The sequence below is a fragment of the Oncorhynchus masou genome, chromosome 33 (genome assembly GCF_036934945.1).
Source record: "Oncorhynchus masou masou isolate Uvic2021 chromosome 33, UVic_Omas_1.1, whole genome shotgun sequence".
Classification (NCBI taxonomy): domain Eukaryota; kingdom Metazoa; phylum Chordata; class Actinopteri; order Salmoniformes; family Salmonidae; genus Oncorhynchus; species Oncorhynchus masou.
In genome coordinates, this window is record NC_088244.1 from 32,646,607 (window position 1) to 32,786,101 (window position 139,495).

At 41.5% G+C, this 139,495-nt stretch overlaps 7 protein-coding genes across 11 annotated transcripts; 5 read left to right on the forward strand and 2 right to left on the reverse strand.

Annotated features, from left to right (window-relative positions):
- Positions 1 to 7,243: 7,243 nt before the first annotated feature.
- Positions 7,244 to 19,418, forward strand: LOC135528313 (Na(+)/dicarboxylate cotransporter 3-like). Its single transcript, XM_064957303.1, has 13 exons — positions 7,244 to 7,570; positions 8,192 to 8,457; positions 8,654 to 8,817; positions 11,069 to 11,129; positions 11,241 to 11,420; positions 11,761 to 11,886; positions 11,960 to 12,052; positions 12,344 to 12,448; positions 12,572 to 12,669; positions 16,649 to 16,761; positions 16,986 to 17,147; positions 17,820 to 17,957; positions 18,073 to 19,418. Exons 1-13 carry the CDS (start codon positions 7,454 to 7,456, stop codon positions 18,256 to 18,258), a joined length of 1,809 nt encoding a protein of 602 aa, XP_064813375.1. The 5' UTR covers positions 7,244 to 7,453; the 3' UTR covers positions 18,259 to 19,418.
- A 1,127-nt stretch (positions 19,419 to 20,545) lies between these two features.
- Positions 20,546 to 23,065, forward strand: LOC135527578 (osteoclast stimulatory transmembrane protein-like). 2 transcript variants are annotated; one of them, XM_064956069.1, is made up of 3 exons: positions 20,546 to 20,623; positions 21,110 to 22,124; positions 22,282 to 23,065. In XM_064956069.1, the coding sequence occupies exons 1-3, from the start codon at positions 20,580 to 20,582 to the stop codon at positions 22,654 to 22,656; spliced, it is 1,434 nt and encodes a 477-aa protein (XP_064812141.1). In that variant the 5' UTR covers positions 20,546 to 20,579; the 3' UTR covers positions 22,657 to 23,065. The 2 variants fall into 2 exon arrangements, with proteins under 2 accessions (XP_064812141.1, XP_064812140.1); XM_064956068.1 differs by having other exon boundaries at positions 22,301 to 22,510.
- Positions 23,066 to 29,914: 6,849 nt separating this feature from the next.
- Positions 29,915 to 31,591, forward strand: LOC135527579 (thyrotropin-releasing hormone receptor-like). The gene is made up of 2 exons (XM_064956071.1): positions 29,915 to 30,709; positions 31,178 to 31,591. The coding sequence occupies exons 1-2, from the start codon at positions 29,915 to 29,917 to the stop codon at positions 31,589 to 31,591; spliced, it is 1,209 nt and encodes a 402-aa protein (XP_064812143.1).
- Positions 31,592 to 45,625: 14,034 nt separating this feature from the next.
- LOC135528316 (transmembrane protein 198-like) lies at positions 45,626 to 49,918 on the forward strand. The gene is made up of 5 exons (XM_064957307.1): positions 45,626 to 45,767; positions 46,843 to 47,317; positions 48,541 to 49,116; positions 49,268 to 49,407; positions 49,579 to 49,918. Exons 2-5 carry the CDS (start codon positions 47,128 to 47,130, stop codon positions 49,720 to 49,722), a joined length of 1,050 nt encoding a protein of 349 aa, XP_064813379.1. The 5' UTR covers positions 45,626 to 45,767; positions 46,843 to 47,127; the 3' UTR covers positions 49,723 to 49,918.
- A 3,517-nt stretch (positions 49,919 to 53,435) lies between these two features.
- Positions 53,436 to 68,268, reverse strand: LOC135528315 (partner of Y14 and mago B). 3 transcript variants are annotated; one of them, XM_064957305.1, is made up of 10 exons: positions 66,796 to 66,925; positions 62,818 to 62,911; positions 60,187 to 60,278; positions 59,926 to 60,056; positions 59,561 to 59,779; positions 56,479 to 56,724; positions 56,066 to 56,170; positions 54,126 to 54,293; positions 53,844 to 53,971; positions 53,436 to 53,721 (listed from the first exon to the last, which is right to left on the reverse strand). In XM_064957305.1, exons 3-10 carry the CDS (start codon positions 60,219 to 60,221, stop codon positions 53,485 to 53,487), a joined length of 1,269 nt encoding a protein of 422 aa, XP_064813377.1. In that variant the 5' UTR covers positions 60,222 to 60,278; positions 62,818 to 62,911; positions 66,796 to 66,925; the 3' UTR covers positions 53,436 to 53,484. The 3 variants fall into 3 exon arrangements, with proteins under 3 accessions (XP_064813377.1, XP_064813376.1, XP_064813378.1); XM_064957304.1 differs by lacking the exons at positions 62,818 to 62,911; positions 66,796 to 66,925 and adding an exon at positions 60,438 to 62,189; XM_064957306.1 differs by lacking the exons at positions 53,436 to 53,721; positions 53,844 to 53,971; positions 54,126 to 54,293; ... (4 more) ...; positions 60,187 to 60,278; positions 66,796 to 66,925 and adding exons at positions 61,080 to 62,676; positions 68,174 to 68,268.
- An 18,387-nt stretch (positions 68,269 to 86,655) lies between these two features.
- Positions 86,656 to 110,724, forward strand: LOC135528317 (spermatogenesis-associated serine-rich protein 2-like). The gene is made up of 13 exons (XM_064957309.1): positions 86,656 to 86,774; positions 98,933 to 99,288; positions 100,350 to 100,429; positions 100,614 to 100,722; positions 100,894 to 100,943; positions 101,372 to 101,603; positions 101,746 to 101,928; positions 102,025 to 102,160; positions 102,781 to 102,839; positions 105,449 to 105,558; positions 105,712 to 105,814; positions 107,641 to 107,774; positions 107,902 to 110,724. Exons 2-13 carry the CDS (start codon positions 99,264 to 99,266, stop codon positions 108,178 to 108,180), a joined length of 1,500 nt encoding a protein of 499 aa, XP_064813381.1. The 5' UTR covers positions 86,656 to 86,774; positions 98,933 to 99,263; the 3' UTR covers positions 108,181 to 110,724.
- Positions 110,725 to 120,376: 9,652 nt separating this feature from the next.
- pan2 (poly(A) specific ribonuclease subunit PAN2) lies at positions 120,377 to 137,192 on the reverse strand. Of its 2 annotated transcripts, none has more exons than XM_064957311.1 (26): positions 136,674 to 137,192; positions 136,052 to 136,347; positions 134,844 to 135,013; positions 134,462 to 134,582; positions 134,238 to 134,315; positions 133,846 to 134,116; positions 133,402 to 133,747; positions 132,913 to 133,009; positions 132,605 to 132,727; positions 132,323 to 132,442; positions 132,029 to 132,157; positions 127,262 to 127,461; positions 126,759 to 126,907; positions 126,531 to 126,637; positions 126,335 to 126,433; positions 125,997 to 126,088; positions 125,659 to 125,800; positions 125,233 to 125,370; positions 124,357 to 124,416; positions 124,160 to 124,250; positions 123,423 to 123,580; positions 123,016 to 123,159; positions 122,641 to 122,820; positions 122,251 to 122,344; positions 121,931 to 122,122; positions 120,377 to 121,778 (listed from the first exon to the last, which is right to left on the reverse strand). In XM_064957311.1, exons 2-25 carry the CDS (start codon positions 136,337 to 136,339, stop codon positions 121,932 to 121,934), a joined length of 3,588 nt encoding a protein of 1,195 aa, XP_064813383.1. In that variant the 5' UTR covers positions 136,340 to 136,347; positions 136,674 to 137,192; the 3' UTR covers positions 120,377 to 121,778; position 121,931. The 2 variants fall into 2 exon arrangements, with proteins under 2 accessions (XP_064813383.1, XP_064813382.1); XM_064957310.1 differs by having other exon boundaries at positions 136,052 to 136,352.
- Positions 137,193 to 139,495: the final 2,303 nt, after the last annotated feature.

The window sequence follows — 139,495 nt, forward strand, 5'->3', positions numbered from 1 at the left end:
GGAAACAGGTACAAAAGTATCTATATCCACAGTAAAACTAGTCCTATATTGACATAACCTGAAAGGCTGCTCAGCAAAGAAGAAGCAACTGCTCCAAAACCAACATAAAAAAGCCAGACTACGGTTTGCAACTGCACATGGGGACAAAGATTGTACTTTTTGGAAAAATGTCCTCTTGTCTGATGAAACAAAAATAGAACTGTTTGGCCATAATGACCATCGTTATGTTTGGAGGAAAAAGGGAGAGGCTTGCAAGCCGAAGAACACCATCCCGACCGTGAAGCACGGGGGTGGCAGCATCATGTCAGCATCATGTTGTGGGGGGTGCATTGCTGCAGAGGAACTGGTGCACTTCACAAAATAGATGGCAGAGTGAGGAAGGAAAATTATGTAGATATATTGAAGCAACATCAGCCAGCAAGTTAAAGCTTGGTCGCAAATGGGTCTTCCAAATGGACAATGACCCCAAGCATACTTACAAAGTTGTGGCAAAATGGCTAAAGGACAACAAAGTCAAGAAAATTTGTGGGCGGAACTGAAAAAGCGTGTGCGAGCAAGGAGGCCTACAAACCTGACTCAGTTACACCAGCTCTGTCAGGAGGAATGGGCCAAAATTCACCCAACTTATTGTGGGAAGCTTTGACCCAAGTTAAACAATTTAAAGGCAATGCTGCCAAATAGCAATTGAGTGTATGTAAACTTCTGACCCACTGGGAATGTGATGAAAGAAATAAAAGCTGAATTAAATAAGTCTCTCTACTATTATTCTGACATTTCACATTCTTAAAATAAAGTGGTGACTGACCTTAAACAGGTAATTTGTACTGGGATTAAATGTCAGGAATTGTGAAAAACAGAGTTTCAATGTATTCGGCTAAGGTGTATGTAAACGTCTGACTTCAACTGTAGGTAACAACACATCCGCCATGCTGGTCCTCAACACAGGGGCCCCTCAGGGGTGCGTGCTCAGTCCCCTCCTGTACTCCCTGTTCACTCTTGACTGTACGGCCAGGCACGCACTATCATAAAGTTTGCTGATCACAACAGTGGTAGGCCTGATCACCGACAAAGATGAGACAGCCGTGTGGTGCCAGGACAACAACCTCTCCCTCAACTTGATCAAGACAAAGGAGACTGTAGTGGAGCTGGGTGAGAGCTTCAAGTTCCTTGGTGACCAACAAACTAACATGGTCCAAGCACACCAAGACAGTCGTGAAGAGGGCACGACAAAACCTATTCCCTCTCAGGAGACTGAAAAGATTTGGCAATGGTCCTCAGATCCTCAAAAGGTTCTACAGCTGCACCATCGAGAGCATACAGACTGGTTGCATCACTGCCTGGTATGGCAAATGCTCAGTCTCTGAACCTCAAGGCACAACAGAGGGTAGTGCGTACGGCGAAGTACATCACTGGGGCCAAGCTTCCTGCCATCCAGAACCTCTATACCAGGCGGTGTCAGAGGAAGGCCCTAAAAATTGTCAAAGATTCCAGCCACCCTAGTCATAGACTGTTCTCTCTGCTACCGCACGGCAAGTAGTACCGGAGCACCAAGTCTAGGTCCAAGAGACTTCTAAACAACTTCTACCCCCAAGCCATAAGGCTCGGAGAACATCTAATCAAATGGCTACACAGACTATTTGCATTGCCCCCCCCCCCCTCTTTTACACTGCAGCTACTCTCTGTTGTTATGATCTGTCACAGATCCCTCTGGAACTGTTGATCATTCCGTGCACCAGTTTCGGAGGTCTACGTCATCGGCCTCTAGGCACTGAACTGTGTCACTACGCACACCTGGTTCCTATTCCTCGCTGATTGTATTTGTATAAATGTGCCCTTTGTTTCTCCATTGGGCTGTCGATTATTGTTCCAATGTCCGTTGTTCCTGTGCTGTGTTGTTTTGGCTTTCGTGCTGTTTGGATGTGCATATATGATTACGGGTCTGGTCCCATGGTGTATCATTGTGCGCTTGTGTTTTTCAGGACTCGTCCCGCGTAGGTAGTACGGGTCTCACCCCGTGTATTTATTTGAGGTACTCCTCGCTCATTTGTTTGGGTTCAATCCTGTATTTTGTATACGTGTTTGTTTGGTCTTCGTCCCTGTGCCTATACATGGCACACTGTAATTTAGGTAAATAAAAAACCCTATTACTCATTCCTGCGCCTGTCTCCCGATCTTTCACAACGTGACAATCATCTATGCATAGTCACTTTAATAACTCTACCTACATGTACACATTACCTCAATTACCTCGACTAACCGGTGCCCCCGCACATTGACTCTGTACCGGTACCCCCCTGTATATAGTCTCGCTATTGTTATTTTACTGCTGCTCTTCAAATATTTTATTTGTTTTTCTTATTTGTATTTTTTTTTTTACTGCATTGTTGGTTAGGGGCTCGTAAGTAAGCATTTCACTGTAAGGTTTGATTTGATGGCAGGTATAAAGCAAAAAATAGGGGGGAACCTGTCCTTTGGGAATTGCCGAAGTCTACCCAGGTTTTCGACATGAGTACTTCATACTCACTATTTCATTTGGAATAACTGAATGGAACAAATTGATCTGTGATAAAATATGATCTAAAGTTAAATATGTAATGACACTGTACCTTTTTTCAATATTAGAGTAGAGTTGCTTAGTTGCACTGTCTGCTAAGGGTAAACAACTATGACTATGTCATGGTCTAATCTGATTCATCAGACACAATCAGCATGGGGACGAGGTTATGGTTGGTCCACTGCCAGTGCCTATGGCTGACTGAGTCTCTAACTATCTCCTCACTTACAGTAACCTGCATCCACCTTGTCATTCTGATTATGTTCTATAGCTGGAAGAATCTGTTCTATAGCTATTACTATTGGGAAAAACATAACCCAAAACACAACCACAACAGACCACAAATGCATCCAACTAGTTTTTAGAGATCACAAGCTTGATGTAGTCATTGTGTGGAAGGAATATGGGACCAAATACTAAACTTTTGACTGCTTTCCTACACCATAAGTATATTTTCAAAAATACTTATGACTTCTTCACATGGGGGTATTAAATAGATAAAGTGCTTTAATTTATAAACAGTAAATTGGGTATGAAAATACCCTTAAAGGTACAATCAGCTGTTACTTCAGTACATCAATTTTTTGACCTACAAATTCATGATACTTGATTCTTGATGAATATAACTCATGAGCTGAGTTCAACTGTCATACCCCATCAGAACCCAAAACATAAGCGTATTTTACTCCAATGTCTGTAAACAAAGAAAATGCAAACAAAACATGGTTAAAACTATAATATTTTCATATCATGGATGTTCAACCCTTGCATCATAACTCTGTCTATGAATTTGAGAGTGATTCAATTTCTCCGGCCCCCATCCCTCAGCTTTTTACGGAACCAGCTTTGGGGAGGCAGGTTTGGTGTTGTTTCTACTGCTGATTACTGCTTTAACTCAAATGTGACATTCTGTAGGCTACTGTAGTCTCATATGAAACATTTGATCTCAAATCCACAATGCTGGATTATTCAGCCAAACAAAACAGTGTAGCTTCACTGTCCAAATACATCTGGAAGGGAGTGTACCCCACAAACTGTTTTTTTCCTTCAGTTTTTATGTATGACACATGTTGACAACTAGATGGCACCTCTGCATCACAGAGAATAGTTCAACAGTGGAAAGCGCTACTTATTCCTGTGATCAAGAGCAATAGAGGGTTGGCTCTGACCTCTATGAGGCCATCAGACTGGTGCCAGCAGAGACCGTTTCTTGCCAGGCCAGGGTAGTTATGAATGGCTTTAGAAAGTCAAAGAGAGAGGGAGCCTTTCCCGTGGGAGAGAAGCGAGCCTGCCATTACCTTATTTTGAGAAGTGCCAAAGCAGAGAGTCAGTTGTCACTAGTTACCACAGCCACAATGTAAAAATGGACTATATCGTAAAAATGTGCTTGAGCAAGGGTTAGGCATAAGGTTAGCAGTGTGGTTAAGGTTAGTGTTAGGTATAAAATCAGATTTTAAGAATATACATTTTAGAAGTAGGCAGGATTAGTCATAATTATGACTTTGTTTTTAAAGCAAGCCAGCTCACCCGTGATACATGTCAGTATTCAAGGTCCATCCATGTGTGAAGATGTCGGGAGATGACATGGAAACTGGCTACTAGGGGCAACAGTAAGCATCTGATTCCAAAGGTTGCAGGTTCGAATCCTGCAATATATATATTTTTTTTAAATTTAGGAATTAGGTGTTAATACCCAACCTTAAGATTTTGGAGTTAATTCCTGAATTTAACCCTAACCTTAAAAGTGCATGCCTAAATGTAAACTTAAACACTTCGAAATTTGAAGTTAGAAACAACTTCGAAATGTTATGTTTGTGAAACATGGAGGAATGTCTAATCCTGACATGCGACTGTGAGAGCTAGTAGCTTAAATTTGTTATGCGGAGTGGAACAGGGAAACCCAAGAGCAGACCCAGACAAGTAGACTGGAATGAAGTAACCAAGGTATTTATTGAAACACGGGGAAGATGGAGTGCAGGCCAGGGGAAGCTCGGGCGGGTTGCAGGAAACCAGGTGTGGAGGCTGAGGCTGGAGCGAGAGGGGTTGGGACAGGGTAAGCAGGTCCGGAGGCTGAGGCTGGAGCGAGAGGGGTTGGGACAGGGTAAGCAGGTCCGGTGGCTGAGGCTGGAGCGAGAGGGGTTGGGACAGGGTAAGCAGGTGCGGAGGCTGAGGCTGGAGCGAGAGGGGTTGGGACAGGGTAGGCAGGTCCGGAGGCTGAGGCTGGAGCGAGAGGGGTTGGGACAGGGTAAGCAGGTGCGGAGGCTGAGGCTGGAGCGAGAGGGGTTGGGACAGGGTAAGCAGGTCCGGAGGGGAATCCAGGACAGAGTAGCAGGATGAGAAGACGTGGGACTGGAGACAGGGACCAGAGTCAGAGTGAGGCAAGGAAAACAGGCACAACAGGATTTAAATCGTCACAAACGGCTAGAACCGTAGACTGACTGAGCAGAGATTACGATCTGGCAGTGTGGAAGTGACAGGACTGAGTATTTGTAGAGGTCTTGATTATGGAACAGATTGCAGCTGGTGGGGATCTTCTCTGACTCCAGCACACCTGTCTCCACCCACACAATCACACACAGAGAGAGAGAGAGAGAGAGAGAGAGAGAGAGAGAGAGAGAGAGAGAGAGAGAGAGAGAGAGAGAGAGAGAGAGAGAGAGAGAGAGAGAGAGAGAGAGGGAGAGAGCACTGGGGGAGTGGCGGCAGATCAAGGAGACACAGGATGAGCAGTAAAGGTCGTGACAGGAGCAGATGTAACAAAAGTAGGCCCACTCCACATCACTCCACATTGTCCCTGCAGAAATATCATTGATGGTTAGGAACGTTTGGAGACCTCTGCTGCAGCCTCTTAAACCTTGTGTGTAGTAGTGGCTGTAATTAGATACATAGCAGATTGTCTGTAATTAGATACATAGCAGTTTCTTTAGAAAACTAAATAAACCCTTGCAGAGCAGAATAATGTCATAAATCGATAGAATGAATGCGTCAATCTAGTTGACATCGGTAAGGTTTTCTTTGTCATCTCTGCTTCATTTGCAGAACAAACGTTTAGGGACCGTTGAGAACATGCAATAGGACTAACAACATAAACAAAAAAACGAGAACGAATTTCTGTGCAAAATGTCCAAATGCCATCAGTTTGCCCGGTTATAATGAAATATAAAGATGTGAAAATGACCCAACATGTTTCTGATAAAATTTCAGTTCGGCTTGGATGCATATTTTATGTGGTTGAAAAACGATCCGCTTTTATGATGCTGATAAAGACAGCACCTCTACAGACAGTATTTTAAATGCCATTCGCATTCTCTCAAGATGCTGAACGAATTCCGTCATTTTCTCCACTCCTGTTGCAAAGACGAAATGTTGCATACGTATAGTAGACCTATATAATTATATTGCAAGAAATGCTTAATTCTGCAGGAGTTGATATTAAGGCTATGTGAGAGGTTATAGATCTACAGTCATGTCCAGATTTCAGTTTCCATTGAACCGACCTGAACAGTAGTCTTAAAAGTTCCCTTGACATACCATGCCTATTTGAAGTCCCCGTCTTGTGACTGTCGAATTTGTATAGTGCCTCACAATCATCACACATAACCTAGCTGGTCAAGGTACTGTCATCCTCTTTTACCTTTCCCATAAATATTTATTCTGCCACTCCCTTCTCTTTCAACTCTCCATTTCGCAGCTTTACTCTTATTGAATTAAACGCCGACATTGTCCTTTTTTGCCTCAGTGGATCTACGTTAACTTTTTCAGCCCGTTCACAAAAGCATTCGGCTATTGGCACGTGGGCTATTTGGCGCGCCAACAGTTAGGCCCTAAAGTCTAGGTTTACGCACTAATGCCATATAGCCTAACATAAAAAACGCTTTGTAGCCTAAATATATCAATTGCACAATAATTATACATTCATAGATTTAAACAAAAAAAAAGTATCATCTTACCTTTATTTAACCTACACGCCACCCACCAACCCATACACCACCCACCCTTCATCCACACAATGTTGCATGACCATAAACCACCCACCGTGCGGGTAAAACCCCGAGGACTGCGGGTTATGAGGAAAACGCGCATCACTAGTGCCTATGTATGTGTGTGTCGGAGGGTTTGGGTAAAAAAAAGTAGAAGACAAATTTCCATCTCTATGGACTAATAAAAGAACATCTTATATATTGCGTTGTTGTGCGCGCAATTGTGGGAGCCGCCAACGAAATAACAAATGAACTGAAGTCACCTCTTTATCCAGCAAATGCAATAGGACACAGGCCTATCTTTCAATTATCTACAAAAAACAACTAGACGAAGTAAACTGTGTTTGATCAAATGTTACTGATTACAATAGTAGTCTCCATGTAGTTGGTCTTCATTTTTCCCCCCAAACTTATGAATTCTGCTTAAAGGTCCTGACATTTATGGCACAGAGGCATGTTGCTCTTATCCTTTAATAACTTCAAGCAAGGTCAGTGGTTCAAGTCCCTACCCCCTTAAATACAGTTTTACATGTCTTACCTGTTTGGTCCGTTTCCTTGTGGGATCCTCCATGGATGGGTTATAGGCTATAAGATCACATGATGATTGACAGTTTTTGATTAACGATGACATGGCATCTGTTTTGCAGGGAGGAACCAGACAACCAGACTGCTGGAATGCTTTGCATTTTGGTTGTTATCAGTAAAACAAAATAAATCATCTGCCTGATGGGACAATCAGAGAACAGGCTCAATTTGCGCACATCCATAATAACTTGAACAACGCGCTAGGAGTTAAACTGTAAGCCAATAGTTAAGCTTCTCCAAGATTGCAAAAACAACAAAGTCAAGGTAATAAAAGAGATAGAGGCGTCAAGTTCTGCACTAAGGCGTAACATAACGAGCTTTGACGCTCATATTCGACATGGAAATGGAAACCATATCAACATTCGCTAAGAAACTTTGGTGTGTCAAGAAACAACTTATTCTTTTCCTCACTCCACTCATTCTTCTCCCGCTACTTTTCGGGCTACCAGAAAAGGTACGTGGTTATTGGAAGATGAACAGATATTCTTACTGGAACCATTTATTCCTCTAATTTACAAGAAGAAGTAGATTCAACTTTTAAGTTATACCTTAACCAAATTGCTAAACCATATCAAGCCTAAAATTGATATTATCCTTAATATCCACACCTGCCTTTAAACCCGAACAAGAACACCCTTTAACCTGATATCTGTTGGTCTTCACTGAAATTATAATCAGGATCCTAAGAAGAGCCCCATTAGATTAAAACCCACAATTCTCTACTTTTGATCTGTTTTAGGGTGATCATGTTATTCCAGTGTATAGGACATGGCCCTGCTCCATCATATGTCTAAAAACACAATCCTTACATCCATAACTTGGCTTAACTCCATCCCCCCTTCTTTAATCATAACCACAGCCCAATCTGAGCCCTTACTAATAACTTCAAAGACTTCTTCATTTACAATTCTCCCCCTAATATTAGAAATCCAGTCACATTAAAAAGGTACATTCCTTGTACATTTAACTTTCCACAGCACGATACAAACATGAATTAAATAGATCACCTTTGTAAATGGTACAGTTGGCTTTTCCTCTTGGGTGTTCACCAACATGTTTCTGTTATGTTTTGCAGGAGGGGAAATGCCTGTACGTGGTGCTGCTGATGGCTGTGTTCTGGTGCACAGAGGCTCTTCCCTTAGCTGTCACTGCCATGCTACCCGTTTGCCTCTTTCCAACCATGGGAATTCTTCCATCCAAAAAAGTCTGCCCCCAGTACTTCCTCGATACCAATTTTCTCTTTCTCAGTGGTCTTGTTATGGCGTCAGCTATTGAGGAATGGGGTCTGCATCGCAGAATAGCTCTGAAAGTTCTTAAGATTGTTGGAGTCAAACCAGCCTGGTGAGAAGACTATATCGCCATATACAACAGTAATAAATTCATCATAATTTATATTTTGGGATTATTTTCCATCATCTAATGTGAATGCCCTGCATATGGCAAAATATAGCCTACATAATCATATTATCAGAAAGATTAAATGTATTGATGTGTCACTCCACTTACTCCGGACCCATGTGTACATCGCTCTATGCAGGTTGATTTTGGGAATGATGATCACCTCTGCCTTCCTGTCCATGTGGCTCAGTAACACCGCAACAACGGCCATGATGCTTCCCATTGCTAACGCCATCCTGGAGAGTCTCTTTGGAGACCTGGACACTCTGAAGGAAAACTGTAAGGTGAAAGACGAGACAGAGGGTGAGTTGCTGTGTAGGGTTTCTCCAACTGTCCCATATACACTACCGGTCAAAGGTTTTTAGAACACCTACTCATTTAATGTTTTTTCTTTATGTTTACTATGTTCTACACTGTCAAATAATAGTGAAGACATCAAAACTATGAAATAACACATATGGAATTATGTAGTAACCAAAAAAGTGTAAAACAAATCAAAATGTATTTTATATTTGAGATTCTTCAAATAGACACTGCCTTGATGACAACTTTAAACACTCTTGGCAGTTTCTCAACCAGCTTCATGAGGTAGTCACCTGGAATGCATTTCAATTAACAGGTGTGCATTGTTAAAAGTTGATTTGTGGAATTTCTTTCCTTCTTAATGCATTTGAGCCAATCAGTTGTGTTGTGACAAGATAGGGGGTATACAGAAGATAGCCCAATTTGGTAAAAGACCAAGTCCATATTATGGCAAGAACAGCTGAAATAAGCAAAGAGAAATGACAGTACATCATTACTTTAAGACATAAAGGTCAGTCAATACGGAAAATTTCAAGAAAGGTTCTTCAAGAGCAATCGCAAAACCCATCAAGCGCTATGATGAAACGGGCTCTCATTAGGATTGCCATAGGAATGGAAGTCCTAAAGTTACCTCTGCTGCAGAGAATAAGTTCATTGGAGTTACCAGCCTCAGAAATTGCATCCCAAATAAATGCTTCACAGAGTTCAAGTAACAGACACATCTCAACATCAACTGTTCAGAGGAGACTGGGTGAGTCAGGCCTTCATGGTCAAATTGATACAAAGAAACCAGTACTAAAGGTCACCATTAAGAAGAAGAGACTCCCTTGGGCCAAGAAACACGAGCAATAGACATTAGACCAATAGAGATTTGTCCTTTGTTCTGAAGTCCAAATTGAAGATTTTTGGTTCCAACCGCTGTGTCTTTGTGAGACACGGTGTCGGTGAACAGATTATCTCTGCATGTGTATTTCCCACCGTAAAGCATGGAGGAGGAGGTGTTATGGTGTGGGGGTTCTTTGATGGTGACACTGTCTGTGATTTATTTAGAATTCAAGGCACACTTAACCAGTATGACTTCTACAGCATTCTGCAGCGATACGCCATCCCATCTGGTTTGGGCTTAGTGGGGCTATCATTTGTTTTTCAACAGGACAATGACCAAACACACCTCCAGGCTGTGTAAGGGCTATTTGACCAAGAAGGAGAGTGATGGAGTCCTGCATCAGATGTCCTGGCCTCCACAATCCCCCGACCTCAAACATATTGAGATGGTTTGGGTTGAGTCGGACCACAGAGTGAAGGAAAAGCAGCCAACAAGTGCTCAGCATATGTGGGAACTCCTTCAAGACTGTTGGAATAGCATTCCAGGTGAAGCTGGTTGAGAGAATGCCAAGAGTTTGCAAAGCTATCATCAAGGCAAAGGGTGGCTACTTTAAAGAATCTCAGATATAAAACATATTTTGATTTGTTTAACACGTTTTTGGTTACTACATAATTCCATATGTGTTACTTCAGAGTTTTGATGTCTTCACTATTATTATACAATGTAGAAAATAGTAAAATAAAGAAAAACCCTTGAATGAGTAGGTGTACAAAAACTTTTGACCAGTAGTGTACATCGAGTGAAAATTTAAAAAAATATTAAGTAGCCAAGCCAGGACAAATTGGGTCTTTTCGACACTGCAATGCAAATTGTTTGTAGTGCTTACAAAAACAAACATACTATACTTCAACTTTCTAAAGCCGAGAGTGATATTTCCACACTAAAACTGTAATAGGTAACTGAAGGTGTGAAATGTTTTACAACTACCTGTTCCATCACATGGAACTTCGGTGCCCAACATTTACATTTACATTTAAGTCAATATTCAAATGATAGTTGATTAAACATATTAGCCGCCTTTCAAGTCATATATTAAATATGACGAAGGCCTAAAGACAACCTACTTAGAAAACTGGAACTCACAGGCTTTGATGAGAAAGAAATGTTTAAATATCTCTGTTATAGCTTGTCTCATTCATTCTAGAGCTATTGATACTGTAGCCTCACAGTGATTGGTTCATGGGAAACGTGTTGATTCTCAGTAGATGTCGTGTGAATTTAAAAAATTGAGCCTTTATTTACACTTAGATGACCGCCTAAATCACGTTCAAATTGGTCTTCAATATGGAAATGTCATGACGTCATGTCACCGCAGAGTAAACAATGGAGAGAATAACACAACCTGTTCACTTCAACATCCATCAGGTCAAGCACGAGTAAAGCTGCATGCACTGCCCTCTGAAAAACAGATCTTGTCTATAGACGGGTAAGAAAGCAAACACAAACAAACTGAACAATTGAAGCTCTCATGTTGTTAAAATAGGATTCATGGTTATCGTGTAGCTATTTACTAATGTTGGTATAATTATATCTTCAGACCTGATCGGATGGAGCGTTCAGATGGGAGTACTGCAGAGGAGATCAGGACAGAGTCCGAGTACCAGATGAAGGTGTGGAAAGGCTTCCTGATATGTATCCCGTATGCTGCCAGTATCGGAGGGACTGCCACCCTGACAGGCACTGCACCAAACCTCATCCTCATTGGACAACTTAAGAGGTACCCAAGTTGAAGACTTGGCTGATCTCACTTTCCCCTACTGCATCTGAACATACCCTCTCAGGCCCATTGGATAGAGCAATAATGATCTGTAAGGTGACAATGTCTCTCTGAGGAGGTCTATAGTAGAGGGTTTTGTACAACGTACAAACTTTTAACCATTATGAAAAAAGACGAGGTACTGGGATGTTTCAGACATTGTAGAACTTCAGACGTCCCTCTTAAAGGCCTGTTAGGATTTAACTGGCAAATAGCTGTGTACATGTTACATTTAGACCATAAAAACTACTTTATTCACGTTTGCTGTACCGTTTTTGACAGTTGCTTCTTTGTGTTCTAGTTACTTCCCAGAGTGCGACTTGATCAATTTTGGCTCTTGGTTTGCATTCGCATTTCCTCTCATGGTGTTCTTCCTCATCTTGGGATGGCTATGGATTTCTTTCCTCTACGGGGGCTTGAATACACGGTATGATGGTGAATACATTCTTCTACCTGTCAGATAATTCCACATTATTGTCATACTATTATTTTGTGTTCAGGTTGTGTGTGAAGAAACAGGACGAAAGAGCACAAGCAGAGGCGAAGGCTGAGGCCGTGATTGATGAAGACTACAGAAAACTAGGCCCCATAAAGTAAGGACATATCTCTAGACTAAATCACAGGCAACATGCTCCAGTCTTAAATCATGCCCTACACCAGAGGTGGCTAATTCTAGTTCAGGAGGGCCACATTGTTCACATTTTAGATTGTTTATTTGAATCAGTGTGTTAATGCTGGGATGGAACAAAGCGCCTGCTGCAGTCCTCCAGGACTAAAGATGACTACCCTTGTTCTAGACCCTACCCCTGTTCTAGACCCTCTGGACTATATGTCGGTGGTAATGTAGAATTCCTGAGACAATCATTTCCTATCTTCCATTTTAGCTTTGCAGAAGGAGCCATCGCATTCTTTTTCATTTTGTTTGCCGTTCTCCTGTTTACAAGAGATCCTAAATTTGTTACTGGATGGTCCACGTTTTTCAACAAAGGGTAAGAGAGACAAGCTGACAATCCACTGCCCATTAACTAGGATATGTCTGTATAATTCACTGGAGGCTTGAGGAAACCAGCCGCATCATGACTTCCTCTTCTTTGATTCTCTTCCTACTGTAGGTATGTGTCAGATGCGACCACTGGAGTGATCATTGTATCAATCCTATTCTTCTTCCCTTCCCAGAAGCCCTCTCTTAGCTGGTGGTTTGATTCTAGAGGTCAGTACCAGAAAGGATATGTCCCAAATAATGAGAAATACATTTTTAGAATATGTCAATTTAAAATACCACTGTCTCAAATCATACAGCCTTTCTGTACTGATATAGAGAAAACTGTATCTTTTCAAATCAAAAGATTAGATGGAGTGAAGCAGCTGTATACATTGTATTCGGAAAGTATTCAGACCCCTTGACTTTTTTCCACATTTTGTTAGGTTACAGCCTTATTCCAAAATTGATTAAATTGTTTTTTCCCCTCATCAACGTACACACAATATGCCATCATAACAAAACAGAAACAGGTTTTTAGCCATTTTTGCAAATGTATATATATTTAAAAAATGAAATATCACATTTACATAAGTATTCAGACCCTTTACTCAGTACTTTGTTGAAGTACCTTTGGCAGTGAAGCCACTCCTACGTTGTCTTGTCTGTGTACTTAGGGTCGTTGTCCAGTTGGATGGTGAACCTGAGATCCTGATTACTCTGGAGCATGTTTTCATCAAGGATCTCTCTGTACTCTTCTCCGTTCATCTTTCCCTTGATCTTGTCTAGTCTCCCAGTCCCTGCCTCTGAAAAACATCCTCACAGCATGATACTGCCACCACCATGCTTCACCGTAGGGATGGTGCCAGGTTTCCTCCAGACGTGACGCTTGGCATTCATGCCAAAGAGTTCAATCTTGGTTTCATTATACCAGAGAATCTTGTTTCTCATGGTCTGAGGTTCCTTTAGGTACCTTTTGGCAAACTCCAACCCAACTGTCATGTGCCTTTTACTGAGGAGTTGGTTCCGTCCGGCCACTCTACTAAAAGGCCTGATTGGTGGAGTGCTGCAGAGATAGCTGTCCTTCTGGAAGGTTTGCCCATCTCTTCAGAGGAACTCTGGAGCTCTGTCAGAGTGACCATCTGGTTTTTGGTGGTCCCAAACTTCTACCATTTAAGAATGATGGAGTCCACTGGGTTCTTGGGGACCTTCAATGCTGCAGAAATGTTTTGGTACTGTCACGATCGTCGTATGGAATGGACCAAGGTGCAGTGTTGTGAGCGTACATTTTCCTTTATTTGCAAATGTCGCCAGCAAAACAATAGTACAACAAAAACGAATGTGAAGCTCCGTAAGGCTATACATGCACAAACAAAGTCACCTACCCACAACTACCAAAAGGAAAAAAGGCTGCCTAAGTATGATTCCCAATCAGAGACAACGATAGACAGCTGTCCCTGATTGAGAACCATACCCGGTCAAAACAAACAACATAGAATGCCCACCCCAAATCACACCCGTGACAGGTACCCTTCTCCAGATCTGTGCCTCGACACAATCCTGTCTCAGAGCTCTTTGGACAATTTGTTAGACCTCGTGGCTTGTTTTTTGCTCTGACATGCACTGTCAACTGTGGGACCATATATAAACAGGTGTGTGCCTTTCCAAATCATGTCCAATCAATTTAATTTACCACAGGTGGACTCCAATCAAGTTGTAGAAACATCTCAAGGATGATCAATGGAAACATGATGCACCAGAGCTCAATTTCAAGTCTTATAGCAAAGGGTTCTGAATACTTATGTAAATAAGGTATTTCTGTTTTAAATTTTTTATAAAAACCTGTTTTCTCTTTGTCGTTATGGGGTATTGTGTGTAGATTGAGGAGTATTTCATTTAATCAATTTTAGAATAAGGCTGTAACGTAACAAAATGTGGAAAAAGGGAAGGGGTCTGAATACTTTCCGAACGCACTGTAGATCTGGGTTTTTAAAGTCACATTAATATTCAGTCATGCCTCATCAGACAGAAATTACAGTAACATTGACTCCTATTAAGGCAGAATAAGTTTTTTGAAATTTCATTAATCCATTTCTGAAGCAGAACTTGTATTGGCTCTGTTGTAAAGTACCGTAAATAACTGGAGGAATGTTAATGACGTAGATTAGTGAGTCTGAGCAGAGTCCCGTCGTGAGGTAAGACTGTCGCCCCTTATTATTAATCCCTCAAAAATGTGTTGCCACACTTTGGTTTGCTCTGTGTACTTTGCTCTGTGTTCACCCACTGGTTTAACATAGCACACAACTTCTTATGCAACAGAAATACCAGTGTTTTCATTTTCTACCCTCGTGTTTTTCCAGCGAGATTAGAATTTGTACACGTTTGGCATTGAGCTCTTTAATGTTCTTTATTATAAACTATTTTGAGTAGGTATGTTAAAAATTAGCCTGTGAAGTAATAGTTCCCTTTCAGTCAGTTCACTCTGTACAACAATAGCACAACTCCCATAGTGATGTTGTACCTCGTTCCCTCCCCTCAGGGAACAGTAGTTATATTCATAACTTTATGTTTTGCTGGGCATTGACAAAGGAAAAATGTCCGGCAGAGCGGTACCCGAGAAAGAAACAAAACCCCAACCAGCCTTATTTTGTCCACTAAGTGGGTCCTCAGATCTTCAAAAGGTTCTACAGCTGCACCATCAAGAGCATCCTGATGGGTTGCATCACTGCCTGGTATGGCAACTGCTCGGCCTCCGCCCGCACGGCACTGCAGATGGTAGTGCGTACGGCCCAGCATATCACTGGTGCCAAGCTTCCTGTCATCCACAACCTCTATCTAGAAAGAAAAAGAAACGCACACCTATTAAGACGAGGTGCTGGCTAGCGGAGTAGAAAACTCGAAAATAAAAGAGAGCCGCACACTCGAGGAGCTCAGATGCAAACATTTAATTACCAACGTTTCGACTGCCAAGCTGTCTTCATCAGGGTATAATCACAAACACTGCGGGATGACTCGTTTATATAGTGTCAAAAGACACAGGTGTCTGTAATCATGGCCAAGAGTGGTCTAATATCATTGGCTAATAATCAAATATTAAAATGTCATGCAAACAACAGCATACAAACAACAAATGGATAGCATACGATCATAGATTAATTTGACTACACAAGTTTACAAACAATTACAAACAATGGCAAAGTCACAATAATCACAAGAATGGCTTCAGATCAAAGTCTACGTTGAGACCGAAGGGCGCAGGGGTCTTTAAATTAAAGATCCAGGCAGCCTCTCGTTTTAACAATAAATTATCAAGGTCACCCCCTCTCCTAGGGAGGGTGACATGTTCGATTCCAATATAACGCAGAGACGAAATCGAGTGGCCTGCCTCCAAGAAGTGGGTCGCAACTGGATAGGTAAAGTTTTTACACCTAATGGTGCTACGACGTTTTGTTTTGAATTTTCTCAATGGCAATATTAATCTGATCATTCTTGTAGCCCCTCTCCTTGAACTTTCTTTGCGTCTCAGCCCTCTATACCAGGCTGTGTCAGAGGAAGGCCCTAAAAATTGTCAAAGACTCCAGCCACCCTAGTCATAGACCGTTCTCTCTGCTACCGCACGGCAAGCGGTACCGGAACGCTAAGTCTAGGTCCAAGAGGCTTCTAAACAGCTTCTACCCCCAAGCCATAAGACTCCTGAACATCTAATCAAATGTCTAGCCAGACTATTTGCATTGTCCCCTCCACCACCCCACCCCCCTCTTTTACGCTGCTGCTACTCTCTATTTTTATCTATGCATAGTCATTTTAATAACTCTACCTACATGTACATATTACCTCAATTACCTCAGCTAACCTGTGCACCCGCACATTGACTCTGTACCGGTACCCCCTGTACCCCCTGTATATAGCCTCGCTACTGTTATTTTACTGCTGCTCTTTAATTATTTGTTACTTTTATTTTTTATTTTTTTATTTAATCTGCATTGTTGGTTAACAGTTTATAAGTCTACACCTGTTGTATTCGGCGCATGTGACAAATCAAATTTGATTCGATAACCGTTACTTTGACCACTAACCCCTAGCTGCAGCTCTTTCTTTATTGCCTCTTTTCAAAGCTCCCTGCAGGTTAGATATTCTGATATTTGGGTGGTTGACCTGGATTTGTCTGTTGGGCAGATGTCAATTTCATACCCTGTCATGTTTTCCACAGCACCAAATACTCCATATGTTCCTCTACTATCATGGAAGAAAGCACAGGAATGTGTCCCATGGAATATCATTCTGTTGCTGGGTGGAGGCTTTGCCATGGCCAAGGGATGTGAGGTAAAACCATATCATTTAGATATAGAATCATTAATCCTTAAGATCTCTATGGGTAAACCCCTTTCATGTTTAAGGGTGCACACCATAGATATGAAATCCCTTTAACTCACATTCTCATTTGTGTACATTCGAATAGCTGTTGTGTGGTGATTTCTATACTTTCTGACCTATTTCTGCTACTACTGAGTCAAGGGCTGTCTTGATGCTCTGTCCCTGTGGTGTAGGAGTCAGGACTGGCGGCGTGGATAGGAGCCTACCTCCAGCCTATCGCTCAGGTCCCTCCTGCTGTGGCAGTCATGTTTATCACCGCTTTCCTGGCCTGCTTCACAGAGTTCGCCAGCAACACCGCCACCATTATCATATTCCTGCCCGTCATCGCTGAACTGGTGAGCTGTCAGCTACTGTATGACATGCCCAGAACACTCAACATTTAGTTAGATGTTTCCATTATTAAGAATGAAGTACCCTGTGGGTATGAAGAGGTCAGTCGGCACTCATTTTGAAGAAAGGCGTATTTTGTGTGTAGTATTTTTGAATACCCTTGTGAACTACAGTACCATAAAGCCTTGAACTCCACTGTATTACTAATCCCCCCCCATGGGAAAACATAATGGGGAAGTTGATGCTCTCTACTCTAATCTCCCACAACAATTTACTTTTTTAGTGTTTGTCATGGGGTCAACAGATCTGTCAGTGTAGCACCGTGGCTGTTCTGTTGGACATTAACCACAGTTATCAGTAACCAGTTGTCTTCGTCTGTCTGTGCCAATGTCTTACAGTATTGTTAAATCTAAGCAATAATATCATCCAACCAGTATCATCCAGTATCACCCTGACAAGGGTTACTTATCTCCAGCAACATTTCTAAGCCAAGTACGTTACTAAGAATTTGGAATATCGTTGCCACTTATTGAATGCGATGTGGATTCACACACTCTTTGTTCATTTGTGTTACTTGTGTTAATCTGCAGAAAACTGTTTCAAAGTATTATTATTCTCCATTAACACAATATTTCTGCAAAATAATATCAATGTCTGTGTTTGTCTCCTCTCTACAGGCTATGTTTGTCAAGGTGAATCCTCTTTACTTCATGATACCTGCGACAACAGGATGTTCATTTGCCTTCATGTTGCCAGTCTCCACCCCTCCCAACTCCATTGCCTTTGCATCTGGCCATCTTCTGGTGAAGGACATGGTAAGATCCTCACGACAATATACTGTGTGACCATATTTCAGACTGTTCTTAAACTTAAATATACTCTATCCTAGTAGATAGATGATTTACATCAGTTTGGTTTCTCTGTTCCCAGGTGAAAACGGGCTTTGTGATGAACATTTTGGGCATTTTATCAGTTTCTCTGGCCATGAATACTTGGGGTCGTGCCATGTTCAGTTTGGAGACTTATCCAGACTGGGCCCGTCCAGTCAACATGTCCAGTACTGTCACAGATATACAGTTCCCCTCTGTCCCACCTTTCAACCTTACTAGTTTGTGATACACTGCATACCGTAGATCTGAAGCTTATCCAATACAAAGTATTACACGGTATTATATAGTAAATACTAGAGCAGCATTTCTGAATATGTACAAAAGTCAACTATAGATTTGGGGAGCATTAGCCGTTACTTTAAGTTATTTAGCCTATGGTGTGATGGCTATACCATGTTGCGAATGTACTGTACACTTCTAGATTCTTCCATTTGCCTACTGTATACTATATGAGTTTAGATTTTTTTGTTCAGGCTCTCCTTGTGCTCTACTTCCTCTGTCGTGTAGATTATACTAAATTCTATCAGCTAATTTTCTTGCTTGTCACATGCCACGAACCCCTGGTCTCCCAGATGTGTCCAATGTTTTGTCCTGGTTTGTTTTAGGTCCCCATGCCAAGTTTCCATTTGAAGTTAATTTGTTTGGGCAGGGCAGGGGGTGACAGAATAGACAGTGGTTGGTCTGTCTGTTGTTACATTCTCTTCCACAGTTATACAACAAGTCAAGTCGGACACCGTTTTTGTCCAGACACTGGTGATGTCTGTGTCATCATTCTGTCGCTATGCTTGCTGAAATGCCTTGCATCTTAGTGACCTCTGGTGTTCAGTGTGCCACTTTGCGATTGTCTGTCTCATTTGTCACTGTAACATTCCCTAGATAGTATTTGTGAGGATAATCCTTATTGATTAGGGTGTTAGCAGTCTGCTTGATGATAATAGACCCAATCCATTTCATCACACTGAACGCTCAACCTCCAAGTCCGCCACCTACTAGTAAATCACACTTGAACTTGATCCTCCATTCATCTTTAGTTTGGATAATCTGTGACTGTCTTGATGCACAACAGGCGTTTGTGAATTATTCATGGAAAGATACTTACCTAGCCCATGGGGTCACTGACTGCACATGTTTTAACACATTCTAAGTTACACACAGAAGGTCATTTTTACTTTTCATCATGTCTTTAAAATACAGAAATCGTGATTTTCTGATCTTATTTCATTTGAAGTAATCATTTGAAATGTGGTACGTGGAAATCTAATTAACCATTTTCTACCGTAGTTTGCATTTTGTGTAGTACGTTTAGGTTTATCAATGCACATTTTGGAGCTTTGTTATTTTCTTAATACTATTGTTGTTACCAAATAAAACTCAACAGCAAATGGGTTCTTTTCTTTTTTCGTCAATCCATGGAATTGTTCTATTTAGCTGATGTCAGTGAGCAGGCACCGACAGACATGCCACACAGTAATATATACTACAGAGCAACTCAAACCATGAGATGATATTCAGACGGGGGCCATGCCACTCTAGTCCTTTTTAGTTTTAATCATTGACCCAGGTGACACAGCATAAAATGTACTGGAATCAAGTCTCATTCAACAGCCTTATGCCTGAAAGCACCAAACAAGATACCCAATAAGCCAAATGAGACGAACAAACAAGCGAACAACACATTTGAAAGAAAGTTGCATTGAAATTGGTTTGGAACACAATTTCTACATGTGTCTGGAACCAAGCGGTGATATTTTGGCCCCTGTTTCTCTAAAGAATGGTAAAGGGCTGTACATTCCTTATAGTGTCTATTTGTCTATGTAAAGTCTCAAGGTCTGGCACATGGTTAACTCAGCAGAACTCTGAAGTAGTTACTCAGTGTAAGAGAGGAAGGGTCATTGGTGGAGCCGCCATTAAATGAGACAAACTACAGCAGAACACAATGACACTTTGTTAAAAAAGTAAGACAGGATGCACATCAAATAGAAGAACTTGTTGGAAAAGGAATACATAACATTTTGGAAAAGGAAGTTCGACAAGTCGTACCACAACATGAAATTGCTCAACCTTGATGCTCAACCATTCAAATATACGTATTAATTGACTGTAATACAAAGGGAAATTTAAAAAAGCCCCAGCTAAAGATTTTATTTTGGAAAACTCGCACAATTGCTCACATGCTCATAGTTTCCCAGATCATAGCAATCCCCCCTCCTATCAGTCAGTAGTAGTATGACCTCCCACGGGGTTATGTTTTCGACCTTAAAATAGGATACCACAATGCTCATATAGAACCTTTTAACTCACCAGTACTTCCCTAAATGATTAGTCACCAAGTATTGCATGTTCCATCATGTGTTGATTTGTTATGCCTGTCAATGTCAGTGAGTGTGTGTCAGCATGTGAGCATGAGCAAGAGCCCTTCTGTTCCCTTTGGGAACAGTCTTACACATCTATGTGCCAATGACTGTGCATGATAAGTTCCTGTATCAAACTTCACAGTTACCCCCATCAGACAACTGTGTAACTTCACATGCACTGTTGCCAAGGAGAATGAAGAGCATTACTGAGTGCATGGGCTTTGGCTTTTCATTGAGGTAGGTGTTCATTTTTCAGTCTTTTGAGTGAAAGAGACGTTAGGTTACTGGACAGCTATTTATGAGATGATTAAAGAAATTAATGTTATGGTAAAATGTATATTATTTTCACAGTGAATTGTGCTATGCCCTTCTTGTGAAATTAAGAAAGCTGGCTTATTAAAGTGTTAATTACACAATAATAAGCTATTCTGCTCTTGTATAATGTTGATATTAAAACAATACATGATGATAGTCAGAATGGTGGATATTGCAGTTTGATCAAATTTACAGCCTAGTTAGAATACAGTGCAGTTCTAAAATGTGTTTCATGTTTAGTCTAATAAGCCATTTACTTTATGTTCGTATTCTTACCTTTTATTATTTCTTATTGTTGTTGCATTGTCGAGGAGCCTGCAAGTAAGCACTTCGTTTGACGGTGTATACCATGTGTATACTGTACATACAACTAATAAAACTTGAATTCACACAATCATTGGTTTTCAGGCAAGAACCTTGGGTTGCCATGAAGACCACTCTACAGTATCTGTGGGATGTTTACTCAAAACCAACCCAGGCTGCCAAGGAGGTCCTGACATTACTTTCTATGTGTTTCATTATCGCCATGGTGACTGGTGGTCTCCTCTACCATTGGATGACAGAGATCCTGAGATATGACAGTGGTACTTCCAGCACTGCTGCCTGCATCTATAGCGTGGCCATCCTTTTCCTCTCGTTCCTCTGTCATCCTCTCCGTTGTGTGCTAACTATGATCCTGCCCACTCTGGGCACCAAACAGGGGCGCAAGCTGATCATTTCCACCTCTGTGATTGTGTTAGTGTTGAGCATCATCCTTAACATAACCGTTAACATGGGAGTGGTGATGCACGTTTTAAAGTGCACCTCTGAGGATTTTGTCTACTCTCTTTTAAACTCATCTGAGCTGTTTCAAGAAGCAAAGAGAGATCTTGTTAGAGAGGCTATCAAAGTGAAACAGGAAGAACTGAATATTGTTAACAGGTTGAGGAAATTTGATCATTTTACACACATTGATGTGTCAAAGGTCAAAAATATGTTTGTTACTGTAAGCAAACAGATTGAGAGTGACTTTTCACGTGCCAATAAACTGCTGGAGGATTATAAACTTCTGTCAAACAGGATTCTGGCGGCCATCTTTCTAATCTATCTGATAGTTGAATCAGCCTACTACCTGAAGTCATATGTCATTTCAGTTAAGTTTGACAATGTTTACATCACCAGACAGTTGCTGCAAAAAGCATCTGATGATGGAATCCAGATAGAGCCAACTAACTTGAAAAATATGGTTAATTCCACAAGTTGTAAAATAACAAAACAGGAATTTACCAATTGTCTTGCTCCCATAGTAGTGGTGACTTTGTATTTTATTGTTATTATCTTCATAATGGTTTTGGATCACATTGTGTACCATCTAGTTACAGTGAGTGAGCCTTGGCTGCTGGATGTTCCAGCTACATCTGTCAGCATAGCTGTGAAATATAAGGTAGGTCCATATTGATACAGTACTTTTCTATATAAGGTCGGGCACATCACGGGACATAATGTGACATTATATAATGTGTAGCCTTGAGATCAATGATGATATAGACATTGAATAACACAGTGGACAAATGGGGACTGGATTCTCTTTTCTCTGACAGATTCACCTGCGCTTTCCAGGTCTATGTATTATCCCAGCTATCTGTATGGATACAGAACTGGCAAACCTCCATAAGCAGTATGACTGGACATTTAGCCCAGAGGCTTTACACTGTTATATTGAGCCCTCTGCACCAGACCTGAGAGTGAGGGTCTTCCTGGGACTACTCTGTCTGGTGAGCTACATCATGGTGTTACTGGAGGTCTACGCCAGGCGCATCCGCAGGAAAGTGTCTGCATCCTTCTTCAAAACGCAGGAGGAAAAAAGAATTAATTTCTTATTGAAGAAGATACAGGCGAAACAGGACACAAGAGAAAACAATATATTTTTCATTGAAGCTGTGAATGAGACCCGCGTTCACACAAACCAAACGTAATTTGAAGCTTGACTTGCTGTCATTATATGTAGATTAGGGAGACCTCTGCTTTTAATACATTCACTGCTCCTCTTGAGCTATTGCCGTTACAATAGATTTATTTTAGAATTGGAGAAAATTTGTTGATTCGATTTGTCCATATTTTCAGATTGAACTGATTCGGCAATACACAAATGAAAAACATGGAATAACATTTTTTAACTTCAAAGTGATAAAATACAATTGATGAATTCAGTGCCAACATCCTGCTCTCCATGAGCCAAAGGGCCTGTTGAGAACAGGACTGGGCATCCTGTTACCTTGTCACAGTCATATGACCTTTCTCCTGGTCGTGGAGCACCCTTTTTACGCCCACGTTGCCTTGTCTCAACAACACTCATGAAACCATGTTTGTAGGCTTAATGAAGAAATAAAGACCATATAACAGACAATCACAAGCGTTATCACTCAATGTTTTATATTGTGAAAGGTTGATGCTTTTAAAGAATTTTATAAAAATGGCTTTGAGTTCCCTTTTAAAGTAAAACTACTTTTAACATGTAAGGAATAAGACCATGTATTACTTTGTTTCTTACTGCAAGGGAGAACTCCACAAACAACAGACGACTAGGTGACACCTAGCCCCACTAGGTGTCACTAACACTAAGTGCATTTGAGAAGTTTTTAAGGTACAAATAGGCTATGAAAATTCTCATAACAAGGAGCGTAAAACAAACTCATTGAAAATCTGTGTCAACAAACTATTTGTCCAGTTCAATTAATTAGACTCAGATGAATGTTCAGAGGGCAAACATTGTGACACATAGTCGTGTCATGTGTGGGCCTTCCAAATGTTATTACAAATGAATTAATATAATCATGCTTTAAAATGTGCATAACAATCACAATTATTATTTGAGTGTTTTGGTATTATACCGTTTATTATTTCTGGTCAATCATGGATTCGATTGTGTGAAACTCATTTTCATATGACACCTAAGACTTAAACTTTATCTGAGAGCAAAAACCGTTTCAGTACCTCTGTGATTAATATTTGTACTTTTTTTGTCATACCACAAAAATGCTTCAGCGTTTTTAGCAGCACACTGCTTTCAACTCCCAGAAGGCATCAGAAGGCACTTTTAGCTAGAGTATTATTAGAACGCCTGTTCATCTATTTTTTATCCAGCCATTTTGTCCGTCTTCTTTTTTCTTCATCTTTACCTCATAATTCAAGACTATGTGTCTAATATTTTATGCTTTGTTGCTGTGAGGCCTGGAATAAAATGTATAATTCATATAATTTCTCTTCACATAAATCTTTGGTTCTGTACCAAAATAAAAGGTTAATACATTGTATATCTTGGATGTAACTTGATCTCTTGATTCAAATCCAAGCGAGCATAGAAATTGAATGTCATTAATGAAGCATCGTGTAAAAGTAAGACCAGCTTTGTCAAATGGGGTGATTATGAGAGACAGAAGGTCAAATAGTCCTGCGGATAGGTTAAATAATTGTTCCATTTTATGATACAAATATCAAACTTGGTACACTAATAGATACCTTAAAGAACATTTGGAAGATTGGAGGCAGTCTGGGAAGCCTGGCCTGGCCTTAATATAATTGGCTGACACTCCAGATTTCCTGTTAGAAGAAAATAGGGTAAAATCATTCCAAACAATATAAAAATGTATTTACCCACTAAATAAACTCCACAGATAATAAAGACAAAAAAGTACTCTTAAGACCTTAATAGGGGTCAAATTGAGGTCATTTTGACCATAGTCCAGTGTCTAAATAAACAAATTGTGGACTTTGTGATAGAGCCACCAAATTTCACGCACAGCTAGGTCATGTCTGAAGAAGTATTTCTGGTTATAGTGCTATATCAGATTTTGTCCATTACCCCTGGCAATCATTTCCAAAATGGCCGCTGACACGTAGGCTAAGAACCAAAGATAGGTAACTGGTTGGATAGATATCACCAGGGTTGGTCAGAGAGAAAACGGATGACAGAGATAGCGCCAAAGTTCACATATTTATTAAGGACTTGTGGTTTGACATGGTAAAGTTGGATTTGTGTATGGTTCTGCAACAAAGGAGAGAGATCATAAGCAGGTTGCATAACATAAAAGGTAAAGGTGATAAGGATGCATTTATTAAACCAATGTATCACTAATAACGAAAATAAGGAAATGACAAGACATCTTAATGTTAAGGCTTAATGTTAAGATTGAGAGAGAGTCAAAAGGTGAAATCAACTTGGTTGATCAAGTTCATCGCAGTAGTATGAAGCTCTATCAAGTCTGAGGGTTTTTGTACAGCCGCCAACCAGCTGCATGGGGCTGTACTGGACACGATTCACATGGCCATATTTACATAAATAATTGGTACATACAGCACAATGATGGCTTAAAATGTTTGAGGAGGTCTGTAAAACAAAAGAATGTCCCAAAGATGCCATATACAGTTGAAGTGGTAAGTTTACATACACTTAGCCAAATACATTTTAACTCAGTTTTTCATAATTCCTGACATTTAATCCCAGTAAAAATAACCTGTTTTAGGTCAGTTAGGATCACCACTTTATTTTAAGAATGTGAAATGTCAGAATAATAGTAGAGATAATTATTTATTTCAGCTTTTATTTATTTCATCACATTCCCAGTGGGTCAGAAGTTTACATACGCAAAATTAGTATTTGGTAGCATTGCCTTTATGTTGTTTAACTTGGGTCAAATGTTTCGGGTAGCCTACCACAAGCTTCCCATAATAAGTTGGGTGACTTTGGCCCATTCCTCCTGACAGAGCTGGTGTAACTGAATCAGGTCCTTGCTCTCACACGATTTTTCAGTTCTGCCCACAAATTTTCTATAGAATTGAGGTCAGGGCTTTATGATGGCCACTCCAATACCTTGACTTTGTTGTCCTTAAGCCATTTTGCCATAACTTTGGAAGTATGCTTTGGGTAATTGTCCATACGGAAGACCCATTTGCGATCAAAGTTTAACTTCCTGACTGATGTCTTGAGATGTTGTTTCAATATATCCACCTAATTTTACTTCCTCATGATGCCATCTATTTTGTGAAGTGCACCAGTCCCTCCTGCAGCAATGCACCCCCACAGCATGATCCTGCCACACCCGTACTTCACGGTTGGGATGGTGTTCTTCAGCTCCACCTTTTCCCTCCAAACATAACAATGGTCATTATGGCCAAACAGTTCTATTTTTGTTTCATCAGACCAGAGGACATTTCTCCAAAAAGTACGATATTTGTCCCCATGTGCAGTTACAAATCGTAGTCTGGCTTTTTTATGGTGGTTTTGGAGCAGTGGCTTCTTCTTTGCTGAGCGGCCTTTCAGGTTATGTCAATATAGGACTCGTTTTTACTGTGGATATAGATACGTTTGTACCTGTTTCCTCCAGCATCTTCACAAGGTCCTTTGCTGTTGTTCTGGGATTGATTTGCACTTTCGCACCAAAATACATTCATCTCTAGGAGACAGAACGAGTCTACTTCCTGAGCGGTATGACGGCTGCGTGGTTCCATGATGTTTATACTTGTGTACTATTGTTTGTACAGATGAACATGGTACCTTCAGCATTTGGAAATTGCTCCCAAGGATGAACCAGACTTGCAGAGGTATCCAATTTTGTTTCTGAGGTCTTGGCTGATTTCTTTTGATTTTCCCATGATGGTAGGTTTATTTGAACAGTGAGAGACAGAATAACAACAAAAACATCCAGAAAAACGCATGTCAAAAATGTTATAAATTGATTTGCATTTTAATGCGGGAAATGAGTATTTGACCCCCTCTCAATCAGAAAATTTCTGTCTCCCAGCTGTCTTTTATACAGGAAAACGTTTGACCTCTGTCATTGCCAACAAAGGGTATATAACAAAGTATTGAGATACACTTTTGTTATTGACCAAATACTTATTTTCCACCATAATTTGCAAATAAATTCATTAAAATTCCTACAATGTGATTTTCTGGATTTTTTTCCCTCATTTTGTCTGTCATAGTTGAAGTGTACCTATGATGAAAATTACAGGCCTCTCTCATCTTTTTAAGTGGGAGAACTTGCACAATTGGTGGCTAACTAAATACTTTTTAGCCACATTGTATTTCCCTCATTAAAATGCAAATCAATTTCTAACATTTTTGACATGCGTTTTTCTGGATTTTTTGTTTGTTGCCAGAGCCGCCACCGCGGACAGATGCCCACCCAGACCCTCGCCTAGGGGTTTAAGTTTTGCGGCAGGAGTCTGCACCTTTGGGGGGGGGGGGGGGGGTACTGTCAAGCCCTGACCGTAGATTGCTTTGTATGTTTCTATTTTTAGTTTGGTCAGGGTGTGATGTGGGTGGGTATTCTATGTTGTATGTCTAGGTGTTGTGCTTCTATGTTTAGGCCTGGTATGGTTCCCAATCAGAGGCAGCTGGTTATCGTTGTCTCTGATTGAGAACCATACTTAGGCAGCCTGTGGGTAGTTGTTTTCTGTCTTTGTGTGTCTGCACCAGACAGAACTGTTTAGTTTGTTCCGCTTTGTTGCTTTTTTGTTCTAGTGTTCAGTTTCTTTATTAAATTTACCATGAACACGTACCATGCTGCACCTTGGTCCTCTTCACCTTCTTCCACCTACAAATATCGTTACACACACACTTTTCACTAAAGCCAAAACAGCACGAGCCATAGGATAAATGTGCTCTGATGGAAACAATACAGATAGGATAGTCTGTAGCTCATTAATATCCCCTGCTCTGAAATCCGCTCAAATAGTATTTACTCACATCACTCAAGAAGATCTAAATGCATATTCTCATGAAACTGAGTGAGATCACATGGTTATGGTTGACATTCAGATGCAGCTTGGACGTTTCACCTGTAAAACAAGATTCATTTATCATTCATGATTAACAGTGATGATGGCCTCTTTTGAAATAAGATAGGAATCATTTATTTTTAAGGGTATTAAAAATACAAACAATGATTAAAGTCAATGCGTATAGGCATAGGGAGATGTTGCATTTGGATTAAGTGTTTTATGCATATAAAATGTTATTATTCATCAGGCTACGGTGCAAACGTTGAATTAGAAATGTCATTTTCATTTTATTTATGCTCCAGCACCTAAGAAAAAAGCACTACACCACTGAATATAACAGGTTAATCCTGCAATGACACTATAGCTAGACATCTTTGTTAAGACTTTTACTTAGTTTGTGTAAAGTCTGAAAGGTCTCATCATACAAGTATTTTGTTAAAATGGGTTACCTGTTTCTCTGCTGGACATACTGTAATATATTCCTGTGGGATTTTACCTGAAGTAATGTGTACAGGGAAGGTTTCCTGTAATTCTTCTTAAAATTGACTCAAAAGAGAATAGCATATAATTGAAATCAGTAAACTTCAGAGAACACCCATATGACGTTTTAGTATTTACATGTAAACTACTGGAACTAGCCATGAAAACATACACACACAAAAGTAATTTGGCATGCGTTTTCACCACATTTATAGTTTAAGTTTAAAGGATACATTACATTTTTAGGCCATTTTATTGTGTTTTCCAGACCCCCTCAAAAATGTTAAGCCATCATTGGGCTGTATGTACCAATTATTTATGGAGATATGACCAAGTTATTCTAATCCAATATGGCCCCACGCTACTGGTTGGTGGCCATATTGGAAATGGCCACCAGGGGAGTAATGGACAAAATCTGTGATGGCACTATAGCCAAACATACCTCTTTAGACACGCCGCAGCTGTGTGAAATTTGGTGGCTTTATCACTATCACATTTATCACAATCACATGGTTGACATTTTTTTGCTTCCCAGACTGCCTCCAATCTTTAGAAATGTCCTTAAGGTATCTAGCATTACTGTACCATGTTTGGTACTTCTATCATAAAGTGAAACGATCTCAGGTATATTTGTTTCTTTTCCGCTGGACTAAAAGGTAAAAAATGATCTGCCTGAGCACTGTATTTGTACATTATATCATTTATCAATACAGGGACGCAATGATATTTACATTTTAGTAATTTAGCAGACTTACAGTTAGTGCATTAGAAGAAAGGTCCTCCTTCCTGGAGGAAGAGCAGCTCCGTCTTGTCGGGGTTGAGCTTAAGGTGTTGGGCCGACATCCAAACGGAGATATCTGCGTGTCACCACGTGGGTGTCAGAAGGGGGAAGTAGAAAAGTAGTTGAGTGTCATCTGCATAGCCATGATGGGAGAGACCATTGAGAGGATATGACGGAGCCGAGTGACTTGGTGTATAGAGAGAAGAGATCTTTGACTGAAGGAAAGCAAATCAGAATTAGCTATAGCATGGACAGCTCTGCCTTAGTAGGGCTGGCGTAGCCTATTCTGATACGGTCCAAGTGGTTTATCCAAATGGTTTGAGAGAACGCCAGATTAGGTTGGCTGAGAGCTGAGGGGCTTCATTAACACGATCCTCAGAATCCAATGCATCCAACAGAATTAAAGCAGTGGTTAATTAAAGCAGTCTTCCCATAGGACCAAACCTAATTAGCCAGCCCAACGCAGTAGTGTTCTGTGATTTGTGTCCACCAAAGTAGCTAACATAAAAATCACTTTTTACTTTGCCTTACATGGTAAAAACAAGTGACATGCATTCCAGCATTTTTGGACCCATTGTGTCAACATAGTGGGTCATTAAATCTATGGCCATTGCTGGTACTAGACAAGGCTGAGTTGTAGTCTATTTTTGCTGCAATTTGCACTATGTTGTTAAATCAAATCAAATCACATTTTGTTAGTCACATGCGCTGAATACAACCTTACAGTGACAGAGAAAGATATATATATATATATATATATATATATATATATATATATATATATATATATATATATATATATATATATATATATATATATATATATATATATTCTCTCTCAGAGAGGGGTACAGCACCACTGAGAGGGCAACTAGTCATTTTACTATCTCTGTGGATATCAGATGGACTTGAGTTATGAAGCTCAGACCTTTCCAAACCATGGTAAGCTCCTTTTTTTGCAATCATTGTAATTGTTTGATAATAGCTATTTCATTTCAAATATCTTTGTCATCTCAGATGATAAATGACATAGTCATTGACTTATATTTGTATCTCATTTTGAAGGGAAAAAATAACATTCTGGGCAATCTTAGAATAATTTCTATCTATATTTTTTCAGGATTTTTGTCAACTGTTCCACCTCAAGGCAAATTAAAGCAGAAGAAAGGTGCCAACAGTAAAACACCATGGAGAATACTACTGACACCTCTCAAGATGTCTTAAATTTCACACAGAGTGAAGTTCTAATCAATATGCCACAGAACTCAATTGAAGTGCAAGTTATAACAATTGTTCTCGCACTTCTAATATGCGGTGTTGGGATAGCGGGGAATATAATGGTGGTGTTGGTTGTGCTGCGCACCAAGCACATGATGACCCCTACTAACTGTTATCTTGTCAGTCTGGCTATTGCGGACCTTGTCGTCCTTCTAGCCGCAGGTTTACCTAATATTTCTGAAGTAGTCGACTCTTGGATATACGGTTACGCTGGGTGCCTTTGCATCACATACCTGCAATATCTGGGTATTAATGTATCATCCTGCTCCATCACAGCCTTCACCATTGAGCGTTACATTGCTATCTGCCACTCCATCAAGGCGCAATTTATTTGCACCGTGTCTCGGGCGAAGAGGATCATTGCCTGTGTGTGGATTTTCACCTCGCTGTACTGCATAATGTGGTTCTTTTTAGTGGACACGAACGAAATCGTCTACGCCGATGGGGTGGTGGTCAGCTGTGGCTACCGTGTCTCAAGAAACCTCTACATGCCAATTTACTTTCTAGACTTTACTTTGTTTTTTGTCATCCCTCTCATTGTTGCTACTGTACTGTACGGTCTTATCGCAAAGATTTTATTTATGAGCCCCTTGCCAACCAATCTCAACGACAGAAGTGAAGGTTCTATACATCAGGGGCGATCCACCAGCAACGTGAAGGTGTCGTGCAAATCGAACAAGGGTGCAGTGACGTCAAGAAAACAGGTAAGCTACATTTTGTGAATTATTGTGGAAAATAGTAATCAAAGGCTTTTAAATTGACAAAATACAAAATGTGTTCAAATAATAATTTAGGCTACAATATACAAAATAATTCCACTTTGAAAGTTCATCAATGTAGTGTGTAGTTTATCTACACAATGCAGGCTAGTGCATAGTTCATCAATGTAGTGTGGAAGATACAGCAGCAGGCATAACATCCTGTTATTATCACCTTATGTTAATTATAGCTTTGTTTACCATCATTAGACTGTTCAACTCTATGCCAGAAAAAAAAGTTTTGCAAAAAAGTCTTTGCAATTTGAAATGTAGTCCTAAAGTCCTTTCATCAGTCAAACAAACAACCAGAAACATTTGAGTCAATTATTATGACACTGTAGTAACATTTACAGTATTATGAAGAACCTGAATATTTTGACACCATTTTTTCTAACCCCCCCCCCCATAATTTAGGTTACAAAGATGCTAGCAGTGGTGGTGATTCTTTTCGCCTTGCTCTGGATGCCATACCGGACACTGGTGGTGGTCAACTCTTTCATGGACCCACCCTACCTCAACACGTGGTTCTTGCTCTTCTGCCGCATGTGCATCTACGTCAACAGCGCCATCAACCCTATCATCTACAACCTCATGTCTCAGAAGTTCCGGGCCGCCTTCAAAAAGCTTTGCAAGTGCAAGGGCCAAGACCCAGAGAAATGTATTAAGTACAGTGTGCCAGTGTATTACAGTGTCGTGAAAGACTCTTCCCGTGAGAGCCATGAGCAGACAGAGCAGGAGGATGTCAGCAGCTTTGGTAACACTTGTGTTAAGAGTGTCAACTTCACAGATGACTGTGGGGACACCGGCACTATGTTCAGCATTGCCTGACAGAAGGACAAAATTGAGAGCAATTATTTGTGTAAAATTAGGTTTTATAAAGGCCATGTGCGTAGGGTCACCATTAATGTGATGTACAGTATTTTTACCATATGTGTCAAAGGTCAGTACTAATGTACTTTTTTCTTGTACATACACTTTGTCATTTACTGTTGAAATGTATTGACCATCTGCTATAGTTTACATTCTTATACCACAGCCCAAACCTACAGTATATCACCTAATGTTTAGGTAGAGAGTTTCTAGTTAAAAACCCATTGTCTGCTTGTTAAAAGACATTCAGTCAACCAAACAATCTAAAATATTGGCTGTAGAACTCATGAGGGTTGGAGACTATCCTGGTATTAATCTTTGCATTTTAATCAGAAACTCATTCAAACTTAGAGCAGCAGGTGGATGGACTAGTTAGTCAATCAATAACAATAATTCATCAATGAAGATCCAGGTAGAAACATAAACAACAGGACTGCAGCCTTTGAGTTGTGGACTCCTGTCATTTACAAGAAGTAAAGGCTTGAATGTCACATGACTAATATCATCCAAACACCTTCATGCAGGTTGTGGGTTTGTTGGTTTGTTTGACATTTTCTTGTTGGCCTCTTGAAACCTCTGAAACTATTGCGCTCATCACACTGTACAGTATCTGTTCTGGTCTATGTACGTTGAAGCATGTAAATCCTGTTGTAAAATGTGACAGTGTGGAAGATGGAATGTTTTATTAATATATTGCATATAGCTTTTTTACATTTTCAAATGCAGCACTTTCTCATACCGGTTATAACAATGTCTATAACAGTCATGGCTTTTTGGGGACTTGATTTTTGTGATTAATTTGAGCAATTCATTGAATTAAAGGTGACCAACCATCATGCTTTTGTTCAATATTTGTAGAAGAGCGAGCAGGCAAGTTATTTGCTATAAAGTTAAGTAATGGAAACTGGGAGGCAACTGGCCTGATTGTTAATACAATCTGAAACTCAAACATTAAAAAACTGTATGGACTGCAGTGGAAATATCCAGGTTTACATTGGCATGTACATCAAATTGTTTTCAAAACATCCCAGTTGATTACTAGTTCCATACACTGCCTGTCAGTTTGAGATCCTGTAGGAAATGAACACAAGTCAAGTTTGACATCCATCAATTTCAGCACTACCCCAGTGAACAGTGCCAACAACACACTGCTCAAATCTTTGGCTGCAATCACTGAAATTTAGGTTATTTCAGGCCTATAAAAATGTATTAGATTGCTGTTGTTTTTCTCTACTGTCTTTTAGTTATTTCCCTCTATAATTTGTGCTTGTTTGATTTCCCACCAAGATGTTAAAACGTCTTTTATAGATTTGCATTCAAATTGGCCCATTTGGAAGAAAAATATATTTAGGCTTAGACAAACACTCTATTCAATACTTTTTTTCAAATTCCAGTTCATTAATTTCCTGTAACATTTTCCTTGAAAGCATACATTTATCAGCTAAACATTCCCTTTCAGTTTGCATGGTGATGACCCCCCCCCCTCCCCCTTCAACAGTGTCAGTTGGTTTGACAGTAATGTTGTGCTTGGTAAATAGTGGTTCTATACTGGGGACCTGCCAGGTCCCAGATTTTTACGCAGCTCTGCTCTGCTTCAGATGCTTGCCAGGTTACAGCGACATTGTCTTCTCACACAGCCTCAGTGATGATCATAGACAGTCATAAACAATGGAGGAGTATCCATACTACAACAAACATCCATTTACATTGCGTTCCGCTGAACCTAATTAGTGTTTATGGTTATGTCCACCCCATCCTGTTCATAAAAATAAAATACAAATCTGCCCTAAGATATTTTTTTCTCAGGATTCTGGTTATGGGGTGAAGAGATTTCTTCCAATCTTTCAGACATTATGAGAGCCATTTCTTTCTCATCAAGCTCTACATTTAAAGCCAGAGAGGGGTAATTCTTACCGTTCATTATCTCTTTTAACCCCCCCTGTGCTATGAGCTTCTTTCTCTGAAACCAAGATAACTGCTTCAAGGTTTTAGCAGCCTTTCTGCACAATCAAATTTAGAATGCTTCACACTGGGGGGGGGGGGGAGTTCAGCTGGATTTTAAGAGGTTTCTAGGGACATAGTTTTTTTTCGAAACATTTGCATCAGATAAGATTAGCCACACAGTTCACATTTATGAATTTTACTCTAAATTGCCTGCAGCGACTAAAATAGAAAGAATGGAATGAAAAGGGAGGCATTCTGACTGCAAGAGGTTTGAGTCTCAAACTTTTAGACTTTACTGTAGACTGTTTTTTCACATACCGCAATATAATGTGGGTAGTGCATCCTTTATCCAAACTGATATGAACATGTTATTTTGATGGATGGTGTCTATTCCCGAGGAATCATATTATTTTAATAGTGATGGCGGGTTAGACACTCATACCCAGCCATGGCCATGCATAACCTGTGCACCACACCATTAAGACGGTATGTGTGTTGTAAGACTACTAATGCAGTTATACAAAGCCGCTCTGACAACAAGGCACTCTTCTGCGCCATCCTTTTCACATGTAGCCTACTAAGCCTCATTATGATAGGGATGGAAGTCATTCATCCACCTCTTGCCCCTCAAGGGTGTCTGCCTCCTCACTATTAGGATTCAAACCAGCACAATCAAAGGCTCAGCAGAGACAGACAATAGCCATTCTGTATGGAGAGGTGAATCATATCTGTTTTGGTTTTCAGGATGTCTATTATGCAGCACTGAAGAGTCCACTCAAATGGTCTCTTTTTATTTTTTCATTTCATGGTTATTAATCCTCTTCCCTGTCTGAATATGAATTATGCATTGCCTGGAATATCATGTACCGAGGTAACACTGAGAAACAAGCCATCATTCAGGCGTCTATGTCTGTTCCTGCTCATGTCCGACAGTTAAACCTTGTGTATTTTATCACCCTGTTTCTAACAGGGCATAGTTTTCAGTGTTGTCTACAGTTTCTTTGAATGAATCCCTGTATGGACCGTATGTACAGTATACTATAGGTTGCATTTTCCTGAGAAGCATACAAGGATGAAAAAGAGCTAGAAGAAGGCTGAGAGGAAGAAAGGTGAGGAGGATGAGGAGAAGCAAACAGTATAGGATAATTGCAAAGTATTAGTTGATTTATTTATTTGAATATAGAGGTTTATATTTCAGACATTTATTGGACATTAACAACAAAGAAGAAAGAAACCCAAAGGCGTGTACTTCATATTTGGGCAATCAGACACACCAGACATAATAAAGCCTGTGAGAGTACCCATTGTAGTCTCAATAATAGAGCACCTATTGTAGTCTCAATAATAGAGCACCCATGTAGTCTCAATAATAGAGCTGTAACGGCGTTCTTCTTTTGTTGAAAGAAAGTCGGACCGAAATGCAGCGTGTAAGTTACTCATGTTTAATGTGAAAACAAACAAACGAACTATACATGAAATAACTTAATAAATACAAAAAACAACAAACGGAACGTGAAACCTATTACAGCCTGACTGGTGAAACTAACACAGAGACAGGAACAATCACCCACGAAATGCAAAGCGAAACCCAGGCTACCTAAATACGGTTCCCAATCAGAGACAACGAGAATCACCTGACTCTGATTGAGAACCGCCTCAGGCAGCCAAACCTATTAAACACACACACCCCTAATCAGCTACAATCCCAAATACTACAAACCCCAATACGAATGCAACAAACAATAAACCCATGTCACACCCTGGCCTGACTAACTAATAAACTAAAACACAAAATACTAAGACCAAGGCGTGACAAGAGCACCCATTGTAGTCTCCATCATTTTTATCAAGGCTACTGCAATGGCCATTTTGATGGCAATCAGAATGAATTTCTTCAGCAAAGAAAATATCAAAGTAATTAAAGAGTCTAAGCACATTGAATTAGTTTTAGTCTCTTTTCAGTATGCTCTGAGGCTTTAATAAACAGAGGTAAGGTGGGGGAGGTGGCAGATCATTTTGTTAGCTTTAATCTATGCTTCTAAGTCCAATTAAAATGGTTTTCAGGGTAGAACAAGATAAAAACATTTGAACACTAGCAGTCTACCGAACCGTTTTATAACATAATGTTTGAGTTCATTGGATGAAAGTTCAGAAGGCATATTCAGGATTGTTTACTGCCAGTTCCAGAACTATAACCAGTCAAGCAGCAGTTTAAAAGCAGCCTTCCGTGGCACAAACGTCATTGGCTCAGAGAGAACTGAAGCGTATATGTGTTTCCTGCAGAAACAAACAGGGACTTGCCTAAGTCGATAGATATTGACTAAGTTGGCCAAATAATTCCTTCCGTTCCGTATTGAATAACAGAAGGGGTTTTCAGACAAGGCTGGCCAACAGACTGGTACAGGTGACCTATTCAGTAAAGTAACAGTGCGTGTGGCTTGGGTGATCTGTCTACACTTTCTCCCTAAGCATGTGGCTCACAGGCTGCCTCTTTCTATCAATCATAGAGCAAATCACACACCAGTCCTGGAGGAAACTTCGTGTCATCCATCTTATTAATATTTCGGCCATGTGTTGGCATTGCCACCCAGATTTACTGAGCAACAGTCACATTCTGTCAGTGCCGGGATGGTAGTTTGACCATATTAATCTGGACCACATGTTTCAGGCTGTGTTCAGCCACATGGTGATGAAAGGATTTCAAAAGCGTAACACAATTCAAGTAGTAAGCTACAGTGAACAGCAGGAAACATACTTTGATTCAATGCCAGTAGGAAGAGCATTTCCCTGTGAACAGGGCTATGATGTCCTTACAGTATTTAAATCTGTATCAATTTCTCTCCCACACATCTACATCTATTTGGAAAAGCCCTGATGTTCACTAACAACAAAACCAAACATATAACCCTACATGAAAAGGTCAGGGTACAGTGTGATGGCCACACATTTAATCTGAAATGTTTGCTATAGGTTTATGACTTTGACTTGAAAGCATCAGACAGCTATTATGGCATTTGCTCTTCTGCAAATGGATGGATATATGAAAAGATTCATGTTTTTATCCCATCTCCTCATGGTGACTGACAGTGTCTGTAATTGTCCTAACTTGGGTTTACGTAGTATGAATGCAAACCCGGGAAAAACATAGTTATCCACCTAACATTCAGAAAGATCAGCTGATTGATTAACAAAGCAATACTTGTGTTATCCCCAGATGATACGTTTTTATATTGTTTTCGCTGCATCTGACAGATGTCTTGTCATTTGTATCTTGATGTCTCATGCTCTCTGGGGCAGCTGAACACATCATCCCCTCAGTCACAAAGAAAGGAAATAAAGCATATTCTAGACTGAGCAGAGAGGACATATGACACTTTATATATTCCAATATGGCTAAGACATCTGCTTAAAACAATTACTGTGCAGAAAAAGGCAATTTCACAAAGACTAGTATGTGTACTGCATAGAAGGCAGTCATAGAGCAATAGAAGTCTTCAGGAAATAGGGGTTTTACAGGGGACTTTCTATCAGGCTCCACTCCCAGGATGATATTGCTGCTCACAGATGCGGTGTGATATATAGTTCAGCAGCACTTCACTGCAATGCAATATTCCTGTCTTTAAGACACTTGAAGTTGAATCCATAATGGATGGGCATTGCTCTTTTATCACAGAACATCGCAAGGGATCTTTTGGCGGGACACCTTGCTGATCCTTGTGGTGAATGACATTTCTATTCCATTTTTCTTTTGGACATTGGCTGAGTTTACACAGGCAGCTCAATTGTTTTTTTCTCCCACTAATTGGTGTTTGCACATCAGATCTTTTTCAATGAGTGTATAAAATAATATTTGATTTAATATTTTGCGGTCATAAGCCATTCAAACTCTCTGTTAAGTATCCAGGAAAGATGAATATATTTGTATTCATGAGATCTCAAAGTGTTTACCCATACACGCAGAGCATTCATTTGCTAGGACTGGAATGTGGATAGAATCACAACATGTAAATCACCAGGCAGATGATCTTTCCCCCAGGTAAAGATGTCTGTAATCGTGTAGCAGCTATGGCTGGTCAGGTTTCTAATCAGGAAGGGCAAAAGAGTGCATGACTGATTTAGCTGTATTTAAAAAGGACTTTGATATATCCACTAACACATTCCTTTGCCTGGAATCTCTTCTGCGCCGGTAATAAATCTAAGTCAAATGTATCCCTTTCTGTGCACATGCAGACAGTAGTCAGTATGGCCCTCTCAAGAAGCCATAACAATAGATTTGACCACATAATGCAGCCTTGTATTTAGGAACATTTGTCATAACAGATTTATAATTACTCTTATATCACTGTGGTTGATCACTAACAAATCATCTTCATTGTTTACTGGGAGTTTTGGCTGAGACAAGACAATGGGACAATGTTCAAACCAGAGATTCAGTCACCTCAGATGTCTTAGAATGATATCAGACTGCATTTTCTTGTTTCCCCCGGGGATTTCAAGTTCTCCCGGGATTTGTCAAAAAGAAGTGCAGATTTCAGGCATACAGTACAACTTCTAAGCTATTTTGTAAGCCTTGGGTGACAAGGCTTCAGAACCTCAGAGTAGTGTTCGATTCTCAGAGATAGAACGTTCAGTCTGGAAATTGCTTCAAATCCACAGAACTGATGGACAAGTTTAGTTTGTGAAAGAGGCATAAAATGCTAGATTATTTTAGGAAATGAATCATAGAAATAGATAGAACATCTACGCCAAAAGTATAATTGCAAGTGCAGACTTTGTAGACTTTGTGAAATTGCAATCCATCAAATTCATTTTAGACGTTGAAAAAGACTTTCAAAGGAAGAGAGAGGATGTCCAGAAATAGACACAGTAAATCTGAGGCCGCAAAGGCTGTACAGATAAGAAATACACCAAAACATGTCCATTTTACTCGTAATTTATGTGGCCATTTTTTCGACACAAACCTTTGTTAGATCAAAAACATCTATTCTCTATAACTAAGCCTTGCCTAGAGACAGAAAGGCCCACATGTCTTAACAACAGCTCAATAATATACCGTATTGTTCTTTTTCATACAAAGTCAAAGGCCGATAAAACAAATGGAGCTTACAGAGAACCCAAGAGTATTGTTATGTTGGGTTGCTGCTGCATGACAAACAATAGACACCTCAAACTTCTCTAAACTGTTCAGCGATATCCTACATTTTTTGGTTGACATGCAGGAATCTTATGGTAGTAGTATGGTGTAGGCCTAGTATAGGGTATGTTATGGAAAACTATTTGATATACATGGGCCTATGAATTGGGCCTATGAATGTAACTTTCTACCACCCACTACAATTCATTCTCATGAAAAACACAATGCTATGATTGAAAAGCACCTATTGTTTATTTTGGCATTATTGAAACTGCAGTTAAACATGTGCGTCTTGTATATTCTCCAAGTGATGCAACAAGTGGAACTCAATGTATTTTCTCGTGGATTTCACAAGGGTAGAATGAACACGTGGTTTCTCCAGTGCTCAATATTGGAATTAATGGGAATGAAATTACAAATGAAATAAATACCCAACAAGTTACAATATTCTCTTTGACATACAATATATTCACAAGAAAACACACGTAAAAAAAATCTTAATAACATAGTGTATCATACGGACACTGTTCACTCCATGAAAATCTTATTTACATACGGTATCATACGGACAATGTTCACTCCATGAAAATCTTATTTACATACGGTATCATACGGACAATGTTCACTCCATGAAAATCTTATTTACATACGGTATCATACGGACAATGTTCACTCCATGAAAATCTTATTTACATACGGTATCATACGGACAATGTTCACTCCATGAAAATCTTATTTACATACGGTATCATACGGACACTGTTCACTCCATAAAAATTATCATCCCAGATCTTCCTCATACCTCTAGGGATTCCACTCTCCACAGGTTCTGTCAACAACAATAAAAGGTGCAGATTCTGTCAACAACAACAAAAGGTGCAGATTCTGTCAACAACAATAAAAGGTGCAGATTCTGTCAACAACAACAAAAGGTGCAGATTCTGTCAACAACAATAAAAGGTGCAGATTCTGTCAACAACAACAAAAGGTGCAGGTTCTGTCAACAACAACAAAAGATGCTGATTCTGTCAAAAACAACAAAAGGTGCAGATTCTGTCAACAACAACAAAAGGTGCAGGTTCTGTCAACAACAACAAAAGGTGCAGGTTCTGTCAACAACAACAAAAGGTGCAGATTCTGCGCCTACAGTGTGTACAACTAATATGCTATATCTATCTCACAAACATTGGCTAGATGAGACATCTGAAACATCGGACTGAATGTATTCTCTGTTGACTATGCCCATGCCACAACCATTTTAAATGAATGGAGTCAAATACCACAGTTCCTGGCTGGAACACTGAAGTGAAAAACACCTTTCATTTATGGAGGGTAAATGGTCAGTCATAATCAATACACTTTCAGAATTCCAATCAGCAGTGCCATAAAGAACCCCACGTAGAAAGCTCTTGAGAAATGATTAACCTTTTGGTTTGAATATGTCTGTGAGCAACAGTGCCTGTAGGTATAAAATATACACTCCCCCCCCCCTACGTATTTATTTGGACAGTGAAGCTAAAACTTTTCATTTGGCTCTATACTCCAGCATTTTGGATTTGAGATCAAATGTTTCATATGAAGCGACAGTTCAGAATGTCACCTTCAGTTTGAAGGTATTTTCATACATATCTTTTTTACCATTTAGAAATGAAAACACTTTATGTATCGAGTGCCCCATTTGAAGGTGTCATAAGTATTTGGACAAATTCACTTATATGTGTTTTAAAGAAGTCCAAAATATAGTATTTGGTACCATATTCCTAGCACGCAATGACTCCATCGAGCTTGGGACTCTACATGCTTGGATGCATTTGCACTTTGTTTTGGTTGTGTTTTGCACAATAGAAATGAATGGTAAATAATGTATTGTGTCATTTTGGAGTAACTTTTATAGTAAATAAGAATATAATATGTTTCTGAACAATTCTTGATGAATGTGGATGCTACCATGATTACAGATAATTATGAATAAATTGTGAATAATGATGAGTAAGAAAGTTAGAGGCATAAATAACATACCCCCCAAACAATGCATGTTTTGGGGGCATTTTTATTTATTTTACTAGGCAAGTCAGTGAAGAACAAATTCTTATTTTCAATGACAGCCTAGGAACAGTGGGTTAACTGCCTGTTCAGGGTTGGAATGATAAATTTGTACCTTGTCAACTCGGGGGTTTGAACTTGCAACCTTCCGGTTACTAGTCCAACACTCTTACCACTTAGCTACCCTGCCAGCATGTTTTTTGTGCATCTGTAACTTTCTCACTCATCATTATTGGGCAATTCCTTCATGATTATCGGTAATCATGGTAACATCCACAATTAATTTAGAAGTGTTCAGAAACATTTTGCTGCATGTGATGTGATCATATTTGACATGGATAGAGGGCAGAAATAGCAAATAGGGACAAATATCAAAATCAGTGGTGTTAAGTAAAAAATACTTTAAAGTATTACTTAAGTAGTTTTTGGGGGTGTCTGTACTTTACTTTACTATTTCTAGTTTTGCAACTTTTACTTCACTACATTCCTAAAGAAAATACATTTTCCCTGACACACAAAAGTACTCATTACATATTGACAGGAAAATGGTCTAATTCACACACAATTCACTCTTCAACATCCCTGGTCATCCCTACTGCCTCTGATCTGGCGGACTCACTAAACACAAATGCTTCCTTTGCAAATTATGTCTGAGTGTTGGAGTGTGCCCCTAGCTATCCGCCCATTAAAAAATACAATCTAAATTGTGCAGTCTGGTTTGCTTAATAATATAAGGAATTTGAAATGGTTTATACTTTACTTTTACTTTTGATGCTTAAGTGTAGTTCTGTCCTTGAGCTGTTCTTGTCTATTGATGTTCTGTATTATGTCATGTTTCATGTTTTGTGTGGACTCCAGGAAGAGCAGCTGCTGCTTTTGCAACAGCTAATGGGGATCCTAATACAATACAACAACTACCTCGTCAGCACATAGATTGTGGCGTCAGCATAATCTCAAAACCATAGCTTTGTCATGACTCTCTCTCTTTGGTGAGGATCAAAGGTGCCAGATCAGCTTTGCAAATGGCTGACAGATAGCTAGACCCCCCCTCACAGGAGAGGAAAGGGGGTGAGTTGGGACAGTTTTATGACTCTTAACACCCGGTCATAAATAGTTTGCAACAGATGACTCTTTCTTTCACTGCAGTATTGGAAAATAAATATCCTTTTGTTACAGAGAAACTATTGCCACCAAAACCCTTTTCTCCAAGAGAATGAACTTTGGAACAATATTCGTAAGATAGGAATGTTAAGAATGGTCCTTGGGGATCCGTGGGGATCATCAAGAATAATCATGTCATACTGTTTATTATTTTGTGATGTCATTAAGAATGGTATAACAAAGTAACTGTAACTCTGAAAGTGTACGCATTCTATCTATCAATGTGGTCTAAAATATATGATTAAATATGAGAATACTTTTGTGAAGATAGCAATGTCATTTTAGCTTTCTAAATTAGATAATTGTTTTTCATATAAATTTGTGCCCAGTCAGTAACCACGCCCAAGTGAGCACAGACGACGTGATGGAACACACCCTTTTTACCCGAGGATAAAAGGACTCGCTAACTAAATTTACATTAAACCAAGTAGACAGACGGTGACATTATGAATGGTTGAAACTACCAGACCAGATAGCATGGAGCACTGGCTACATGGCTGAAATGGTGAGACCAGTACATTGCCGTGTTACTACTGGCGAGTAAAGTGGTTGGGAGCTGAACCCTGAATAATCAACCATTAAGACCATGCAGACAGATGGTGTGAGCAGGACGTTACGAATGGTTAACGATCAGGAAGCGTGGAGCGGTGGCTACAAATTGAAATGGTTAGAAACTCTGAAACACTCAACACGAGTGAAAAAGATAAAGACTAGACCAAAACATTCACAGTCTGGAGCTGTGCATGTAAAAGTGGTCCTAGAATTTGACTAAATACACGAGGGGGGAAGGAAGACTTCCCATCTGAGACAACCGTTGGTGCATCTGAAGTACTTGTTCAAACAAACACTTCACTACCAGAGAAGCTCTACAACTAAGAAGTACATTGTAACCTCTGGTGGACAACCAGAGCCTTACATCGAGCCACTCCCCATAGACGGATCGATTGGTTTCAACAGAGAAATGACAGAGAAAGACATTACGCGTAAATATACACAATCCATTTCTTATCCGAATGAGTGGAGATTCATGTGCATAGTATTACTATTCCTTTGAGCGTAGGTTCTGAATGTATCCAAGTGTTCCCTCTTTGTCTCTCCCTCTCTTTACCTACCCCTAACTCTCCATATGTATAACCAGCCATCATATATTGTCAATCCACTAGGGTTCTTTTATCTCATGTATTTGGTATTTGTATTTTATTAGGATTCCCATTAGCTGTTGCAAAAGCAGCAGCTACTCTTGCTGGGGTCCACACCAAACATGACATTTAACACAAAATGACATAATACAGAACATCAAGACAAGAAGAGCTCAAGGATAGAACTACATAAAAAAATGTAAAGACACACATAGCCTACATATCAATACATACACACAAACTATCTAGGTCAAATAGGGGAGAGGTGTTGTGCCGTGAGGTGTTGCTTTAACTGTTTTTGTTAAACCAGGTTTGCTGTTTATTTGAGCAATATGAGACGGAAGGAAGTTCCATGCAATAAGGGCTCTATATAATACTGTACGATTTCTTGAATTTGTTCTGGATTTGGGGACTTTGAAAAGACCCCTGGTGGCATGTCTGGTGGGATAAGTGTGTGTGCCAGAGCTGTGTGTAAGTTGACTATGTAAACAATTTGGGATTTCCAACACATTAATGTATCTTATAAAAAGAAGAAGTGATGCAGTCTGCCTCTCAACTCTTAGCCAAGAGAGTCTGGCATGCATAGTATTTATATCAGACCTCTGATTACAATCAAGAGCAAAACGTGCCTCTCTGTTCTGGTGTCTATGTGTATTCTGTGTTATTATTATTATGTGTTTGTACATATATTTGGTGTTATTATTTAGTTAGTTGGTAAACAAAATGATTAAATCAATTTGTGTAGTACTGAATATTCATAAAGGCTGGGGTTCAGAATGAGACTGATGGGGTAATGATTATTAATAAGTGACTGTTATTGTTGTATCATTTATTGATGTATCTTCGAGTTTCATTTGGGAGATGGTAACTTGTTAAACAACTTATTCCGTGGTGCCCCAAATTCCTAATGAGTTAATTGTCATATGATTCATTGAATCATAAGTAACAATTAAACATAGTTAGTTGATAAAATAAATAACAGTCATCAGATTAATGATAGTCACGTCACGACAGCTTTCTATATACCCCATAAGCCTCATATAACTCCATGATGGGGTTTCACTACATGTGATTTATGATGAGTAGTGAAATATAGGTGGTGCAACAAGGACAGTCAGTGATTCCCACTTTGCCAGCAGGTTAGAGTTATTCAGTCAGATTAATCTCCACAGTGTCGGTATCAACCCTCTGAGGAGACTTCCCTTGGTTGTCTTTTAAACCCAATATCCTTATGCTGTGCATTCCTTTTGGGGGAAATATATGAGTCTTATACATTTCATGATAGCCTTCACAGTTCTCTTTAAGGAGCATCAAGAGGCCGTCTTTTAAAGATGTGTCTAGAATCATAGCTTTTCTAACTATCAATTGGGAAAGGTTGGCTCTAGTATATGCTTATTCTGTTACAAACCTAGAACGTACATCTCCCTTTGTCAGGTGTTTTATGTAGTATGTTATTTATTCAATCTCGCCAGCTCTGTTTATTCAATCCGGTCACCAAGAATAATGGTTCAGTGAACAATGCATCAAAAATATTGCATAAATTACTCTCTGAAATAAAAACGGCAACATGATTCATCATGCAACATTTTGGGGACATTTTATAAAAATACATATACATATATTTTTTTACTTCTATCCTATCTTGTCTGAGATGTGGGACAATTGTCCCCATTGATTTATTTCAAACACAGCAACACACATACTCAGTACATGACTGATGGACATTTAGTATAGCATCTTTATTTGCCGCTCAATGCTGCATGACAGCTCTATTTTACTGCTGATTTCAACATCATTGCAGCTCAGTGCTCTGGCAGTAGGAGTAAACCCATTGTCATTTTTAATCTGCTCTTTTTCACATGATATTTGGCTTAATAGTGTTTGTGCCCATGCAGTGTTACTGTGACATTTTGACTGTGATCTTTTGCTGGATATATGTGTAAATGGCAAATTGGGTATAGACTGAGGCATGCTTTCTCATCCTTCTCCAATCTCAATCCAGTGGCTACTGCAAACTGTGTGTCTGTAAATATACCTCTGTACATTCTGTGAGTTTCATAACTAATCTGTCAGTCGTATAAATAAAATGTGTATGTGCACAATCTTAAAAAATAAACATCAGTGGTTGATAACGTCATCATGAAGCACCATTTCATTTATCAAGCTGGTGAGGGAATTTTTCTGTTCTGACAAACCATTTATTTAACATTTGCATATACACTGAGATACAAGACTACATGAGTGCATTTCATTATTCTGTAGTATGGGTGCGCTGTTTACTCATAGCATCCAGAATATCACCTCTTTCCCGGAACACTCACTTTTTCCAGAACTTAAACTTCCACATTCCATCCCTGACATGTTCCATCATGCCTGACTCATGATGGAACCTGTCTGGCAATGGATTTAACCAATCTTTCTTCTGTTGTAAATTGTAAATCTGTATGACTGGAGAGACATCATGTGGACAACAACAATATTGCCTCACCTCTGATCTATAGAACAAGCTTGGCACAGATGGTCACTCTCTTCCACTGATGTCTGACGCTGACAGAGGTCCAGTGGCCACATTTGAGAGGGACGCACACACAAGTAGGTTGTCCTCAACGCAGCATAGACAGAACAAACTAATGTAACTCCTCCAAGGGTCAAATGAGTAGCAGTCCTATTTCTTCTCATCGCAGTTTGTAATTCTGGATATGCCGCATGTCAGGTAAGATGACTTATTTTCAGACTCTTAAAATGATTCATGAGAACAGTATTTGTAAACTCATGACCTCAAATACTCTCTGGTCTGCATATGTCCGCTAATGTAAGATCCAAATATGTGATCCTATCTATTAATGATCAAACAAGTGGAATTTGGTTTACCACTCATGTAATGCCTGTTGAATATGACTACTTTGTCGATAACTGATAATGAGGTGCTTATGTGTCCGACTGTATAAATATATATTTTCACAGGAAGTCTCTTTTTGGCAGATGGCTCAGTTTTAATTTATTATCAAAAATGAAGCGTTTATCATCCTGACATGAAGTTATATTATAATAGCAAAGGTCCCTTGATTGGTGCCATAGAAAGTGATAGTGTTTTCTTTGTGACTTACAGACAGGTAGCAGGTAGCAGGACATGAGTCTAGCTAGACTCTGCTAATCGGCCTCTAATTCAATTATCTGGGGATCTGCCTGGAGAGCTTATAAGGTCATTCAACGTAGAGCATACTGTTGCTAGTCAGACTTAAGGCAACACAATTTCTCCTTGGGTGAAGAGTTAAGTATGTGGTCACCAAGGTGGATGTGGTTTGAATGCTGAGGATATAGCTTTTTTCAACTTTTTCCAGATTATTCTAAATTGTGTTACATAGTTTCCCCCACAATTCCTTTTTAAGGTGTTGGAACGATATGTCCTACTGTTGGGTTGTTTGTTTGCTTAGCAGTGTTTTGTGATTGGAGCGCTTATACCATATGTTCAAAACAAAGAGGCTCAATGACTCAGTCGGCATCAATCCACTCCTCGTTTCCTCAGCTGCATCCTGCATTTTAACAAAGGGTCAAGAAAAAGATGCATGACCCAGAGAGGATCTCAGTTTCCTTTTCTGGTTCCTGGGGAGAGGATTGTGTAGTACAGAGATTACCGTCTCTATGCAGATTATTTCAACAACACCTTAGATGTATATGTGGAGACTAGGTACATAGAGTAATATCCAGTTTGATAATTTATAATCTGCCTATTAAAGGGGTAATAATTTTCTCTGGATGTATTTGACTCTCCTCTCCTCTTGTTGCAGGTGCAGTACAGGAAAGGGACTGATTCACACACTTCTCATAGGAACTCCCTGTTTCCTCAGCTCTTACATTCTACCAAAATGAAGCATTCGTCAAATTCTTTAATTAAATAAATGAAGCAAAGTCCTGTCCCAATGGAATACTGACAATATCCTGGCTTGGTGTTGACTGTTGAAATATGCTCCCACGTGAGATTAAGACAGGAAAACAACACAGTTACACAGATGGCTTAAATTGCTAAACAAAAGCACAGTCTTTATCCTAACCTGTTAAACAACTGCTCCAAGATGGCAAACCCCAGCTCACTCTTGTTCACTGATGGGGCAGTGCAGAGGCAGCCTGAAGAGGATCAATATATCCTCTATGGCGTGGCTGAAGAGGATGCGTGTGAGTTGGGGTTCACTGGGAAGTATGACCTCATCCCATCCATCGTCTGCTCAGTATGCTTTCTGTTCGGCCTCATCTACTGCTTTTTTGGTAAGTTCCTGGCCTGTAATAGAGGACAGTTGGAACTTGCACATGTGTACTCTCAAGACATACACATTAAAGATATGATAGGCATATCTGCAATTTAACTACAGCATTAACGCAAAACAATCCAATGCTCCACTGTAGATACATCATTCTTTAATTCCCAGTCCAAATCAAATCCAATTTATTTATAAAGCCCTTCTTACATCAGCTGATATCTCAAAGTGCTGTACAGAAACCCAGCCTAAAATTCCAAACAGCAAGCAATGCAGGTGTAGGAGCATGGTGGCTAGGAAAAACTCCCTAGAAAGGCCAGAACCTTTCAGTTGACATTTAACCCCATCATACTAAGTGAAACTATTTCATCAGCTCACTTTGAGTCTATTGATGATATACCCTACCTATACTGTAACCTTACAGTAAACACAGGAGGGCCAGGTGTCTGGGCTGGGCCAACCCGGGGTATAAAGTGGATAACTTCCAGGGTAGGCTACGAGAAATAGGCAGATGGGCCACCTGGTTCTGCTGCATTCCGCTGCGAGAGAGTTGGAGAACAGCCACCTGGGATAATTGAGGTAGCCTCCTAGCCTGGTCCAAATCCATTAAACCCAACAGATGCACTCGCTGTGAATGTTGTCTGATAATAGACACGTTTAGATTGACTTAAGCAGACTATGCCTCATGTGAAGTTAACTATATCTCTAAAATATTCTGCAAACTGTACCGTTTACCAAAGACAAAATCTAGTCTACAAATGACTTTTTAAGAATAAATCCCAACTCAGGCAAACCTAGTACACTTAAAGGACAATTCCGCCACTTTTTAACCTCATATTCTTCATCTCCAGCACCATACCTGTGTGTACATATGTGAAATGCCTCGTTTCTATGATCTGTGGTTAAAAAGACAAAAAGGTCCTAAAAAAATGCTTCTTTGTGACATTAAACGTTTTAAAAAACTGTGATTTTCAAAACCTGCAACAAGTTTCTAGCCAGAGGGAGGGTATTTTTGTTTTCTAAATGTTTTAGCTTTTGATGATGTCATAGTGCAGCACTTTTTTAATTTTTTTTTGTTTTGAAATCCGTTGTTTTCACATATGTAGACAATGGTATTGTGCTGGAGATAATGAAAATTAGGTTAAGAAGTGGTGGAGTTGCCCTTTAAGTACACTTTGCTTCCTTCTCCATCTTTCTTACTTAACATCCCTCCACTTGTCTCTCTTTCTTTAGGATACCGCTGCTTTAAGATGGTCATGTTTCTGTCCGGCTTCATGTTTGGGTCTGTACTAGTCTGCATGTTGTACCATAAGGAGCCTGTGCTGGACACCCAATTGACTACAGAGACCAAAGCAGGCATCCTCCTGGGAGTGGCTGTGCTCTGTGGCCTGGTGACTATGCTGGTACAGACTGTGGGGTTCATCATTACTGGCCTACATCTGGGGAGTCTGCTCACCCTTGCCAACCTGCTGGTTGTCGGACAGTTTTACAGCCTTACCCCCCTATGGGCGCCTCTCGGTGCCCTCCTGGCCACGAGCACCTTTTGTGCCATTCTCACACTGCAGTGGCAGAAACTATTCACTGTGCTCTCCACGGCTGCAGTCGGTGCCGCTGTGGTGATGGCGTGTGTGGACTTCTTCGTAGAGAAGTCGCTGCTGGCTGGCCATGCGTACGACATCCTGTCTCAGGTTCCTCCTCGTTCCCTCTGCTGGCACAGCTGGGTTATAACAGGTGTATGTCCTCTATTCAGTCTGATGGGGGTGCTGGTGCAATGGATGCTCACTGCCAAAGGAGTGTCCCACACAGAAGGTGAGTGGCAGTTTCATAAAAAATATGGAATGCTTTCTTCCTCTGTCATCACTACTTCATTTGATACTTAGGTTACACTTAACATGAAAACTGACTACAACATAATTCGCTCTTTTTCTGTCCTATGCTAATTTCATTGAACATCCCCAAGTACCTGTCAGTGGCCGACAAAGACAGGTCCAACTGATGCGAATCAGACGAAGAGATGCCCAGAGACGACCCCAGCAGGGCACTTACCGCCATCGCAAGCCTCCAATCCTAAAGCGCTATGCTGGGGACGTCCTGGCCCCAGTGAGTTTCTTCACTCCTAATGGGCATGAATGAGCTTGATTAAAACACTTATTGCAAAATGTTTATGCACTTAGCTAATATACATCATTGTGTGTCACCAGTGTCAATTATTTTCTATCACTTAGACCTAGAGAATCAATGTCATTCTTTCCTTACCACTTTGCCTTCCAGAGTTACATCCAAAGCATTCGTGACCGCCAGATGGGTACAGGCTCCTCTACCAACAGCAACAGCACAGTCAACCACTCCATGATTGACTTTGAGACAGGCTCCATGGTGCCCCTGACTGCCTCCTCCCTAGTTTATAGGGTCTGAGGGATGACCACCAAATACTAGGCATCCCCTCCCAGTTCCACTTAGGTGCCCTATACCTCTCTCCAGCAGACCATTCATAGACTGTATTTTGAGATGACAGAATGATTTTTGAGACAAAAAAAAACTAAATCAATCTGTTGTTTTGTTTATTATTGACAGTCTTAAGGTATCAGACAGTCAATCGTAATATAACACATCGATCCTTCTTCCAATAAATCAAATTGCTTTATTTTAGTCAGTTTGCGAATATACATTTTTGTGAAGACATCCATTGTTAGTTTTATGCAGTGTACAAGGGGGGAATTATACATTTAGCGATTTACATACTTTACACAAGAGATACAGCACGTAAAACATTTTTGTAACTCGTGTTATCAAAATAAATAAAATCCTTAAATGTTACTATATTTCACCTTAGCGGGATAGGTGATACATTGGCTAGGCTATACGGTATGAAACTCCTGCCTATTTCCTGGATCGTGTCACACTGTTTTTGAATGGCCTTAAAGATTATATCATCAAATTTATGAAGACGGTAAATTAAAATAAATGTCAAATTATACTCGTATTCGTGGATGAATTTACTTCTAGAGGTAAATGAAGCCATGAATATAATTGTACATACAGTTGAAGTCTGAAGTTTACATACACTTAGGTTGGAGTCATTAAAACCTGTTATAGCTGCGGTACCTGTACAGGCATCAAAATCAGCAAAATTCCAGAGCGCCAACTAATAATACTCCATACAACTCAAACTTTCATTAAAACACACATGCCGGGTACTCAATTAAAGCTACACTCGTTGTGAATCTAGCCAACATGTCAGATTTGTAAAATGCTTTTCGGCGAAAGCATGAGAAGCTATTATCTGATAGCATGCAGCCCCCAGAAACACACGAAGGGGACGTAAACAAAAAAATGATCGTAGCCGGCGCTACACAAAACGCAGAAATAAAATATAAAACATTCATTACCTTTGACGAGCTTCTTTGTTGGCACTCCTATATGTCCCATAAACATCACAATTGGGTCTATTTTTCGATTAAATCGGTCCATGTATGCCCAAAATGTCCATTTATGAACACAGTCAAATCCAGGAAAAACTCTGTTTCAAAACGCAACGTCACTTTTTTTAAATTACAAAAGTTGCCTATAAACTTTGACAAAACACTTCAAACTACTTTTGTAATCCAACTTTAGGTATTAGTAAACGTTAATAAACGATCAAATTGATCACGGGGCGATCTGTATTCAATAGCAGCAAGTTTGGAAATCGTCGTCCATTTTTCTCCCTTTCATAACTTCCTGCTGTGTACTCGACGACAGGATGTGCCTATTACTCATTTGACCAAGGATTAACTACAATACAATTCACAACACTGGCGACATCGTGTGGAAGCTGTAGGAACTGTAAACCGTTCGCTATCTATTTTACCTTGCCATAGACAACACAGAGACTGGCGGATTGATATTTTTTTCGTTGATTTTGTGATCAGGTTTCCTTGGGATTTTGACTCCGACACACGTTCTGTTATAGTCACAGACATCATTTAACCAGTTTTAGAAACTTCAGAGTGTTTTCTATCCACACATACTAATCATATGCATATACTATATTCCTGGCATGACGTTGAAATTTTGCGCGATTTTTAACAAAAAGCTGCGAAAATTCGCAGCATCCTTAACAGGTTTAAAAAAAAAAGTTTTTCAACCACCCCACAAATTAATTGTTAACAAACTATAGCTTTGAGAAGTTGGTTAGGACATCTACTTTGTGAATGACACAAGTAATTTTTCCAACATTTGTTTACAGACAAGATTATTTAACTTATAATTCAATGATCACAATTCCAGTGGGTCAGAAGTTTACATACAATAAGTTGACTGTGCCTTTAAACAGCTTGGAAAATTCCAGAAAATTATGTCATGGTCTTAGAAGCTTCTGATAGGCTAATTAACATAATTTGTCAATTGGAGGTTTACTTGTGGATTTATTTCAAAGCCTACCTTCAAACTCAGTACCTCTTTGCTTGACATCATGGGAATATCAAAAGAAATCAGCCAAGACCATTCTTGGGAGCAATTTCAGAACGCCTGAAGGTACCACGTTCATCTATACAAACAATAGTACACAAGTATAAACACCATGGGACCACACAGCAGTCATACCGCTCAGGAAGGAGACGTGTTCTGTCTCCTAGAGATGAATGTACTTTGGTGAGAAAAGTGCAAATCAATCCCAGAACAACAGCAAAGGACCTTGTGAAAGATGCTGGAGAAGACAGGTATCTATATCCACAGTAAAACTAGTCCTATATCGACATAACCTGAAAGGCCGCTCAGCAAGGAAGAAGCCACTGCTCCTAAATCGCCATAAAAAAGCCAGACTACGGTTTGCAACTGCACATGGGTACAAAGATTATACTTTTTGGAGAAATGTCCTCTGGTCTGATGAAACAAAAATAGAACTGTTTGGCTATAATGGCCATCGTTATGTTTGGAGGAAAAAGGGAGAGGCTTGCAAGACGAAGAACATCATCCCAACCGTGAAGCACGGGGGTGGCAGCATCAGACTGTGGGGGTGCTTTGCTGAGGGTGGGATTGGTGCACTTCACAAAATAGATGGCATCATGAGGAGGGAAAATGATGTGGATATATAGAAGCAACATCTCAAGACATCAGTCAGGAAGTTAAAGCTTGGTTACAAATGGGTCTTCCAAAAGGACAATGACCCCAAGCATACTTCCAAAGTTGTGGAACAACAAAGAACAACAAAGTAAAGGTATTGGAGTGGCCATCACAAAGCCCTGACCTCATCCTATAGAAAATGTGTGGGCAGAACTGACAAAGGGTGTGCGAGCAAGGAGGTCTACAAACCTGACTTGATTACACCAGCTCTGTCAGGAGGAATGGGCCAAAATTCAAACTTCTGACCCACTGGGAATGTGATGAAAGAAATAATAGCTGAAATAAATAATTCTCTACTATTATTCTGACATTTCACATTCTTAAAATAAAAGTGGTGATCCTAACTGACCTAAGACAGGGAATTTTTACTAGGATTAAATGTCAGGAATTGTGAAAAACTGAGTTTAAATCTATTTGGCTAAGGTGTATGTAAACTTCCGACTTCAACTGTATCTTAAACAACGGCATTTTCATGAATTTGACGATGTAATCTTGAAGGCCATTCAAGTGCGGTGGGACATGATCCAGGAAGTAGGCGGGACTTTCATACCGTATAGTGTTGGAGCGAAAATTTGGTTCTGGAGGCTGACGTCTTACATTAGAAATGGAGAGGAAAGGGCCAGGGTAAACTGCAGCGCATTGTCCGGTCTCAACAGCTTCTTCCCCCATGCTGTGGCCCTCATCAACCGGCCATCGGGCTCATAGGGATTAAGTGACTTTGCATTGGACCGATTACTACACCTTGTCGCCAATGACCTCAAATACTAATCTGCACTATGTACAACACTGTATACATTTGCCACGGCAGCATCCCTCGCTCTGCTTATATAGATATATCCCCTCTGTAAATGATACATCTCCACTGTAATCAGCCTATGCACCAGAGTTTTCTGTTTACTGTTCCGATATTGTATATTCTGTATGATGTCTATGTGGACTAGTGTCTGTATTCTGTTTGTATATTGTCTATCCCTGGCAGCATCTTCTCACTAAGGCAAATGATTATAGGTGTGTGTAAATGTACTTGGTGAATAAATGTGAGTTTGAAATAAAACACCACTGACCTCTAAAGGCCTATTTATCACATTGCATCCATTTTTCACTCGTTCTGAGAGGGTAGCCCTTTTCCACAACTTGGTTGTTGTTGATGCGCCAGTACTGGTTCCCTTTGAAAATGTATATATGGCCGTTTGTCCATGTGAAGGCTGCATCCACGTTGTAGGGTACCCCAGAGAAGAGATGTGATATCGGTTTGGGATACGTCCTGGAGTCCGTTTCCCCAGCTTCATCCCACTGCCAATACTGAGAACCCTTTGGGATAGAATGAAGTGTAACTATTATTTGGTCGTCCCACTCATTCTGAAACGGTCTAGACTCGAGCGTATGTTACATGTTCACACATTAGACAAAACCATTGTTTGTTTGTTCCTTACCTTGAAGAAGATCACTTTGTTGTTCCGGTTGAAGTACAAGGCTGAATCGACATTAGAAGGAATGCTGGCCAAGTGTTTCGGAAAGCCAACGTCAAGTTTGAATCTGGTATACCTCCACACTTTGTCTCCTGAATCAATAATATGACAGTGACACATGAAAACTGGTCCATGATCTGTGTGTGATGTCTTGCCGACTCCTATGGTAGGTTTGGTAAATAATGACAACGAAGTTGGCAAGACAGCACAAACTGATATGGGAGTGATGCAGGGTGAAAGGTTTACCTTTCAGGAAGTAGGACTTGTTGGTCCTCTGAGAGTACACAGCTGCGTTGAGGCTCCCTGGCAGATCCTTCCACAGCACAGAGATCAGGATGGGTGTGTTGTAGCCAGTAGTGTCAGACACTGTCCAAACATACTGACCGCTGAAGACATATGTCTTGCGAAAAGGACCTGGGTGGTCGATAAATATTAGACAAACACTTGTAGATACTGTACAGTGCCTTGCGAAAGTATTCGGTCCCCTTGAACTTTGCGACCTTTTGCCACATTTCAGGCTTCAAACATAAAGATATAAAACTGTATTTTTTGTGAAGAATCAACAACAAGTGGGACACAATCATGAAGTGGAACGACATTTATTGGATATTTCAAACTTTTTTAACAAATCAAAAACTGAAAAATTGGGCGTGCAAAATTATTCAGCCACTTTACTTTCAGTGCAGCAAACTCTCTCCAGAAGTTCAGTGAGGATCTCTGAATGATCCAATGTTGACCTAAATGACTAATGATGATAAATACAATCCACCTGTGTGTAATCAAGTCTCCGTATAAATGCACCTGCACTGTGATAGTCTCAGAGGTCCGTTAAAAGCGCAGAGAGCATCATGAAGAAAAAGGAACACACCAGGCAGGTCCGAGATACTGTTGTGAAGAAGTTTAAAGCCGGATTTGGATACAAAAAGATTTCCCAAGCTTTAAACATCCCAAGGAGCACTGTGCAAGGTATAATATTGAAATGGAAGGAGTATCAGACCACTGCAAATCTACCAAGACCTGGCCGTCCCTCTAAACTTTCAGCTCATACAAGGAGAAGACTGATCAGAGATGCAGCCAAGAGGCCCATGATCACTCTGGATGAACTGCAGAGATCTACAGCTGAGGTGGGAGACTCTGTCCATAGGACAACAATCAGTCGTATATTGCACAAATCTGGCCTTTATGGAAGAGTGGCAAGAAGAAAGCCATTTCTTAAAGATATCCATAAAAAGTGTCGTTTAAAGTTTGCCACAAGCCACCTGGGAGACACACCAAACATGTGGAAGAAGGTGCTCTGGTCAGATGAAACCAAAATTGAACTTTTTGGCAACAATGCAAAACGTTATGTTTGGCGTAAAAGCAACACAGCTCATCACCCTGAACACACCATCTCCACTGTCAAACATGGTGGTGGCAGCATCATGGTTTGGGCCTGCTTTTCTTCAGCAGGGTCAATGAAGATGGTTAAAATTGATGGGAAGATGGATGGAGCCAAATACAGGACCATTCTGGAAAAAAACCTGATGGAGTCTGCAAAAGACTTGAGACTGGGACGGAGATTTGTCTTCCAACAAGACAATGATCCAAAACATAAAGCAAAATCTACAATGGAATGGTTCAAAAATAAACATATCCAGGTGTTAGAATGGCCAAGTCAAAGTCCAGACCTGAATCCAATCGAGAATCTGTGGAAAGAACTGAAAACTGCTGTTCACAAATGCTCTCCATCCAACCTCACTGAGCTCGAGCTGTTTTGCAAGGAGGAATGGGAAAAAAATTTAGTCTCTCGATGTGCAAAACTGATAGAGACATACCCCAAGCGACTTACAGCTGTAATCGCAGCAAAAGGTGGCGCTACAAAGTATTAACTTAAGGGGGCTGAATAATTTTGCACGCCCAATTTTTCAGTTTTTGATTTGTTAAAAGTTTGAAATATCCAATAAATGTCGTTCCACTTCATGATTGTGTCCCACTTGTTGTTGACTCTTCACAAAAAAATACAGTTTTATATCTTTATGTTTGAAGCCTGAAATGTGGCAAAAGGTCGCAAAGTTCAAGGGGACCGAATACTTTCGCAAGGCACTGTATATCTGAATGAAAGCGCTTTGATAATTTGCAGTTTCATATAGAGTTTACATCATTTTTTTGTAGGGCAAAAATTGGGACTAAATCTTTACAATACCTACCTAACATAATTGCATCTATGACACTCTTGCAAAGATGTGGTGAACCTGCCTCTTGGGATGAATCGTTTGGCTTTCTGGATAGTGTTGGACGATTGCCTGGCTTCCCTAAAGGAGAACAGAAAAGACAAATGTTTCAAACACAACATTTTTGTCATTTAGCAGACACTATTATCTAGAGCAACTTACATTAGTGAGTGCAAGCATTTTTGTACTGGTCCCCAATGGGAATCAAACCCCCAATCCTGGCATTGCAAGCACTAATCTCTATGGGACATACCTTTTTGAATCTGTCCTTGAATCTTATCCTCTGCATACAATATCCACAGGAAATCAAAGTCTGACTATGGAATAATTCTATGACACGTACTCTGTCTGTCTTAACTCAATAAAATAAATGATGATCCATCCCCCACCATACAGAGCTTGGATTCCATGAATGTCATCAGGATGTAGTTTGAAGTTGGCACGGTAACCAGAGTAGACAGGTCCCATCAGAGCCTTGTGGTTCTGAGAGTGACCCAGGCCAAGGGCGTGACCAATCTCATGGGCTGCTACAATCCGCAGGTTATGGCCAGAGGTCGTCCCCTCTGTCCACTGCTCATCTTCGTCAAAATGCACAATGCCCGATTCAGGGTTATCTGCGTGGGCAAGCACTCCCCCTAATGACAGAGGATGTTTTCAGAAAGGTAATAATATAAACTCAGCAACAACAAACAAAAAACGTCCTTTTTCAGGACCCTGTCTTTCAAAGATAATTCATAAAAATCCAAATAACTTCACAAATCTTCATTGTAAAGTGTTTAAACACTGTTTCCCATGCTTGTTCAATTAACCATAAACAATTCATGAAAATGCACCTGTTGAACGGTCGTTAAGACACTAACAGCATACAGACGGTAGGCAATTAAGGTCACAGTTATGACAACTTAGGACACTAAAGAGGCCTGTCTACAGACTCTGAAAAACACCAATAGAAAGATGCCTAGGGTCCCTGCTCATCTGCATGAACGTGCCTTAGGTATGCTGCAAGGAGGCATGAGCACTGCAGATGTGGCCAGGGCAATAAATTGCAATGAGACGCCTAAGACAGCGCTACAGGGAGACAGGACGGACAGCTGATCGTCCTCGCAGTGGCAGACCATTTGTACAGTGCCTTGCGAAAGTATTCGGCCCCCTTGAACTTTGCGACCTTTTGCCACATTTCAGGCTTCAAACATAAAGATATAAAACTGTATTTTTTTGTGAAGAGTCAACAACAAGTGGGACACAATCATGAAGTGGAACGACATTTATTGGATATTTCAAACTTTTAACAAATCAAAAACTGAAAAATTGGGCGTGCAAAATTATTCAGCCCCCTTAAGTTAATACTTTGTAGCGCCACCTTTTGCTGCGATTACAGCTGTAAGTCGCTTGGAGTATGTCTCTATCAGTTTTGCACATCGAGAGACTACATTTTTTTCCCATTCCTCCTTGCAAAACAGCTCGAGCTCAGTGAGGTTGGATGGAGAGCATTTGTGAACAGCAGTTTTCAGTTCTTTCCACAGAAGAGTGGGGTAACATCTCACAGCAAGAACTGGAAAATCTGGTGCAGTCTGTGAGGAGAAGATGCACTGCAGGACTTTATGCAGCTGGTGGCCACACCAGATACTGACTGTTACTTTTGATTTTGACCCCCCCTTTGTTCATTCCATTTCTGTTCGTCACATGTCTGTGGAATCTGTTCAGTTCACATCTTAGTTGTTGAATCTTGTTATGTTCATACAAATATTTACACATGTTAAGTTTGCTGAAAATAAACGCAGTTGACAGTGAGAGGATGTTACTTTTTTTGCTGAGTTTATCACATTCAGAGGCATATACAGAACCAGTTAAAGGTTTGGACACACCTACTCATTCATGGGTTTTTCTTTATTTTTACTATTTTCTATATTGTAGAATAACAGTGAAGACATCAAAACTATGAAATAACACATATGGAATCGTGTAGTAAACAAAATAGTGTTAAACAAATCTAAATACATTTTATGAGATTCTTCAAAGGAGCCACACTTTGCCTTGATGACAGCTTTGAACACTCTTGCCATTCTCTCAACCAGTTTCACCTGGAATGCCTTTCTAACAGTCTTGAAGGAGTTCCCACATATGCTGAGCTCTTGTTGGCTGCTTTTCCTTCACTCTGCAGTCCAACTCATCCCAAACCATCTCAATTGGTTTGAGGTCGGGTGATTTTGGAGGCCAGGTTATCTGAGGCAGCAGTCCATCACTCTCCTTCTTGGTCAAATAGCCCTTACACAGCCTGGAGGTGTGTTGGGTCATTGTCCTGTTGAAAAACAAATGATAGTCCCACTCGGCGCAAACCATATGGGATGGCATATCGCCGCAGAATGCTGTGGTAGCCATGCTGGTTAAGTGTGCCTTGAATTCTAAATAAATCACAGACAGTGTCACCAGCAATGCACCCCCACACCATCACACCTTTTCCTCCATGCTTCACGGTCAGAACCACGCATATGGAGATCATACGTTCACCTACTCTGTGTCTCACAAAGACACAGCAGTTGGAACCAAAGGACAGATTTCCACTGGTCTATTGTCAATTGCTCGTGTTTCTTGGGCTAAGCAAGTCTCTTCTTATTATTGGTGTCCTTTAGTACTGGTTTCTTTGCAGCAATTCGACCATGAAAGCCTGATTGACGCAGTCTCCTCTGAACAGTCGATGTTGAGATGTGTCTGTTACTTGAACTCTGTGAAGCATTTATTTGGGCTGCAATTTCTGAGGCAGGTAACTCTAATGAACGTATCCTCTGCAGCAGAGGTAACTCTGGGTCTTCCTTTCCTGTGGCGGTCCTCATGAGAGCCAGTTTCATCATAGCGCTTAATGGTTTTTGCAACTGCACTTGAAGAAACTTTCAAAGTTCTTGACATTTTCCTGATTGACTGAACTTCATGTCTTAAAGTAATGATGGACTGTTGTTTCCCTTTGCTTATTTGAGCTGTTCTTTCCATAATAATGTATTTTCCCAAATATGGCCATCTTCTGTATACCCCCCTACCTTGTCACAACACAACTGATTGGCTCACACGCATTAAGGAGGAAAGAAATTCCACAAATTAACTTTTAACAAGACACACCTGTTAATTTAAATGCATTCCAGGTGACTACCTCATGAAGCTGGTTGAGAGAATGCCAAGCGCGTGCAAAGCTGTCATCAAGGAAAAGGGTGGCTAATCTGAAGAATCTCAAATATAAAATAAATATTTTTTTAAACAATTTGGTTACTACATGATTCTATGTGTTATTTCATAGTTTTGATGTCTTCACTATTATTCTACTATGTAGAAAATAGTAAAAATAAAGAAAAACTCTTCAATGAGTTGGTGTGTCCAAACCCTTGACTAGTACTGTAGATAATCCACATCAGACTGAGATCTGAAAAGCCTTCTTTCACACATTCAAACTGCAGTGTGACTATGCTGTACTCTGACTCTCACCTGGTCCATCGAAGGGCACCGGACAAAATCTATCCTTCTTATGAAACGAGATCTTGATGTCTGCTCTTCCTGGAAACAGCACCTCCTGGAAACTCAGGGTTGACACCTCTCTCCAGTACCTAAACGCAGCCTTGAGGGCAGCACGTGTTTTTGCCAGGCCCAAGTCTGGGGTGTAGTTATAGATGCGGTAGGTCAGAATTTTCTTTCGCCAAGTAGAACCTATGGAAATAGTCATTTGTAAAATATACTAGTTGAAAATAGTTGTATAGCCTTAACATTTAAATTAAGGCTTTGTTTTTATCAAGTTTTTTCATCAAGTCAAGATAATATAACAATGAAGTCGGAGAATAAATAAAATTACCCACCCATGACTCGATATTTGAGGGTTTTGTCATTGAAGGAGTCCTCAACACCACACCGAGGTCGTTTCATCATTTCTAATGTGGCCTCATTGAACGTTCCTGAGATGGCCAAGTTAGTAGCCTTCTGGAAGGTTCTAAAGTTATAATGGGTAAGATAAATGTTAATGAGACACATATGTAGTCATACAATAAGTATAGGGTAGGAGTAAGCTAGCTGAGGGGCAGCCTAAAGCAGAAAACAAAAGTGTGATGTTTGGTAGTTACCTCAGTGCCTCTGTGATTTCTTCAGTCAGATACATTTGGCTCTTACTACGGTCCAGTGGAATGTGTAGGTAGCCATAGTTCCTTAAATAGACCTAAGATGTGGCAGACATATCATTAACAGTATTAGTACGTACATGTATGGTATGAAAACAAATACAGAAAGGAGTTGGCGAAAGCACAAACCAGGCTGTTTAGTAAATGACTAATTGCAGCAGTTCTTATTGGTCATTTACTATACAGTATATTCTTACCATGGCTTCCATGATTTCCTCCCTGTTTAAAGCAATGGAGGACACAGTTGTCAGCAAGACAAGAAACAGCATGTACTCCATTTGAAAATCCGTTCTAAGAGATTGTTTTCAGGTACTATATCTTGGTTTCCCTTATTTCTTCAGTAAGCTCGTGGGATGAAAATAGTAAAGAACTTCTTTACTATTTCAGGTCTCTATCCAATAAAATAAAATGAAATTTTGAGGTAAAGTTAATCCATTTAGATGATTATTCTAAACCTAGTCCATCAAATCCATTCTGTTGGTCCCGGTTTTATAATGTTCCCTGGAACTCTGTACTTTATAGATTCATATACCGTTTTATACCATCGTCTGCCCACTGGGACCCGTTTCCAACCACACAATAAACCATTAGAGGAATGCAGTCTGGGATTACTTTATAGCGAATAAATACTCCACTGACAGCAACTCTTGAAGTACACAGCCCACTTACACTCCCAACTATCCCAAAAAAGATCCCCTTTCAACTGTTTAAATTGTCTCTAAATACACACTCTTGCTGAAGAGCAACACAAAATCATTAAGTCAATATAACTAACAACTTTTAAAGGTCTATTTTTGGTCCATTTTAAGGACAACTGAGACAAGGTTACAATACAGATGGTGTCTTCAATACATTTAATATTGCAAAGTTAATGAACAATGTAACATTGTAGTGATTCACTACCAGGGAAAGACCATGTGTGATAGAGTTACAAAATGTATCTTTTAAGTTGCTCGATCAAGATTCTTGTTTCTGAATGACTACGTTTCTCTCCATAAATACCATGTAGTCTATGAGACAAAAACCTCTTCCTCCTGTAATGTAAATCATGATATTTTTTATTTTATTTTTTAACTGTCCTATGAGAGAAAAACAACTAACCACATTTCCATTCCGAGACAACCATTAATTAGTATGTTTATATATAAAGAACCATTAACACATCAATGTTACATTTTGACTTCTCCATGTCACCACAACAATCCTCCCTATGCCCTGTAATCATGAGGAGATAGCATTTGTCGTTTCCACTGAACCCGGTTTTGCCTGATTTCACCTGTAGAGGGAGCTATTTATTTAAAACTATCCTTTCATATGAGTGATGTTAATGTTGTAAACCATGAATCGCTTCATTATGTACACAAATTCAAACTGTACTTCAAATCATCCAATCATTGGGAAAATGTGTATCATTTCAGTGCACAGACGGGTCAATAAAATGGCATTCTTTTGAATAGGGGCTTTCTGTATCTTTAATGCAATAAATAATATTCTATGCAATTCTCTTGACAGATAAAGGTTAAAAAAAATGCACAGTAAAAATACTGAGCACAAAAATAAATGCTATTACAACTATGAATGGCCAATAAGTTAATAGCCAATACAAGCATACGGGATCAGTTCAATTATTTTAAAAGTACATTTGAAATGAAGAGAAAAACATGGCTGTCTCATTGTCGTTTGTTCATTGGTTTTGGAGAAAGTGTGGGAAAAGCATGATCAGTTCTTGTCAACAACATAACTTGAGGTGTTAGGTTTATGTACACTTGGTATTCCAAAGCCAAAGTTAATGTTGATTGGCTGTCTGATAACACCAAATCTCAGAAAAATGTTTAAGGGAAGCTCAACAATGCAGCTGTAAATATCCATTTCTTGTAGAACTTGGTGTTTGTATTTTCCAACAGTCTAACTTCCACAACTCGTCTGCTGCCCTTTTGACAACCTTTTTAATCTCCTGAATCCTCTTCAAGCTGCAGCAACCCATCCTGTATGGCCTTGGCCCTCCCAAGCTTATCCAGCTGCTCTTTTGTAGCTTGCTTGATCTCCCCAGAGTCCAGTTTCTGCTGCAGTTCCTCAACCTGCCTCAACTTCTTTTTCAGGTTCTTGATCTTCTTGGCCTTTTCTGCTGCTGCTCCTGAATGGTCATTAGTAGCTTCAGCTGGATTAGATGTAGGCATCTCACTGTCACCGCCCTCTGCAATCGCCACATTCTCAACAGAATTGATAAGTGCTTCCACATTGCTATCCGGGCCTTGCAGCTTGCGCTTTTCCTTGCGTTTCATGTTCCGCTTGGCTGTCTTGGAAAGCCCAGCTGTCTCACTCTCTGCAATGCCGGGAATCCCCTGCTGCTGCCTTGCCTGGGCCTCATCTCCGGGGCTCATACCTGGTGGCAGATCGGGCTTGCCCTTGAAGAACTTCACAAATTTATTCTCGTAGCTGAAAACAAAGACAGATTCGCAGAAAGGAAAATAGGAAACAGGAAACAACCATTTTACAGCAGAGGCTTCTATCAAAATAAATAAAAAATTAGTATAAAGGTTGACTTGACAGAGGTCACTGTCCGGTAGAATTACTTACACAGGGACTTCTTCCTGAGGGGTATAACCATCCTTCACTTTCCGAGGCTTTCTCCAGGTTCCATCAGGTCGCTGTGTAGCAGCAATGTATTTCCCTATAACAGGAGGCGCAGACATGAGCAAATATTACAAATTCACGGAAAACCAAGCATTTACATTTGAACCAATGAATGTATTTTGCTCAGCTGGTCAACTCAGACTTGATAAAACATGGATGTGTGTGTGTTACAACAATATACAAATAAAAATTAAATAAATTCTAACTTTATTTGCCACATGCGCCAAATACAACAAGTGCCAACTTTACCGTGAAATGCTTACTTATAAGCCCTTAAACAACAGTGCAGTTCTAGAAGAAAATATTTATCAAGTAGACTAAAATAAAAAGTAATAATAAAAAGTAACACAATAAGAATATGAGGCTGTATACAGGGTGCACCAGTACCGAGTCAGTGTGCAGGGGAACAGGCTAGTTGAGGTAATCTATACATGTAGGAGGGGGCGTAGTAACTATGCATAGATAACAAACAAACAGCGAGTAGCAGCAGTGTACAAGATGGGGGGGATCAATGTAAATTATCCGATGGCAATTTTTATGAATTGATCAGCAGTCTAATGGCTTGGGGGTAGAAGCTGTTGAGAAGCCGTTTGGTCCAAGACTTGGTGCTCCAGCACCACTCAACTACAGTGCATTAGCTAGCCACATTTGCATCTGCACTAGCAAGAACAGGACCGAGAACAATCTAACATAATTTAATGTTTTCGAGTCGCTAGCTAGCCAAATTGACACTGGAAATTACTGGCTAGCTAGCTAACATTACGGTAGAGACTATAGGTAACTTACAAAGATTTAGCTAGCTGGCTAATGCATTTCAAATGTGCCACTTGCTGCTGCTACTACTATAGCCCATTCATAGACGGTAATGCTAAAGATATACTGTCTAGGGATGTACAAGTTTCCCTTTCAAGACGATTCAATACATGACCAAGATACCTGCTCTCCGATACATTTCAGTTTGATTAGAAGAACGAATTGATATGATGCACTAAGAGTTGTTGCATAAAGTTGTTGTTTAATGAGTCTGACGCAAAGGATATACTGCTTAGTCGAGACCCAGCCCAAATCCCTGTCATCCACGTGAATAAAAGACAAGAGAAAAGGGAGAGGAGGGCGGGTGCCTTGTAAGAATTCGCTGGCAAATAGGTAAACCACCACTACCCTCCTTATTATTGGCTAAAGTGCAATAATTGGAAACCAAACTGGACAATCTAAGATTAAGGCTATCCTACCAACTGGACACTAAAAATTGTAATATCTTATGTTTCACTGAGAAGTGGCTGGGTGGGTTACCCACGCATTGGCAGGACAGAGCATCTACGTCTGGAAAGACGAGGCGCGGGGGTGTGTGTCTATTTGTCAATAACTGCTGGAGCGTGATGTCTAATATTAAAGAAGTCTCGAGGTATTGCTCGCCTGACATAGAAAACCTCATGATAAGCTGTAGACCACACTATCTACCAGGACAGTTCTCATCTATATTATTCGTAGCAGTCTATTCACCACCACAAACTGATGCTGGCACTAAGACCGTACTCAACGAGCTGTATAAAGCCATAAGCAAACAAGAAAATGCTCATCCAGAAGCGGCACTCCTAGTGGCCGGGGACTTGAACGCTGACATACAAATCCATTTTACCCAATTTCTACCAGCATCTTACATGTGCAACCAGAGGTGAATTTTTGATAAATAATTAAAACACTTTCTTTAAAAAAAAAAAGTTTTTATAGCTCTACACCACCTTTACTCCACACACAGAGACGCATACAAAGCTCCCCTATGCCCTCCATTTGGCAATCTGACCATAATTCTATCCTCCTGATTCCTGCTTACAAGCAAAAACTAAAGCAGGAAGTACCAGTAACTCCCTCAATACGGAAGTGGTCAGATGATAAGGACGCTACGCTTACAGGACAGTTTTGCTAGCACAGACTGGAATATGTTCTGGGATTAATCCAATGGCATAGAGGAGAATAGCCCATCAGTCACTGGCTTCATCAATTATCAATACACCAGACGAGCTAAACGCCTTTTATGCTCGCTTCGAGGCAAGCAACACTGAAGCAAGCACGCACCAGCTGTTCCAGACGACTGTGTGATCACGCTCTCTGTAGCCAATGTGAGCAAGACCTTTAAACAGGTCAACATTCACAAAGCCGCAGGGCCAGACGGAGTACCAGGACGTGTACTCAAAGCATGCACAGACCAACTGGCAAGTGTCTTCACTGACATTTTCAACCTCTCCCTGAGAATCTGTAATACCTACATGGTTTCAAACAGACCACCATAGTCCCTGTGCCCAAGAAAACAAAAGTAACTTGCCTAAACGATTACTGCCCCGTAGCACTCATGTCGGTAGCCATGAAGTGCTTTGAAAGTCTGGTCATGGCTCACAACACCATCATTCCGGAAACCCGATACCCACTCCAATTCGCATACCGCCCCAACAGATCCACAGATGACGCAATCTCAATCGCACTGCCCTTTCCCACCTGGACAAAAGGGACACCTATGTGAGAATGCTGTTCATTGACTACAGCTAAGCGTTCAACAACATAATGCCCACAAAGCTCATCACAAAGTTAAGGACCCTGGAACTAAACACCTCCCTCTACAACTGGATCCTGCACTTCCTGATGGGCCGCCCCCAAGTGGTAAGGATAGGCAACAACAAATCTGCCACGCTGATCCTCAACACTGGGGCCTCTCAGGGTGCGTGCTTAGTCCCCTCCTGTACTCCTTGCCCCATGTGATTGAGGTAGTTTGAGGTTTCCAGGGGTAGAGTAGCGCAGAAGTTGTCATATGCTGAGGCATGGAAGAAAGTAGAGGAAGATGGGTCAAGGGGGAGGTATCCTGAGAGGAGTGGTGTGAGTAGTAGATCTGTACCAGTACAGAAGAATAGGCCAACAAGTGATCTATGTTGTTTCAGTAAGATTGGATTTTTAGCGTTTATAGCAATGGTTATCAACTGTACTGCAGGGATGGAATGTAAGTCACAGAAAATGTAGGTTGTGGTGGCAGCTGCAGAGAGGTATTTGGGTGTGTGAGACTTGACATCAGAAGAGTTACAGGGTGTGTTAAGTGGTGATGTCCCATCCTTTCAAGTTGTTGGCATGAGGTAAGAGTAAATGGATTGAAATAGTGGAGTAGTGTGGTGTTATTTTTATTTATTTTGTTGTGAGTGTGGTAATAGATGGTAGGGTATGCTTATTTATGTATTTTTTCAAGCAAAGTCAAAGGGAGTTGTACTCCAGTCTAGTAGGTTGCGATAACGCAACATATTGGATGCCAACCGCTGTTAAACCTCATCAACGAAGAAGAATTATCAGGTCGAACGGAAAACCAGCAGGCTCCGGACCTCGTAGGGTAAGAGTTGAGTACACGTTGTTTAGACCATTTGAAGTTGACACTCTTCTCCTGCTTCAACCATGCAGTGTTAGTAGTAAAAGTGACCGCTGTCTTCATTACGAAATTATCAACTTCACCCTGCATATCAAAAAATGTGACACACAGATGTGCCAGATCAGGAATAGTCCTACTTCTCGTTGGTCAGCGCGCAAAGCTACGCACAGCATGCAGTTTGACTAGGCCAGGGGTTTTCAAACTTCTTCTCTGGGAACCCTAGCCATTCCATGTATTTGAACTATTCCACAGCTAGCATACCTAATTAAACTTCTCAACTAATAATCAATCCCTTGACAAAAAAATACAAGTAAAAATAAATAAAGTCAAAACAAAACATAACAAAAAGTAAGTTTGAATGACAACTGAGGGGTAGTGTTTTTACAGTTAATGAAGGTTTGTCTGAGGCTGATGCAGTGCAGGTGTTTGTACACATGCAATATACACACACTCTCATTCAAATGCACACACATACATGTAAATAGTGCCATACATGCAGTCAAACATATTCAGTTGACCTTGCTGTTATGATTTTTGTTGTCCTTGATGTCTTTTGTTTTTTGCATTGTTGTTTTCCGTTTTCTTTTGTCTTTCCCTTTTGTTCATTTTGTTGGTTGTTGGTACATGGGGGGGCCAGCTCTTGGGGAACTGTCTGGGGGGGGGGTCTTGGAGGGCTGGTGGGAGATCTGTCAACGTGCCCTTAAGCAGGGTGTTGACCCTGGTTGCTTCTGTGTGTTGCTCTGGATGGGAGGCTATTAGATGACTAATGTGATGTAGTTGTTGAGCGGCTTCACTGCAAGTATTTGTATGTTTAATATTAAAGATTTTTTTTTTTACAAAAAAAAAAATATATATTTTTTTAAATCCCTCGGCTATGAATTGTGAAACGTCTAGAGGTCCTCGAGGAGAGGTTTGAAAACCACTGGACTACACTCCTTAACAGTAAATTATTGTGCTGATTAATCAGGCTGTAGTACGCAATTAATTTGGTACTTTGCGGAACGTCTGAAACGTGCAGAATCGTGTAAATGTTACTTACAAGAGAACGTTGAATAAAATTACATTTGAACTTACTCTACTGGTTGTTTGTGCGGTTTGTCTTTCAGCTGCTCAAAATTTGAGAAAATATCCATAGGAAAGTATTATTTGCCAGACTTTTTAGAGAGCCAGTGGGTAACGTTATATGGTTCGGTTCGGCACCAAGGTAAAGTTAGTTTTATATTGAAAATTCGGGTCTTCGTTGATAGCTATTGCACCGAGCATGCCATGATGACAATGAAAATGGCATATTTTGAATAAGGGGAAGATGGAAAACAATCCACACTTAATTCGATTTTTTTTAAAGATTGAAATCCGAAAAATTAAATGTAACGTTACACACACAAAATATGTGATTGTTCGCTATCCTCCCCGATTCAGAATTGTATTCAACATTCTGACTTGTAAGGAACATTTACACGATTTTGCACAAATGTTTCAGGCTGTATATGCCAATTGTGTATTTAAGCCTGATTAATCAGACTAGGGCTAATACTACTAGTTAGGTACTTTTGCGCCCTAGTTTGGCTAGGCTAGCCAACAGAATATAGTGTCCCATATAGCTGACGTAAGATAGTTACGACATAGCTATTAACTAGACATTATCTAGTAGTAACGTTGGCTACGCTAGCTACCTGGTAACTAGCTAACTACGTTAACTAGGGTGTTTGTTAGCTAGCTAACTGGTTAGCCAGAAGCAGCACGCTTGGACAATTTGTTCGCGCCATAACGCGAGCGTTGCTGGGTTACTGTTCTGGGGAAGCGACGTAAAGACAAACGGGTTAGTAATTCTAAATTGTATTTATTCTCACACTCCAACAATAATTTAATTCGACTTCTGACTTAAATCAGCCTTACCAGATTCATCTTCAACATAGGGGGTTGCCATTTGAGCCATTTTGCTCAATTATCTATTTCCGTTGGCTGGTAGAAATGACAGGAAGTGATGTCTTCCGAGCTGCCCCAAAAATATACCCGAATTTTGTCCAATCGACGTAAAGTCAACATGGCGTGTGTGTGTGTGTGTGTGTGTGTGTGTGTGTGTGTGTGTGTGTGTGTGCGCGCAAGTAGAAAAAGCATGTGAATTCACCGTACTTAGAGAAACGCCAATGCCATCCCCCTCTCTTTTATGTTGATGAAACGGTCTATCACTCTGTTATACAATATATGCTTTTATTTGTTGTTGTCCTATGCTACCTGGCTAAAATGCTTGCTGTCTAGCCAAACTTTCTGTCATGGGCAACGCCAGCCAGCTCGTTAACATAAGTCTTCTACATATTGATGGCAATACGGAGAATTCACAACGCTGCCGGCCCAGACGACATCCCAAGCTGTGTTGTCAGAGCATTGCACACTGCCCTATCCCATATGGACAAGAGGAATACATATGTAAGAATTAATGAACTACAGCACAGCCTTCAACACCATAGTGCCATCCAAGCTCATCACTAAGCTCTGGGCCCTGGGTCTGAACCCCACCCTGTGCAACTGGGTCCTGGACTTCCTGACGGGCCCAAGTGGTGAAAGTGGGCAACAACCCCTGATACCTAACACTCAACACCTGATACTCAACACAGGGCCCCACAATGGTGCATGCTCAGCCCCCTCCTGTACTCCCTGTTCACCCATGACTGTGTGGCCATGCACGTCTCCAACTCAATCATCAAGTTTGCAGACGACACAACAGTGCCTGATTACCAACAATGACAAGACAGCCTACAGGGAGGAGGTGAGGGCCCTGGCGGAGTGGTGCCAGGTAAATAACCTCTCCCTCATCGTCAAGAAAATTAAAGAGCTGATCGTGGACTTCAGGAGGCAGCAGAGAGAACACATCCCAATCCACATCAACGGGCCGCAGCGGAAAGGATGAAAAGCTTCAAGCTCATTGGCATGCACATCACTGACCATCTGAAATGGTCCATCCACTCAGACAATGTGGTGAAGAAGGCGCAACAGTGACTTTTCAACCTCAGGAGGCTGAAGAAATTTGTCTTGGCCCCTAAGACCCTCACAAACTTCTACAGATGCACCATTGAGAGCATCCTGTCGGGATGTATCACCGCATGCTATGGCAATTGCACCATCCACAACTGCAGGGCTCTCCAGAGGGTGGTACAGTCAGCCCAACGCTTTACCAGGAGCCTGCCTTCCAGGTCATCTACAGCACACAGTGTCACAGGAAGGCCAAGAAGAGTATCAAGGACCTCAGAGTCATGGTCTGTTCAACCTGCTACCATCTAGAAGGCGCACCAAAGCTGGGACAGAGAGACTGAAAAACAGCTTCTATCTCCAGACCATCAGACTGTTAAATAGTCACCACTATCCCGCCTCTGCCCAGTACCCTGTCATGAACTTAGTTACTGTTACTAACCGGCTACCACCCGGTACTCTACCCTGCACCTTAGAGACTGCTGACCTATGTACATATTCATTGAACACTGGTCACTTTAATAGTGTTTACATATTGTTTTACCCTCTTCATATGTATATACTATATTCTAATAAAGGCTCATCCTGTTTAACTACTGCTGTACACACCGTTTCTATTCATATACTGTCCATTATGTCTATACACACCATCATATACATATACGTATATTAATATTCTGAACTCTGACATTGCTCATTCTGATATTTCTTAATTACTTTCTTAAAATTTTGGGGATTAGTGTGTGAATCTCACCGGAGAAATCATCAGAGCAAATGAAACACCGCCCCCCTGTCTCAGTATGTGTAGCCCATGTATCTGATGCTGTCTGGACAAAATTAATATGGCATGTTGTCGCCGTAGCATTTGATTGATTGATGGCCTCCCTTGTTTTTTATAAAATAATTAGTCAATCAGCTTTGAGTTGAGAGAAACTGTGGGTAGTCCTGGCACAGCAAAACTATCCCGCAAGGGAGGCCAGGGATGCGTACAGTATGTTCTTACGTTCTGGAACCTTCAATTGCATGGAAACGGTACTGGGGGGTTGGGTTATGGGTTGGGGTGTCACACCCTGACCATAGTTTGCTTTGTATGTTTCTATGTTTTGGTTGGTCAGGGTGTGATCTGAGTGGGCATTCTATGTTGGATGTCTTGTTTGTCTATTTCTATGTCTGGCCTGATATGGTTCTCAATCAGAGGCAGGTGTTAGTCATTGTCTCTGATTGGGAACCATATTTAGGTAGCCTGGGTTTCACTGTGTGTTTGTGGGTGATTGTTCCTGTCTCTGTACCAGATAGGACTGTTTAGGTTTTCGCACATTTATTGTTTTGTTAGTTATTTCATGTCTAGTTCCTTTTATTAAAGAACATGAATAACCACCACGCTGCATTTTGGTCTGCTTCTCCTTCACCAGAGGAAAACCCTTACAGAATCACCCACCACAACAGGACCAAGCGGCGTGGTAACGGGCAGCAGCAGGAGCAGCGTAAAAAGGACTTCTGGACTTGGGAAGAAATCCTCGACGGGAGAGGACCCTGGGCTAAACCAGGGGAGTGTAGCCGCCCCAAGGTGCAGCTCAAAGAGGAATGGACATGGGAACAGAATCTGGACTACACAACTTGGAAGGAGATAGACAGGTGGGCGGTCGACCCAGGGAGAGTGCCGATGCCCGCCTGGGATTCGATGGAGCAGTGTGCGGAAGGTTACGGGAGAATGAGGTTGGCGAAGCAAGCACGGCGGCGCGGAAGGAAGCCCCAAAAATTTCTTGGGGGGTGGCTCACAGGGAGTATGGCGACGCTAGGTAGGAGACCTACGCCAACTTCCTGTGGTTACCGGGGGGCTAGAGAGACCGGGCAGGCACAGTGTTATGCTGTGGTGTGCACGGTGTCCCCAGTGCGGGTGCATAGCCCAGTGCGGGTGCATAGCCCAGTGCGGTATATTCCAGCTCCGCGTATCGGCCGGGCTAGATTGAGCGTCGAGCCAAATGCCATGAAGCCGGCTCTACGCATCTGGTCCCCAGTGCGTCTCCTTGGGCCGGCTTACATGGCACCAGCCTTGCGCACTGTGTCCCCGGTTCGCCTGCATAGCCCAGTCCGGACTATTCCACCTTGCCGCACTGGCAGAGCGACCGGGAGTATTCAACCAGGTAAGGTTGGGCAGGCTCGGTGCTCAAGAGCTCGAGTGCGCCTGCACGGTCTACCCAGTACCACCTCCACGCATCAGCCCTCCGGTGGCAGCTCCCCGCACCAGGCTTCCTGTGCGTGTCCTCGGCCCAGTACCACCAGTGCCAGCACCACACATCAGGCCTACAGTGCGCCTCGCCTCTCCAGCGCTGCCAGAGCCTTCCTCCTCTCCTGTGCTGCCGGAGTCTCCGCCTGTTTAGCGCTGCCAGAGCCTTCCTCCTCTACAGGGCTGCTGGAGTCTCCTGCCTGTTCAGCGCAGCCAGAGCTGCCAGTCTGCATGGAGCAGCCAGATCTGCCAGTCTGCATGGAGCAGCCAGATCTGCCAGTCTGCATGGAGCAGCCAGAGCTGCCAGTGTGCATGGAGCAGCCAGAGCTGCCAGTCTGCATGGAGCAGCCAGAGCTGCCAGTCTGCATGGAGCAGCCAGAGCTGTCAGTCTGCATGGAGCAGCCAGAGCTGCCAGTCTGCAAGGAGCTGCCAGTCTGCAAGAAGCTGCCAGTCTGCAAGGAGCTGCCAGTCTGCAAGGAGCTGCCAGAGCTGCCAGTCTGCATGGAGCAGCCAGAGCCGCCAGTCAGCATGGAGCAGCCAGAGCCGCCAGTCAGCATGGAGCAGCCAGAGCCGCCAGTCAGCATGGAGCAGCCAGAGCCGCCAGTCAGCATGGAGCAGCCAGAGCCGCCAGTCAGCATGGAGCAGCCAGAGCCGCCAGTCAGCATGGAGCAGCCAGAGCCGCCAGTCAGCATGGAGCAGCCAGAGCCGCCAGTCCGCATGGAGCAGCCAGAGCCGCCAGTCAGCATGGAGCAGCCAGAGCCGCCAGTCAGCATGGAGCAGCCAGAGCCGTCAGTCTGCCAGGATCCGCCAGTCAGCCAGACTCTTCCAGATCCGCCAGTCTGACTGACTCTTCCAGATCCGCCAGTCAGCCAGACTCTTCCAGATCCGCCAGTCAGCCAGGATCTTCCAGATCCGCCAGTGAGCCAGGATCCGCCAGTCAGCCAGACTCTTCCAGATCCGCTAGTCAGCCAGGATCTGCCAGAACCGCCAGTTAGCCAGACTCTTCCAGATCCGACAGTCAGCCAGGATCTGCCAGAACCGCCAGCCAGCCAGGATCTGCCAGAGCCTTCCTCCTCGCCTGTGCTGCCGGAGTCTCCCGCCTGTCCGGCGCTGCTGCCGGAGTCTGAAGAGCCCCTCTGTCCCGAGCTGCCCCTCTGTCCCGAGCTGCCCCTCAGTCCAGTGTCACTAAGTAGGGTCGCCGTGGCTAGGAGGCCACGGAAGCGGACAAGGTGGGAGACTAAGACTACGGTGAAGTGGGGGCCACGTCCACCCAGACCCTCCCCGATAGGTTCAGGTTTTGCGGCCGGAGTCCGCACCTTGGGGGGGGGGGGGACTGTCACACCCTGACCATAGTTTGCTTTGTATGTTTCTATGTTTAGGTTGGACAGGGTGTGATCTGAGTGGGCATTCTATGTTGGATATCTTGTTTGTCTATTTCTATGTCTGGCCTGATATGGTTCTCAATCAGAGGCAGGTGTTAGTCATTGTCTTTGATTGGGAACCATATTTAGGTAGCCTGGGTTTCAGCCTGTTGTGTTTGTGGGTGATTGTTCCTGTCTCTGTGTCTGCACCAGATAGGACTGTTTAGGTTTTCACACATTTATTGTTTTGTTAGTTATTTCATGTCTAGTTCCTTTTATTAAAGAACATGAATAACCACCACACTGCATTTTGGTCCGCTTCTCCTTCACCAGAGGAAAACCCTTACATGGGGAGTGCTGTCAGCAAAGGCACTGCCCTATAAATATGTCACTGATTGCTTCAAGCCACACCACACCACACCCACCAAATGGGAGCAAATGTACCTAAAAGTCTGTTCAAGAACATTTTGAGGAAATGTGTCGTTCAGTACAAACCGTTCTGCAACTCAACACACCTCAGGTTGGATCCGGGAGCTGGATGACCCGGTTTGGGGGCAATGGGGGCCAGCAAGGAGGTCGCAGGGAGGGCTGAGATTTGATGCGGTGAGAATATCCTGAAGGGGACAAGGGACATCTTTCTGAATGTGGCAGTGGCAGCTTGGACACAGAGAGGGTTGAGATGGAATTTCTCTACAGGAGTGCAACAGATGATGGGGTTCAGATGATGGAGGGAGAGTGTGTAGTCTGTGGGTGTGTTGCCCGTGCCCGTGGTGAGCAGAGTTTGCACATTTGAGAACATTCCGTTGGTCCTAAAAGGATAACTCACCCAAGGGCATTGGGCGATGCATAATGAGTGTGCCCTTTTATTGTTGTTTATTTTTTTTAAATGTACAGTATCAGTCAAAAGTTTGGACACATCTACTCATTCAAGGGTTTTTCTTTATTTTTACAATTTTCTACATTTTAGAATAATAGTGAAGGCATCAAAACTATGAAATAACACATGTTTAATCATGTAGTAACCAAAAAAAAGTGTTAAACAAATCTGAATATATCTTAGATTCTTCAAAGTAGCCACCCTTTGCCTTGACAGCTTTCCACACTCTTGGCATTCTCTCAACCAGCTTCACCTGGAATGCTTTTCCAACAGTCTTGAAGGAGTTTCCACATATGCTGAGTGTTTCCTTCACTCTGCAGTCCAACCCAAACCATCTCAATTCCAATCAAATCAAACTTTATTTGTCACATGCACAACAAGTATAGACTTTACCATGAAATGCTTATTTACAAGCCCTTAACCAACAGTGCAGTTCAAGAAATTTCAAGAAAATATTTACCAAGTAGACTAAAATAAAAAAATAACACAATAGGAATAACATTAACGAGACTATATACAGGGTCAGTGTGCGGGGATACAGGTTAGTTGAGGTAATTTGTACATGTAGTTGGGGGTGAAGTGACTATGTATAGATAATAAACAGTGAGTAGCAGCAGTGTACAAAAGGGGGGGGTCAATGTAAATTGTCCAGTGGAAATTTTATTAATTGTTCAGCAGTCTTATGGCTTGGGGGTAGACGCTGTTGAGGAGCCTTTTGGTACTAGACTTGGAGCTCCAGTACTGCTTGCCGTGCGGTAGCAGAGAAAACAGTCTATAACTTGGGTGACTGGAGTCTCTGACAATTTTGTGGGCTTTCCTATGACACCCCCTATTATAAAGGTCCTGGATGGCAGGAAGCTTGGCCCCAGTGATGTACTGGGCCGTTTGCACTACCCTCTGTAGTGCCTTACAGTCAGATGCCGAGCAGTTGCCATACCAGGCGGTGATTCAACCGGTCAGGATGCTCTCAATGGTGCAGCTGTAGACCCTTTTGAGGATCTGGGGTCCCATGCCAAATCTTTTCAGTCTCCTGGGGGGGAAAAGGTTTTGTCAGGCCCTCTTTACGACTGTCTTGGTATGTTTGGACCATGATAGTACGTTGGTGATGTGGACACCAAGGAACTTGAAACTCTCGACCTGCTCCACTACAGCCCCGTCGATGTTAACAGGGGCTTGTTCGGCCCGCTTTTTTCTGCATTCCACGATCAGCTCCTTTGTCTTGCTCACATTGAGGGAGAGGTTGTTGTCCTGGCACCACACTGCAAGTTCTCTGACCTTCTCCCTATAGGCCGTCTCCTCGTTGTCGCTGATCAGGCCTACCACTGTTGTGTCGTCAGCAAACTTAATGATGGTGTTGGAGTCATGTTTGGCCACTCAGTTGTGGGTGAACAGGGAATATAGGAGGGGACTAAGTATACACCCCTGAGGGGCCACAGTGTTAAGGATCAGCATGGCAGACGTGTTGTTGCCTACTCTTATCACCTGGGGGTGGCCCGTCAGGAAGTCCAGGATCCAGTTGCAGGGGGAGGTGTTTAGTCCCAGAGTCCTTAGCTTAGTAATGAGCTTTGTGGGCACTATGGTGTTGAACGCTGAGCTGTAGTCTATGAACAGCATTCTCACAAAAGGTGTCCCTTTTGTCCAGGTAAGAAAGGGCAGTGTGGAGTGCGATTGAAATTGCGTCATCTGTGGCTCTGGTAGGTCTAGGGTGTCCGGGAGGATGCTGTTGATGTGAGCCATGACCAGCCTTTCAAAGCACTTCATGGCTACCGACGTGAGTGCCACGGGGCAGTAATCATTTAGGCAGGTTACCTTTGCTTCCTTGGGCACAGGGAGTATGGTGGTCTGCTTGAAACATGTAGGTATCACAGACTCGGTCAGGGAGAGGTTGAAAATGTCAGTGAAGACACTTGACAGTTGGTCCGCCAATGCTTTGAGTACATGTCCTGGTAATCTGTCTGTCCCTGCGGCTTTGTGAATGTTGATCTGTTTAAAGGTTTTGTTCACATCGGCTACCGAGAGCGTGATCACACAGTCATCCAGAGCAACTGGTGTTCTCATGCATGCTTTAGTGTTGCTTGCCTCGAAGCATGCATAAAAGGCATTTAGCTCGTGTTGTAAGCTCGTGTCACTGGGCAGCTTGCGTCTGTGTTTCCCTTTGTAGTCTGTAAAAGTTTTCAAGCCCTGCCACATCCTGTCACGTTCGTCATAACGATGAGACCAAGTTGCAGCGTGAGATGAATACATTCTTCTTTCTTAAAACAAAGAACACTAAACAAACTAACAAAACGAACATGAAGCTATAAACACGAGTGCTGACATGCGACTACACATAGACAATTACCCACAAAACCAAAATGGCAACCTAAATAGGATCCCCAATCAGAGACAACGATAAACAGCTGCCTCTGATTGGGAACCAATTCAGGCCACCATAGACCTACATTTACCTAGACAAACCAAAACCCCATAGATATACAAAAATCCCTAGACAAGACAAAAACAAACATACCACCCTCGTAACACCCTGACCAAAATAATAAAGAAAACAAAGATAACTAAAGTTATCTAAAGTCAGGGCATGACACAGCCGACAAGCATCAGAGCCGGTGTAGTAGGATTCAATCTTAATCCTGTATTGACGCTTTGCTTGTTTGATAGTTCGTCTGAGGGCATAACAGGATTTCTTATATTTCTTTTTGATACTGTCGCAGAAGCTAACTAAAAAGCAGCATTCCCCAAGTGAGGATGGCTTTCACTTCAGCAGTAATAAATTCATGAACTTCTTTGAGGAAAAGATCATGATTATTAGAAAGCAAATTACGGACTCCTCTTTAAATCTGTGTATTCCTTCAAAGCTCAGTTGTCCTGAGTCTGCACAACTCTGCCAGGACCTAGGATCATGAGAGACACTCAAGTGTTTTAGTACTATATCTCTTGACACAATGATGAAAATAACCATGGCCTCTAAAACTTCAAGCTGCATACTGGACCCTATTCCAACTAAACTACTGAAAGAGCTGCTTCCTGTGCTTGGCCCTCCTATGTTGAACATAATAAACGGCTCTCTATCCACCGGATGTGTACCAAACTCACTAAAAGTGGCAGTAATAAAGCCTCTCTTGAAAAAGCCAAACCTTGACCCAGAAAATATAAAAAACTATTGGCCTATATCGAATCTTCCATTCCTCTCAAATTTCTTTGAGAAGGCTGCAGCGCAGCAACTCACTGCCTTCCTGAATCAAATCAAATTACATTTATTTATATAGCCCTTCGTACATAATCTGATATCTCAAAGTGCTGTACAGAAGCCCAGCCTAAAACCCCAAACAGCAAGCAATGCAGGCGTAGAAGCACGGTGGCTAGGAAAAACTCCCGAGAAAGGCCAAAACCTAGGAAGAAACCTAGAGAGGAACCAGGCTATGTGGGGTGGCCTGTCCTCTTCTGGCTGTGCCGGGTGGAGATTATAACAGAACATGGCCAAGATGTTCAAATGTTCATAAATGACCATAAAAGACAAACAATGTATACGAAATGCTTCAGTCTGGTTTTAGACCGCATCATAGCACTGACACTGTAGTTGGTAAATTACCTTTTCATGGCATCAGACGAGGCTTTGCATCTGTCCTCGTGCTCCTAGACCTTGTGCTGCTTTTGATACCATTGATCACCATATTCTTTTGGAGATATTGGAAACCCAAATTGGTCTACACGGACAAGTTCTGGCCTGGTTTAGATCTTGTCTGTCGGAAAGATATCAGTTTGTCTCTGTGAATGCTTTGTCCTCTGACAAATCAACTGTAAATGTCGGTGTTCCTCAAGGTTCCGTTTTAGGACCATTATTGTTTTCACTATATATTTGACCTCTTGGGGATGTCATTCGAAAACAAAATGTTAACTTTCACTGCTATGCGGATGACACACAGCTGTACATTTCAATGAAACATGGTGAAGTCCCAAAATTGCCCTTGCTAGAAGACGGTGTTTCAGACATAAGGATGGCTGCAAAACTTTCTACTTTTAAACTTGGACAAAACAGAGATGCTTGTTCTAGGTCCCAAGAAACAACGATCTTCTGTTGAATCTGACAATTAATCTTAATGGTTGTACACTCGTCTCAAATAAAACTGTGAAGGACCTCGGCGTTACTCTGGACCCTGATCTCTCTTCTGACGAACATATCAAGACTGTTTCAAGGACAGCTTTTTTCCATCTACGTAGCATTGCAAAAATCAGAAACTTTCTGTCCAAAAATGATGCAGAAAATTTAATCCATGCTTTTGTTACTTCTAGGTTAGACTACTGCAATGCTCTACTTTCTGGCTACCCGGATAAAGCACTAAATATACTTCAGTTAGTGCTAAATACGGCTGCTAGAATCCTGACTAGAACCAAAGAATGTGATCATATTTCTCCAGCACTAGCCTCCCACACTGGCTTCCTGTCAAGGCAAGGGCTGATTTCAAGGTTTTACTGCTAACCTACAAAGCATTACATGGGCTTGCTCCAACCTCTCTCTCTGATTTGGTCCTATCGTACATACCTACACGTATGCTACAGTCACAAGACACAGGCCTCCTAATTGTCCCTAGAATTTCAAACAGGTGGAGGCAGGGCTTTCTCCTATAGAGCTTAATTTTTATGGAATGGTCTGCCTACCCATGTGAGAGACGCAAACTCGGTCTCAACCTTTAAATCTTTACTGAAGACTCGTCTCTCCAGTGGGTCATATGATTGAGTGTAGTCTGGCCCAGGAGTGTGAAGGTGAACGGAAAGGCTCTGGAGCAACGAACCACCCTTGCTGTCTCTGCCTGGCTGGTTCCCCTCTTTCCACTGGGATTCTCTGCCTCTAACCCTATTACAGGGGCTGAGTCACTGTCTTACTGGTGCTCTTTCATGCTGTCCCTAGGAGAGGTGCGTCACTTGAGTGGGTTGAGTCACTGATGTGATCTTCCTGTCTGGGTTGGCGCCCCCCCTTGGGTTGTGCCGTGGTGGAGATATTTGTGGGCTATACTCATCCTTGTCTCAGGATGGTAAGCCTTGTCTCAGGATGGTAAGTTGGTGGTTGAAGATATCCCTCTAGTGGTGTGGGGGCTGTGCTTTGGCAAAGTGGGTGGGGTTATATCCTTCCTGTTTAGCCCTGTCCGGGGGTATCATTGGATGGGGCCACAGTGTCTCCTGACCCCTCCTGTCTCAGCCTCCAGTATTTATGCTGCAGTAGTTTATGTGTCGTGGGGCTAGGGTCAGTTTGTTATATCTGGAGTGCTTCTCCTGTCTTATCTGGTGTCCTGTGTAAATTTAAGTATGCTCTCTCTAATTCTCTCTTTCTCTCTTTCTTTCTCTCTCTCGGGGGACCTGAGCCCTAGGACCATGCCTCAGGACTACTTGGCATGATGACTCCTTGCTGTCCCCAGTCCACCTGGCCGTGCTGCTGCTCCAGTTTCAACTGTTCTGCCTGTGATTATTATTATTTGATCATGACCATTTATGAACATTTGAACATCTTGGCCATGTTCTGTTATAATCTCCACCCGGCACAGCCAGAAGAGGACAGGCCACCCCACATAGCCTGGACTATATATATATATATATAAAGGACTATATATATATAAAGGACTATATATATATATATATATATATATATATATATATATATATATATATATATATATATATATATATATATACAGTGCCTTGCGAAAGTATTCGGCCCCCTTGAACTTTGCGACCTTTTGCCACATTTCAGGCTTCAAACATAAAGATATAAAACTGTATTTTTTTGTGAAGATTCAACAACAAGTGGGACACAATCATGAAGTGGAACGACATTTATTGGATATTTCAAACTTTTCAACAAATCAAGAACTGAAAAATTGGGCGTGATATGATATGCTTTCGGATTAGTCTCCCGCTTCTTGAAAGTGGCAGCTCTAGCCTTTAGCGCAATGCCGATGTTGCCTGTAATCCACGGCTTCTGGTTGGGATATGTACGTAGAGTCACTGTGGGGACGACGTTGTCAGTGCACTTATTGATGAAGCCAATGACTGAGGCGCTGTACTCCTCAATGCCATTGGATGAATCCCTGAACATATTCCAGTCTGTGCTAGCAAAACTGTGCTGTAGTGTAGCATCCACATCATCTGACCACTTCCGTATTGAGCGAGTCACTGGTACTTCATGCTTTAGTTTTTGCTTGTAAGCACGAATCAGGAGGACATAATTATGGTCAGATTTGCCAAATGGAGGGTGGGGGTAGAACTTTGTATGCATCTCTGTGTGTGGAGTAAAGGTGGTCTAGGATTTATTTATCTGGTTGCACGTGTGACATGCTGGTAAAAATGTGGTAAAACTGATTTAAGTTTGCCTGCATTAAAGTCCCCGCCACTAGGAGCACCGCTTCTGGGTGAGCATTTTCTTCTTTGTTTATGGCCTTATAGAGTTGGTTGAGATCAGTCTTAGAGCCAGCTTCATTCTGTGGTGGTAAATAGATGGCTACAAATAATATAGATGAGAACTCTCTTGGTAGATAGTGTGGTCTACAGCTTATCATAAGGTACTCTACCTCAGGCGAGCAACACCTCGAACCCTCTTTAATATTAGACATTGCACACCAGCTGTTACTGACAAATAGACACACACCCTCACCCCTGGTCCTACCAGAGGTAGCATCTCTGTTCTGCCGATGCATGGAAAATACCGCTAGCTCTATATTGTCCATATCGTCGTTCAGCCATGTCTCGGTGAAACACAAGATAGTACCATTTTTAATGTCCCGTTGGTAGGATAATCTTAATGGTAGGTCATTAATTTTATTTTCCAATGATTACATGTTAGCAAGAAGAACGGATGGCAGTGGGAGTTTACTCGGATTTTCAGAAGGCTGCCCGATCTACGGCCCCTTTTCATGCGTCTTTTCAACACCAAAAGGTGGGGGTCTGGGCCTTTTCCAGTGAAAGCAGGATGTCCTTCTAGTTGGACTCATTAAAGGAAAAAGTTTCTTCCAGTCCGCCGTGAGTAATCTTTCTGAGGTCCAGAAGTTATTTTTGGTCATAAGAGATGGTAGCAGCAACATTATGTACACAATAAGTAAAAAAAATAAGTTACACAAAATGCTAAAAAAACTAACAAAATAGCACAATTGGTTGGGAGAATGTACAGTTTACATACACCTTAGCCAAATACATTTAAACTCAGTTTTTCACATTTCCTGACATTTAATCCTAGTAAAAATTCCAGGTAAAAATTCAAATCACCACTTTATTTCAAAAATTTGAAATGTCAGAATAATAGTAGAGAGAATGATTTATTTCAGCTTTTATTTCTTTCATCACATTCCCAGTGGGTCAGAAGTTTATATACACTCAATTAGTATTTGGTAGCATTGCCTTTAAAATTTTTTGGGATAATCTTCCACAAGCTCCCCACAATAAGTTGGGTGAATTTTGGCCCATTCCTCCTGACAGAGCTGGTGTAACTGAGTCAGGTTTGTAGGTCTCCTTGCTCGCACACACTTTTTCAGTTCTGCCTACACATTTTTTATAGGATGAGGTCAGGGCTTTGTGATGGCCACTGCAATACCTTGACTTTGTTGTACTTAAGCCATTTTGCCACAACTTTGGAAGTATGCTTGGGGTCATTGTCCATTTGCGACAAAGCTTTAACTTCCTGACTGATGTTTTGCGACGTTGCTTGTATATATCCACATAATTTTCCTTCGTCATGATTTAATCTATTTTGTGAAGTGCACCAGTCCCTCCTGTAGCAAAGCACCCCACAACATGATGCTCCCACCTGTCACGCCCTGGTCTTAGTATTTTGTGTTTTCTTCATTTATTTGGTCAGGCCAGGGTGTGGCATGGGTTTTTGTATGTGGTATGTTTTGTATTGTTTTTTCACATGTATTGGGATGGTAGCTTAGTGGGGTGTTCTAGGTGAATCTATGGCTGTCTGAAGTGGTTCTCAATCAGAGGCAGGTGTTTATCGTTGTCTCTGATTGGGAACCATATTTAGGCAGCCATATTCTTTGAGTGTTTGTTGGGTGATTGTCCTTATGTCCTTTTGTTCCTGTTCTGTGTTAGTTTACACCAGTATAGGCTGTTTCGGTTTTCGTTACGTTTGTTGTTTTTTGATTTGTGTTTACATTTGTTTATTAAACATGGATCGCAATCTACACGCCGCATTTTGGTCCGACTCTCCATCACCTATAGAAAGCCGTAACAGAATCACCCAACACAACAGGACCAAGCGGCGTGACAACAGGCAGCAGCAGCAGGAGATACGAAATAAGGATTTCTGGACTTGGGAGGAAATCCTAGACGGAGAAGGACCCTGGGCACAGCCTGGAGAGTATCGCCGCCCCAAGGAAGAACTGGAGGCGGAGAAAGCAGCCGGGCTAGAGTGAGCGTCGAGCCAAATGCCATGAAGCCGGCTCTACGCATCTGGTCCCCAGTGCGTCTCCTTGGGCCGGCTTACATGACACCAGCCTGGCGCACGGTGTCCCCGGTTCGCCTGCATAGCCCAGTGCGGGCTATTCCACCTCGCCGTACTGGCAGAGCGAGGGCCGGGAGTATTCAACCAGGTAAGGTTGGGCAGGCTCGGTGCTCAAGAGCTCCAGTGTGCCTGCACGGTCCGGTCTACCCAGTTCCACCTCCACGCACCAGCCCTCCGGTGGCAGCTCCCCGCACCAGGCTTCCTGTGCGTGTCCTAGGCCCAGTACCACCAGTGCCAGCACCACGCATCAGGCCTACAGTGCGCCTCGCCTCTCCAGCGCTGCCAGAGCCTTCCTCCTCTCCTGCGCTGCCGGAGTCTCCCGCCTGTTTAGCGCTGCCTGAGCCTTCCTTCTCTACAGCGCTGCTGGAGTCTCCTGCCTGTTCAACGCAGCCAGAGCTGCCAGCCTGCATGGAGCAGCCAGAGCTGCCAGCCTGCATGGAGCAGCCAGAGCTGCCAGCCTGCATGGAGCAGCCAGAGCTGCCAGCCTGCATGGAGCAGCCAGAGCTGCCAGCCTGCATGGAGCAGCCAGAGCTGACAGCCTGCATGGAGCAGCCAGAGCTGCCAGCCTGCATGGAGCAGCTAGAGCTGCCAGTCTGCATGGAGCTGCCAGTCTGCATGGAGCTGCCAGTCTGCATGGAGCTGCCAGTCTGCATGGAGCTGCCAGTCTGCATGGAGCTGCCAGTCTGCATGGAGCTGCCAGTCTGCAAGGAGCTGCCAGTCTGCAAGGAGCTGCCAGTCTGCAAGAAGCCACCAGAGCCGCCAGTCAGCATGGAGCAGCCAGAGCCGCCAGTCAGCATGGAGCAGCCAGAGCCGCCAGTCAGCATGGAGCAGCCAGAGCCGCCAGTCAGCATGGAGCAGCCAGAGCCGCCAGTCAGCATGGAGCAGCCAGAGCCGCCAGTCAGCATGGAGCAGCCAGAGCCGTCAGTCAGACTCTTCCAGATCCGCCAGTCAGCCAGACCCGCCAGTCAGCCAGACTCTTCCAGACCCGCCAGTCAGCCAGACTCTTCCAGATCCGCCAGTCAGCCAGACTCTGCCAGGACCGCCAGCCAGCCAGGATCTGCCAGAGTTAACTACCTGCCTGAGCTGCCCCTCAGTCCCGAGCTGCCCCTCAGTCCCGAGCTGCCCCTCAGTCCCAGGCTGCCCCTCAGTCCCGAGCTGCCCCTCAGTCCAGTGAGGTCCTGGGGGAGGACTACTAGGCCAAGGTCGGCGGCGAGGGTCGCCTATCTAAGGACGAGAGGAAAATGGACTAAGACTTTGTCAGGTTCTGTCACGTCCTGGTCTTAGTATTTTGTGTTTTCTTCATTTATTTGGTCAGGCCAGGGTGTGGCATGGGTTTTTGTATGTGGTATGTTTTGTATTGTTTTTTCACATGTATTGGGATGGTAGCTTAGTGGGGTGTTCTAGGTGAATCTATGGCTGTCTGAAGTGGTTCTCAATCAGAGGCAGATGTTTATCGTTGTCTCTGATTGGGAACCATATTTAGGCAGCCATATTCTTTGAGTGTTTGTTGGGTGATTGTCCTTATGTTCCTGTTCTGTGTTAGTTTACACCAGTATAGGCTGTTTCGGTTTTCGTTACGTTTGTTGTTTTTTGTATTTTGATTCGTGTTTACATTTGTTTATTAAACATGGATCGCAATCTACACGCCGCATTTTGGTCCGACTCTCCATCACCTATAGAAAGCCGTAACACCACCCCTGTGCTTCGCGGTTGGGATGGTGTTTTTCAGCTTGCAAGCCTCACCCCTTTTTCCTCCAAACATAACGAAGGTCATTATGGCCAAAAGGTTATATTTTTGTTTCATCAGACCAGAGGACATTTGTCCAAATAGTACAATCTTTGTCCCCATGTGCAGTTGCAAACCGTAGTCTGGCTTTTTTATGGCGGTTTTGGAGCATTGGCTTCTTCCTTGCTGAGCAGCCTTTCAGGTTATGTCAATATAGGACACGTTTTTACTGTGCATATGGATACTTTTGTACCTGTTTCCTCCAGCATCTTCACAAGGTCCTTTGCTGTTGTTCTGGGATTGATTTACACTTTTTGCACCAAAGTATGTTCTTCTCTAGGAGACAGAGCACATCTCCTTCCTGAGCGATATGACGCTGCATGGTCCCATGGTGTTTATACTTGCGTACTATTGTTTGTACAGATGAACGTGGTACCTCCAGGCATTTGGAAATTGCTCCCAAGAATGAACCAGACTTGTGGAGGTTACAATTTTTTTTAACTTTTTGGTTGATTTTAGATTTTCGCATGATGTCTAGCAAAGAGGCACTGAGTTTGAAGGTAGTCCTTCAAATACATCCACACGTACACCTCCAATTGACTCAATTGATGTCAATTAGCCTATCAGAAGCTTCTAAAGCCTGACATAATTTTCTGGAATTTTGTAAGCTGTTTAAAGGCACAGTCAACTTAGTGTATGTAAACTTCTGATTTTGATACAGTGAATTATAAGTGAAATAATCTGTCTGTAAACAATTGTTGGAAAAATTACTTGTGTCATGCACAAAGTAGATGTCCTAACTGACTTGCCAAAACTATAGTTTGTAACAAGAAATGTGTGGAGTGGTTGAAAAACTAGTTTTAATGACTCCAACCTAAGTGCATGTAAACTTCCGACTTCAACTGTAAAACGTCCGCCATGTTCTTCGGAGCCATCTGTGTTAAGTTTGGGTGATTGTGGAGGCCAGGTCATCTGATGCAGCACTCCATCACTCTCCTTCTTGGTCAAATTGCCTTTACACAGCCTGGTGGTGTGTTAGGTCATTGTTTTGTTTAAAAACAACTGATAGTCCCACTAAGTGCAAGCCAGATGGGATAGCGTATCGCTGCAGAATTCTGTGGTAGCCATGCTGGTTAAGTGTGCCTTGAATTCTAAATAAATCACTGACAGTGTCCCCAGCAAAGCACCATCACACCACCACCTCCATGCTTCACAGTGGGAACTACACATGCAGGGATCATCCGTTCACCTACTCTCATAAAGACAGCGGTTGGAACCAAAAATCTAAAATTTGAACTCATCAGACCAAAGTACAGATTTCCACCGGTCTAATGTCCATTGCTTGTGTTTCTTGGCCCAAGCAAGTCTCTTCTTCTTGTTGGTATCCTTTAGTAGTGGTTTCTTTGCAGCATTTCGACCATGAAGGCCTGATTGAAGCAGTCTCCTCTGAACAGTTGATGTTGAGATGTGTCTGTAACATGAACTCTGTGAAGCATTTATTTGGGCTACAATTTCTGAGGCTGGTATCTCTAATGAACTTATCCTCTGCAGCAGAGGTAACTCTGGGTCTTCCTTTCCCGTGGTGGTCCTCATGAGAGCCAGTTTCATCATAGCGCTTGATGGTTTTTGTGATTTAAATTTTGTGGATTGACTGACCTTCATGTCCTAAAGCAATGATGGACTGTTGTTTCTCTTTGCTTATTTGAGCTATTCTTGCCATAAGATGGATTTTTTTTTTACCAAATAGGGCAATCTTCTGTATACCACCCCTACCTAAGGGCTCCTTAGTGGTGCAGCGGTCTAAGGCACCGCATCTCAGTGTTTGAGGTGTCACTCCAGACACCCTCTGGTTTGAATCCAGGCTGTATCACAACCGGACGTGATTGGGAGTCCCATAGGGTGGCACATAATTGTCCGGGTTTGTCGGTGTAGGCCGTCATTATAAATAAGAATTTGTTCTTAACTGACTTGCCTAGTTAAATTTAAATCAAATTTAAAAATGCATTAGGAAGGAAAGAAATTCCACAAATTAACTTTTAACAAGGCACACATTTTAATTGAAATGCATTCCAGGTGACTACCTCATGAAGCTGGTTGGGAGAATTCCAAGATTGTGCAAAGCTGTCAAGGCAAAGGGTCGCTTCTTTGAAGAATCTACAATAGAAATATATTTTGATTTGTTTAACACTTTTTTGGTTACTACATGATTCCATGTGTTATTTCATATTTTTGATGTCATCACTAGTATTCTACAATGTAGAAAATAGTACAAATAAATAAGAACCCTTTAAAGAGTAGGTGTGTCCAAACTTTTGAATGGTACTGTGGCCCAGTATTTGGGTATGTTCCAGATAATCTGCATAGAGTCTATCAGATCTTTACAATGCCTGGAGAATATCAGGCACCACATCAATGTCAAGATCCTGTAACACTGTGTATGTATTTTAGGTAATTAGAAACCCACCGTGCAAATAGACATGACATGCCACTGCAGCCAGGATTGAGCCCACATAACTAGCTCTCCCTCTGCCGTCATCTTTTTTACAATCCTATAATTTGCACAGCGCTCCATGATCCCTGTTCAGAATATCAATGGCTCATAAAAGTTATAATACAGTCAAGACTACCCCTTGAAATGATCAAGAGTATGTGTTAATAATTCCAATTTACATAAATTCACGCCTCTATGAACTCATTCGCGTTGTCCAAAGGTTATTTTGGCATGCGTGGCGTGCATGACCGATTTCAGTCTGTTCGGAAGTGACGACGTGGATAGATTTGTGACTAAGCCTGAGGGCAAAAATATTGGAGACCATAGACGACTGGTAACGTTGCGGAGAAAGACACCCAGGTAAGCGCTGAATCACTCAAAAATACAAGTTTGATATAGCTAGCTAACTACATGGCTAGAAATCTTAGTAAGTTAGTAAACAGACCCAGTTAGCTAGTTTGCTGTGTGCCACAAACTGGAGAGACAAGAGCGTTAGCTAGCTAACGTTAGCTAGCATTGTCAATTGAACTAGCGGCTAATTAGCTGAGGTTATTAATTTAACTAGCGTAGTTGACGATTAATACTGTGATAAACTACACTGCAGTCTCAGGGGGCTGTGAAAAATATTAACGTTAGTTGGGTAACGTTAATAACACCAATAGCTTGCTAGTTACCTTCCTTGCGAACAGTTCATTGTGGATTTGGCACGTTATTTTAACAAAGCGAGAAGAGTTAACGTTAACTAGCTAGGTTAGCTTGCTAACGCGTTGGGTGGTCTCTAGCACTAGTTTGCTACATTCCATAGATTATGATGGTACCCGGCCAGTTAACGTTAGTTAGTTAAATAAATAAATGCACTAAGGCCAATGTATATAGCTAGCAACAAGCTAAGTATAAAATGGGGCAAGTTTGGCTAGCCAGGACTGGCGTTGCTAAGATACAGTCACCAACACATTGCATAAAATTTCTAGTTTGGGACTTCGCTACCTAGCTAATTGGCCAGAAATGTGTTTCTTAATTAATAACTAGAGGCAGGTAGCGAGCTAACGTTAGCTACTGGTGGTATTTTTCAGAAACTCGCACAGACGAACGCATTAGGTTGCGAAGTATTTTAAAGGGCTGGTTTACCCAAATAATGTTGCCTTATCTTTACTGAGTGGTAACGTTATATTGCCCACAAGAGACCGACTACTAATATATCCGATTTGTTCACTAGCGAAGTTAGTTGCCATGCCGTGGACGCACACAGGTGAATGTAGCAATTGTTTGAGAAGGGATTAAAAAGAAAAGCCAATGGTTTATTGTCATTACACACAAAATCGCTCTGGCTATATGTCAGTAAACGTCGGCAAAAAAGTGTAATTAAATTGTTGCCTGCAGCACAATTAGTCACCAACTATCTGGATAACATGAAAACTGCCTGTTCTGGGGTGAGTAAAATGGTCTGAGTGAGGTGTTCTCTCATTTGTGTCTGGACGTAGCTAGCAGTGTGCGCTCTGAACGCTCCAACGGCTGAAACGCTTTGATTTAACAGACAATCTGACATGGCACTGCTCTGAATTTACGAACGCCCAGAGCGCACTATGAGCACACTCGGCACTCCAGATTAAGTTTATGAACACACCCTAAATTAATTGGTCTCGTACACAAATGTGCAATTGTTATCGCAGGTACAGCGAAATTCTTGTTTCTAGCTCCAACAATGCAGTTATACAAAATACCTAGCAATACAAAACAATACACACATAATCCCAAAAGTTAAATTCAAATCAACAGCGAACGTGTGTGTGCACGACGTTCAAACGTTTGGGGTCACTTAGACGTTTCCTTGTTTTTGAAATAAAAGCAAATTTTCTGTCTATTAAAATAACATAATTGATCAGAAATACAGTCTAGACATTGTTAATGTTTTAAATGACTATTGTAGCTGGAAACTGCTGATTTGTTTATGGAATATCTACATAGACTTAGAGGCCCATTATCAGCAACCATCACACCTGTGTTCCAATGTCATGTTGTGTTGCCTAATCCAAGTTTATCATTTTAAAATGCTAATTGATCATTAGAAAGCCATTTTGCCATTATGTTAGCACAGCTGAAAACTGTTCTGATTAAAGAAGCAATAAAACTGGACTTTAGACGAGTTGAGTATCTGGAGCATCAGCATTTGTGGGTTTGATTACAGGTTCAAAATGGCCAGAAACAAATGCATTTCTTCTGAAACTTGCCAGTCTATTCTTTTTCTGACAAATGAAGGCTATTCCATGTGAGAAATTGCCAAGAAACTGAAGATCTCGTACAACGCTGTGTCGAACAGCGCAAACTTTCTCTAACCAGAATAGAAAGAGGAGTGGGAGGCCCTGGTGCACAACAGAGCAAGAGGACAAGTACATTAGTGTCTAGTTTGAGAAACAGAGGCCGCACTAATCCCCAACTGGCAGCTTAATTAAATAGTACCCGCAAAACACCAGTCTCAACGAGAGGTCGACTGATTATGATTTTTTTTTTAATAAATATATATATATATATTTATTTATTATGACAATTACAACAATACTGAATGAACACTTATTTTAACTTAATATAATACATAAATAAATCAATTTAGTCTCAAATAAATAATGAAACATGTTCAATTTGGTTTACATAATGCAAAAAAACGGAGAAGAAAGTAAAAGTGAAATATGTGCCATGTAAAAAAAGCTAACGCTTAAGTTCCTTCCTCAGAACATGAGAACATATGAAAGCTGGTGGTTCCTTGTAACATGAGTCTTCAGTATTCCCAGTTGAAGTTTTAGGTTGTAGTTAGTATAAGACTATTTCTCTCTATACCATTTGTATTTCATTAACCTTTTGGATGTTCTTATAGGCACGAACAACCTATTGGATGTTCTTATAGGCACTAAAGTATTGCCAGCTTAATCTCGGGAGTTGATATGCTTGAAGTCATAAACAGCACTGTGCTTTAAGCATTGCTAAGAGCTGCTCGCAAAACGCAGTAAAGTGCTGTTTGAATGAATGCTTACGAGCCTGCTGCTGCCTACCACCTCTGACTGCTCTATCAAATGATAGACTTAATTATAATATGATAAATACAGAAATACGAGCCTTGGGTCATTAATATGGAAACTATCATTTCGAAATCAAAAAGGTTACTCTTTCAGTGAAATACGGAACCGTTCCGAATTTTATCGAATGGGAGGCATCCATATGTCTAAATATTGCTGTTACATTGCACAACCTTCCATGTTATTTCATAATTATGTAAAATTCTGGCAAATTAATTACTGTCTTCGTTAGGAAGAAATGGTCTTCACACAGTTCGCCACGAGCCAGGTGGCCCAAACTGCTGCATATACCCTGTCTCTGCTTGCACAGAACGCAAGAGAAGTTATACAATTTCCCTAGTTAATATTTCCTGCTAACATGCATTTCTTTTAACTAAATATGCAGGGTTAAAAAAATATACCGGTGTATTGATTTTAACAAAGGCATTGATGTTTATGGTTAGGTGCATTGGTTCAACGACTGTGCTTTTTTCACGAATGCACTTGTTAAATCTGCACCCATTTGGCGAAGTAGGCTGTCATTCGATGATAAATTAACAAGCACCACATTGATTATTTGCAACGCAGGACAAGCTAGTTAAACTAGTAAAATCATCATCCATGTGTAGTTAACTAGTGATTATGTCAAGATTGATTTTTTTTTTTTAATAAGATAAGTTTAATGCTAGCTAGCAACTTAACTTGGCTCCTTGCTGCACTTGCGTAACAGGTGGGTCAGCCTGCCACGCAGTCTCCTCGTGGAGTGCAATGTAATTGGCGTCCATGCAGATTACCGATTGTTATGAAAACTTGAAATCGGTCCTAATTAATCGGCCATGCCAATCGCATAGCCTGTTGGAAGGCAACGGGTGCAGCAAATAGGCTACCAAATAGATGATTTAGTTGCGAATATCAGTGAAAGAGAGGCCCAGCCAGGCAAATAGCAATATTTCAAAATCCAATCGTGGGAATTGCTATTGCTTCAAAGAAGACAACGAAAAGACTAAACTAAAAGACATCATATTTCTCAACTTAAATGTGCTTACATTATACCATATTGTTAGCACTAGTGGAGTATTGGCCATATCCCCGGTGAGCGTGCGTATTCAGTTTTTAAGCATTGGGTCAGTGCCACCTTGAAAAAAATAAGATACTGTTCATCTCTCCAGTCAAGTGTAAAAGAATTGCATGATAAAAAAAGGCCTAATTTTTCCTGTGCAAGGAAAGAAAAAGGAATATCTGCTCTAGCCTAGGCCTACCACACCACATGCTGCATTTAAGTTTTTTTCCAGTGATTGAGTTATATTATTAGCTTAAATTATGACTATCCAATGTACCAATCACATTAGGAATAGTCAAATATCTTACATAACTCTGCAAATGTGATGACGCATGGAATGCCCCACCCGATGACTCGTACATATGGCATGCCAATCACCAACACCTGAAATTCCAAGATCGTCAGTCAAATGATAAACTACTTAATATAGAATTTAACATTTCTTCTAACTGTGAAATAAATAAGATCATACTAGTGCCAATATTGTATTGTCATCATTTCATATAATTGCCGACAGAGAATTTTCTCCCCAATGTCCACTGAGCGGAGCACCCATGCCATTCAAATATATGCAGACTTGTTAGAACTTCAGCTTTAAGCACAGGGATTTTTTCTTTCTGTGACCAAGAAAAAGGAGGTATTGTTTCATTTTGACATTTTTTTCATGAATTGTGGCGTGTGAAACCAGACATTTAAAGTCAGCTCCGATAAGAGAGTGAAAGGGGAGAGCAGACAGATGTCAGTCGGAACCTACCTAAAACCTACCTAAATTCACTCTGGATGCTGCCTTTTTGTTGTTAAAGCCTAATGAACCTAGAACTACATTGCCAATGACCAAACGAGTCGATTTAATGTAGCCTATGGATCTGCGCAAATTCAATTGTTGTATTCGGCGCATGTGACAAAATTTGATATATGATCAAATCAAATTGTCACATGCGCCGAATACAACAGGTGTAGACTTCACAGTGAAATGCTTACTTACAAGCCCTTAACCAACAATGCGGTTTTAAGAAAATACATAAAAAAAATGTAAGAGATAAGACGAACAAATAGTTAGAGCAACAATAAATAACAGCTTGCGGTAGAAGCTGTTTAGAAGCCTCTTAGACCTAGGCTTGGCTCTCCGGTACTGCTTGCTGTGCGGTAGAAGAGAGAACCGTCTATGACTAGGGTGGCTGGAGTCTTTGACATTTTTTAGGGCCTTCCTCTGACACCGTCTGGTATAGAGGTCCTGGATGGCAGGAAGATTGGCCCCGGTGATGTACTGGGCCGTACGCACTACCTTCTGTAGTGCCTTGTGGTCGGAGGCCAAGCATTTGCCATACCAGGCAGTGATGCAACACGTCAGGATGCTCTCGTTGGTGCAGCTGTAAAACCTTTTGAGAATCTGAGGACCTATGACAAATCTTTTCAGTCTCCTGAGGCGGAATAGGCTTTGTTTTTCAGTCTTCACGACTGTCTTGGTGTGCTTGGACCATGTTAGTTTGTTGGTGATGTGGACACCAAGGAACTTGAAGCTCTCAACCTGCTCCACTATAGCCCCGTCGATGAGATTGGGGGGTCGTGCTAGGTCCTCCTTTTCCTGTCGTCCACAATCACCTCCTTTGTCTTGATCAAGTTGAGGGAGAGTTTGTTGTCCTTGGACCACACGGTCAGGTTTCTGACCTCCTCCCTATAGGCTGTCTCATTGTTGTCGGTGAACAGGCTATTGTGTCATCAGCAAACTTAATGATGGTGTTTGAGTTGTGCCTAACCGTACAGTCATGAGTGAGCAGGGAGTACAGGAGGGGACTAAGCACGCACCCCTGAGGGGAGCCCGTGTTGAGGAGCAGTATGGCGAATGTGTTGTTACCTACCCTTACCACCTGTTGGCGCCTGTCAGGAAGTCCAGGATCCAGTTGCAGAGGGAGGTGTTTAGTCCCAGAGTCCTTAGCTTAGTGATGAGCTTTGAGGGCACTATGGGGTTGAACGCTGAGCTGTAGTCAATGAATAACATTCTCACATAGGTGTTCCTTTTGTCCAGGTGTGAAAGGGCAGTGTGGAGTGCAATATAGATTGCGTCATCTGTGGATCTGTTGGGGTGGTATGCAAATTGGAGTGGGTCTAGGGTTTCTGGGATAATGGTGTGGATGTGAGCCATAACCAGCCTTTCGAGGCATTTCATGGCTGCAGACTTGAGTGCTACGGGTCAATGTGCCGTGTTCACATACGATAAGAGTTATCGAAAGTTTCTCCACATACGAGCCTCCGTATTGGAATTACAAGTGGGTAACTGATAATGTTGCAGTTGCAATGCTTGTGATGTAGAATTGCAGGCGATTATGCTCCAATTTCAAGACTATTTGAAGGCATAGTTGAAAAGAAGTTAAATAACACTGAATATATATATATCACACACACACACAGGATTAATTAGAAAATAAAAGCTGTACATTTTTCAATGTGTGACAAATGAAAGGTGTGGCTTGTGTGAAGAGGGTTAAATGCGTGTGTCTCATGCCTAATGCGTGAGTTGGCAGCACTGCAAAGTAGTTTGGTTGGTTGGATCAGTGTGTCATGTCCTTTGATTACACAAACTACAAAGTGGTCCAGATTCTAAGCAAAATTATTTTCCAATGTATTTATCCATTATGGAACACACAGCCTGGTGAGTCTTTCAGGTGGTATAATCTGTCTCTGAAGTCCTAACAACTTTGATCAACACAGCTACACTTTTTATCTGAGGTTTTCTGAATCTAGGCCCTGCAGGATGCATTGTCTGTAAGATAATGACTGATTGAACTATCAGTACTGTTCACCTCACAAGACAGTGGGTTACCAACATCTTGAGTTATGATGACCCATGTCAATTCGCTTCACGCTTCAAACGGACCTCTTATTTCAGGTTCCTCCAATTTGCTAATCTCAAATTCAGTTTTTAGAATGTAGGTCAATTTATATATTTTATATTGCATGATCCTATTCAGTGGTTTGCCTAAGTCAACACATTATGTGTAACCTACTTGGGGAATCAAGCACCATCCCTCTTGATAAACACAATGCATCAATGTCTTGACTGACTTGAAACATTGTTGTGCACATGCTGGCGTCACTTGTTGACAGTGCATATGTTTGATGTGTTCAAAGGTGTGGTGGCATGCCATGCAGTAAGTGTGACGTAAAGGGATAATGAAAAGGGTGTGGGTTTGCACAGTAAGTTTCCCTTTCCATGATTGCTGGGTCAGAAAGAGAAACCTAAGTGGGAAACAGCTGGCCTATAAATGACTACAGTTTACTGAGGGTGGTGTTCAAGGTTCTCAAGGATCAAATACAATTTTATGTCTCATGCTTCGTATACAGGTATAGACTAACAGTGAAATGCTTACTTACAGGCCCTTCCCAACAATCCAAAAGAAAAGAGAAACAGTAAAAGTTATTTTTTTTCTTTTTTTTAACCTTTTATTTAACTAGGCAAGTCAGTTAAGAACAAATTCTTATTTTCAATGATGGCCTAGGAACACTGCCTTGTTCAGGGGCAGAACAACAGATTTTTGCCTTGTCAGCTCGGGGATTCGATCTTGCAACTAAAGGTCGACCGATTCATCGGAATGGCCGATTTAATTAGGGCCGATTTCAAGTTTTAATAACAATTGGAAATCTGTATTTTTTGACACCGATTGTGCCGATTTATTTGTATTTATTTTTTTACACCTTTATTTAAAGGTGTAACAGCAGTGCGCTCTTTATTTAACTAGGCTAGTCAGTTAAGAACACATTTATTATTTTCAATGGTGCCCTAGGAATGGTGGGTTAACTGCCTTGTTCAGAGGCAGAACGACAGATTTTCACCGTGTCAGCTCGGGGGACCCAATCTTGCAACCTTACAGTTTACTAGTCCTTGTGCACTCCACAACGAGACTGCCTGTTACGCGAATGCAGTAAGCCAAGGTAAGTTGCTAGCTTGCATTAAACTTATCTTATAAAAAACAATAAATTAAACATAATCACTAGTTAACTACACATGGTTGATATTATCTAGCGTGTCCTGCGTTGCATATCTGACTGAACATAAAAGTATCTAAGTATCTGACTGAGTGGTGGTAGGCAGAAGCAGGAGCGTAAACATTCATTCAAACAGCACTTTAGTGTGTTTTGCCAGCAGCGCTTCATTGTGCGTCAAGCATTGCGCTCTTTATGAATTCAAGCCTATCAACTCCCGAGATGAGGCTGGTGTAACCGAAGTGTAATGGCTAGCTAGTTAGCGTGCGCTAATAGCGTTTCAAACTTCACTTGCTCTTGCCTTGGAGTGGTTGTTTCCCTTGCTCTGCATGGGTAACGCTGCTTCGAGGGTGGCTGTTGTGTTCCTGGTTCGAGCCCAGGGAGGAGCGAGGAGAGGGACGGAAGCTATACTGTTACACTGGCAATGCTAAAGTGCCTATAAGAACATCCAATAGTCAAAGGTTAATGAAATACAAATGGTATAGAGGGATATAGTCCTATAATTCCTATAATGACTACAACCTAAAACTTCTTACCTGGGAATATTGAAGACTCATATTAAAAGGAACCACCAGCTTTCATATGTTCTGAGCAAGGAACTCAAACGTTAGCTTTTTTTACATGGCACATATTTCACTTTTACTTTCTTCTCCAACACTTTTTTTTTTGCATTATTTAAACCAAATTGAACATGTTTCATTATTTATTTGAGGCTAAATTTATTTATTGATGTATTATATTAAGTTAAAATAAGTGTTCATTCAGTTTTGTTGTAATTGGCATTATTACAAATCTATTTTAAAAAATCGACCGATTTTAATCGGTATCTGCTTTTTTGGTCCTCCAATAATCGGTATCGGCGTTAAAAATCATAATCGGTCGACCTCTACTTGCAACCTGCCGGTTGCTAGTCCAACACTCTAACCACTAGGCTCCCTGTGTGTAGATTAAAGGAACACTGCCTTGTTCAGGGGCAGAACGTATTCAAGCACCATCCCTCTTGATAAACACAATGTCTTGACTGACTTGAAACATTGTTGTGCACACGCTGGCGTCAGTATTCAAACCTTTTCACTTTCTCCACATTTTGTTACGTTACAGCCGTATTCTAAAATTATGAAATTGTTTTTTAAATTTCATCTACACACACTACCCCATAATGACAAAGCAAAAACAGGTTTTTAGAAACAAATTGGCTATTACATTTACATAAGTATTCAGATCTTTACTCAGTACTTTGAAGCACCCTTGGCAGTGATTACAGCCTCAAGCCTTCTTGGATATGACGCTACAAGCTTGGCACACCTGTATTTGGGGAGTTTCTGCCATTCCTCTCTGCAGATCCTCACAAGCTCTGTCAGGTTGGATGGGGAGTGTCGCTGCACAGCTATTTTCAGGTTTCTTCAGAAATGTTAGATCGGGTTCAAGTCCGGGCTCTGGCAGGGCTGCTCAAGGACATTGAGGCTTGTCCCGAAGCCACTCCTGGTTTGTCATGGCTGTCTAGGTCAGGTTTAATTCACCCAAAAAATTAGGTCTCAACTAAATCATGATTCAATGGTTTCTTCTCCATGCATTTTAACCAAACCGAAAATATGCTGCTGCCAATTACAATATTGAATGCAGATTGTATAGGATGTTGTGCCAGACAGTAATTTATTGATTTCTTTTTTATAGTGTTTAATGACTTCTGCACAAAGGATGTGTATGTATGTATGTACTTTACTATTTAAAAAAAAATCTGGACAATGTACATTCATAGTAGTATTAATTTCTAAGTTTTCCCTAGAATCGCCTATTTATAGGCTTGACGTCAGGGCATTTCCATCTATACAGATCCATGAGCACTAACGTGACATTTATAGGAGCATATCAGATGAAAGCCAGTCTATTTGAGAAATTAAGGCATATACCCTACCAGTCAAGAGTTTTAGAACACCTATTCATTCCACGGTTTTTCTTTATTTGTACTATTTTCTACATTGGAGAATAATAGTGATGACATCAAAACTGAAATAACACATGGAATCATGTAGTAACCAAAAAAGTCTCAAACCATCAAGCGATATGATGAAACTGGCTCTCACGATGACAGCCACAGAGTTACCTCTGCTGCAGAAGATGAGTTTATTAGTTACCAGCCTCAGAAATTGCAGGCCAAATAAATGCTTCAGAGTTCAAGTAACAGATACAGCTCAACATCAATTGTTCAGAGGAGACTGTGTGAATCAGGCCTTCATGGTCAAATTGCTGCAAAGAAACCAGTACTAAAGGACACCAATAAGAAGAGACTTGTTTGAGCCAAGAAACACAAGCAATGGACATTAGACCAGTGAAAATGTGTCCTTTTTTGTCTGAAGTCCAAATTTCAGATTTTTGGTTCCAACTGTCATGTGGGTGAACGGAAGACCCTCCACATGTGTATTTCCCACCGTAAAGCATGGTGTTATGGTGTAGGGGTGCTTCGCTGGTGACACTGTCAGTGATTTATTTTGATTTCAAGGCCCACTTAACCAGCATGGCTACCACAGCATTCTGCAGCGATACGCCATCCCATGTTGTTTGGGCTTAGTGGGAATATCATTTGTTTTTCAACAGGACCATTACCCAACACACCTCCAGGCGGTGTAAGGGCAATTTGACCAAGAAAGAAAGTAGAGTGCTGCATCAGATGATCTGGCCTCCACAATCTCCTATCTCAACCAAATTGAGATGGTTTGGGATGAGTCAGACTGCGGAGTGAAGAAAAAGCAGACAAAATGTGCGCAACATATGTGGGAACTCCTTCAAGACTGCTGGAAAAGCATTCCAGGTGAAGCTGGTTGAGAGAATGCCAGGAGTGTGCAAAGATTGCCTGGTCTGTAATTATGTTACCAAACCCACATTTTAAAAATATTTTTACATTTCCCTCGAGGGAGGTAGACCTACCAATTAGTTAGTGTTTTTACTGATAAATTTTGTTTATGAATTATTAAGCAATTCAAACTCAATGGGAAATCATAGTAGTCATAAACAGTTGGGTCACCTGCTTCTGCCCTCCCTTTCCACTGGTATACTGTTCATGTATTTATTTTTGGTCAAAGTAATACTATGAACAGTTTTTGGAGAACCTCTCGCTCTGCCGCTCGGGCTCCAGTTAATGCCACCTCTGCCGGCTCTTACTTACACCTACTGTCACATACCGCATACCCTCTTTCCATTTACTGAAACGAGCATCCTCATCCACTGAGCACCGACCAACCCCAGATGTCCATGAACGTTGAAAAGTAGTTTACATTTGGTCAGTCTGCCCTGGCCAGACCAAATCTAAACCAATCAGACATTTCACAACTTTGGAAAATCCTGTACAGTAGGGCACACTATAGTACAGCATAATGTAGTGATTGGGGGTGGTCAATACAGTTACATATCGGGATATTCTTTTTGATATATAATTTTGCCAATATGGCTATTTTTGTTTTGCACTAATTTTCAATACCTGCAGGTGCTCCACAAAAACTCCAGTATTTTTCCTTATTTGAGTTGGAGCCCAATATTGTTTTTATCACTTCTTATTTCCATGACTGATCAAAACTTTTCTCATGGCTTCTGTTGTCCCTCTCAATACATCTCGAATCTCAATACATATTGTATCGGCACCAAAGTATTGTGAAGTCAATGGCAATTCCCAGCCCCAGTATTGTACTATACTGAACATATCTACTGAACTCTACTGTACAGTACTCTGATGTCCAAACTTGTGAAGCATAGACATCTATGATTGGTACATATTTGTTCTGTTCTTGGTCTTGTTTGGTGGTGGAGCTCATTACAATAATAGCCAGTGTGTAGAATACCCAAATATACTAAAGAGAGCTACTGCATATTTCTGCCTTTGTACCTGTTCAGGATGCTTCACCTTGAAGAGGGTGACATGCAGTTCCATAATAAGCCTATACATTTCTGTATAGTGCAAATCAGGAACCCATGATGTAAATTCACTTCACCTACTGTAGTTCAACAAGTAAAATATATATATTTTTAAACTCAAGGGGTCCTGTCATATGTATGTTTTTGGTTGCATAAATGAGGGAGATTTGACCATAATTCTGTATCCAAATTTAGCATCTGCACACTTCTTCCATTAAACATAGTAGTCCTTGTGCATAGAGTTTTATCATTAAATTTCTGGCATACTTTTTTTTTGGGGGGGGGGGGGCATTTTTAAGTATAAAATCTGACTCAAAGTGTAATTCCGGCACCAATGTTATAGCTCTTCTGCCTGAATATGCTAAATGTTATGATTTCCCTTTTTGTGCATTTGATGGGTCAATATTCATTACGAACTACTAGTTTGTTCCATTGGATCGTCTCATGAAACTCTGTTTTTAATCCTGTGTGCTTATTACATACACCCTAGACAGTAACCTTATTTCCCTGTCTCCTTTTTTCAGAGTTGGATCAACTTTGTGGAGAACGGAGAAGAAAAGTTGAATCCAAGCCTAAGTGGTGGAGGCCTGATCTGACCCTGCCTACTCCAACCCCTCCTACCGCCAGATTTGTGAGCCTTTGTTGGCTTCCTGTCTGAGAGGGAAAAATCAAGGAGGAACATTTCTACAAATGAAGAGCTGAAGTCTTCACTTAGGAAACAAGTTCAAACTGAATATCTGGAAAAGTGCATTATTTTATTGATTTGTTTTTGACTTGAGCTATAAACTTGGACGCTATACACTGGGATCAGTTGGGACCTACTTACTGTACCTTTTAGACTAGTGGTGTTTCAACATGGCGAAGAAAAACAGCCAGAAGGGTATGTGTGCTACCATTCGTCTTTTAAAAGCAGATGAACTAGTATTGATAATGCAATAACTAGTGTGTGAATGCTTTTAAATGTGTAGAGTTGATTCTCAAAACATAGCTGGTGGAATGAGCAGCACTTGACATGCAACTTCATCAAGTGTCTACCAGACCTCTTATTGAGTTAGAATGGATCCTTTCAGACACAATAGCTGGGGATAGCTGAGAGAGATTGACAGCAATATGAACTCATGTCCGTGCAGTCCAATTTGGATGGGATACCTTTAGAAGGGTCCCAGCTTTTCTCCGGAATAAAATTAAGCTATTTCTGAAATGAAGCTCTCCATTAGGACTGTCTTTGACTTGCAGAGCACAACATTTTCTGTTGAGTTTGCCATTGTTAAACTGTCCTCTGGCCTTCTTTGGTCATGCCACATGTATTTGGGTCACAGCAACCCAGCTGTTTCTCATCTCATTGAGCTTACTTTGTTTGGGGCTGTAATTCTTATCCATCTGATGCATAAACCCCCTGCTTTGCTGACTCATTCTGTTTCTACAACTCTACATCAGTTATAACCGGTTCAAATTCAATGCAGATCTCGGGTCCTTTACGGCCAGTCCAGATGCCAATATTTCTTGAGTTTAATCTCATGGCTCCAGGGCCAGTTCTTTTTGGTCCTAGCATATATAAATCCATTAAAAGTGTTGTAAAATCTTTAGGCCTCAAGCAACTTGAAACAGTTGTTAAATGTGTACATATTTTACTTGAGAGGTCATCAAGCATCTTGTCACATTTGCCCATAAAGGAAATATCTGGGTCCTAATAGGTTTTTAATGTAAATCACCTCTTATGTCTGTTCCACATGATTTATGATAATCCCTGTGTTCTCTGCCATGGTTTACTTTCAACACAAATAGGCCTAACTTTGAATGTCCAGGAATGACTAGGTATGGGGAGAGTTTTGTTTTGCAAATGATGTGCCTATGCACTTACAATTGTTTTGCAAATAGACCTTGGTCCAGCAGAAAACAATTGGAAATTACAAATCAACCCTTTCTCCCTTTTTTGCACAGATACCTCTGGTATGGTGTTTGACACAAACTTGAAAATGGTTATGTCCCAGGGAGGGACTTTTGAGAGAATGAAGGAGAAGGTAAAAACTGCTAATTATTGCTCTCTAGGCATAACATTCCAATTGCATTGATTTGAATACATTAAGTGCTATTCCTCTTTAGCTAGTAGGTTTTATTGGGTGAGAATGCCCATGGCCTTAGGATATGTATCACTATGCTAAACCTTAATTTGTCAGATCGTTCTCTTATTTGTTCTCTTCACAGATCAGTGCTGTCAGGGCCGTTGTTCCCAACAAAAGCAACAATGAGATAGTTCTGGTCTTGCAGCACTTTGAGAACTGCGTCGATAAGGCCGTCCAGGCTTTCCTAGAAGGTATGGAAATGCCATAGTGATAATTCTTGTTGTGATATAGAACACACACTAATGAATGGAAAGTGAATGGAAAATAACTTTTTGATTTCTAATTTAAGAATACACTGGTTCAAACTGCGTACATTAAGTACAACTTTGTCACCCTCTTATTACCTGATGTTTTCCTCTCAGGTAGTGCTGTGGAAATCTTGAAGGAGTGGAATGTAACTGGTAAAAAGAAGGTAAACTTGTTTGTTTCCTATACTGCAGGGTATTGCATTATATATGCAAGGGCAACATGAGTATGAATGAAATTTAGTGTCATGACGTTTTTAAGTACGGCCTATCCCTCACGGGATTGAGACGGCACTTTATAAAACAAGTTCCAAAGATATTCTTCCAGTGACAGCTCATCCAGATTTTGATAGAAAAATGTTAACTTTAAAAGCAATTAACTTTAAACTCTAAATGCTAGTCAAAGGAAATGTTTGTTTTATTATTTTTTTCACCTATTTTTGATGTCAGAAGCTCTAGCTGAAAATATGGCATCTGTCATGAGGACCTACAACCTGCTCAACCATTGCTATATATGAATTATGGATGAACTTCAAAAGCTGTTTAAGTTTATATTCTAGTGGTTAAAATCCAACTTTGATTATTCAACATCCAGCCCAAGAAGAAAAAGAAGCCCAAGCCCCAGCCAGAGCCTCTGGTAGAGGAGCCTGCTCCAGCCGAGACCATGCAGCCCTCTGAGACTGAGAGTAAGGAAGCTGTGAATGGGTTCCATGCCAATGGCTCCGTGTTGGACGGAGACTCACTAGACTCTCTGAGTGAGCAGTTGGATTCTGCTTCCTTGGACGCAGCCGAGTTGGATTCTGAACCTGCCACGTCGGACATTACAGGTATTGTAATGGAGTGTTTTCAGTCGCTTTATTTTATCCATCAGACGGCCTTTGAATTGTTGCGACAATATAAGACTTTTGATAATCCTCCATGTAGTTGAAACCAACCCCTACAGATCAGAAAACATCTTTCTCTTAACAGGTGCGGAAGCCGACTCTCTTTGTAGTGGCCCAAGCCCCACCCCTCACCATGCTCAAGGAGGAAGGAATCACCAGCCTCCCCGTGGCAACAAGTTCCGTTCCAGAACTAACTCCCAGCCATCCACTTCCTCTGTGCTCACCACTGACGAGAACCAACAGGGATCCTCTGGGGCCAAGAAGATTGGTTAGTGACAAATTTCTTTAAAACAAAAATGGTAATTATTTTGTTTTTCTAAGACAATAGGTGATGTCTAGTCTAACCCTGTTCTTTGACTCTCAGCGCCCAACATTGACCGCTCTGTGAAGGACCTGCAGAGATGCACAGTGTCGCTCACTCGCTACAGAGTGGTGGTCAAGGATGAGATGGACTCCTCTATCAAGACCATGAAGCAAACATTTGCTGAGCTCCAGAGCTGGTAGGTACATCTACCATCATTACCTCCACTACATTAGTTTGTAAAGTTGTAGTTTATATTTGGAATATGAACTTATGGTGGGATATAACAGCACAAATTCCCTTGTGTTAAGCAATTTAGGAGCCTTGATTTTTAAGGTCCAATGCAGCCTTAACACAATAGCAAATAATTTTTGGGTGACAACTAAGTACTTTACTGTGATTTGTTTTCAATTAAAATGGTGAAAGAGAAACAAATAGCTTCTTAGCCAAGAGCAATTTCATAAGCAATAATTTTGCTAGGACTGTGTGGGAGGGAGGAGAGTACTTTAAACTAGCTGTTAATGGAAGAGATGTTTGAAATTATTTTTTATTGGCCTATCCACTAATTTATCACCTGATGTCACCAGGCAGGCTGAAGCTCCAAGTGCATTGCTCTCAACTCTGCTCTACAACTACCACCACCAATATCTATTTCAGTGTAGCATGTAGTCTATTGCTGTAGTCTAACCAGTGTTATTGTAGTATAGAAATGGTGAGTGTAGCTAAAATCAAAGTACAGAGACTATCTAAGGAATCACGATCCCTTTATCTTAGTGAAGAATGTCATTTCATATCTTTTCCCCTCCTCCGCTCTCTCAGCCTGATGGACAGAGAGGTTACTCTGTTGACAGAGATGGACAAAGTCAAAGCAGAAGCCAGTGAGTACAACACCTTTTTAATTAGCATTTGGACTTCAATGTATATTATACTTTACTTCTATTCTTACTATGTTTACATTTTTTCCCTGAAATCCTTTGTCCCAGAGTCGTCCTGCTCTCAATTGGTCGAAATGTTTAAACTTATTTTTCCATATATACACACACACCCTATGTGTTTGAATACATATGCACTGAGCTTGTCTGATGCTTTAAGCACACTGTTTGATTAAATAATTAAGACCCACAAATGACTCCGTCACTGTTAAAAATGTAATGACAGCGAGTGCCTGTGTGAGTGGTGGGCATTGTCTCGCTCTCCTCCCTACTGCAGCGAAAAGGCACCACAGCAAGTGTTTATTGTGCTGTTCGTGCTGAAGCTGCCACATCATTACAGCCATTTAGTTAATTTTTTTCTGACTGGAAAGTTCTGTTACGGAAATTCCTAAGTTGTTTACGAAAAACATTCCCTATTCTCCCATAGCTCTCTTTATGTGCATCATGTAAACATCACATGCGTATGACCAATAGCCTATCATAATCACATCGCTAAATTGGTTATAACTAACTTCGACAATGTCGACAACAAAATAAAAGCGGAGAAATTGAAATTCGAAAAGGGAGAATGTTTACTGGTTGCTCAGGAGGGAAAGGGGAAGTCAGATCTATGGAAGTCATTTGACTTAGTTGTGGAAACTTCTGAGGATCAAGAGGGAGATAAAGAAAAAGGAGGGTGTAGGACCGAGCATTGTGTGCCAAACAGTTGCTTTTAAATTACAATATTAAAGATTTTTCCTGACCCTTTGGAACAGTGTAAACAACACTAAATAAGTGTAACAGTGTGTTCTAACAAACAAAAGATGTATGTAAAACCTTTATTACAGTAGACTAAATGGTTGCATACCTTGAATTGCGGTGTAGGCTAATTATTAAAAGCTCCCTTGTGTTATTTCATTTTAGAACTAAAATGCTTGATTGCATTTCAAAGCATAAATGTCTCGTGCTTTTTCATGGCACGAATGAAGGATTGATTGATGCAGTAGCCTATAAATTGAAACGTAGGCCTAAGTAAGTTAAGGTATTAAGACTGAACAGGATGCGCTCTTGGGTCCAGAACTCGATGGTTGTTATATACAAGGATACACATTAAATGCGAAAAGACTGGTATCACTTACAACAAACATTTGTGTAAAACCTTTTACAGTCAAATCTGTGAAATTGCTTTATCTGACGTTTTGCTGTTACAGGAGGCATGGCGCTCACGGAATCAGTAGGCTATTAAACACTCAAACAGGCAACAGAAGCAGGATCTGTCTTATTTCTGTAGATGTATATGGATCATTTATAAAGCCAGGTACATTTTAACAGTTAGGCTATTGATTATAGACCTAATTAAATTGAGGTTTCTCCTCTCAATTTTCTTAGACAATTAGGCTAAAGCATTGGCTGTTTACTCATCTCTGCTGCTGCCTCTGCACATTGTTCTCAATCCCAATATGTTGGTTAACTTTGCTATTATGCACATATCAACATAGGGAAATGCACCAATTCTACGGCGCACTGAAGACTGTTTCAGAACCGCGGTCAGCGACCGTATCCAAAGCGGGAGAAAGAACGTTTGTTCTAAAATTTGATTTGTTAATGTTGCACTTTTTTTTTAAATGTACTTTAAACATATACAATTTCAGTAACACGTCTTGGTGATGGACTGTGCCATCCCTGTGGCCTCCGCAATGGATTAGTCCACTGAAATATGCTCTAATCAAACAGGTGTCTTGTGAACCATAAACTAAGTTGTGACTGCTTGACTAAAGAAATCTGTCCACCAGCAACCTATCGACCAAACAAAATACTAAATGGGATCAGCTCTTCAGTTAAGGTATTCCAAATACACTGTCTTAAATGTATTTCCTCAGGGTTATTTTAGACGTTAGACATACCAGAATCTTCTATGTAGTGAAACATGACAGAGCAAGACTGCATATTTCCACAAGTGGGCCATTCTGCCCTCATTCTTTCCTTCTTCCCAATGCACAGTGTTGTGTGTTCTGAGCCTGGAAAAAGTGAATAGTGTCAGGTGTCATGGCAGACTAAATGCTGTCTTTGTGTCGAGGTGTGTGGGGAATTGAGGGAAGAAGAGGGAACACTAGAGCAGTTCTTTGACATTACAAAAACCCAACATTCCTTGAAATGTACCAGTTTCAGCCCTAATCTCCGCTCGTTTAGATGTGTTACTGTTAATGGATGGGACTTGCTTTCTTCCCTCCCCCCTCATGAAAAAAGTATTTTCTGTGTATCAGTTGCTAAGGAGATTCAAATGACAAAGTGCTCTTCCTCTGGTCATGTTTTGCATGTGTTTATTTCCTCCCCTCTGTCCTGATAATGGTCAGCACCAGGAAAAGCCTGTGGAGTTATTTATGGATGCAGGGTTGTATCTGATCTATTTTGTAGAAACTAGTCAACTAATAGGCCTACCCTTTACCTTATAATATTGAGGACATGCCTTGTCCCAAGTTTCAGTATGGTATTGCCTGTGTGTGGATTTCTCTCTGTACAACTGAAAGCCTCTGAATATGGGGTGACGTGGTCAACTAATAATGTATCTGTTTCAGTGGCCATTTTGGATGGCCGTCAAAAGAGAGCAGAGGAGCTCCGCAGGCTGACTGACCAATCGGCATCCATGTCTGAGGACCAGCTGAGTGAGCTGCGTGCTGACATAAAGGTAAGTTGACTACCATAATAACACGCACTATATAGTCAAGACAATTGTGCAACCGGCTCAGGAACGGTGTTGTATGGGAATTGAGCCATGATCTGACCTAAGACAAGTCCGTAACCCCTGGTCAGCGATGATATGTTTTCTATTTTTTTGCAGCACTTTGTGAGTGAGCGTAAATTTGATGAAGACCTGGGAAAAGCTGTGAAGTTCACTTTTGAGCTAGAACCACTGAAGACAAGCATCACAGGATTTGGATCAGGTACAGTCCTTTGTTCTTCTCTAGTTGTCTTTTCTCTCTCAAACTCATTGTGGTAGTACAGTATTGCATTGCTATTTGGAGGGCAGTATATCCATATCCTTGATAGTAACACCCACAGAATTAAATAGAACACATACAGTATTTGTATAATAAACTCAGCAGAAAATTAAACGTCCTCACTGTCCACTGCATTTATTTTCAGCAAACTTAACATGTGTAAAAATTTGTATGAACAAAACAAGATTCAACAACTGAGACATAAACCGAACAAGTTCCACAGACATGTGACTAAAAGAAATGGAATAATGTGTCCCTGAACAAAAGGGGGGTCAAAATCAAAAGTAACAGTTTCTGGTGTGGCCACCAGCTGCATTAAGTACTGCATTGCATCTCCTCATGGACTGCACCAGATTTGCCAGTTCTTGTTGTGAGATGTTACCCCACTCTTCCACCAAGGCACCTGCAAGTTCCCGGACATTTCTGCGGGGAATGGCCCAAGCCCTCACCCTTCCGATCCAACAGGTCCCAGACGTGCTCAATGGGATTGCAATCCGGGCTCTTCGCTGGCCATGACAGAACACTGACATTCCTGTCTTGCAGGAAATCACGCACAGAATAAGCAATATGGCTGGTGGCGTTGTCATGTCGGGATGAGCCTGCAGGAAGGGTACCATATGAGGGAGGAGGATGTCCTCCCTGTAACGCATAGCCTTGAGATTGCCTGCAATGACAACAAGCTTAGTCCGATGATGCTGTGACACACCGCCCTAGACCATGACGGACCCTCCACCAAATCGATCCCGCTTCAGAATACAGGCCTTGGCACATTCGACGATAAATGCGAATCCGAACATTACCTCTGGTGAGACAAATCCGCGACTCGTTAGTGAAGAGCAGTTTTTGCCAGTCCTGTCTGTTCCAGCAACCGGTGGGTTTGTGCCCGTAGGTGATATTGCCGGTGAGGACCTGCCTTACAACAGGCACTCATTCCAGCCTCTCTCAGCCTATTGCTGGAGAGGGATTGGACACTGATGGAGGGATTGTGCCTCTCGGGCAGTTGTTCTTGCCATCCTGTACCTGTACGGTGTGACGCTCGGATGTACAACATCCAAAAACAGGTGTTACACGTTGTCTGCCCCTGCGAGGACGATCAGCTGTCCGTCCTGTCTCCCTGTAGCGCTGTCTTAGGTGTCTCACAGTATGGACATTGCAATGTATTGCCCTGACCACATCTGCAGTCCTCATGCCTCCTTGCAGCATGCCTAAGGCACGTTCACACAGATGAGCAGGCACCATGGGCATCTTTCTTTTGGTGTTTTTCAGAGTCTGTAGAAAGGCCCCTTTAGTGTCCTATGTTTTCATAACTGTGACCTTTATTGCCTACCGTCTGTAAGCTGTTCGTGTCTTAACGACCGTTCCACAGGTGCATGTTCATTAATTGTTTATGGTTCATTGAACAAGCATGGGAAACAGTGTTTAAACCCTTTACAATGAAGGTCTGTGAAGTTATTTGGATTTTTACAAATTATCTTATTCTGTTTTACCTTTATTTAACTAGGGAAGTCGGTTAAGAACAAATTCTTATTTTCAATAAAGGCCTAGGAACAGTGGGTGAACTGCCTGTTCAGGGGCAGAACGACAGATTTGTACCTTGTCAGCTCGGGGGTTTGAACTTGCAACCTTCCTGTTACTAGTCCAACGCTCTAAACACTAGGCTACCCTGCTGCCCCATCTTTGAAAGACAGGGTCCTGAAAAAGGGATGTTTCTTTTTCTGAGTTTGTATCTCTATGGTAACGCCTGCCCTTGTGTCACCCTCCCCTTTCAGTGTACCACCCTCAGACGGGTTACTCCAGCCGCTCCCGCTGTAGCTCCACCACCTCCTCCATCACAGGCCCAGGGTCCGTAGAAACCCCACCTCCCTCCAGCTACGAAGGACGCCCTACCCAGCCAAACAAAACGGTTAGCTCACAAAGCAACCATAAACATGCAACTAAGTTCTCATTAATGTTGTCTCCTTAGGAGTAACAATTATCAACATATGATTGTTTTATTTGATTTAACTTTGATTTTAAACTTGAACTTTCAGACTTTCCTAGGCAACAGGCGTTACACAGCGGGTCCAGGGTACCACTCCGGTGGGCAGCGGTATAATGGCGGCTCCTATCGTGACAGGAACCCCAATCGTGGAGGCTACCGTTCCCAGGGCTACCAGGGCCAAGGCGATGGCCCCAGCCATCCTACTGCCACACAATCCTCCAACTCCACAAGAGCCCCTTCCAACTCCGCTCCATCCTCTTCTTACCGTCAAGACCACCCTTCTCATAACGGTCTGCCCCAAAGGCCTCCGCGGACACACTGCCCCTGACACCGGAAGTACCTGGCCCATTTGTCAAAACCCCTACTAACCCTGGCATTCCACCCTCAATACCCTGCCCCTTCCACCCCACTAACTCCTCTCAATGAAGAATAGAATACAAGTTTACATATTTTTGTCAATTGAGCTGTAGTGCCACCCATAGGCAACCATTCATCCTCCTAACTTGAAAATTAGCTACCCATGTTCTGCCACTTTCTCCATACTTTAGAATTAGCTATTAAGACCTATTTTCTCATGCCTGTTGATATAGCAGCTACCCAGGTCCCCTTATGTGAGTCTGTGATTTAATATTTGCTATTTGAGGCCAGTGTTATCTGGTGATGCGTTTATATGCATTTTGTAGCATTTTTATTTGATCTGTTTTTTTTCCCGAGCATCAAATTAATTTTATTTTGCTTTAGGTTGCAAGTTTTTTGCTGTCTATCAAACCATTTCAGTTCCTTATTTTAGACGATACATGACACCCTTACAATGGTTTCACAAGTATGTATGGGAGATTGTCATCAATGGCATAGAATCAACACTACATAATTGTATCTTATTATTTTAGAGCTTCCCATATATGCTGGTTGCTCCTGTAAATAATATGTACTCATTGAAATGTATGATGAATATGTTGTTAATCAGAACTAGCAGGTGAACCAGAGCGGTAATCACATCGGTTGTTGCCTGATAGCAGTTTATTCCCTCCCTCACATGTAAATTCAGAATTTTTTTAGTGGATAGTTTTTCTGTCCTCCCTATTGTTATTGTATAATCCAAGGAGAGGGCTTTTATTTTTATTTTTTACATACATCCTTTATTATGTGGGACTCCACTTCTCAAATCTCAGGTATGAGAAAGGAACCTACACTCCCCTTCACGTATGGTCTGAATTAGGACTTCCTTTTGTTAGTACATCTATTCTGCTGTTATTTGGTCTTCTCATTCTTTCCTTATGTTTAGTGTGTGTCAGACAGGACCATAAACCGCATACACTTGACATGCTCGTATCACATTGCAACTTCCTTTGCCTTTCTAGAAATGCAAAGATTCTCGCATCACGAACACTGTTAAGCGCACACTCTTCTGATCTTTTACATTACTGAAAAGTGAGCTGTAGGAACATTGTCCTTTTTTGATACGTTCACTTTCCTCTTAATTATATCCTAGAGAAGAAAAAAAATGGATGAAATTTGTCTATGCTGTTTCAATCTTATTTTGAACATGTTTTATGGCTGCTCAGTTGGGACAAATTGAAATGGTAATGCCAGGATTTAATATTCTTTTTAATGTCTACAATAACTGAACAAAAATTTGGAGAAATACCTCATTGTTGCCGCTTGTACACTGCTTGGTAGCATAATGTTGCTTTTGGGACTTTGCTTTACAGAGGTCTGAATGCTCTTTTGAAATGAGGCTTGGTATGGCTTACCATTTAGCGAATGCAGAGTCGTCTCATGTCAAGCTGCAAGGCATGTGTATGAGATCATACAAACTAGCTGTTTCCTCTGTGTACCAAAGGGTCATACTGATGAGTAGAATAATTGAGAGAAACTTAGACTAACTGCCCCCCCCCCCCTTCCCAGGTACTTAAGTCTTCTTATAGGAGTGTAGTTTGGTCATGAGAAAAATAACTTAATTTGGGGTTTTGTTATATTGCACATCAATGTAAAGATTGTGGTTCTGGTTCGTTCAGTGGTTTACAAAGTATTCTGTGGAAGTGCAGAGTATACAGTAGGGCAGATCACTTGGCATGTATCAGTAACTGTGCTTGAGCAGGTAAGGCTTGGTAGCCAACACCAAGATCTTCCAGCCTTCAGCAAATCTTTCCTCATTTCAGATCTGCACTGTAAATATAGTCTCAGTAATCATAATGCACAGTAGTGGAGATGCATGCATTACAGTACAAAGCATTCTATCTCCGCAACACTGCTCGTTGTTAACTTTTGGTGCTGTGCATGTTGAGGTTTTGATTTTAATAGCTGAACTGATTCTGCATAGGGAATGAATGATGCCGGTCTCAATCGCTCTTTTTACCAAATGTATGTAAAGTCACATTCACAGCATTCCAAACTTTCTGGATAGGTTATCGCCAAAGAGATCATGTTGTCTTGTTCGAGTTGCTGCCTTTTTTTTCTTACTCTGCTTATAAAAAAATATATTGTTTTACAATGGGATAATCTATTCTAGGTTGAGTAACATTGTTTCTTTTACATTTTTTTCTTTCCTGAATCTTTACTGTATATATGTAGCTATAATTTAGTTGTGCTCACATGGTGCATTTTGTATGTTATATACATATTGAGCATATGGTTTACCTATGACAACTGTAAACTTAAGTGCCTTCTCTTGTCTCCCTCAAATTTATTCACTACCCCCCTTCCCTACCACTACCACTCAGTATGGACCAAAGACATCTGCCCTCCACATCCATTCCAATACAAGCGCCTCTTGTATACACGGCCCTCCCCATCCATTCCAATAGAAGCACCCCAACCAATACACAGAAAGGCACACTTTTCCTTTACTATTAAACGATTGTTTGCAATACATTAGTGTCCTTTGTCTTAATCTGCATGGTCCATTTCAATGTGACTGTATTTTACAGATCCGTAGGTCAAGTTAACTGTAAGCAAAAATATTGTGATACACTTGCCTATCACCTCTCATTTAATAAATAACTGCTCTCCCCACAATTTATATGGACAATGAAGCTTAAAGTTGTACATTTGGCTCTACACTCCAGAATCTTGGATTTGGTTTGTAAGAATTGTAATTTAATTTGCCATACTGGAGGAAGTAAGGTTGTTTAAAATGTGGCGGGGGGGGGGGGGGGGGGTGCGTGCGTGATGTTCTCCAATGCTGGAAAGGGGGCCCCGATTGGAAACCCCTGCATTAGTATACCATCTTCAGCATTGTAGGTGTCTTAAGGCGTCCTCAGGTTCGGTTTGCTCCAAGCAGAACTCTGCTAGGCGACGTGAACGTCTGTGCTCACAACCTTCCTAAAGACCATCGCTTCAAAAATGAGAAAAAAGCGGCAGTATTACTGTTTGTCCCTCTTGAGCCACAACGCTTCCTCACAATGGGCCGAGTTAATCTAATTTGACGTTCTTGTCGGTCTTAGCCGTGCAATTGTACATCTAGCTAGGCTGTTTGGTGCAGTACTTCTCAAGTGAAAACATTTGCATGAAAACTAATAGTGCACTGCAGGAGATGTATTATTTTTAACGTGCTCAATAGAATAAATGATCTCTTCAACTATAAAAAGGTCATCACACTGTTCCCTCTCAGCCTCCCCAATTGACTTCACATCCCCCAGAGAGTCAAAAACAGAGTTGAGGAAACCTCACAATACATAGAACTATATACATTCCAGTAGAAGTTGCAACTAAAGTTAGAAATTAATTTGGGATCCTCTGTGATGAGACCATTAATATTTAATTGTTGAATTGTATTTTTAGTGGTATTTTTCTAACCTGAAAAAATCTGAATTTTGTTCACCCTCCTCGAGTCACTTCTTCCTAGATCTGACAAAGGCTCCCTCTGCTTTCAGATACACATACATACTGTATCATCCAACTTCTTTTTCAGCTCAAACAGAACAGACTTGTTCTCCTCTGAGAGACTTTGAACAGGCTTTTGAACAAGAGGTGATCTTTGTAATTACACCTTCAGCTCTCCTTGTCTTGACAAAAAAAATTCCCATATTTTCCAACCTCATATTTAAAAAGCTCCCAGTTACTGTATGAGTTGTCACATAGCTTTGTTCCAAAAGTGTGTCATTAAATTGTTTATCTCCATCTTGACCAACTCGTGTTTTAATATAGAGCTATTCAGCTTCCAGTAGGATGCTCTGCCAAGGCCATCAGAGATAAAAAGTTTAATGTCAATATAAATAGCTCTATGATCAGTAAGGGGAGTGGCAAGGATGTTAACAGAAATACCCTGTTAATCAAAACATTTAGACACCAGTCTGGAGCTTGCCTTATTACTCCATGTGAAAGACTTGTCATTAGGAAACTTTACTCTCCAAATATCTCTATCAAACCTTTCCATAAACTGCCTCAAACTTGTATTCATAGAAGTGGACTGTACAAGTTAGCTGGCCCTGCTGACATACGTGTTGACGTATCACCACGCAGGCTACGTTTTCTACTGCATCGCTTGCAAAGCTGCTTTTGTGACTTTTGGCTAATTCATATTCAAGATAACTTACTGATTAATTACAAACATATTTGATTAATTTGGTTGTCATATCCAAATTAATCCTAGAGGGTCACCATTAAGGGTTGGATATAGAGAACCTCTTGAATTCATTATATTAGCAGTTATCATTAACTGTATACCATTAATACTATCAACAATATAATCACAGTAAATTGTACTATATTCTCATTCTGAACAGTCGTCAGCTCTGGAACTGCAAGAACCCAATCGTACACAAATGAACTCAATGCCACACATAATTCATTCAATGATTTATTTACAAGACTAAATAAATCAGAAAATTAGGTAATTAAAGACACAATATAAGACAGGGTAGAATGGGGTACAACACAGTCATTAAGGTGAGAAGCTCCACAGGTCAATATAAAATAGGCTTCCGTACTCAACTCAAACAAATACAACAGAACATTCACAGGATTTTTGAGAATGACCATCTCGTTAATTGAAAGCGAAAATGTGAGAGGACCAAGTCGACATAGGCTTTCACAACCGTGAAACCCTAGAGCTCCCCAACCAGGAATAGACATGAACTTAGGCTACCGATTGGCATCTGATGTGGACAGTGCCGGGACAGTATTGGCCATGGGTTTGTAAATTAAACCTGCCATCTTACAACACTCAATGACTTCAACCACTTTACACACAAAAAAGCGCCACTTTACTCTGAAATGTATAATACAATGGGGTAATTTACTTGTATGTCGATGAAGCCGCCATGGAGATGAAAAGGGCATGTTGTCCAAGACTCTATCTCTCTCTCTCTCTCTCTCTCTCTCAGTTCTCAGTCCAGGAAAGTAAAGTCTATGAGAGCTCTTCCGTGCAGTGAATTATTCTTCTGCTCCCACCCGGGATGGATTGCAGACTCACTCAGTCTCAAATGCAAACAGTGAGTTCCTGAAGGACCACCTCCGGTATGATTGCTTCGGTCTGAGTAGGATAGGTCTTGATCGGTGTTTTGTTGCTAGAAGGTTTTTGTCGATAGGAGTTTGGTTTCCGAGGAGAATTTAGGTCATTCGTTCCTCATGGCCTGGCCGCACCGCGAAGAAAGGTGATCCCACATCTGTTAGCCATTCCTGTAGTTTATACGGATACTCACAGAGGGCGGGCCCCGATAGGTCCGGACAAGGAATCACTTGACAGCCCCATTGATTCAGAGAACCACGCACATTAAACCTGAGATTTCCTCATAAGTGTTCACAGAATGTTTCTACTGTACAGAAAACAATTGAACAGTTCCTAGGATTAAATACATAGCCTGTAGGATCTAAACATGCTTTGCGTATAAAACAGACACTATATTACAGAAAATACTCATTATGCCCCTTTTTATGACAGGAAAATCAGGAGAAAATTGGCACATTATACTTCAAGTTACACCAACATTGTTCAGAAAATGTGTTTAATTGTCACTGGGCTGTATTGGCGCCGTTTTCCTTTGTTACAAAGAGTAAACGTTCCTGACTCTCTTCCCTGCAGATCATAAGACGGTCTGCTGATTTGCAAAAGGTGTCTGTTTTCTGTCTCCTGACCCCACTCAGAGATCATCCATGGAGGAGGAGAGTGTGGGGGTGTTTTTCTGGTGGTACTGTCTGTGATTTATTTACAATTCAAGGCACGATTCGCCATCCCATTTGTTTTTCAACAGGACAATGACCCAACACACCTCCGGGCTGTGTAAGGGTTATTTGACCAAGAAGGAGAGTGATGGAGTGCTGCATCAGATGACCTGAAAATATATTTTGATGACCTGAAAATATATTTTGATTTGTTTAACACTTTTTTTGGTTACTACATGATTCCATATGTGCTATTTCATAGTTTTGATGTATTCACTATTACTCTACAATGTAGAAAATAGTCATATATACACCGTCTCTGTAATAATATAGGAGATACAGTGCCTTGCGAAAGCATTCGGCCCCCTTGAACTTTGAGACCTTTTGTCACATTTCAGGCTTCAAACATAAAGATATAAAACTGTATTTTTTTTGTGAAGAATCAACAACAAGTGGGACACAATCATGAAGTGGAACGACATTTATTGGATATTTCAAACTTTTTTAACAAATCAAAAACTGAAAAATTGGGCATGCAAAATTATTCAGCCCCCTTAAGTTAATACTTTGTAGCGCCACCTTTTGCTGCGATTACAGCTATAAGTCGCTTGGGGTATGTCTCTATCAGTTTTGCACATCGAGAGACTGAATTTTTTTTCCCATTCCTCCTTGCAAAACAGCTCGAGCTCAGTGAGGTTGGATGGAGAGCATTTGTGAACAGCAGTTTTCAGTTCTTTCCACAGATTCTCGATTGGATTCAGGTCTGGACTTTGACTTGGCCATTCTAACACCTGGATATGTTTATTTTTGAACCATTCAATTGTAGATTTTGATTTATGTTTTGGATCATTGTCTTGTTGGAAGACAAATCTCCATCCCAGTCTCAGGTCTTTTGCAGACTCCATCAGGTTTTCTTCCAGAATGGTCCTGTATTTGGCTCCATCCATCTTCCCATCAATTTTAACCATCTTCCCTGTCCCTGCTGAAGAAAAGCAGGCCCAAACCATGATGCTGCCACCACCATGTTTGACAGTGGGGATGTTGTGGTCAGGGTGATGAGCTGTGATGCTTTTACGCCAAACATAACGTTTTGCATTGTTGCCAAAAAGTTCAATTTTGGTTTCATCTGACCAGAGCACCTTCTTCCACATGTTTGGTGTGTCTCCCAGGTGGCTTGTGGCAAACTTTAAACAACACTTTTTAAGAAATGTCTTTCTTCTTGCCACTCTTCCATAAAGGCCAGATTTGTGCAATATACGACTGATTGTTGTCCTATGGACAGAGCCTCCCACCTCAGCTGTAGATCTCTGCAGTTCATCCAGTGATCATGGGCCTCTTGGCTGCATCTCTGATCAGTCTTCTCCTTGTATGAGCTGAAAGTTTAGAGGGACGGCCAGGTCTTGGTAGATTTGCAGTGGTCTGATACTCCTTCCATTTCAATATTATCGCTTGCACAGTGCTCCTTGGGATGTTTAAAGCTTGGGAAATCTTTTTGTATCCAAATCCGGCTTTAAACTTCTTCACAACAGTATCTCGGACCTGCCTGGTGTGTTCCTTGTTCTTCATGATGCTCTCTGCGCTTTTAACGGACCTCTGAGACTATCACAGTGCAGGTGCATTTATACGGAGACTTGATTACACACAGGTGGATTGTATTTATCAACATTAGTCATTTAGGTCAACATTGGATCATTCAGAGATCCTCACTGAACTTCTGGAGAGAGTTTGCTGCACTGAAAGTAAAGGGGCTGAATAATTTTGCACGCCCAATTTTTCAGTTTTTGATTTGTTAAAAAAGTTTGAAATATCCAATAAATGTCGTTCCACTTCATGATTGTGTCCCACTTGTTGTTGATTCTTCACAAAAAATACAGTTTTATATCTTTATGTTTGAAGCCTGAAATGTGGCAAAAGGTCTCAAAGTTCAAGGGGGCCGAATACTTTCGCAAGGCACTGTATATACACCCCATTTTTTTCACCAATTTAGTGGTATCTTGTCTCATCGCTAGCATTCCCGTACGGACTCGGGAGAGGCGAAGGTCGAGAGCCGTGCGCCCCCCGAAACACAAACAAGCTGCACTGCTTCTTGATACAATGCCCACTTAACCCGGAAGCCCACTTAACACCGTACACACCTGGCAACCGTGTAGGCGTGCACTGCGCCTGGCCCGTCACAGGAGTCGCTAGTGCGCGATTCGACAAGGACATCCCTGCCGGCCAAACCCTCCCCTAACCCGGACGACGCTGGGCCAATTGTGCGCGCCCCATGGGTCTCCTGGACGTGGCCGGCTGCGACAGAGCCTGGACCCGAACCCAGAATCTCTAATGGAACAGCTAGCACTGCGCCACTCGGGAGGCCGTGAATCTGTTTTTTGTGTAATTAATTAGGTAGAAATATTGTCCTGTAGCTAATTGACCTTGGAATCTGTGCTTTATTACCACAAATATCATAACATCATGATTTTCAAGCGTGTTTGGTGCCTGCGTTTGTGCATATTATCTGCAAATGCTGGCTTCCTGGCTGATGTTTTGGTCACTTTTGAATGCTGGCGGTGCTTTCACTGTAGTGGTAGCATGAGACGGAGTCTACAACCCACACAAGTGGCTCAGGTAGTGCAGCTCATCCAGGATGGAACATCAATGCGAGCTGTGGCAAGAAGGTTTGCTGTGTCTGTCAGCGTAGTGTCCAGAGCATGGAGGTGCTACCAGGAGACAGGCCAGTACATCAGGAGACGTGGAGGAGGCCGTAGGAGGGCAACAACCCAGCAGCAGGACCGCTACCTCCGCCTGCAAGGAGGAGCAGGAGGAGCACTGCTAGAGCCCTGCAAAATGACCTCCAGCAGGCCACAAATGTGCATGTGCCTGCTCAAACGGTCAGAAACAGACTCCATGAGGGTGGTATGAGGGCCCGACATCCACAGGTGGGGGAGTGTGTCAGCAGTTCCTGCAAGAGGAAGGCATTGACGCTATGGACTGGCCCGCCCGTTCCCCAGACCTGAATCCAATTGAGCACATCTGGGACATCATGTCTCACTCCATCCACCAACGCCACGTTGCACGACAGACTGTCCAGGAGTTGGAGGATGCTTTAGTCCAGGTCTGGGAGGAGATCCTTCAGGAGACCATCCGCCACCTCATCAGGAGCATGCCCAGGCGTTGTAGGGAGGTCATACAGGCACGTGGAGGCCACACACACTACCGAGCCTCATTTTGACTTGTTTTAAGGACATTACATCAAAGTTGGATCAACCTGTAGTATGGTTTTCCACTTTAATTTTGAGTGTGACTCTAAATCCTGACCTCCATGGGTTGATAAATTTGATTTCCATTGATAATTTTTGTGTGATTTTGTTGTCAGCACATTCAACCGTGTAAAGAAAAAAGTATTTAATAAGAATATTTAATTCATTCAGATCTAGGATGTGTTATTTTAGTGTTCCCTTTATTATTTTGAGCAGTAATATATATATATATATATATATATATATATATATATATATATATATATATATATATATATATACATATATAGTACCAGTCAAAGGTTTGGGTATATAGTGTATATTATTAACACCATATTCCATGGGTTTACTGACCACAATCCATTGAATTAATATTAAGTGTTAATTATTAGGCGTCAGGAGAGCACAGCGCATCAATCAATCAATCAAATTGACTTATAAAGCCCTTCTTACATCAGCTGATGTCACAAAGTGCTGTACAGAAACCCAGCCTAAAATCCCAAACAGCAAGCAATGCAGGTGTAGAAGCATGGTGGCTAGGAAAAACTCTAGAAACCTAGGGAGGAACCAGGCTATGAGGGGTGGCCAATCCTCTTCTGGCTGTGCCGGGTGGAGATTATAACAGAACATGGCCAAGATGTTCAAATATGACCAGCAGGGTCAAATAATAATAATCACAGTGGTTGTAGAGGGTGCAACAGGTCAACACCTCAGGAGTAAATGTCAGTTGGCTTTTCATAGCCGATCATACAGAGCACGTCCGGTGAACAGGTCAGGGTTCCATAGCCGCAGGCAGAACAGTTGAAACTGGAGCAGCAGCACAGCCAGGTGGACTGGGGACAGCAAGGAGTCATTAGGCCAGGTAGTCTTGAGTCCTGGTCCTAGGGCTCAGGTCCTCCGAGAGAGAAAGAAAGAGATAGAAAGATTAGAGAGAGCATACTAAATTCACAGAAGACACCGGATAAGACAGGAGAATTGAGATTTCCTCATAGTGCGGATATTAATGGTGACATGTGCAACACCATTCCCGCTCCCACTACAGTAGAATATATGGTATAAATAATCCGCAAAGTAAAGTAAAACAGTTCTTAAATATATAGCCTACATCTTTATCACATAAAATGTGAATTTGGAGTAAAATATAAATCCGAATAGACAGTTCAGTGTACTAAACTCAGCAAAAAAAGAAATGTCAACAGAGTGACATGTGCAACACCATTCCCGCCCCCATATTTCATTTAGATAGTTAAAGTAATAAATTAATAAAGAATTTCTAAATTTCTAAAAACCGATTGATTTTAACACAATTGTTGTGTTTGGGATGACAACATTTGATGAAATAACAAAAAAAAAGTATAAACTTCAACCATTTATTTCCCTTCATAATTTATACGCCTTCATTCCACATATCATCACCCCCCCCCCCCCCCCCCCAAACAATTAGACATTGTTCTTGGGGGCGCTAGTTACACCCTGGTACGCTACGTGCCCAACTAATTGATATTAAATAATTAGAGATAAACCAATTGTTTTTGTACCCACCATGCGTCATTTTGCGTAATGGCCATGTGAGGTGAAATGTGTATGTTTTGGGAGTGAGCACTGTTTGTTTGGCCTGATCGAAACGTTGTCAATAAAGCAGTGAATTGGGAACTTTAACAGTGAGCGGGGCGATCTTGTTATTTTCTTACACCCATTCAAAAGATGAATGGACCTCCTACGTACACACATAGAAGGTGGAAATCAAAGTTCCCTCCAACTGATTCGTTCTTGCCCCAGCCCTGCTATAGCGTTTACATTGATTACAGGTACAATGTCTATTGGCATTAAAAACAGGATATTATTGGATATGCTAAAGTAGAGAAAAACGGCGCGGTATGATCTATTCTAGGTCTACTGAGTATGATGACTGGCTAAAGATCTCTGTTGATCGACTACCTTCTTATCTTCTTTACAATAATTACCGTATTACTTGTCTGACCTCAGAAAACCACTCCATCGAACACGTCACAACAGAGGATGACGTAAAAACTCGTTTTGGCGCTCCAGGCTGATGAAACGTCGGGTACCACGTTTGAAACCTAAATCAAATCAATAACATTCACAAATACACTCATCCAGTGTCACCTCCTGGTAATGGCAACTCTGTGCAGTGCAGTGTTCACCAATAAAACCATGTTTTACTTACTCCAGAAAGCTCAGCACACATTTAGCTAACACAAAACGGATTGGACATTGCAAAATGTGGCAAAGAAAGAGTTTGTTGCATTTTTAATGGTTTATTGTGGTCAGACAGGCTGGAAGTAGCCCGGGTTGACTTTTCCAGATGATTACATCTGTCAGTGTCACCTGGAATTACAGAAGAAAACCTTCCAAGTATGGTCAGCAGAGGGTGCTATAACCCTGAGCCGTGGAGGCCTTGGCAACATCTTAATGTCACATTCATTTCACACTACAGTAGAATATATGGTATAAATAATCCGCAAAGTAAAACAGTTCTTAAATATATAGCCTACATCTTTATCACATAAAATGTGAATTTGGAGTAAAATATAAATACGAAGACAGTTCAGTGTACTAAACTCAGCAAAAAAAGAAACGTCAACTGCGTTCATTTTCAGCAAACTTAACGTGTAAATATTTGTATGAACATAACAAGATTCAACAACTGAGACATAAACTGAACAAGTTCCACAGACATGTGACTAACAGAAATGGAATAGTGTGTCCCTGAACAAAGGGGGGGGTCAAAATCAAAAGTAACAGTCAGTATCTGGTGTGGCCACCAGCTGCATTAGGTACTGCAGTGCATCTCCTCCTCATGGACTACACTCTTCCACCAAGGCACCTGCAAGTTCCCGGACATTTCTTTGGGGGAATGGCCCTAGTCCTCACCCTCTGATCCAACAGGTCCCAGACGTGCTCAATGGGATTGAGATCCGGGCTCTTCGCTGGCCATGGCAGAACACTGACCTTCCTGTCTTGCAGGAAATTACGCACAGAACGAGCAGTATGGCAGGTGGCATTGTCATGCTGAAGCGTCATATCAGGATGAGCCTGCAGGAAGGGTACCACATGAGGGAGGAGGATATCTCCCTGTAATGCCAACAATGACAAGCTCAGTCCGATGATGCCGTGACACACCCTCCCAGACCATGATGGACCCTCTACCTCCAAATCGTTCCTGCTCCAGAGTACAGGCCTCGCTCATTCCTTCGATGATAAACACGACTCCGACCATCACCCCGTGTGAGACAAAACCGCAACTCATCAGTGAAGAGCACTTTTTGCCAGTCCTGTCTGGTCCAGCGACGGTCGGTTTGTGGCCATAGGCGATGTTGTTGCCGGTGATGTCTGGTGAGGCCTGCCTTACAACAGGCCTACAAGCCCTCAGTCCAGCCTCTCTCAGCCTATTGTGGACAGTCTGAGCACTGATGGAGGGATTGTGCGTTCCTGGTGTAACTCGGGGTTGTTGTTGCCATCCTCTACCTGTCCCACAGGTGTGATGTTCGGATGTACCAATCCTGTACAGGTGTTGTTACACGTGGTCTGCCACTGCGAGGACGATCAGCTGTACGCCCTGTAGTGCTGTCTTAGGCGTCTCACAGTACGGACATTGCAATTCATTGCCCTGGCCACATCTGCAGTCGTCATGCCTCCTTGCTTCATGCATAAGGCACATTCACACAGATGAGCAGGGACCCTGGGCATCTTTCTTTTGGTATCAGTAGAAAGGCATCTTTAGTGTCCTAAGTTTTCATAACTGTGACCATTAATTGCCTACCGTCTGTAAGCTGTAAAGACTGTTCCACATGTGCATGTTCATTAATTGTTTATGGTTCATTGAACAAGCATGGGATACAGTGTTTAAACCCTTTACAATGAAGATCTGTGAAGTTATTTGGAAGACAGGGTCCTGAAAAAGGGACATTTCTTTTTTTTGCTGAGTTTATATTCTGTTTTAATTACAGGCCTCTAGAAACATCACTACAAAAACTTCAGCACATTTTCAAAATACTATTCTTTGCCCATGTAAGCAGCATAATGTACAGCACAGTGACAGTCAAACATTCTTTACAAATCTGATGAAAAATAGAAAAGGAAAAATGAAATCAGAAATAGTTTTGGTTTATGCTTTGAAGATCAAAACTGTTCATTCCTTATTCAAATGCTGTACAGGCAAGCAAGATTATGTGGAAAGTTGGGACACTGACACAACCTCTGTCAGGATTCTGCTCTTGTCGATGACTTGTCCAGTTTCATGTATGGGGGTCTTATTGAACTGATTGATACTAGGGCTGCGACGTCATGGAATTTTTGATGACGGTTATTGGTCAGCCAAATTACCGCGGTCATCATTATGACCTTTCAAATAGCAAAAAATAAAAAAATACAGTTACGATGGTTATTTTATTTTCATGACGGTCTTCATCCATAACTGTTGGTTAAACTGTTGTATGGTAATTGTGCCAGCCCTAGTTGTAACAATACAAAAGAAAAGGCTGATTGAAATAGAGAGTGAATCAGTTTGTCTTCAGGCACTCTTCACAGTCCCATCATTGAGGGAAGACAGCTGTACCTGTGGGAGGGGACCACATTCAATCAGTGTGGATTGATTGATACTGTAAACGGCTAATAATAGTAAGTAAAGTTTAGTTAACCTCAATATTACTAAACCCCACCAACATTACATTCTCTAATGCAATGCCAGTTTCATACTTTTTGGGCTACCTTAACCATCTCCTGTGTCACAGTCCGGGACTTTCCAGTCCATCTTGCGGCCTTTCTCGTAGAGTCCCTTCAGAACTTTGCGGACTTCGTTGTTTCCTCCTCCACGACTCAGTTCCAGGTACTTATTGTAGAGAGAAAGCGCGGTGCGTGCATCCTCGATACTGTCATGGGTCTCACCCTGGATGTTAAGGTCTGGAGAAGCAAGTAGCAGTTTTACCATTTCACACAATGTTGTGTTACACGGAGAAATTTGGAAAATGGCAGACTAAGAAGTAATTTTTATATGAACAAAACAGTGGTTGAGGAGTATAAACTCTTACCCAGGAAGTACCAGGCGAGAAAGCGCAGAGAGATCATCCTCTTACGAGGCATGTGGAACAGGTAGACTGTGTCAACAACCTGATCCTTCAGCACCTGAGCCAGGAAACATAAAAACACAAATGAGCTCCCAAACTCCCTCCACTGAAATGACCCCGTCTACTGTTTCTAGCTAACCAATAGGGCAGGATTACTGGACACAGATTAAGATTGGTTCTGGACTAAAAAGCCATTTTAAAGGACATTTTCCATTGAGCATTCTTTTTAGTCCGAGGCTTAATCTGTGTCTGGGAAACCGGCCCATAATCTTTACTAAAACTGCAGCCAGGGGTATAGAAACAGGTCAATTTGGTTCAATTTCACAATCCGATATATTAAGAATACAAATTTACCAGCAAATTTATAACCCGGAAGTCCTTTTGTAAACCATGGCCGACAAAGCGTACTCCGGTGTCAATGAGGAAGCGCAGCTTCAGGTAAGTTGACTTCAGAGTGGTCAAGTGCTTGGAGGAAATCTTAGCATCTAGGTCCCCTGGTTTGATGCCTGAGTACTGGGTCAGATAGTCCACCACCTGCACCAGCAAAAGAGTGACGTAGATTCAACTTTAAGAACTAAGAGGAGTTGAATTTAGGTATCTTTGTTTAAGAAGCTGTATTGTTTGTGGTTATATAACCTCCGATTTTACTGCAAAGCAATAATTATCTGAACATCCATCCATCCTGTTGAAGTACTCATATTATTGCCAGGTCGAGAGGGGCTGCATTACCTGCTCCTGAGTAGAGATGTAGTCATCGATGAATGGTACTCCATCGTTGGGACCCTGACCGCGCACACAGGTGATCCGTGCCACAGACATCTGACTGGGCTTAATGGTAGACTTGGTGCCATCGCTGCGTAGCTCTGCCTCCTCCTACATACCCAAAGACATGGATTTGATCCATAGGGGGGAATTTAAACAGTGGATCTCCAAGCAGAGATGTTGATTATTAGCATCATTTTTATGCTGCTAGGGTGAAGCTGCCCCTCCTATACACCTATTTAATGATTACGGTTAGGATCTGGGTAGGAAAAACGTATCCAAACTGTCCCTTAGAGGAACCTTCTAGATACATAGTTGATCTAGCAATCTGACATATACACCAAATCTAGCAATCACACTTCTGCCAGACTGACCTGGTTGAGGGTGACAAACTCAGCGTCCAGCCCCACGAGGTCTCCGGCCTGGGGCATCTCACTGACCATGAGGGGGATGAACGTGGCGTGGCTCTTCCTCTGCTTCCTCGCCAGTGATGCCTCTGTCAGCAGCACACTGGCCTCGATGGGGTTTTTAACTGGGAAAGACAGACAGAAATCAAGTGTTGGAGTGGGGGTGTTATCAAACAGGTAATAACTGCAGTCATACACAGTACCACAAACACCACCCATCTTCACAGAGGAGGTCAAGGTTATGTTGCGTACTGGTTTGGACTGACACCAAGACAAATATCCTGTTTGTGTTATGTATACTGAACAAAATTATAAACGCAACTTGCAACAATTTCAAAGATTTTTACTGAGTTACAGTTCATATAAGGAAATCAGTCAATTGAAATACATTCATTAGGCCCTAATCTATGGATTTCACATGACTGGGAATAAAGATATGCATCTGTTGGTCACAGATACATTGAAAAAAGTGGGCCTCACAATGGGTCTCAATCACGATCTCGTCACGGTATTTCTGTGCATTCAAATTGGCATCGATAAAATGCAATTGTGCTTATGCCTGCCCATACCATAACCCCACAGCCACCATGGGGCACTCTGTTCAAAATGTTGACATCGGCCAACCGCTCGCCCACACAACACCATACATGTAGTCTGCGGCTGTGAGGCCGGTTGGACATACTGCCATTGAGTGGATTGCTTACTGCGTAGGTCGTATTTGGAGTGGTAGTTTCTCTTGGCGTAATACAAGATGGCAGGCACCTTCCAGTTCACATCAAACTGTGCTGCTTCCGCCTGAAACACACAAACAAAAACACAAACACTTATTTTAGACTCCTGTTATATTTGAGGAATTAGTAAGATATTTGATATGTTGATTCAGTGAGTAATCAAAGATGACCTTGTCAATTGGCTCAATCAGGAAATCATTGAATAGATACCACTGCTGGTGTGTTACCCCCTTAAACCGCAACATGAACAAAAATAAATTAGTCAAATATGGTTTTCACATTATTATTATTAGCATATATACAATGAGTGTACAAAACATTAAGAATACCTTCCTAATATTGAGATAACCCCCCCTTTGCCCTCAGAACAGACTCAATTCGTCAGGGCATGGAATCTACAAGGAGTCGAAAGCGTTTCACAGGGATGCTGGCCCATGTTGACCCCAATGCTTCCCACAGTTGTGTCAATGTTGGCTGGTTGATGTCCTTTAAGTGGTGGATCATTCTTGATACACACTGGAAACTGTTGAGCATGGAAAATCCAGCAGCATTGCAGTTCTTGACACAAACCGGTGCGCCTGGCATCCTACTACCATACCCCTTTCAAAAGAAACTTAAATATTTTGTCTTGCCCATTCACCCTCTACATCTTTCTTTTTTATTTAACCTTTATTTAACTAGGCAAGTCAGTTAATAACAAATTCTTATTTACAATGACGGCCTACCCCCCGGCCAAACCTGGACAATGCTGGGCCAATTAAGCGCCGCCCTATGGGACTCCCAATCCCGGCCGGATGTGACGACACACACACACAATCAGTCTCAAAGCTTAAAAATCCTTCTTTGATGTCTCCGCCTCTTCATCTACACTGATTGAAGTGGATTTAACAAGTGACATCAATAAGGGATTATAGCATTCACCTGGTCAATCTGTCATGGAAAGAGCAGGTCTTCTCAATGTTTTGTACACCAAGTGTAGCTTTCCATTCTCCTGATGTCTGTTGATGTTCTTACTTTGGCTCTAACAGATCTATCCATCCACTCACCTCTTTTCTGACGTGATAGGTCTCTCCCACTTTGATGTGTGCTACCAGATTTCCCCCAGTTCGAGCGTCCAGTACATGAGGCACAGTAACCACCAAGTCATAGAGAGACGCTCCTTCAGCCTCCTCTGTGGAGCTCAGCTAAACAATTGGTTAAAGAAAAAGCATTTTCATACATACAGTATTAACACAGTTCATTCTATTAAACTGAAACCAGTAGGGAAAAACAAAAACAAGCTAGAAGGAGCCAAATGGAAAAACCATCTTAGAAAATAATTTGGTGAGTGAACCTATGAATGTAGTTGTTGGCTGTCCTGTGTCTCTCACCTAGGGTTGCACAATTCCATGAACTTTCAATCAATTCCCTGGATGTCTTGAAAAACAGGGAATTTATAAAAATGGCCCAGAATTTTGAAACCCTTCTCTCACCTCTTCTTCCTCTGGCCAACTGCTTATCTCCAGGCCCTGGCTTTTGCTGATGGACATCTTCAGAGTGAGAGGGATCCAGATGTGACGCAGGTCCTCCACTCTGGTGTCAAAGGTCAGGCCCTCCGTATTGACCAGCCCCTCCCTAAACAACATGGAGGTTATCAAAAGTGCATTGAGGAAAATGTGAATTTCAGTTTACTCCCTGAATTGCCTCGATGCCGGGTAACATTTCAAAAACAAAATGTCAGATGATCATTGTTTTAACAAGCTTTCCCATCAATATTTCCATGAGAGTATGAACTCTCAGCCAAATATGTGGAAAGGTTCATCCTTCGTACTCTAAGCACCACTCTGTTGGTTGTGGTGGTGGAGGTTCTTTGGGCTTATGGGGTTCCATTTCCTCTTTCTTCTTGGCCTTGATGAAAGCGTACTGTGGAGAGAGAGGAACAGCTTGATTCACTGTAATAACTTTGTGGGCAAAATATTACCGACACTGGAAACACAAACAACACCATCGGGATAATAGAAGTACTACATCTTTAATGTGCTCCTGTAGCTCCTGTAAATATATGACCATCATGTCATTGTAAATATCAATCGCAGTCTGTATTCAGCATTTGCCATTGTAGGAGGAAAAACTCAAGCGGTCGATCATGGTTTGGATTTAAGAGCTCACCTCTGCCTGAGCCTTCCAGAACTCAGCTTCTTTGACACTGTTCACCTCACAGTTAATGACCAGTACATCAGGAAGGCAGCGGATGTTCCGTGTCTGCACCTAGAGATAGATGGATACAGGAAAAACACATGAAAGAATCGACTTAAAACAACAAACAAACCCATTTTAAAACTAAAAGAGTTCAAGTGTCACTTACTGTGGGCTGGTACTTTTCACAGTTCTCACACCATGCCTGTGTACTCTGCTCCAGACATATACTCTTCTTCAGGATCTCAGCAAAGTCGTACTCCTTTATCGTCTTATCTAACAGAATAGGGTTTACAGTAAAACATCAATATATGATCAAGAAATCCATTGTACTACCCAGATAACAGTGACACTAGTCAACTACTTGTAGAGTAAAGATAATTAGGGGAAAACTTACCAAGTGAGTTCTGCTCAGGGTAGTGCATGGTGAAGAGCAAGGTGAGAGAGGAGCGTACTGTCTCCTTTCCACAGCGACACAGGCTGCTGTTCTCAACCTCACACCCAAACTGCCTTCCGATTACAGACTCGCCTGAGGAGCCCAGAGCACTGTCCCAACAAAGCATAAAACAATTATCAAGCCAAAGTCATCACTAAACACAAATAGAATATGCTCTAGTATACACTAAATAAATGTTAAAAGCTGACTTACTTCCTAAGATTGAGAGTTTAAGAAATGCACATAATTTTAACTCGTATCTTTTTTTTTTTTGGGGGGGGGGGGGGGGCTGTTAATAATTTAAAACAAAAGGAAAAAGGTGTCACCTGCTGCCAGCATGACTAGCGGCAGCAATGCTCTCCAGCATGCTTACAGAAGGCTGTGAGAGCACATTGAATGAAAGTAGACAAGTAGGGGGGGGGGGGGGCTGTTAAAAATGTAAAACAAAAGGAAGAAGGTGTCACCTGCTGCTGGCTCCTCGGTAGGCCTGTGGCCCCTCCTGCTCCTGGGTCTCCTGGTGGAGCTGGGTTAGAATGAATCGGTTCCAACTCTGGATGAGACGACCCAGCCTGGCCTTCCCCGTCTGCTCATCAGAGTCAGCCAGGATAAGGCCCAGGGCAGACGCCTCTGGGATTGTTCGGAAAGCTCGGAGGAAATTACTGGCCTTTGAGAGGGGTTAGAGGGGACAGTAGTTGCAATGAGTGAATGGCCATGGGAGTAGGCAGCAGGATGGTTCAATTATGGTCCGTCAGTTCAGTGCATACATAAACACATTACAGTGCTCTATTACAACTGCATCAAAAACTTTATTACAACTCTATTACATCTACATAAGACCATTACTACAGGGGTCTATGATTTTGTATTGACAGATGGACCATATGACAGAGTGTGAGATGTGTCATGGCTGTCGGTGGCATAGAGCTAAAATGAATAGAATGGCTTGGAACCTCTGAACCTCTGACCATCTTTTGATCCATCAATGATTTGGTTATTTATTAGCTATAATAACACCAACCGTTATAAATGAAATGTTAATCAGATGTCTTATTCTTACTCAGGTCACTTGTCTAAACCCAAAATAGGTTTACTCCAATAGCTGCATTGTTTTTAAAATGGCATGTAGACAAATTGATTTACACATTACATTGACATATTAGTCTTTTAGCAGACGCTCTTATCCAGAGCGACTTACAGGAGCAATTACAGGAGCAAACGAATGGAGGCTGTTCTGAGGGCAAAAGTGTGTGTGTGTGTGTGTGTGTGTGTGTGTGGGGGGGGGGGGGGGTGGGTTCTTAATTGTCGATATACTCAGTGTATTCAACTCCACATAGCCTTGCGGTCCACCGTTTTTGTATTTTGTACCAGTTTCCGTCCCTGTACAAAGGCATAGTCTTCAAGCTAAAGAGGACACCCAAAGCTCTTTAGAGTGAGGGAAACTCACCACTCCATTTGTATTTATTTGTAAAGCTCCACCCACCCGCTTCTTCAGAGGACAAAATTAACTTTTTAATTTTATTTTTAAATATATATTATTTTTTACAGATATTTTGTTACATACATATTACTCATACACTTTACATCAGTGGCGGTCGGTGAAGTTTAAGATGAGGGAGGACGTTTTTTTAATGAGCATGGCCTTGTTTCTATTACAGCATATTGGATGACTGTCATTCATATTCTATTCACCCAGTTTAATGTAATCGATAGGTCTAGGCTACTACATGATACTTGAGTTTTCCCTATACCCATCATGAGGTTGCTACAACTTAGCCAATGAATGAAAGTTTACGAAGGTGTACACAGGTCGAGAGAAAAATGAGAGTAAATCAAGGTGACAGACAGTAACACATTCAACACCTCTTTGCTCACTCTTGCCTGCATCTAGCTGATCTCGGGCGCAGTCATTAGTCCAACAGTTGCAAACGAGAGTTTCTATTGGAGAAATTCAGGTATGTTTATCCCCGTTTTGTTCCATTTGCTTCCGTTTAAGAAACGTTTTTCAACAGAATTGGCGTAATGAATACATCCCTGATCACACTAGGGCTGACCCCATTTAGTTGACTGGTCGATTTTTTGGTTGATCAATAATTTTTTAGTCGAGCACACCAGTACCCACCCATTTAGCGTTAATTCACATAATTTCTAATCTACAATGTTTGTTTTGTTACCATATTTTCTGTTAATGCATTTAATATATTATTAGTATTTTACAGTTCTCATTGTCGAAGTGGACACGTTATTTACAATGTACAACCTAGGATACACTTGTGAGAAACATGTTTTGGTTAATTTCCTTCCATTTACGAGTTGTGTTTTGATCACTCTTGTCAATGTTGAATAAGGACGGGCACTGATTATGCATAGAAATAGGCCTAGGATACCTGGCCAGCATGCAAATGTTGGCTTATAAAATGTGCCCATTTGGGGATCTGATGGTATTTCTGATCATCTTGAAAATAAAAGAGAGCTGTACACTCTAGGAGCTCAGATGCAAAAATTTAATTACCAACGTTTCGACAGCCAAGCTGTCTTCATACCAACGTTTCGACAGCTTGGCTGTCGCAATGTTGGTAATTACATTTTTGCATCGGAGCTCCTAGAGTGTGCAGAGTGTGCTCCTAGAGTGTGCACACTCTTGGCATTCTCTCAACCAGCTTCACCCGGAATGCTATTCCAACAGTCTTGAAGGAATTCCCACATATGCTGAGCACTTGATGGCTACTTTTCCTTCGCTCTGCTGTCCAACTCATCCCAAACCATCTCAATTAGGTTGAGGTCGGGTGATTGTGGAGACCAGGTCATATGATGCAGCACTCCATCACTCTCCTTCTTGGTCAAGTAGCCATTACACAGCCTGGAAGCGTAATGGGTCATTGTCCTGTTGAAAAATAAATTATAGTCCCACTAAGCGCAAACCAGATGGGATGGCGTATCGCTGCAGAATGCTGTGGTAGCCATGCTGGTTAAATGTGCCTTGAATTATAAATAAATCACTGACAGTGTCACAAGAAAAGCACCCACACACCATCACACCTACTCCTCCATGCTTCATGGTCAGAATACACATGTGAAGATTATCTGTTCACCTACACTGCGTCTCACAAAGACACGGCGGTTGGAACCAAAAATCTCAAATTTCAAATCAGACCCATGGACAGATTTCCACCGGTCTAATGTCCATTGCTCGTGTTTCTTGGCCCAATCAAGTCTCTAATTCTTATTGGGGTCCTTTAGTAGTGCTTCTTTTGCAGCAATTTGACCATGAAGGCCTGATTCTCACCGTCTCCTCTAAACAGTTGATGTCTGTTACTCGGTGAAGCATTTATTTGGGCTGCAATTTCTGAGGCTGGTAACTCTAATGAACTTATCCTCTGCAGCAGAGGTAACTGATGGTCTTCTTTTCCTGTGGCGGTCCTCATGAGAGCCAGTTTCATCATAGCACTTAATGGTTTTTGCGACTGCACTTGAAGAAACTTTCAAAATTCTTGACATTTTCTGGATTGACTGATGTCTTAAAGTAATGATGGACTGTCGTTTCTCTTGGCTTATTTGAACTGTTCTTGCCATAATACGGACCTGGTCTTTTACCAAATCTTCTGTATACCACCTCGACCATGTAACAACACAACTGATTGTCTCAAAAGCATTAAGGACAGAAATTCCACAAGTTAACGTTTAACAAGGCACACCTGTTAATTGAAATGCATTCCAGGTGACTACCTCATGAAGCTGGTTGAGGGAATGCCAAGAGTGTGCAAAGCTGTCATCAAGGCAAAGGATTTCTACTTTGAAGAATATAAAATATATTTAGATTTGTTTAACCCTTTTTTGGTTACTCCATGATTCCATGTGTGTTATTTCATAATTTTGATTACTTCACTATTATTCTACAATGTCGAAAATAGTAAAAATAAAGAAAAACCCTTGAATGAGTAGGTGTCCAAACTTTTGACTGGTACTATACAACAGCATCGCACAGCCATTGAAGAGGAGCGGGACAACATTCCACAGACCACACTCAACAGCCTGATCAACACTATGCGAAGGAGATGTGTTGCGCTGCATGAGGAAAATGGTGGTCATACCAGATACTGACTGGTTTGCTGATCCACGCCCCTACCTTTTTTTTTAAGGTATGTGATTTCCTTATATGAACTGTAACTCAGTATAATCTTTGAAATTGTTGCAAGTTGCATTTATAATTTTGTTCAGTAAACATAACACATATAGTATATTTGTCTTGGTGTCAGTCCAAACCAGTACGCCACATAACCTTGACCTCCTCTGTGAAGATGGGTTGTGTTTGTGGTACTGCGTATGACTGCACTTATTACCTGTTTGATAACACCCCCACTCCAACACTTGATTTCTGTCTGTCTTTCCCAGTTAAAAACCCCATCGAGGCCAGTGTGCTGCTGACAGAGGAAGCAGAGGAAGAGCCAGGCCGGAGACCTTGTGGGGCTGGACGCTGAGTTTGTCACCCTCAACCAGGTCAGTCTGGCAGAAGTCTGATTGCTAGATTTGGTGTATATGTCGGAGTGCTAGATCAACTATGTATCTAGAAGGTTCCTCTAAGGGACAGTTTTGGATACGTTTTTCCTACCCAGATCCTTAACTGTAACTCAGTAAAATCTTTGAAATTGTTGTATGTTGCGTTTATATTTTTGTTCAGTGTTTGTGTGTACTTCACACTGTTGAGGTAAAAAATCTGAGTATAATGCTGTATGGATGTGAACCCCAATACATGTTCATGTCATCATCACCAGTCAACTGCATTACAGTTAAAAACTACTTTCACTAACACCACTGATTTCTGTATGCTAGCTATGCTACCAGTTTATACGAATGGGAGTAGCACTTCTAAAACTGAAAAGGGACAACTTCTAAATGCTGCAAAAATAGCTAAATGTGTGCACATCAGACTTTAGTAATGCACATCAATCATGGCGGATTTGATGAATAACCACTTCGTTAGATTCGATTTGTTGAATATGCCCCAATCCGGCATCCTTCTATCACCCACAGTCTGCGTTCCATTCATTTATTTTCCGCGTCCATGTCAGTTGAGTTGACTTAACAAATCACAGCACAGATTGAAGGGAATACTTTGTGCTTTTACTTCCTGGCACGGGTACACTCAAAATGGCTGTCAGTCCAACCATTATGCCATCATTGACGTGAATGGAGAAGGCCTTTCTATTCATTCTATTGCTATGATCAGTGGCTACCTGACAGGGGTCTCCTCGTGACAGGTCCAGCATGTGGAAGAGGAAGCCCAGCTCACACGCCAGACAGAACTCCTTCTGACACAGGTGGTTCTGGACCAGGCAGCGGATTGGCTCCAGGAAATACAACACCTAACCAATCAGACACACAAGGAAAACACACACTGAAATAATCTTACAACATTTTCATTTGTAAATGGGAACAAATAATCATGAGCTTGATAAATTAAACAAATATAAATCAACCTTGTTATACTTAGAGTACATAAATAAACGCCACTCATTTCCGATTCTCACCTGGATCATGCAGTTGCAGTAAGCATTGGGAATGTGAGGTTCAAGACCAGCAAACAGGGTCCTGTTGTAATGTTTGAAGTCAAAGTCCTCCAGGCCAAGTTTGGAGTATTTGATGGTGACCTGATGGGCACAAAACAATCCAAGATGTCAGGTCTTATCGTTAACACAACAAGCTAACCACATCACCCACAATGAACTGTGCTCATAACACATAATCATACTATTAAACCACACATTTCACAATTACAGGTAGATAAAAATGTAATTAGTAAAGAGACACACCTTCCTATATTTCTTGGGCACCATGTACAGGTGTGGTTCTTCATCTCGACCAATAAGAGACTCAGGAACACCCTGATTGTAGTTATCATAGTCCAGCTCAACCTCCTTGATCTTGTAAGGAACCTGAAACACAGCAAACAGGTCATTGGGTCACCAAGAGAGGATTTCTATACAAGCCAAGCATAGTTCAGTATCCAACTCTTCCTGGATAACACTGCCTGGACAAAAAAAATGGATGAAAACCCATTGCTTCTGATGTAAAATAAATAAATAATTAAATACACTGAATTTGTGGATAATTGATGTACCTGGTTCCGGGGACGTGTGCGAGGATTGGGGGCGTAACCAATGAACCCTACAGAGTTCATAGTGCGCAGGATCTCTGGGTCCACTGGGGGTGCTCGCCTGGAGGATAAAAAGGTGAGAAATATTTTTATACTTACTTTAACTTAGTCATTAACATTTTAGTCCTTTAGCAGACGCTCTTTCCCAGAGTGACTTACAGTTCGTGCATTCATCTTAAGACAGCTAGGTGGGACAACCACATACCACAATCTTAAGAAAATGTTACCTCAAAGAAGTTATCAGCAATCTGAGGTAGCAAGAAAATACACTTTTGTGGGGAGGTGAGAAGACAATTGATCCTTCTGGCACAAGAGAATACATCTACGGGAACATTTGTGAAGAGATTGGCATTAACCCAGCTCAAGGTGCAGTGAATTCACCCCATTGCCTACTTCAGCAGATCAAAGTCCCAAAAGGACACAACACTTGTCTTAAAACAATGTGTTACCTACCTAGGGCTGGGAGTGGCCTGTGTGGTGACCCAGTCTGACAGCAGCGGCTCTGAGCTGTTCAAAGGCATGGGGATGAGGGACAAGGGCAACAGGTCATGGCTCCAGTCTAGCTGAGGCAAGGAGTCTACCAGACAGGGCAGCGCAAACTCTGTCTCCCGTGAGTAGCTGTTGTAGGAGACTTCTGGGGCGTCTGACCAGAGGTGCACACCTCCCCCTGAGTCCCCAAAGGCCAAAGCCTGCTTGCTGGAGGACACATCAAAGCTCATGAGCAACTGGCCCACGGTGTTGACATGGAAGACGTCAGCCAGGTTAGCTAGTCCAGTGGGCTCACAGAACTGACACTCTCCTGGGGATGGAGGGAAAAGAGGGTCAATTATTTTCTGCAGTCTGATAAATACAGCAAGCAGGCTGACATAACAAACACATTCCCCATTTGATCAATACCTGTCTGTGAGATAATGGCCAGGCGTGACGTGTATGTAGGGATGAAGCGCAAGAAGAGGGGGTCCACGTGCACCTGGAGTGGTGTCACAGTGCGCATCATGCGCAGGTCAAACACCATGAGGAAGCGGTCACACGCCAGTCTGTTCAGCCCTCGACTGGAGAACCCACACGCAGCCAGGAGGTTGCCATGGACATCGAAATCTGACAGGCTACCGGAGAAGGCATCAAACTCATGTTCTAGCTTGAAGGTGCGCAGGTCACAAAGGGACACCTGGTTTTGTGGAAGGCAAGATGATGAGCTATATGAATGGTTAAGTATGTAAAAAGCCATAGTAGCATCTTCCAAACACTGAGAAACATGGGTGGCCTTGGGCCTCTCTTGTTGTCTTTACCTTCCCAGATGTGTTCCCACAAAATAAGAAACGATTGGACTGCCGCATGATAGCTACCCCTGGAGCCTCGACTGTGAACTAGGCATTGGAAGGAAAGATCACAATATTTACAATTATTCATCTATTCAATTACTTCTTTTAAGGGGCCTATAGGCGACAAAATACAGGCAAAATGATTTATTGCAACTATAGTTATATTTTCACATGCTGATGTTATGCAATACCTTTTGGGTCTGCTGCACAGTATTAAGGTCAAATTCAAGCACATAATTCTGTAGTCCACCCATGAGCATTGCATTGTTTTCTGTCATAAGCAGACTATGCATGTCAGCTCCCTCCTCCATTCTGAAATGTACAAGTTCATTAATTAAGACAATTATACAATAATGTACAGTATTCAAGGTGGACACCCAAACTGAAGCTGTAACTTTGCTTCAACTGAATGTTGATTCTACAGATACCTTTTTGCAAGCATCATTTCAGCACCCACCTTTGAACCTAAGCAAACATGGCTGCATGGCTCGCATAATAACATGAATGGGTTAGCAGTGAGAACTAAATCAGTAAGAAAACTACAATGTGCAAAAGCATTTGCATGCCACTCACGGGTAGTCGAACATTACAAGGCCTCCACGAGTTTGGCACTTGAGATTACTCTTAGAGAGAAACAGAACCCCTGTCTCCATGCTCTGAATCTGACGAATGTCATCAGTCGAGTGCGCCTGGAAAGATGAGTAGCGGCCCATGGTCGAACCAAAGAAGGACATTGCATGTCCCTATGGAAAAGAGAGTGGGGAAACAAGTTAATATCAATGGGGAAAAAAAGGTGCCGAATAGCCCATATTGCAAAATAACACAAAAAGTGCCAACTGAAACGAAAGTGAACAAAACATTTGTGGACACACATGTTCCAAGTACTAGTAATACCCTATTGGGTTGTTACACCTCAAAAAGGTGGAACAGATAAAATAGGTATTCCTGCAACATTATATTGTTGAAATATTATTTGATCTATGATAAATTACGCTAATTGATTGCATTCAAACTGGCCATTTTAAATTATAGGATTCATATAATATTCAGTAAATATAGTAACCAACATCCGATTTGGACCAATGAGTTAGACATGAGGAATCCAAAAAAATGGTCAAAGGCCACCCCACATCCTCTGGAAATCCCACCCCAACAAAGAGTATATAGTGTTCGGTCTCTATGTCTGACAAGTAGTACGGAGCTGCAGCTCTGAGTATTTTTCTTCATCCTGTGTAATGTACTCTAAATATATTTGGTCATGTTTTTTTTCTCCCCTGTTCAGAGAAATATGTCATTGAAGTTCTTATGTTTATGTCCCATCCTACATACTGATATTACCAGGTTCAGACCACTAGACAATGCTTTTCCTGATATTAGGTGATTTGTTTTAAGGATCCCCCCAATGTTAAAGGGATCGTTCACCCGAATTACAAAATTATTGATTTTCTTACCCTGTAAGCGGTCTATAGACAAGGTCTAACAGCAATCCATGCTTTGGTTTTGTTGTCATCCGTTTCAAATGCTAACTGTTTTGCATTTGTGGCACAAATCCAATTAATGGTACCTAATATCAGCATTTTCATACATCATGTGCAAATCATCCTCAAGTATAAAAAAAATGTACTGCGTAACACAATGATGTTACTTATAGATTACTTGGATATGAAGCATGAAAATGCTAATATAGGTACCATCTAAGATAATCTAAGATAGTGGGTGTCAAGGCTTGCTGAAATTACATGGAATGACCCTATTTTCGCAAATAATAATTTGTCTCTTACCCTGTGGTTTCCCATCCAGAGTAGCTCCTCTTGCAGGTCAAAGTGAGTTGCTGTGACAGGAACGCCCACCTCTGCATGCACACTGTGGAGCTCAGAGAACATCCCCTCCATCATGTGCACAGACTCAGGTATGGCCACGGGAAGACCATCTGGATCAAGCTCCACACCTTGCAACAAACCCGGATTGAGTCGTGGATCCATCGAGGGCTCCCTACTCGGCTCTAGATTCCCATGGAGGGCGGGTGCGTATTCACCCATTCCTGGGTCCAGACCATCAAAGTTCATCATGAGGACATCTGTCCTGGAAATAAAATGGGTGCATGTTGTTCAAATAGGCTCGCAAATTGGATTACAGACTGACTGTAGTATCCAGTTAGCTACAGATTATGAATTATATTTAGGTAGCATTCTCATTAGGCCATCATTGTAAATATAGAATTTGTTCTTAACTGACTAGAGGAGTTAAATAAAGGTTCAATAAAAATAAATAAATGAACACTAGTGACCTCTTGGCGTAACAGAGGTGTATTCATTCAGCAGATTCTGTTGCAAATCGTTTTTTAAACGGAAGCAAACACAATGAAATGTGGAAGGATTTACCGCTGAGGTATATGGGACTTACCTGAATTTGTCCAATAGAAACGTATTTTAGTTGCACGTTTTGCAACTGTTTGGACTAATGATTACACCCCAGCTAATCTAGCCCTGTCAGCATGCTAAGCATAATAGGTAACCATCAGGGCTATAGTTGTTGGTTTGCTGTATTCGTAAACTAAGTAAGAATTACAATATTGCTATACTGGATTGCAATAGTACAGTGTTCATTATTTTTTAAGAAATTAAAAGAGGACAAACTAGTTAGCTGTATCGGCCCAACATGTGCGGATTTCATGCAACTGTTTGCTAGCTAGCTAACGTTAGCGACGTTAGTAAGCACCAGCTACAGTTTGGATAACACAACTCCTAATACGAATCCCATGTTTAAAATCAATGGAAACAAAGACATTAATAATTTACTAAATGTATAGCTGTACACTGTGCCCCCAAAAAATAGCTTCTCAGTCTCTAATTTTGTTATGTAGATTTCTTTGCGCCCATGATTGCTTCATTCATAATAACAATAAAACCAACGAGCATCCAAGTACTTCCGGAGCAAGTAGTGTCGCGACGTTCACGAAACGACAAAGTTCAGAACCAACCCTCAATGTTCTTATTCTTCATCCAATATGTTGCATTACTGCCACCTACTAAACTGGAGTACAACTCCCTTATACTTTGCTTGAAGAATAAATAAACAAATACGCTACCATCTAACACTACACTATCAACAAAAATTCAAAAAACTAATAAAATATAAATATCACCCTTCTCCACTATTTAAATATATTTAGTCCTACCTCATGCCAACAACCTGAAAGGATGGGACATCACCACTTAACACACCCTGTAACTCTTCTGATGTCAAGTCTCGCACACCGAAATACTTCTCTGCAGCTGTCACCACAACCTCTATTTTCTGCAACTTATACATTCCATCCCTGCAGTACAGTTGATAACCATTGCTATAAATGCAAAAAAATTCAATCTTACTAAAACATATATCACTTGTTGGCCTATTCTTCTGTACTGGTACAGATCTCCTACTCACACCACTCCTCTCAGGATACTTATATATCCTAACATCACTATGTCAGGCAAAGACTCAACATCTGCGTCGCACCAAATGACGAGCATCACAAACACCGGGAATCTTCCCCTTCAGTTGGTCAACTTTAACATTTACTGCTACCCCAGTAATCACTCCTTTCAATGGCACACTTTTCTTGAGAGTGAAACAATTCAGATTTCTTGCTCCCATTCGTATAATGCAGAGCTCCTTCTACCCTCACCAATTCCATAGTATCCAACTCTGTTTTCACCCACCCTGAAACCACAAATCGATCAGCCAAAAGGCAAGGGGACACTTTTTCCAAAAACTTCACTCCTACTGTCACAGACTCATCTTTATCCCGACCGTTGGTGCAAGCCTCAGGCTCCGAGAACCTCATCACACCTCCCACCTCCGATACTTTGACCTCATTCCTTTCCATTTCTCCTCCTGCCTTCAGCTCACTCTGCTTACACTTTCTACCATTATTCTTTAACAAACCATCTCCCTTTTTCTGCCATTTGTAACTGACTCAAGCTCACCATCTTCCTCCCTCTCTCTCTTAGACCTCCTCTGCCTCTCTTTTCCCTCCATTCCTCCTCCGTATACCAAGTATACATCTCCTTATGATAATACTGTGCTTCTCCTGACATATATCTTGTTTTTGCTTTCTCAAGGGACACCATTTAACCGGCTGTCAAAATGTCCATTCAATCAGTACGAACCCCTTGGGATGTTGCACTCAGCAGTGCATCCCACTTATAACGCAGCTGCTTCGTCTTGATGTTATTCCAAACCCTCAATGTTAAAAACGTTGCAGTCGATTGTAGATAAAGTGTGGTAGTCTAATGTTAATTTTACAGTGAAAAGTAAATCCTTGAACTCTCACCTCTTTGCCTGTGCAGTAGGCCTACACAATTTCATGTTTTTTCATTTTTTCTTTGTCAAGAATATGCTTAGGCCCAATCTAGATCTGATGAAATGTATGTTTTGAACCTGGGTGGGAATCAGAACATAGACTATTCTAATACAGGCCTGATGGCAAGTGGTTGTGTTTTGGGAGTTGCCTGTTCTCAACTGAATACATTTTTGTGTTGATCATGCATATTCACGCATTGGCTCCACCAGACCAGTGAATTTGAATACATTTCTGTTCTACATTTCCTTCCCTTTATCTTTCCTTGTGAAATAAAAACATGTTCTCTAATTTAAACAAAGAACAATAGGTGTGTTCTCATACTTATACATAACAATGACTTTATTCATTGCGGTATTTGCCTGTGTACTTTTCAGTGTAGGCCTAACCTCCATTTTAGTGGTCAACAAAATATTCTTCTCATGAAGAGAATTTGTCAGGGGCTCAAGAAGCAAGCGGAAAGTTTACACTACTCACAGCCCCACACATTAGAAGCCAGTAATGTACATTTCACAGTGGTTCTTTATGTAACAAATGTTGGCTAATTTCACTTGAAGCAAGCGGAAAGTTTACACTACTCACAGACCCACATATTAGAAACCAGTAATGTACATTTCACAGTGGTTCTTTATGTAACAAATGTTGGCTAATTTCACTTGAAAGCTGTAGTTCTACAGATGCTAAACTGCAAAATACATTACAAAAGAGGAAATCCATCTGTAAATAATGATGACAGAGCCAGTCAACAAGAGTCATTGAGGAAATGTCATCAATGAAATGTCTTCAATTGAAATTCTTCTTGTATAATTTTGAGTCAAAAAGTTTGAAAGAGTTTGAATCAATATGCAGAGTTGTTGGCTTAATGTATTTTTATCAAATA

Bases quoted from the DNA above. Each gene is read 5' to 3' on its own strand.
- LOC135528313 (XM_064957303.1), top strand. From the start codon at position 7,454: ATGGAAATGGAAACCATATCAACATTCGCTAAGAAACTTTGGTGTGTC. The intron at 11,130-11,240 runs GTAAGAAAGCAA...TTATATCTTCAG, and splicing joins CAGATCTTGTCTATAGACGG to ACCTGATCGGATGGAGCGTT. The intron at 11,421-11,760 runs GTACCCAAGTTG...TTTGTGTTCTAG, and splicing joins CTCATTGGACAACTTAAGAG to TTACTTCCCAGAGTGCGACT.
- LOC135527578 (XM_064956069.1), top strand. From the start codon at position 20,580: ATGAAGAGCATTACTGAGTGCATGGGCTTTGGCTTTTCATTGAG. The intron at 20,624-21,109 runs GTAGGTGTTCAT...ATTGGTTTTCAG, and splicing joins GGCTTTGGCTTTTCATTGAG to GCAAGAACCTTGGGTTGCCA. The intron at 22,125-22,281 runs GTAGGTCCATAT...TTTCTCTGACAG, and splicing joins GCATAGCTGTGAAATATAAG to ATTCACCTGCGCTTTCCAGG.
- LOC135527579 (XM_064956071.1), top strand. From the start codon at position 29,915: ATGGAGAATACTACTGACACCTCTCAAGATGTCTTAAATTTCACACAG. The intron at 30,710-31,177 runs GTAAGCTACATT...CCCATAATTTAG, and splicing joins CAGTGACGTCAAGAAAACAG to GTTACAAAGATGCTAGCAGT.
- LOC135528316 (XM_064957307.1), top strand. From the start codon at position 47,128: ATGGCAAACCCCAGCTCACTCTTGTTCACTGATGGGGCAGTGCAGAGG. The intron at 47,318-48,540 runs GTAAGTTCCTGG...CTCTTTCTTTAG, and splicing joins CCTCATCTACTGCTTTTTTG to GATACCGCTGCTTTAAGATG. The intron at 49,408-49,578 runs GTGAGTTTCTTC...TTTGCCTTCCAG, and splicing joins CTGGGGACGTCCTGGCCCCA to AGTTACATCCAAAGCATTCG.
- LOC135528315 (XM_064957304.1), bottom strand. From the start codon at position 60,518: ATGGAGTACATGCTGTTTCTTGTCTTGCTGACAACTGTGTCCTCCATT. The intron at 56,725-59,560 runs GTGAGAGTCAGA...CTCTGTCATTAG, and splicing joins GGTGCCCTTCGATGGACCAG to GGGGAGTGCTTGCCCACGCA. The intron at 54,294-56,065 runs GTAGGTATTGTA...TCGACCACCCAG, and splicing joins CATAGATGCAATTATGTTAG to GTCCTTTTCGCAAGACATAT.
- LOC135528317 (XM_064957309.1), top strand. From the start codon at position 99,264: ATGGCGAAGAAAAACAGCCAGAAGG. The intron at 100,723-100,893 runs GTATGGAAATGC...TTTTCCTCTCAG, and splicing joins CGTCCAGGCTTTCCTAGAAG to GTAGTGCTGTGGAAATCTTG. The intron at 107,775-107,901 runs GTTAGCTCACAA...TTGAACTTTCAG, and splicing joins CTACCCAGCCAAACAAAACG to ACTTTCCTAGGCAACAGGCG.
- pan2 (XM_064957311.1), bottom strand. From the start codon at position 136,339: ATGATGAACTTTGATGGTCTGGACCCAGGAATGGGTGAATACGCACCC. The intron at 133,010-133,401 runs GTAGGTAACACA...TTTATCCTCCAG, and splicing joins CAGGCCACTCCCAGCCCTAG to GCGAGCACCCCCAGTGGACC. The intron at 122,123-122,250 runs GTAAGAGTTTAT...TTGCTTCTCCAG, and splicing joins TCTCGCCTGGTACTTCCTGG to ACCTTAACATCCAGGGTGAG.